The following is a 136,982-nucleotide window of genomic DNA, read 5'->3' as shown; positions in this document are numbered from 1 at the left end:
ATTTGTTTTTAGACATTTGGTACGATGTTTGGCTCCCTCAAACTCTTTGACTCACTATGCCACTGATAGTATGAATATGATAATTGATTGCCTTTCAGTTTATCTTTCTTCGATTGATTCCTTAATGTTCATTGAACAAGATATAGCCTGTATAAAGTTGTAACATGCATGAGATAGTAATATGAAACGCATTTATATTTGCAATTTCTCTCTCACTCTCTCTCTCACACACACACCCCATCTCTCTCTCATTACTCGTATCAAGTTCAAAATCAGGAATAGAAAATGAAACTTATTTTCAGTCTGAAGTTGAAATTCGATTATGGTATACTACCAGCATATCTGTGAAGCCCTTTCAAGGTTTCATTTCCAATGTTTGTGCTTTCTATTTTGATTCAATGTCATATTTTCTTAGTTATTTAAGTGTTAAGACCTTGTGTGTACATCGCTGTTTTTCATGCGTGTTATACATCCAAATTTTTTTTCTTTTCATTTTAAACTTTGCTAAACATGAGAGGTAGGTACTGCAGGGGGTCGTGAGTAACCCCCCCCCCCCTCGTCCATCCCAATGACTTTCCAATTAAAAGTGAAAAAAAAGACAAAGAGAAGAAATTGAAGAAGAAAGAGCGGAGTAGGAAGAGAATCAAACGGACGGTTTGGGTAGTGTAACTCTAGCTGTTACACCGGTTGTCTTGCCCTGCCCCCAACCCCCTCAGTTTCCATATCCACATACAGAAACTTGCACATGTGCGAACCTCAATACAACTGAAGATTGAAGAGTTTATGGAAACACTGTCCTCCAGTAAGAGGTGTCGATACTGCAGGGGGGCGGCAGAGGGGGCGATCATAAAATGAATATTTTCATATATTGTGTTGAATTCGTACTTAAATTAACATGATTGTTATTATGGGTTATCATACATATCAAATACAGATTGAGGGCAATTCAAAGGTCTCATATTCAAAAGTTCTGTGGAGCTCTGCTCCTCAAGCCTGACAGGGGTCGTAATCTCTCTCTCTGTTTTGATCCTCCGCTCTTCGGAGATTAGCGATAAATCGCGGTCAGTAGCATAGATGAGATGATCATGCACTGGGATGAAATCTAGCTCATTGGTTAGCATGTGAAGAGTACAGGCGATGGGCATGGATTTTATATATATAATGAAGAGTCATCTTCTGGATGGAATCGTTAACAGAATGAGGAAGGGAAGGGTCATACGGCAAGAGAATGGCGCAAGTCATTTCGAAGGGATCCTGGGTGTTGAGAAGAGTAATTCTTGGAGAGGGTTGAAGAGCATCTCGTAAAAGTTTACTCACTTTGGCCAGAAGATCAGTGCGGAGATGGTAGCATAATCGGTAGCTGGACCAAACACAGTTATATATGTTGGATAAAGTCACGGTATAGATTTCTTATCATAAATGTGACACTTAAACTAATTGAGAATCATTCCGCAAAAATCGTCAGCAAAATATTTCCTTTATTGTTTACCCCCCCCCCTCCCCAGTGTGCCCCTCTCTCTCTCTCTCTCTCACTCCCCCTCACACACTCACACCCTCTCTCTCTATCCCCTCACTTTCTGGAGAGCTCTCACACTCTCCTTCTCTCTCGCACACGCACGCATTTCTCTCTTTCTCGTTAATCTATTCTGAGTATCAATTTTGTTCCGGAGAGAGAGAGTGAGAAGGGGGGGGGTGGGCAACTCAACACATTAACACAAACAAAACGAACTAAAATTAACAGTGCATGTGCAGTTTTATTCATATAAAACATAATATCATACAATATATAGTTAACACATGGCCATGATAAATTAACATTTTGAACGAAACCTTGTAAAAGCAAGCTCTCAAAATAATTGTACTATGAATGGCGACAGGGGCGGATCCAGGATTTTCCCCCAAAAAATGGGGGGCACATTTTCCCGATGAAAACTTTAACAAAGAAAAAACAGTTTCAATCAAGACTTAAGTAAATTCCGTCCGCAAAAAAAAATGTGACAAGCAAAAAAAAAGTCCTCAGTTTCAAAGGGCAACGGCATTTTTACATTACAAATTTTAATAGTGCCTCTCAAAGGGGGGGGGGGCACGAGCCGGATGTGCCCCCCCCCCCCCCCGGTGGATCCGCCAGTGAACGTCGATGTCTGGTAACTTAAACAGATAACTAAAACATCTATAGCTTTAAAATCTTGTCATTTAAACGTAGCCTACAGATAAAACTAAAAAGTCATAACGAGAAAATGTAAGAAAATAGTTTACAAGCTACCATGCAGGACTCAGGAAACAGGGAGTATCTTGCTACTTTACCCATACATTGTGCATCGTACTTACTATTTCTACTTCTATCTTTGCTTTTGAAGGGGGGGGTCTAGGAATTGGTTAATTTCTCATGAAATTCTTGGGATTATTTCATGCAACAAAATAATGATTTTCAATGACTATTGTTATAAGCTACTGCAAAACCTTGCATTTTGTTGGTTCAGAACAAAAATGTGAAAATCACTAATTTTCATACCCCAATCCTAATCCAGTTCTTTATCCAAAACAATTTCTATTGATATCTGCTCGATTTAGATAATACCTTAATACGGACCCTCATCGGGTTTTGTCATGATAATTGAAACTGTATCAGTATGAAGAAAAAAAGTCATTTTTACTCTCTTCTTCTTAGTTTGCAACCAAATAAAGCAAAAGAAAATCGTTAAAATGAAACGATATTTAGGTTACATCCCCAGCATTTTGTTATTACTCATATTGTCTTCTAATCAAATTGCTTAATGAAGACAATACAACCTGGTGGGTTCATATGAGGCTATGATCCACATCGACAAGATACATGGGCTAACATTGGTTTCCATGCATTCCTGCATTCTTCCCAGTCATTACCGTCTGAACTGAATAACCCAAAATGTATATACGTATATTACCGGAGGAGACATACTGTGCTGCATCTAAAGATCTGACATGGAGTCTCAAAGTCCGTCTTATAGATCACGCCTCTCTACTTTCATGTCTTCTAGATAACCTGAAACGAAGCGCAGAAATTTAGTCTGAACATGATTTAATGTATGTTTATTACCTATAATTTTCTCTGAAGCATCTTGAACATATGATTAAGATAGGGAAGTGCTGTATACAAATTGCATGAATGTATTATTATTATCATTAAGATCCAATCTTACAAGAAAATATATAAAGAAACGCATGTGATATTCGTAATGGCAAATGCGCGTGGCCATTAAGTTAAAGAAAATAAGGAAAATAAGCTGGTCATGTTGGTAGGAGCTACAAGATACACCTCTGTAGTTGTACGATCGTATGATCATTAAATTACCGCCCTCCCACTAGTCCCATGCACTTTTCCATCCCTTTTTTAATGGCAAAACTTTTTCATCGTCCACTAATACGTTACAGCTGTATTGGTAAAGCAAATAATGCAATTCCTTCTCACCAAAGATTAGACTCTTCATTTCGCTGCTCTGGTCTAAAGCTAGCTCAATACATGTTCGCCCATTAGGTTTAGGATGAAAGGGATCAGCGCCATGGGCTAGAAGAAGGCGCACAAGCTCAACGTGGTTATTTTCTACTGCATCGTTGATTGGTCTAGAAAAGAAAATGGATAGAACATTGGTATATGATTATAAAGATTGAAGCGAATATTGTTTCGGATCCAGATCCCTCACCCTTTTTTATTGAAAAGATAGGAATGGTTTTGCCCAAAATAAGGAAAGAAATAGCATTTCTTATATGAGAGCACGTTAGCGCAAACAGGAACCACCAGCTAAAATCGTTAATTACTCAAATCTGGCAAAGGATTTTAACCCAAGCAATGTAGTCTTGTAATATAGGCACGTTTGGGGCACGTTTGCATGATAACACATTACTTCACTACTCAATACACACTGTGGCACACACAGTACGTGGGGCACATTTTCTGACACATTGTGGTACACACTCTGTTACACATCTTGGGACACACTGTTATACACTGTGGTTCACTGTGGTACACCATGTGGGACACACTGGGCAACATGCTGTGGTGTACACTTTGGTACACTCAGTGTTCTTTCCAACATGAAGAAGAAAGGGACAGAGAGAACGGAAAAGCCAAATATTGTTAAACTGTTAAACAGTTAAATGCTCAAATCATCTGACCTGGTGCCGTCGTAAGCTTCCGCGTTCACATCAGCGCCATGATTAATTAGAAACCTGGCTACGTTTAGATGTCCTGGTACGCAACTATCATGTAAAGATGTATAGCCAGCGTGATCATGAACATTCACATCTTCTAGGCCATTATCGATGCAATAACGGAGTATCTCCTGTAATCAAATGCAAGGAAATTGTATGTGTAAAATTCACACTTTGTGTATAAAGAAACTAATTCCAAACGAAGATAAAACAAATATATATTATCTCCAGGCAAAAGCTACCACCATTTGCAGTAAAGGATTCAAGGAGTAAATCCTACAAGGTACGAATTTTCTTCACCTGGGTTGAGTGCAGCACATTGTAGATAGAAATCCTTGCTCAAGGGAATAGACGCATATTTTAATATACTTTATCGTTGGTCTTTAAACTGCAATTCTAAGAATCACCCTGAAGAAGAACTGGTAGTGTAGCTGGCCCAGATCTTACGAAAAGAAATGTGTATTTTTTTTTTTACATATGTATATTTCTAATTTCCGAATGATTCAGATTCACTTCGGTTTATTGCAAAAACAAATCCTCATAAAACAGCCGGAAGACTGATACAAAGTTTACAAAGTAATATAGATGCATAGTGAGATAAGTGACCTTGGGCATCGCTGATCTGCTGCTACAGCACGGATGGACTATTCGGGTATCAATTGTTCTTTCAATATTCAGAGCTCTTTGTCATGGACAGTTTAAAAAGCTAAAGAGGTCGAAACATTTAAATATTTCAATATAAAGGGAAATCATTTTGTATTTGAACACATTACAATAACATGTATTAAGGAGTGTAGAGAAGTGAACTTAACATCTATAGAATTATTCAATTGATGTCATAGTCATACTCGTACCATATTTCCAAGTTTTGCTGCTCGATGTAGTAATGTTTCTCCCCGTTTCTTATTTATGATGAGTTTCTTTATTCCTGTAATAAAAATGTTAAAGCAACTATAAGACTTCATTACAACATGATAATATATATTACACATAGGGATCAACATCTACAAACGACAGACTCGCTACGTCATGTATTTTAATTCCTTACATTTTTATTTTTTAATGGAAGGAGGTGCTACGTTTTAGCGTTACACATCCAAGCCTGTATGTCATGCAAAATCTAGCTCGCCAAGAAGATATAGTGTCAAAGTCATTTAAGCTTTTTTTTTATATTGGTCATTCTGGCTGTTCGTGTTCATTTATAGTATTTCATTTTAGTATTGCAAATGGCTATGTTTACCTAACCTTATCTAGATTATATCATATCGTAGACAATTGAGACCAAATCCATTTCTTCTTCTAAACTTAATAACCCATCTCATTGGACTTTCAACAATGACAAAAGGGCGGCGTCATTTTCAATTCAGCAATGGGGCGAGAGGGGGTGGCAAAACGACCTTAAAGTGATGTCATAATGTCTTTTTATCGCCAGGGGTATTCTAGAGTCAAACGACGCACTCTTTTTAATACCCTTCTTACTTCTCATTTTCTTCCCCTTTGCCCCTCATTTCATTTCTTTTCTCCTCCTCCCACTACTTGAAAAATCCTATCGGGGCGTTCGCCCCTCGGCTACCCCAAACCTGTGGCGCCAACCCTAAATGACCATATTTGGCAAAAGAGAGGCTTGGGAAAAATTACACTTAAGCCCAGTACTGTAGGTCACGCGATTTACTTAATGATAACACGAGTAAATTATTTTAGCCATGTTTGTTTTATCCTTACCAAGTGGTGGGTCCTCTGGAACACTGTCCATCTCTGAAGACGTGCTATCAAAAGATGTATCAGTCTGAATAAGTAATAAAATGAAAAATTATGGAGGTAATAATGGTATAATTTGGGATTATTTATAGCCATTTGGGAGAAAAAGAAAAAAATACCATTAAAGGTCAAGTCCACCCTATAAAAATGTTGATTTGAATCAATAGAGAAAATCAAACAAGCATAGCGCTGAAAATTTCATCAAAATCGGATGTAAAATAAGAAAGTTATGACAATTTAAAGTTTCGCTTATTTTTCACAAAACAGTTATATGCACAACTCAATGACATGCAAATGAGAGAGATGATGATGTCCCTCACTCACTATTTCTTTTGTTTTTTATTGTTTGAAATATAGAATTTTTCAATTTTTACAGATTTGACAATAAGGACCAACTTGACTGAACCATAAAATGTTAAGGCGATGGTAATTCCACGTGTTCAGGGAGGAATGAAACTTTGTTTCAAGGACAATGAGGAAAAAATGGCAATAAATCATATTTCATATAATGAAATACAAAAGAAATAGTGAGTGATGTCATCACTCCCCTCATTTGCATACCGAACAGGATGTACATATAACTGTTTTGTGAATTTAAGCGAAACTTTAAAATGTCATAACTTTCTTATTTTACATCCGATTTTGATGAAATGTTTAGTGTTATGCTTGTTGGATTTTTCTCTTTTTATTCAATCCAGCTTTTTGTTGGGGTGGACTTGTCCTTTAAGGGAAACTGGATACGATAGCCACTTTTCGGGAAATTGCTATACCTGCAGCGGGCCCTGCACATATAAATGCATAATATGTTATCATTACCCTAATTTATCTAATTATCTAAAAGCTGAACGCCTAGCAAGAAGGCAGAATGTCCCATTTTTATAAGTATTTCGTATATGTCTCAGCAGGGGATCAAACTCAAGACCCCCGTAAATGAGGCGGGCGCTCTACCACTGAGCCACCATGCCCGGTTTCAACTTACTGGCGCATTTAAAACACATTGGTATATAACTAAGATTTAATAAAAATCTTCTTCACTATTTCATTGTCCTATTCTATTAATGTTGTTTGTTGATTTGTTGTTTGCTGCTACTGTCACTATCATTTGTAGTTAGGCCTGATTCTGATTACCGTTATTTCTAATGGGATTTTTCTTTTCGTAGTCATTATCTGTTTATCATTTACATTTTCTTTTCAAACATTAATGGAAAAATCATAAAATATTCGAAAGTTCAATATTGTGCTAAATGATATAATTAAGTTTAGTAACATATTTGTCAATAGTTTTTTTTCTAAAACGTGTATCAATTGCCTGGAGGATCTTTATACCTCGGTCACATCTGCTCTACGGCGAGTCGAAAACAGCCGTTTTAACCATTTATGTACGAGCTTCATATTATAGGTGGTTTGTATGAACATGAATAAAACGGCTGTTTTCGGCTCGCCTACGGCCGCGGTAGAGCAAATGTGACCGAGGTATGTTAAGTAAAGATGGTAAAGGCCTAGAATCTTGATTTTCAATCTCACCTCAAGATTGTTACTGGATCTCTTCTTTGCTTTCGGGCCAACATCAAACATGAATGTTTTATTCCCTTCTTTGGCAGCTTTTGACGAATCGTCGATTTTTTCGTTACCCTTATGTTTATGTTTAGCCTTTCGAGATGTCTGATGTTGTGATTGATTGCCGGAGGAGGAGCCAGGATAGATGCTTCTCAGGTTGACAAACTTCAGTTTGATGTGATTCTCAGAATTCGTTCCTATCTCAACCCTTACTGATGAACCATGTTCGGACTTAGAACCGGATCCGAATGAAACCGAGGCACTCTCTGTTTCTGTCAATGTATCCACTTCCACGCCACAACGGTCAGATGATGATAATGGTGATGAAAATGGTGGTGATGATGATGATGATGATGATGGGAGTGATGCTGCCGTTGTGGTTGAGAACGATAAAGGAGAAGATGATATCTTTCTTCTGACCCGATGACGCCTGGCATGTTTATTTCGTGGAGTGTAATCCTCATCGAAGTCCTTGTTGATGTCGTCCTCAACCTTCATTCCATCGTTGATGACGTCATCCAGATCGTTTTGTAACAACTCCATAGCTAATACACGACTTGAATGGCCAAGTCCTGCATTTAAAACAAACAAATAAAATAGTTATAAATTATACGTCATTTAACTCTACAGTCGCAGAGGTTTTATCAATTCATTAACTCGATTAAGAGATTGTAATTCAATTTGAATTATTTACATATTAATTTATTGCACTATACTTGCTGATACAGGTATACAATCGTCTTTTAGTGTTTTATAATGTAACCACGTTTGTGTCAATTCACTCGCTGTTGTGATTTCTGTATGTAATGATATACTCTGGTTGAAATTAATAACGACTTTATTTACAAGTAGATATAATGAATGTCATAACGATAATCAGAAGGTTTCATTGTGCATTGTGATATACCTGGGGTCGTTTCATAAAGCTCTTCGCAAGACTTTATTCACTGTCTACTTGATCATTGTTCTAAATGATATATCCTTGTAAAGCTGACTTCACAATAAAAAGTTCTAGTCGTAGGTAAAATCGTATGAACAGCTTTATGTAACACCTACTTGATGTAGCAGTTCTTGTTCTGGTAGGGAGGATGGTAGGCACAAAGTCTTGGAAATTATGTCTGGATCGTGATGAACAGTCTAAACATTGGTGACATGAAATTAAAAAAATTATTAACCAGTGATTTCATTTGTTCTTGATCTTGAAATATTCATCCATCAACACAAACATATTTATTATTCCCTCAAGAAACAAAACTTGAACTCCATATTTCATATAACAAGTCAGAAAACGCAAAGATGTATTAATAACATTTTATCAAAACACAACGATAAATTACAAATGGCGGTCATGACCGTATGGCGGACCTGTGGAAATATATCATTGACAAAAGAGAACATCAACCATTAGGAAGGACATGCAGAGAAGATGAAACCTTAAATCGAACTATGCAGTGTTTCTTGTTAATTTACCTGCCGTTGAAGTAGGGTTTCCTCGTTGCTTAGTCCCTTCATTCCTGGTCTGCCTTCCATAGTTGCTGCTTCGATGATTTAGCTTTTGTCTCTTTCCCTGTTCAAGGTGAGATGCATTCTTGTCATCTAGGATGTCTTCTGTCTTCTTTTGCAATCGGGTTAACCTCTTCCTGAAGTCTTCTATACGGACGACCGCATTCTATTAGTATGAAATGAGGAAGTATAAAGTATTCTGTAACAGGAAGTTCCCCTATCATGCCTATTATCCACTCCACCCAAAACACTACATTTGGCAGAGCGAATAATTCGGTTTTTTTAGAGAATGAACATGGAAACTGAAGATGTTTAAGAGTGAACAAGTTTAGAAAAAGTGATCCTATGACCTATCATATGCCTATTTGGAATATTATCAAGAAAAATTAGTCCAAAAAGGATACCCACCTTAACGTGATGGCTATAAAGATACTTGACCCTGATGTGAATATTACTGTAAATTAGACTCATGGCAAGCAAAACGCGTTTGGCTACAGTAAAGATATAAATTTGAGCAGTCACGCCGATGCAAACATATTCAAAAGCATATGCGTCATCTATCATTGGCTTACAGAAATCTCTTTGACAAATAATTGTTGTTTTTATGCATTCAATCAGAAGGCTAAACATTGTGTTTTATGCTATGGGGGGGGGTTAAAACTAACCTTCAGAGTATGTCTTTCGCTGCCTTGATAAACAATCCCCTGTTTTTCATCAAGAGAATCCATTCCGGTTGTTATGGTTACTAAGATGTCTTTCCTTCTGTCCTTCCAGCTTGATGTGTCAGTAAGTTGAAATAATGTATCTGGCTCATCCGTAGATAGTCCACTTTTCATCCCCGTCTCAGGGCGAGTCTCAACGTCACACTCCATCTTTACGCACTGACTTCTAGAAGTATTGTCTGTACATTTCCCGGACTCGCAATCCTTTTGGAGGTCGTGCGTGTGTGAAGACAAAGCTGTACCATTCGTAGGCTTGCGTATTCCGTGTCCACTGATACTCTGAGGCAAAACAACAGCAGAAGGAACACTTGGGATTGAAAGTTCTGACTTATCTGACGTTAAGGAACAGTCCTGGCTACTCGGATATATATTGTTGATGGTGGCATCTTGAGGAACTGCTAGGGGTTCTATCGATCCCGGATTCACCTCATGGGGATTCCTGGATGACATCAAAGATATTGGTGTCGAGCTATCTATTAACCGCCCACTCCGAGTGTGCAATCTTTCTCTTGATATTTTACCGAGACCCTGCAAGTTTTTGAAAAATTCTTGGCTGGATAATAAAAGACGTCTTGCCACAGCGGGCAAAGGATCAACAGAGGTTCTGTCATTGATATCCTTTGTTCTCAAAGTCATAGCTTCTTCGTAAGAAGGTAATCGGCTGTTAGGTCGTCTTGATGATAATTCGGCAGGAGGATTCTTGTTGTCTTCGTGCCTGATGGAGGGCAAATCGTCTGTCAGATCAATGACCGAATGGTCATCAGCGACATCCAATGAACCTGCAGTTCCTAATGCGACATGAGGATTGTCACTGAGCATCAACATGTTCTGATTACATTTGGCCATTCTGGATAGTCTGGGAGGGCGATTGAATTTCGTCAATTTTGATAAATTTTGGACTTCTTGAGACGCATTATTCATTCTTTTGAGTGAAAGCCTATACTTTGGGTCGAACCTCTGAAGCTGTTTATTTCTGCGTTTCAGCAAAGTTGCATACTTGCAACGCAGAAGGGCCGTCTTTCCATTTCTGTCCAGCGAATTGAAATATGTCAAATGTTGTCTTTTCAAATCATCGGAAATTCTGTCCTTGCCTTGCTTATAGCGAGGGATTTGCCTCGGAGCCTTCTGTAGAAGAGGTTTGACACAAGGGCTATTCTTATTTTTTTCATCAATACAGTGTTGTGGAAACGTAGAAGGATCAATCTTAGTGTGGGCTGGTTTTACAGTAAGATCCTTTACCTGCGGGTTGATGCTGATACGGTGATTACGAGGAATGGTATCCCACTGGGGTCCCGTATTCCTTACAGGATGGAAACATTCATTAGAATTTGAAGACATTTGTTCGTTCTGGTTGATATACCAACTACACCCATGATTATCGTGAACTGATCCCAGCGAAATCTGAGCATTCGTTAACTTGTCGCATGGGTTCCGAACATATTGCATTTTGTTTCCATTACCCTCCTCCATAGCATTGCTTCCTTTACCATTCATCATAGTTTTCCTAGTTTCAGTATCCGTTTTACCAGTCTGGTGGTGCTCCCCGTGCGCCAATCTTGCTTTACACCCAGGCTCACCCACCATATACATTGAAGTATCATGATGCATTAGACTAGATGCCAACATTTCTCGATTGTAAGACAAAGACTTCACCCGACCCTCCGCCATATCAGTGGTAAAGTCACTGAATTCAGGAATTCGTTGATCGAACGAAGGTGGCAGTTGCAGAGCCCCGTTGTACGATACCCTTGATCTGTCAATATTCGTCTGTATATTGGCTATTTGATTATAGTTCGTCAGAGTATGGTCAATCTGGCTACTGATAATGAAGTTAACGTACTCCTGGTTCGTATTGGAAATACCAATGCCATTCGAGTTTCGTACACCATCTAAGCCCTGATCAAGAACAACTGCCTTGGTTCCTGTAGATATCGGGTAACCAGATTGTTTGCTGGCATCTTGAACGTTGATTTTCTGACAGGATGGAACCATTCCATCCGTGTGGAAAGGAACTAGGTGAGTAGCCTGTTTACTTCCTATCATTGGCATTGCAAGTCCCGTCAATATCAGTAATGGTTGGCTATCTGCAGAGTTAGCTCCCTGTCCTCTGCTCGCTCTCGAGTCAGATATTTTAAGCATTTCTTGCTGCGATATATCCCACTTCGAAACGATTGGTCTGTGTACGGAAGGGCTCCTCCTTGCTCTTGGTTTAACAGATTTAACGTTTCCTATTTCGCGAGTGTAGGAAAGCCCTTGATCGTTGACATTATGTCCCTTCTGGGGCTGCACTCTGGCTACTCTCCTGCCTTCAACTCGTACCCCTACTTCACCTGAAGATTCTTTCGGCATGCCCTTCAACATCATCTTCGGTTGATGATCTGGCTATTTGGGGATAAAACGGAACGCCTCACCTCGTTTGGTTAGTTTGAATATGTTTTTCTTCTATGTCTCTAAATGAATCGAGTGGTGTATTAGATCGAGTGGATTGGTCTGATTTCTGTTAACCACGTTCATCTCGCACTTTATCGATTGATTGTACGCTCTGTTAAAGCTCGCGGGCCTTTTGAACACGTGATATGGAAATCGCTTGACCAGATGGGCACATCACACGTTACAAGGCTCTGCAAAGAAATGAATAAAAATAAATAATGAGGATTTTATTTTAATAATAAGGTCATAGTCCACTCAATGTATGCAGTTTCCGCGGGTGGGGTGGGAGGGGGGGATTTAACATCGGCCAACTGTAAGATGTACATGTGTATTCAAGATGTCTGTGTGTTGTGAGGGTGGGCGGTGTAGGTATATAGAAAAGAGAAGAGGCCCAATTGCCTTCATAATTTGGAAGTGAGGTGATGGCCTATTTTTCGTCGTCTTTTATTTTTTTTTGCTTTGTCATTTTCCCCCTGAAGACCAATGTCCTTCATTGAGTCATGAGTCATAGCCTTTTGTAATGTTGTTTTTTTTTTTTTTTTGGGGGGGGGGGGGCTTGTCATCATTTGTTACAAAATGCACCCTCTTTATAAAAATCGTGAATCCGCGCCTGGAATATGTAAGTAAAGAGCTAAAAAATTACCTTTATCGTATGAAAATACTATTTCTTGGACAGCGTTTTACATCTGAATCCAAAACACAATTTCATTCTTACCATTTAATTGCCCTTTCATTTCGCTTCTTTCTCCTCTCGGTTTTTTTTTTTGTCGTGGGCATTTGAGAAGGTGAAGGCAACTGCTCAGAGCCCACCCCCCTCCCATCTGTACTTCAGTGTTGGGAGTGACATTTGCACATTTCCCACGATATAAGATCACGTGAGTGGCTATTATAAAGATAAAGTCATGCATGCAAACAAACATGATAGGGCAAAACGTTTATGTGAATCAACATACGCTCATTGGACTTACTGATAAACCGACGATAAGTGCCGCAGCCAGCTTGCCCGTTTTTCCTTACATTCATCATATTTAAATCACATTATATTCCAGTCATGTTACAGCTCCTTACTAAAAAGTATCCGTGCCAAAATATACAACCTCCCCCGACTGAAATTTCTGATTATAGACCACCATCATTTGTTAGTCCTACTATGACAAACCATATGCAAGGGTCATCAGTAATACAGAAGGTTCTATCCTCTTAATCGAAATGACCGGTGTAAAATGGTTCAACTAATGGGTCTCAAGGAAACGTTCTTCACTTACTAAGTTCTGACTAAAAAATAACATTGACTGATATTGTTCATGAATGAGCGAGCACGCATTACATAAAAGCCAACAATTTTCACCTAAAATGTACGAGTGATTTGTAAATTAACTTGAAATCTTAAACAGCGCCTCAACATATAGTACATGGTAGTGAAGATAAGAAATTGCAGAGGAGGGTGTCCTTTTCAAAGATCATAAACCAGTGATTGAAAGGTTGAATAAATGAAAGATAACTATGATAATCATTAACTGATCAATAATCAATCAACAATGATATATAACGCTCTTTTGTATCCAACGGTATATAGAGGGAGATCACATGCGAACAAGTAGTTTCAAGAGAATCCTTGATGCGAACAAGGATCTGAGCCCTGAGGAAGTGGTGATCTGTTCTTTGTTTCTAACCTACAGAAAAGGACATTAGTTCGTATCTTGATCCTGCCTTGGTATTTAAAGGTTGGTTAATAAGGCATATTATAGCAAGCACCGAACACACCAGACATCTGATCTCCGCCCACGCACACACCAATGTACACATATGAATGTACTCCTTTGAAAGGATTATAAACAAAAACAAAAATGCCTACCCGCGTCACATCCCATTCACATGGTGAGGTCCCCGGGAGAGAGGTGTCCAAACTACGATTCAGGCTACCAGCTTTCTGGTGTTAGAAGAGTTGCGTGTATCACTGCCGTGGATAGTGATTGGTGCGTGGTGAAATGCGTCTGAAGAGCGAACAAGAGATGATGACGATTATTCAAACTACGCTGTGAGAAAGAGGGGAGAGGGGGGGGGTAGAGAGAAAGAGAGAGGGCGTGTCATCACTGGCTTGAGAGGGAATGAGAGAGGGGTGGGCGTTCAACGGATGATGAGAAGTAGATAAATGCCAAACACAATACCAACTATCCAAGTTCAATAGCTTCACTTTGCTTTGCTCAGACACACCGTGATCCCGTAACACAAAGGTTAGCGATTAATCATACACTTGATTTTCACGATTGATTATACATGCGTAGTCAATGGAATCAATCGTAGAAAAATGTTCTATGATCATTGCTAAGCTTTGTGTTATGGGCTCTGGATCAACTGTTAAGCGGGCGTTAAATAGAGCGAAGACAAGATTATTAAGGATTTGGAGGCATTTTTGTAATTTCTATACGCAGGGCACTGGGAACGATTTTTTTTACTGGGGGTGCTGATGTAAATTTGACAAGCAAAAATAAAAGGGGGGGTTCACGACAAAATGAAGGTTATTCTGGTCCTGAGAATAAAAGAAAGAATAAATCTGATTGATTCCTAGTCAGTCTACTGAGCAAAATGTGCATGCAACGATGATCTTGATAGGCCATTTCATTTAGTAATTAATCGCTAACTTTTGTGTACGGTGCCCTGGTGTGTCCTCGAAATCAGTCAATAAATTTGTGGAACTTTATGACTATGGTTGGAAAATGCAGATAATACTAGAATCAGTAGATCACACTATGAACGGTCAAATCACAGGAAAATCACGTTGAATCCAGTGATATCAGTAAAATATGATCACAATAATAATGATAATATGCAACATTTATATAGCACTCAATACAATATTTCTAAGCGCTTGATATTATTACCCCCGCTTTAGCACGGCTACTTTTATCAGACCCTCGAGCATTCAAGGAATTGCTTCCTACCGGGTACCATTTACTACACCTGGTTGGAGAGTGGCAAATGAAGATAAACGCCTTCCCAAGGCACGTGAGTGATGTGGTGGGATTCGAACCCCGGACCTTGTGGTTCAAAGTCTGGAGACTTATCCACTGAGCCATAACACTTCTAGAAACATAGAAACAATCCAATGGAGACAAGAAAAACTGTATAATATGAACACGTGACATTTATGTCGAGGTTCCTGTAATAAGTGTTTCAATAAACGTGCGGTTTTTATAAACAGGTGTTTCTTCTACAAACAGGCTACCGCTAGAGCAGGTTTGACTCTTACCAATTAAAAAAAAATGAAATGTCTACATTTCCTTTGATGAAATCCAAAATAAAAGTGGCTCTGTATATTATCATTGATGTAAATATATATATAGGTAAGCGAAATTTTGTAATGGAACATTCATTGCATCCGATTTTGACAAATGGTTTAATGTCTGTGCTTATTTTGTTATCTCCGAGTCTGTTTTATCATGACTATTGGATGGAATCTAAAAAAAAAAAAGACTTGTGTTACTTACGTGCGCTAAACATTGTCTCCATTGAGGCTCGCACGATTCGCTTTCTCGCAGAATAACAACTTGGGTGTGTTGTAAGCTTAAATGAATCTGCCGAAAATCAGAGGGAGTTGTGGATCTTGTTGCCTAAGATGAAACTGAGATGAGTGACGCAAAACGAAATGTGTCTTCCTAAACAGTGATCCTCTTCAAAGTGCTGCTTTATCACTTACACAATAAAAAGATGAAACGCATTAGAATTAAACAAATTGTGTTATGGCATATAGGTCGATCGCTTGAGGTATTGGTAACTGTGCGAAAATATTTATTCCAAAGTTTGCGTAAAACTATTCGAAAAATGTATTATTGTAAATGATCAATCACTCGTGAATGATAATCATGGCAACCGTCATGACCATTGTCAGTGAGAAATATAAAGGCGTTGCTTTCCTGTGGAGCGTTTCATGAAAGGACTAGTCGGACGTTTAATATGACAAGTCCCGTTTAGTATTCGACAGTTAACATAGTAACAGTGCCTCTCAGCCAATCAAAATCTAGGATATATGCCAGATCTGACAACTTGTCGGACAAAAATGTTGACGAAACGCTCCCCTGGACTTTCATATAGACCTGCTTACTTAGATATTAAAAGTGTATACATACTTTTGAAATATCTCATCAAATTATCCTCATTAAATTTTTAACCAATATGTACCAATAAGCCAGTTCGTGGTTCCACTCTGCGTATGATCAGAGGTAGGTCATTGGTACTAAAGTGACATGGTGGTTTAAATTGTAATGTGATAAGCACCAAAATTGATGTCTTGATTATTCATATATTCTTTCGAATTGTGTTTTCATTTACATCCACAAAAAACAACAATGCGTCCACGAACGACTGGTATTTCACACTTTGCCAAATTCATTGTACAATATGGCCTATTATGCATTCAAATTAGAAATGCAAAATACCTTCATAGAGTGTGCTATTCTAGTCACCTAATCTATTCAATTTCTTCATCCTGCTACGTAAGGCATGCTTACGTAATATCTTCCTTTGAAATCTGCCTATCATAATGAAAGAAATTGAACGTCATTTGACAAAAATTGTCTATTAAGTAAGTACGAACTGGTCTATAACCTTCTTCTGATCGTACGCAGACTGGAACTACGAACTGGCTTATTCGGGAAATTTCGACAAGAGTCAAGGAATCTTCAGAATAGCCGAATATTTGTAAAAGATTCGAGAAAAATTGTTCATATTTTAGCCAGCCCCTCCAATTTTTAAACATTTAGTAACTACATTCAGCGTGAAGATAACATTGTCCAAGTAGGTCAGTTAAGTAATTTTTCAAAGTTCACAAAAGAGATTTTATAGAATGAGAAGAATTAATTTATATCTACACAGCACAAACTGTGATGTTCACTGTGATACTCAAAATAATGTACTCCGTGTTGTTGTCATTTTGTATCGATTGATTTATTGTTTTGATTTTTAAAGATATCTCTCGGCGAGCAATCCTTTCGTATCGTGTGGACAAAGCTTGGAATCTCCGTAGCAGTTACTGCCTGACACAGGTTTTATTTTTAGACTAAAACACAAAACTTGTTCAAGTACTATTGGAAATCATCTACAAAATACAAAATGACATTTCATCTCAATTATTTAGTTTCTTACGGCGATTCACTTCAGCTTCAAATGATACATTCAAGGATTTTAATGATGAGTCCCAGCGTAAAAGCAATGACGTAGTGATTTCCATGGTAACTATATAGATTTTAAATCCATTGATGCCAGTCCTCTTAGCGGGAATGCATCAATTAAAATCAGTACCAATCAATAATGGAAATAAGATTCGATTCATTTTAACGGAAAATGGGCCTATGTGTTTGGTTCTAACGGTGTCTTGATTTCTCTCAGCAACTTTTGCAGGACAATGGGGGTCTGGAAAGTGTAATTGATTTCACTCTTTTATATTTATATTCAGGCGATCCGGCGGCAGAACGATTGTCTGATAAACAATGAAGAGAAACTCAATTTAAACATGTTAAAAATGAGACAAATAAGGGGTATCACACATCAATCCTGTCTTACTCGCTAGGAAAGACTTAAACCATCATTCCCGTCTGGAAGAAGGAGAAGAAGAAGAAGGAGGAAGATTAGGAGAAGAACATTGCTAACAACAACAACAAGCAGCAACAGTAACAGAAGAATAAGAAGCAAGCAAGCAGCAGCAGAAGAAGAATAAGAAGCAAGAAGAAGTAGAAGAAGAAAGAGGAGGAGAAGAAGAAGAAGAAGAAGAAGAGGCAAGAAGAAGAATGAGAAGAAGAAGACGAAGAAGAAGGAGAATGAGAAGATGAAGAAGAAGAAAAAGAAGAAGCAAGATGAAGAAGCAAGAGGAAAAAGAAGAAAAAGAAGAAGAAGGAGAAGAAGAAGAAGGAGGAGAAGAAGTAAAAGAAGACGCAAGAAGAAGAAGAAGAAAACGAAGGAGAATGAGAATATGAATAAAATGAAGAAGAAGAAGAGAAGGAGAATGAGAAGATGAAGAAGAAGAAAAAGAACAAGAAGACCAAAAAAAAGAAGACGCAAGAAGAAGGAGAAGATGAAGAAGAAGAAGAAGAAGGAGAATGAGAAGATGAAGAAGAAGAAGAAGAAGCAAGATGAAGAAGGAGAATGAGAAGATGAAGAAGAAGAAGCAAGATGAAGAAGCAAGAGGAAAAAGAGGCAAGAACAAGAAGGAGGAGGAGAAGAAGAGGAAGATGAAGAAGAAGAAGCAAGAAGAAGGAGAAACAAAAAAGTGGAGGAGGTACTTCTAGAGGGAGGACAATCGAGAAAGTAGATAACTAAAATCAACAAAATAAGCATATAAGGCTTCGGAGTATGGTATCACGAAAGAAAAAATCTACACCATAACAAACAAAATGGTGATAACGTTTCCAGAAAAATATATTTTTATAAAATGAAATCATAGCTTATAATATATTGTTCAAAATATTCCAATTAGTTATGGCAAATATTTCATCTACAAAAAAAATGGATCAAAATTTTGAAAAAGATAGGAACCTCATTTAACATTCTCTTAATGTACTAACTCTTTTTATTCCTTGTTAGATTATTTAAATCTTGTTAAGACATTATTCATGGTAAAAGATAGATATATGAAATAATAATTCATACGGGTATTGTCTTTACAATGAGTAAAATGTAAGCCTATGTTCGGAAACGATAGGCATTAATAAATTCTGAATATAACGGAAATTTGTGTTCTTTATGTCTACTCTTTGTGAAAAAAAAATATGCGAAAAATCTGTTTGTCGCTTATCGGAAGCGTTTCACCCACTTAATACCTTTTTTAATTGTCAAATAAATATTTATACATACTTCATCTTGATTTGAATTTATTTTATCATTATTACCAGATTACATCCTCACATATCATCTCATCAATAATACCAAGTCTTAACTGAATAAAAGCACCAAAATGAAATAACCGAAAGTGAACAAAATTATCATTCTTTTGAATCGAAATTTTCTCTTTAAAGAATTCCTTTTTTATGTTTTCTAAATGAACATCAAATTTTGAGCCAAAACATGGTAAATGGGATGTAAACTCTAAAATGCGAGGGAGCAAAGCGAGGGAGTCAATACATTGACCTATTTATACAGTCATGAGAAAGTTATTTTGTAAGTTTGTCATTTATCAGGGCAGTCAGTTCATTTTATTGATAAAAAACTTTAAAATTTAATATCCACTACCAAAAAGTCCAAGACTTACCAAATTAGTCTTTGTAATCAGATGAAATTAGGCTGTCTGAAATCACGAATTTGTACAATTTAGTGACTGCCAAGTGGCAGCAATGTGCGTCAATTCACGACGCCCATGCCTGAATAGTTTTTATTATGACTCAAAATTATAGCATGCCACACCCAGAAAAAACGTAGTTTAATTTGTCACGCTTTCATAAATCGTATGACGCAGTCGGACTTTGAACTAGAAAAAGCACACCACAGACAAGAACAAAAAAGTCCTTGAAATCATGAATTATCTCACTTGGTTATGTTTATTTTGTCTATTCACTGAAATAATTGGTTTTCTACTTATTGTGTTCTATTTCAATATAAATTGTTTTTTATAGGCCAGGGATGCAGTGGAGTAATGAATCAAAGCACAAAGGGCCAGAAAATGGAGTATGGGGAAATAATTGTAAAAAAAGTAGTAGTAGTAGTAGTAGTAGTAGTAGTAGTAGTAGTAGTAGTAGTAGTAGCAGTAGTAGTATATAAATATATACACTGTATACATATTTTTTACTGGGGGCGGGGGCAACTGCCTCCAATCTTCACCGTCACCGAATCCGTACAAATTGTTAAAAAATATTTTTACTTTGATCAATTTCTAGCATGTTGTATCATGTGTATGATGTCGTTTGTGTTATTTTACAATTAATAAGTAAATAAGTGGAGGGAAAAAAGCCAGTGGTACTATCATCAGCAAAGTGCTAAAAGTTATTGAAAAATTATCTTCAAAATAAATAAACCAATAAAAAAATGAAAAAAATCAAATAGAGGAAAAATAAAATAGTAATAAGTATTCACGAGTAGATAAAAGCCCATTTCTAGTTTTGTTAAAACTCCTGACCAGACCCCCCCCCCCGAGAAAAAAGGTGAATGTCACTATTCTGTTTGCATGAAAAACGGATAGGGTATCCGAATCAAGGATTGAAAAACATTTAAATAATATTGTTCGAAGATACGTTACTCCGTTTACTCATAATCCCATGTTCCCTTTAGTTCTATGCATATTCTTTATTCTAGTAAAATTTCATTGACACGAGATTTCTATTATAATTACCATGGTCATTAGTCGCCTTCCTTCACTTTTATCATATGAAGGTGACCTTGTCTGTGGACGGCTATTGCACTTTTCCCCCACTTCCAATCACTACATTGAGTTTTTTTCTCCATTGATTGCTATAATTAAAATGATTCATTTTCATTACGATATGTAACAGAAAATGATAGATAACTACACCTATCTTGTACAGTAACCTACAACAACTGTTATTTTTCTCCAAATTGTTGATATCATTAAAACAAATAATTACACTGTCTATGGTAATATTTTCATTTCAAGTGTCCTTCCTAATATTCAATCATCAAAGTCTGAATCGACAATAAGAACGCGAGGCTTTCGGGGCCCCGTATTAGCTTTGCCTGTTAAAATTTATCTTGATGCTTAAAGGGATGGTCCAGGCTGATAATATTTATATTCAATGAATAGAATAAACTTCACAAAACAAAATGTTGAAAATTTGATCAAAATCGGATAACTAATAATGAAGTTATTGAATTTTAAAGATTTGCATTATTCCAGTGAAGTAGTTCTAGGCATTTCTCTATGAATATTCATTAGGTGGGCTGATGGTGTCATATCCCCCACTTGTTCTTTTGTATTTTATTATATGAAATTAGAACTTTTAAAATATGAAATTAGAACTACCAAGAACTAATTAAGTGCATTAGTTATATATTGCCGCAACTTATTTAATCATAATGGAGACACATCTTTTACACATGTATGAAATAATGAAACTTTTATGAGTTCATGTAACAACATAAGAAAAAGGAAAGTGGGATGTGACATCATCAGCCCACCTAATGAAAATTCATGACGATGTACATATAATTGTTTTCACAAAATATTGATAAACTGTAAAATTCAAGAACTTCGTTATTTGTTATCCGATTTCGATGAACTTTTCAGCATTTAGATATAAATATTTTCAGCCCGGACCATCCCTTTAAGTAAGAATCATAACACAATCAATGCAACCAATCGTAGAGATCAGCCAAACAATCAAACGTGTTACATGGCCTAAGGGTCACGTCTGATACCGGTATACATATGCTTGGACCTCCAAAATTTTTCACAACTAAAAACAAATTAAAACAAAATAAATAACAGGTATGGAAATAGTGTGAATTTTGATACTTTTTTCTGAAACTTATGTCAAAACGCATCCGAAAAATAGATTATTGTATGAAAAGTGTCATTTTTTTACTTGCTCGCTTCGTTGGCTTGCATCTTTTCATTAATTTTGTCCCACACGTCTAGGCCCCCTCATAATTTTTAGCTCATCGTTTCGCTACTGCCGTCTAAAAAGAATTGCATTAGATTTTAAAATAAAAACTCAAGTTGCGATTGGTCTAAAAGTCCTATTTCTTAGCAACAAAAATTTAGATCAATCACAGATTGAGTTTGATTTGAAATTTTCGTGGCTTTTCGTAATACTGATCCCTTGTGCGCTTTTTCACGATTATTTCGCGCCCACTCGAATCATCAACATCTGTACATAATGGGCTAGATTTTACCTCTTCTTGATGACAGTAGGCAAGCTAAATGTCAACTGTAATCGATTTTTTTTTTTCATATAAGATAACTCAAAATGTCATGACGAAAAAATACAACTGTGGAGAGAATATTTGCAATCCTGTGAATAGAACGTCTGCATACACAGACTGGGAATGAATGCAAACCCACGCAGTCAATTTCTTTTTTGAAACTGAGCTGAGTAGATTACATTCAATGGCATATTAATCAATTTTACTATCTGAAATGGAATGACGTAAATGTAGACGATCACCACTTTCTCTCCTTTCTTCTTCCTATATCCGTAGTTCTTTTCTCAGGAGTGGTGTGAGCTTGGATCATAAAAACCTGAAAATGATTTTATAATGGATTTGTGTTTCTTCTCTAGTCATTCAGGTCTTTTATATTGCTCGCCTCTCACTGGGTGTGTTTGTATGCTCGTTAGTATTTATCAATTTTCCTTCAATACTTCCTCATAAAAGAGGTTCTGATAAACTGCAATGATGATGATGAAGATGGTGATGATAATGATGATGAAGATGATGGAGGTGGTGGTACGTGGTAGTGGGGGTAGTGGTGAAGATGATGGTGATGATGATTATGATAATGGTGATGATGAAGATTATGATGATGATGTGTGATGATATTGATGATGGAGATGATGGTCATGATGATGGTGGTGATGACTGTGACGATGATGATGGTGGTGGTGATGATGATGATGGTGATGAAGATGATGATGGAGGTTGTGGTACGTGGTAGTGGTGAAGATGATGGTGATGATGGTGGTGGTGATGAAGATGATGATGGAGGTTGTGGTACGTGGTGGTGGTGATGATGATGGTGACGATGATGACGGTGATGATGATGGTGGTGGTGATGATGGTGGTGATAATGATGATGGTGGTGATAATGGTGGTGATGATGGTGGTGATAATGGTGGTAATGATGGTGATGATGATGAGGATGGTGATGACGATGGTGGTAATGATGGTGATGATGATGGTGGTGATGATGATGGTGGAGATGATGATGGTGGTGGTGATGATGATAGTGATGATGGTGGTGATGATGATGATGGTGATGATGGTGGTGGTGATGATGATGGTGGTGATGATGATGGTGATGATGATGATGATGGTGATAATGATGATGGTGGTGATGATGATGGTGATGATGGTGGTGATGATGGTGGTGATAATGGTGGTAATGGTGGTGATGATGATGGTGGTGATGATGGTGGTGATGATGATGATGGTGGTGACGATGATGATGGTGGTGATGATGGTGATGATGATGGTGGTGATGATGATGGAGGTGGTGATGATGAAATTGTTAATGATGATGATCATGCTTGGTGGTGATGATTCCTTTTCTTGTATATTTTTTTATTCTCTCTTCCCTTTCTTCCTCGTTTTCTTGTCCCCCCCCCCCCCCATTCCACTACTTGAAATATCACAGAGGACCGTCCCCACGTATCACAGCCCCTGGACATACACATATATGTGAATAATGTGTAGAATAACATCTTAGTGATTTCAGTTACAAAGAGGGATTGAGTACAGTTAGCAACATACTTATTCATATTCCTTGGAAAATTACATCTGCATTTTTCTTGAAAATGAAAGGTGAATTGAAGTTAGGCGCACATTGATTGAATGCAATGACTTAAAGGGATTGTCCAGACTGGAAATATTTATATTTGAATAAATAGAGTAAAATTCACAAGGCAAAATGCTGAAAATCTCATCAAAATCGGATAACAAATAACGAAGTTATCGAATTTTATTAGTTTAATAATATTTTGTGAAAACAGTTTTATGCACATCGTCATGAATATTCATTAGGTAGGCTGATGATGTCATATCCCAACTTTCCCTTTTCTGATGTTATTACATGAAATATAAATTTTGCCTGGGAAGAGTGCTTCTCAACCAATCAAAGAAATTTGTTCATACATGTGTAAGTCTCCATTATGATGAAATAAGTTGCGGCAATAAATAAATAATGCACTTAATCAGTTGTCAATCCAATTGTTTTAGTTCTTGGTAGAAAATTTTTGAATAAACATAATTTCATATAATAAAATACAAAAGAACAAGTGGGGATCTGACATCATCAGCCCACCTAATGAATATTCATGAAGGCATGCCTAGAACTGTTTCGCCGGAATATAGCAAATCTTTAAAATTCAATAACTTCGTTATTTGTTATCCGATTTTGATTAAATTTTCAGCATTTTGCTTTGTGAATTTTACTCTATTTATTGGGATATAAATATCTCTAGCCTGGACCATCCCTTTAACAATAGAGGATGTCTTATCCAATTTGGGCAATAATCAAAATTATTCTGAATGGTTTCCTTAATTTGTTGATCAGTATAAAGCTTGGTCTTAGGATTTATACTTTTCATACATCATTTGCACTAAAGGTCAGGATATGATAAATTTTGCACATCTACAAAATTGTTATGCAAATGAGGCAAAACTAGAAATAGCACCGATTTGATAGAGAAATATATTCAGCTGATGTATAGTATTTTGCATAAAAATGAAAAAAAAAAACTCCTGCAATTTACCAAGGGGTGTGAATAAAAACTTGTATTAAAAGGAAATGTGATGAGGCGAGATATTTGAACAGAAAACAAAGCCAAAGTTAAACTGAATTTGATATAATTGTTGTATAAGGGACATTTATATATATATATGCATGCACATTTGTGCTGCACTCAACCCAAGTGAGGTGAATGGGTACCCGGTAGGAAGAAATTCCTTGAATGCTTGAGCGCCTAGGCAGCTCAGCTAAAGCCGGGGTAATAATAGCAGGGCCCGCTGGTAGAACAGTTTTCGAAACTAAAGTGGCTACTCTGGGTAAATATACCTATATTATTTTTATTTTTTATAAGAATTATAAAAAAATAGATTGAAATAGAAAAAGTGCCAACTGACAATTTTAGCACACATGAAATAAAATTATTAAACATTAGTCCAGCATGATATCAATTAGAATAAAATCTCTTTATTGCATTTATATTTACATAAAGACGCAACATGTCAAATAAAATTAAGAGAGCATTGACAATAGGTGCCAAGAATACAAATATACGGTTATTATATTATCATTCAATACCTATCGTCATGCAGTAATTGCACTTTAAAGTGATTAATAGTCACACACACAAGGTTCCAAGGAAGAACAGCCATTAATTAAAAAAGAAAGTAATTAAACAGTATTAAATCCACTTTTGATGATAATCTTACATGTAGTTATTGATGTCAAACTCTCTTCAAGTTCATCGGGAGTTCAGTGTTGACTTATTGGTGTTTGTGTTGGTGTACATGTAGGTACTGGACTCACTAACACCAAACTTTCAAAGCTTTATCCTGATATGGACCTCCCTAAGTATCAATTCCAACTCCCTGAGGTGTTGGGAGCCATAGGGAAAGAATAGCGCACTGGGTTTCCAAAACCAACATCAGTACGGAAACCAATCATAAAATTATCCATTATGTAGGGACCTGATTCACACAAATATATGATTATACCTCGATTTTGAGAGCAAAAATAAGAAGAGGAGCGCCTCTGGCAGTCTCACCTGCATTACGCGATTCAATGTACATCCTACAGGATGTTCAGTGATACTTTATTACTCTTATGTCCAAGTTTTATGAATCAGATCCATAAACTTTCAAAGTTATGATGGTAATCCAACAAATACGCCCAAAATGGCCAAAGTTCATTGACCTTAAATGACTTTTGACCTTGATCATGTGACTTAAAACTCAGGCAAGATGTTCAGTAATATTTGATTACCCTTATGGCCAAGTTTCATGAACTAGGTCCATATACTGTTTTAAGTTATGATGACATTTCAAAAACTTAACCTTAGGTTAAGATTTCGATATTGACTCCCCCAATATGGTCTAAGTTCATTGACCCTAAATGACCTTTGACCTTGGTCATGTGACCTGAAACTCAGGCAGGATGTTTAACAAAACTTGATTAACCTTATGTCCAAATTTCATGAACCAGGTCATATACTTTCTAAGTTATGCTGTCATTTCAAAAACTTAACCTTCGGTTAAGAATTGATGTTGACGACGCCGCCGCCGTCGGAAAAGTGGGGCCTATAGTCTCACTCTGCTATGCAGGTGAGACCAAAAAAAATCCTCTTTCTAATACCCCTCTTCCATGCATGCCTATATAAATAAAAAAATAGTTAAGAGTCATCAAAAGAACTTCTCCCTAAGGTATTCAGTATGGCTGTAAAACCTTTTGGCACTAAGGTCTTCATATATCCACTTTACAACGTAATAGGTATCAATTTTTTTATTTGATTGGTGGTACTATCAAATGCATCTATATATAACACACCAATCACCAACAACTTCCAGTCAATGTTAAAACTAGCAGTTTTTAGTTAGGGTTAGAAAATTAGAAAGGAATACTGCTCTGTAGTATCTTGGGAGGTTACTATTCTGAAGGCCATTAACACTGGCTTTATTAAAAAGGCCAAGTTTAGGCAAAATCTAAGAGTAAAACACATTTCTGTGGTAATTGTTAGTCAATGGCCTTGTTTTTTCACACTCTGATGAAGAAATACAACAGTGGGGTAAATGTACTAAGAGCAAAAAATGCCAAACCATGAGCTACAAATTTTAAGGTGTCTATTGAGATGAAAGAAAAGTTTGCTACATTCCTATCACAGCACAACATCTACATATATTTGTTTTCTTCTTTAAGAAAAAAAAATCAAAATCATTCCACAATTTCACTTCCTCTATTTACGCATCTGGTTCCAAGCTTCAATGAAGCACAAATTGCCTAACATAACTAGGTATATATGGACTTTAAAAAAACAACTGTTCATAACGGTAATGTAAAAAAAAACTTAATTCCCAATTTTCCTCAAGTGCAAACACAGGAAGGATGAGAATAATCAATAGGCTAAATGGCCTGCTATATAATTCATTTACATAATAATACATGTACATATTATTCTTGATATGAAAAAACAATACATCTAGGGCAATTCTTTAAACTGATATTAAACAAAGTTTCTGCTTATAAGGAACAGTCTACTTCATGTTGAAAAGAAACAACAACAAAGAAAGAAAAGGGAAAAAGAAATCTGAGAAGTAGGGTTCTGAGTTTGTAAGAAGCAATGTCCACACTCACAATATTTTTCACTTTAGAAAAAAAAAAATTTACCTTTTGTTGATTTTTCACTTGAACTAAAACTTTCCACTCATTTTTTTTGGAGAAATTTATTTTCTATTTGTGTTTTTTAACAGGATTTAAAGATAAATGTAAATTTGAAACCAGATATTTATACACAAACAAGTGGAATGCCTCTGGCCGTCTCACCTGCATCACGCGATTCAATATAGCAGCAGTGCTGATTTTGAAAACTACTATAACTCGCACAAGATGTTCAGTGATACTTGGTTACTCGTATTTCCACGTTTTATGAATTAGACCAATACACTTATAGAGATATGATGGCAATTCAACAAATACCCCCAACGTGGCCAAAGTTCTTTGACCTTACATGACCTTTGACCTTGATCATGTGACCTGAAACTCGCACAGGATGTTCAGTGATACTTGATTACTCTTATGTCCAAGTTTTATGAACTAGACCAACACACTTTCAAATTTATGGCTGTAATTCAACAAATACCCCAATTTGGCCAAAGTTCATTGACCCTAAATGACCTTTGACCTTGATCATGTGACCTGAAACTTGCACAGGATATTCAGTAATACTTGATTACTATTATGTCCAAGTTTCATGAATCAGATCCATAAACTTTTAAAGTTATGATGGTAATTCAACAGATACCCCCAATTCGGCCAAAGTTCATTGACCCTAAATGACCTTTGACCTTGGTCATGTGTCGCGAAACTCATGCAGGATTTTCAGTGATACTTGATTAACCTTATGTATAAGTTTCATGAACTAGGTCCATATATTTTCTAATTTATGATGACATTTCAAAAACTTAACCTTAGGTTAAGATTTTGATGTTGATTCCCCCAACATGGTCTAAGTTCATTGACCCTAAATGACCTTTGACCTTGGTCATGTGACATGAAACTCAGGCAGGATGTTCAGTAATACTTGATTAACCTTATGGCCAAGTTTCATGAACTAGGTCCATATACTTTCTAAGTTATGCTGTCATTTCAAAAACTTAACCTCAGGTTAAGATTTGGTGTTGACGCCGCCGTCGCCGCCGTCGCCGTCGGAAAAGCGGCGCCTATAGTCTCACTCTGCTATGCAGGTGAGACAAAAATGAAAACATGCATTATTCAAACAAAATGTTCATGGAAGACATTAACAAATTATTTGGAATTTTCATCGCTTTGATTGAATTAGTATACTTTTACCCATTTTATAAAATGACAGTTGCCATTTCATTTACAAAGTGCATATTGCTTTGATCTTGCCGTAATACTGAACAGGTAAGTTGCTTCTAAAATAATTTTCAAATCAAATGAGAATAAAACATGGATATCAAATTTCTTCAAGTGAATTCTTTGGAAAATTTTGCTGTTTGAGCCCTCACGTTACATATTCATTAGTTGGATATTAGAAAGCTCCAGACAAAGATTATATCCTGAAATATTCAGCCCATTCCATACTTGAGAAAGTGTTTTATATAAACAAGACAAAAATGTGCAGGTATTCTATTTTTACGCCACTACACTTTTGTGAGATTAGACTGTTAGATGACAATTGGAGTAATAATAATAATTGGATTTATATAGCACTTTTTCCAGAGGATACAAAGCGCTGAGTATATAACTCACATTATTGGCACTTCACCAAATCTTCAAAAAGGCTTTACATATATTATCAAATCAAACATCCATTGCATATCTGTAATATAGTACGTCAAACAAATACCGGTATAATAACCTGAATTCTTTGAAACTATCATACAATACATTTCATAAAATGAAATATCCTGTGACCTTATGAATGAGTGACTTTCAATGGCTAAAGAGCTACTGGAATGAAATCATGAAAACACACACAAAAACTCTCCCATAAATGGGATATAAATAGACAAGTTTGCATAGGTAACTGTGTATTCAGTTTGCACAAAGTAATCTCTTTGCATATCTTTCAACCTTATGCAGCTAAGCTGGCATATCAAAAAATTTTATCAAAAAATATACTCAATGTAAGTTACATGTATCTAAAAATATGCCAGTCATCTTTTGTTTTTTAATTCACTTAGCATTCAAAATAATAATAATATTAATAATGAAAAATAAATTCCCAAAAGTAACCAAAAAATTGCATTAATCAAAATATTGTTAAAAAATCCATGAAATGTACAATATTTACATGTAACCCTAATATGGCCCCATCATGAATGTTTTGACCGCGCCTCTCACTGACTTTTTACTTTAAAGTCTCACACAACTTTTGAGCCCGTATTTTGAAAATTCAATAATCTACTTCAGGGATAAAGGGAGCAAATGTTTCATTACAAAACAGTGACAATTATTAAAGCCAACAAAACTAAGCTTCCAAGAACTTATAAGGGAGGAAATCCCCTTTAACCCTAACTAGGCCGGGCTTTTTTGGCTGTTCTGTGGCCGAGGGGGGGGGGTTGATTCAACCCCCCCTGAGATCTCGGCCGCCAATCGCGCAAGCGCCGCAAAAATTTGCACGCTGGTAGTGTGCGATGTAATCTACAAGGCTGTATGGTAAAATTTTCCAAAATAATGAGATTTTATTTTATATGAATTAATTATGCTAATTTATGCATAAATCATACTTTTTGCTCTAATTCACTAAATAAAGCTCCTAGAATGCAAACTTTTGGTATAAATATTCTTTGTAGCATTCTTAACAATGGCAATTGAAAAAAACTTCGGTTTGGAAATCAATTTCTTATGTATTTTATTGTTTTATGAATTTCTTATGAATTTCTTTGTTTTCCAACCTTTTGTTTTTCTTTTTTTTTTCACCAGATTTATTGCACAACCTTTTTGAAGCATAATTATGCTAAAATCAATTGCTTTCAGCTGTTTAAAGTAAAAATAATCATATCTTTATGAATAAGATGAGAAAACTCAATTTGCATTGACTTTGTACACAAAATCACGTTTTGGAACAATTTTTGGTCTGACATGCACTTACAAAATGTTGCGTAATTTTGGAACCGCGTACACGGGCGTCATAAATTTGGTCTCAAAAGATACGCAAGACTTAAAAATATAAACTCTGTGAGTGGCGCGGTCAAAAAATTTCGCGCGGTGGAATGATCGCAGAAAATGTTGAGGGGGGGTTGATTCAACCCCCCCCCCCCAGCCATTTTAGGGTTAAATGTAAGGATATGCCTTTTCCCAGTCACATGAACAAAGAATATAGAAGATTTGGGGTTGGGTTGTAATGGGAAAGACTTGTGTACAAACACATACAAATAAGATCATTTCAACTGCACACTGTAGATATATATGGCAAGAGGGTAAAATAACAGCAATGAAAAAACAAAGAACACAAAAAAATAAGAATCAGCAGAAGCTTTGCCACTTAGTTGTGTGAAACAGGAATAAAACACTTTCATGGAGAGCATTTCATCAACAATTTTATCCGAGAAGTTGTTATCTGACTACTTTCTTTGATTGGTTGAGAAGCACTCTTCCCAGGCAAACTTTTATATAGAATATCTGACAAGTCCTATCATGAAACACTCCCCTAGGCCAGGGTGCATTTTCATGAAACTGTTAGCCAGTGCTTTTCATAGAATTTTGTTATAATCTCCTGAAATCCTTGATTCTGATTGGCTGAGAGTTGGTCAGTAAATATCACCCACAAAATTCTTCATGAAAATTCACTTCATGCTTCATTGCAATAGAGATTAAGAATCATAATGGATCTTGGAAGAGCTTGTAAAGTCAAAGCTATCTTGGTTTATCAATCCGGACAGCATCATTCTCGTTTTTTGTAAGAATTATATATATGATATTCAGTTGTAATACATATTTGATAATAAAACGCCTCTTAGTGATGCAAGGAGACTGTGGGTAGTATTAACATGGTTTTAGTTCGGTAAGTGTGAAAAAGCTCACAAGAAGGAAATAATTCCTGCCTGATACCCATTTACCTCACCCAGACTGAGTGCAGCATATTGTAGACCAATTTCTTGCTGAAGGAATAAATAATCCCATGACAGGGATTTGAGACTTGGCGTAAATCTGTGACATCATACTATTTAAGTGGGGGATGAAACAATAGATCATTCCCCTTGAACCATAGGCCTACACTGTTTGGATTCACACCAGTGATTTGAACCCACAAACCTCTGTTTCAAAGTCTGGAGACTAATCCACTGGATCACTCTGCTCCAAATATACACATAATTTCAGTAAAAGGACTGCTTTATCTTGTCCTATTGAAAACCATCACCACAACAGCAGAGACAACAGAGGGGGTACTTCCTCTAAGTCAATAAAAGGGAAATTTAGTTTATACTCCCTTTTCATTTTCATATTTGTCTGAATAGAACATTTTGAAGTGTGAATTATGGGTACTACTCAACACTCATTAATTCTGTCTGTTAATAGCTCTGCAACAGAACACAGGAAAAATGAAATTTAGCTCAGATATTTACATTTGTTTTTTCCAGCAAAAAAGAGGATAAAATGATGAAATTGAAATACTGTCGTGGATAGTGTTTCCCCCTAATACATGTACGTTAAAAATCTTGTCTTGTTTTCATACATAAGTTTAAGTATGAAAGCGGTATTATGATTTTGAACTGGACTACTGGATGAAGTTTCATCTTAAGCTATTAAGAGATAATCTACACACAAAAAATCTTTACTTCTTACAACAATAAACTTGACAATTCAGGCTAAAACAATTGATAATCATCATGAACTTTTTTTAACATAGGTAAACTAAACACAATACACACGTAAGTAAAAATATGACATTTCACTTTAAAAGAAAATTGATTGTCGTAAAGCAAAACAGGACAAAAGCTAAAAGCAGAGAACTTCCTTTTTCTAGCTTCATCTATCTGGCTCAGCAAAGCTTACAGTACGAATATGGTCTATGTTGTTATTCACATCTTCAGATCCTTTCTCTTGAGTTACATCATCAGATTCCTTGATATGTAACTCCTCAGCTGCTATTACATCTGTCCCGTCTCCAGTCTGTTCATTGACACCTTCTATATTATCTTCAGCATTAATGTCCTCAGCAGCATCAACTGATTCATCAACAAGGTTCACCTGCTCTATTTGTTCATTTAGATCCATCACTTCTTCATCAGTTATAGGTTTCTTTGGATCACTCCCTTCCTCATTGATCACATCACTGCTTGGGATATCAGAAGTAACCTGAACTGATTCATTCTCATTCGCAATCTCCTCAATCTGGCCATCACATTTCTCTTTATCAAACAACTTACTGAGTTCAGGTTGAGCAGAGTTTGTTGCATGAGAATCATCCACTCCCTCTACTGGCATTGACTCTGTCAAGTCATTGATACGAGGTGTAGGCTGGTCACTTTCTCCACCATCCCTAGTGCTGCCTACAGTCACATCCTGACTGCGAGGTGTTGCTTCAGGGTCGATGGCACCGGCTCTTGGTGACCCCTCCTCTACAGCATCATCCTCCCCTGTGCTTATATGCACAGAAATCTTACTGGCAGTACTCGCAACATCAGAGTCTTTTTGTTTGGCAAGGTCGTCTTCGGACAGGTCATCCATTTTATTGCTGTTGTTACGATTCCTGATGGGGTTCCGTCTGCTGGAATGGACAGCTGTCTTTGGCCGGAGTCCACCTCCTGTTGCTTGTCTTGGTGTGTAGTGCATCTTGCTATCAGGAGATTGACTTCTGTCATCCTTCACGTTCATATGAGACTGAGTACCTGGTAACATATGATAAAATAATGATATTATCGACTGATCTTTTCCTGTAGAATATATTGAAACAATGATCTTCATAAAACATGTGTAAAAAGAAGAAATTGTTGATTTCTTAATTATTGAACACCAATCTAGAAAATTCAACTTCCATTCATCCATTTTGAATGTTTCATTTTAAGGCAGAATTCCCTGCATTTCAATCAACTGTATTGGACAGACGATTATACACATACCTATTGACAAGTTATTTCAATTTGACATATATTTTAATAATCCAATAAGCTTTGAGGAGCATTACTGACTTTATTGCATATTCTGCTGTCTGATCCCCTTGGTGGATGAAGCTTTGTCCAGTTGCATTAAAACATACCATAACTTTAGCTGCAACTATTTTTGAGACCATAGAAAAAGAGGTCAGCAGCACATCAAAATATCCATGGTAGTTACCATCAAATAAAAAAGTACCAAAAAATAAATTGAATGATTTTGCTTGTGCAAAATCTCTCTAAGAATGTCACAGTTTATCTCCATCATGAATTGACAGGGTTAGAGTAACATACAGGTATTTCTTTATTTCACAAATCCCTAAAACATCACAATCCTTGAGTATGAGATCTGGGAAGCATTTCATGAAAGGACTTGTCGACCGTTTATCCAACAAGTCCTGTTTTATCCGACAGTGACCATAGGAACTGTGCTAATCAGCCAATCAAAATAAGGAAAGTTTCCGAGATTGGATAAGGTGTCGAACAAAACACTCAAAACAGCTATATCAAATCACCTACCTAAGATTCTCAGATGATACTGCTGGACCAGCATCAGGTCTGCACTCTGGCGCTTCCTAGGAACTGAAGGATTGTTCTCATTACCCATGTTGCGTCCCCTCTGCGCATGATGGGTCCATTTCCTCCTGTTAGGTGCCGACATAACATTCCTTCCATGAAAGTGAACAGGGATGCCATTTTTAACAGCAGAGCCTTCTTGACAAAGGATACAAGAGTCGCAGCTACTGACTGAAGAGCGAGCTACACTGCTGCTACTATGCTGTCCAGGGGCACTCTTCAGTTGGACATGCTTAGACTGCATGACCTTATTCTGATTCCTCTCCGTTGCTTTGGGCTTCCCATCTGCCTCACCACCTCGCAAACGATTACTGGAAGCAAACTCGGGCTCCTCCTTTGTGGATATTGCAAAGGACTCACGGCTATCATTAGGTGTCGGACTAGGGGCACTTGCAATGGAGCTGGTACCCCATGCCTGACGAGCTTCTGAGGGCGGTTGAAGGTGCTTGCTGTGAAGGCTTGATGTAGATTGGCAAAGACTGTTCAGCTCAGAGGCAGTCACTTCAGAGAAGGCACCCAATGCAGTGTGGTTTGCTATAGGTATACAGAGAAAAAAATTAATTCAATTCAATTTAATTTATTATGTCCATGAGGAAATTCATACATTAATTGATACATTAGTGGTGAGTATTAATACAATTATTTCTCCTATTAACTCTCTACTTTTCCTCTGTATTAAAACCAGATGCATATTTTCATAATTGCACATGAACAGTATTGCAAAGAATGGTATTTGGCGAAATCAAGACTAGAAACATCCTGCCCATGGAACTCTGATAATCCTTAAATTAAGTGTCTTTTGGGCAAATATTTTTACATTTATAAGTAAATAGTAAGATATTAAATGCATCAACGACGGTGACTATGCCTGTAATAATAAACTAGACTAGAGGCATGTATTAAGTCACTCTTTTACTTAGCTTAACATAAAAATATGATTTCATATGGAAATGAAAAAGTAGATGAATGCATATGGACTCTAATCACAAATGTTCCATTTATATTATTTTTGTTGAAGTTACACTAAAAAACGGATTCGAGCTCCTCCTGATTTGGGAGAAATATGTAGAAAATATTGTTCTTCATATAGCCAGCAGGTTTATCAACATAAATTCAATATATGAAAATGAGACCCACCTTTCTCTGATTTGTTGGCTAACAATGATTCTTGTGTGGTACCATTCTTGAGAAAGCAATGTTGAGGATTTTCCCTGGAGACGTACAGTCCAACCTTGTTGAAACACTTAGCATCACGATAGTATGCTCTGGAAGATACAAAGAAAACACAACAATGTTAAAGACTATGTGGACAATTGAACAGAGGATTGCATCTAAACACAACAAAAAAAAAGGTCCAAAGTCAAAGTCAAGCATGCATTGTTCCAAATGGTTTGAAAATCAAGCTACCTTTGATTCTCTACATTACGTTTAATTGCAAATCTTTGTGAAACTGGCCCCTGCTCTTAGAGTGCAGAAATATTGATCGGTCATATCATCTTTCATGTAGGAATCCCGTCAGGAACTTAGCTAACCCTCATACTAAGACATTATGGGAATGAATGAGCTATACTCAGGGGTGTGAGTGGTCACAAATAAAAAGATCTGAAAAAAGCTGAAGAGTGTTGAAAAAGTCTGAAATAGAAAGAGCTCCCATACTTTTTGTACAGAGGAAGGCCAAAAATAAGCTGAAATTAAGCTGAAAATCAAAACAAAAAAATCTGAAATCAGATAAAAATCTGAACTCTCACACCCCTGTATACTGTGAAAGATGAATAGCGCCATCTAAAGGGGGATTCCTGCTTAGATGTGGCAAAGAGCATTGTTAAGAACCCTGAGATATAACAGATGAAGGATCCTTACCTGTTGTATCTTGCTCCAACAAGAAACTGATGAACTGTCTCTTCACCCTCTGTTAAAGGCTGCAATCTAAAAAAAGATGAAAGAAAATTATCTATTAATACTTAACAATGAATTAAGTTGCATACAATTATGTAATTTTAAAACTACAGATTGCTAAAAAAAAGATGGATGTTCAATGCCTTTCTGAAATTTATAATCATTAAGTCTGTCGAATTACTAAAGGAAAAAATATTTAGGTATTTTGAAATAGACACACTAAATGTTTTATCCCTGAATAATGGGTGAATTACTATAGATGAAACAGAAAGCAGAGCTACCAATTTTGATATTCTCCTTTCAGGGAGAATTTACAAACAAAGGAGGAAGATCTTTCTCAATCATACACAATCCAATGGGATAAAATCACTGTATGACTCAGGGAGATGTTGAAAATCAGCAATTTTCAATAAAAATCAGTAAATTTTCAGCTAGTCTCACTGACATTCAGGGAGACATGGCAACCCTGCATAAAGGGTCACTGACTGACCCAGGTGCTATGGAAGATGTATATTTCAGACAATCACCAAATGGCATCTGGATTCTCCACCCCCTTAAACCACTATATACCATGTTTTGAACACTCTAGTTACACGTATGTTTCAAGTAAGTGAACAGAAAATCCAGAATGGCTGCCGGCCACCATTTTGGATTTCGCTTTTAACTCAAATTGCTCAATGCTATTCACAGCTCCTGTTGTGCGTGTATTGTTAAAATAGACTGTCTCATTAGTCAAAATCAGTTTACAAAATAAGAACTATGACATTCCCATGCCATCACTGGCAAAATCTGGGTTTAGCTGTTGGGCTAGGAGCATATGGACACAAAATATATTACTAATAAAATCTACATGTAACTTACTCTTCAGGAACATCAACAGACTTGTATTTGTCTTCTCTCTCTGTTAAAATCAAATAAAATAATTAAAACTAGAGTCATTCATTTCTCTTTCTACTTTAACAAACTATTATACCATATGTACAAGCAATGATGGCATGTGGTAAGTGATAGGGGCAGGTTGTACACATTTGGTCTAAAACTATTTGATATATTTATCGAGATGAGTGGTCTTCGTTCAGATTAAACCCCCTTTATGTTCCTTATTTTTTTACTCACACTTGGTCAAATTGTCAGAAGCTCTAATGACCACTTAGGCTAATCATCACTTGGTCAAATTACTTTCTGGTCTAAACTACACCAAAGCCATCAAGGGACCTAACTTATTTTTTACAATGGCTTACTGTTTAGTCATAAATAACTTTTTTTTTATTCGCATCATGTAAGGCTAAAATTAAAATTGCATACAATAAACTTAATTTATACAACTGTAAAATAAATCATATCAAATAAATCATAAGTATTCGTCACCTCTCAATGCATTAATAGTATACTTACTCAAAGTTTGTTCTTGAAGGTAATGAATATCGTCTCTTAAATCAAGCTTAGTTTTCTCTAAGACAGGAATATTTTTTGTCCGCTGTCTAGCCCTCAGCAGGCTGTTAATGAAAAAGGAAATACACATATGTTATAAAATTTTTATTATAATTTGCAGTATGGAACAATAACAAAAATCTCATATCATTGACAAGGAATTTGAAAAATGAATTGGACCCCCCCCCCCCATCCTCATCTATGCTATTTTAAGACATTTGGAAAGGGTTTAACTTTTCTATCACCAGTCATATTTGTTCATGAAAAAAAATTATAATTGGCTGATTTAAATGTGTGTCATAAGTGGGATTACAAGCATTTTGAGTTATTGCAATAATATGCAGGAGCACATTGCACAACCTCATCATACTTGTCACACATTGTAAATATCCTAAGCATTGTTTAATATCACTAGTGAATATTAAAGCAGATAATTATTCCACTACAATTCTAGTGGGTCTACCTGGTTCTTGTTGGTCTGCCATGTCTAACATCCACTAGCTTCTCAGATTGACCCGGCATCTCAGTAGCAGTCAGGTATTGATGAAGGCTAAGACCTTGTTGATATTCTCTCTCATCGTCCCGGTCAACACGGAACCTTGACTGTGGTCTGGAAGAGGCAGGTAGTACACCATCTTGTTGCTCTTGCTGAAAGGAGATAGAGAAACAAGAAATACAGGTAACTCTGCCTTGGACATATCTACAAGACCAAAGAAATCTGCTTGAATCGAGAGAAATTTCACTTTGAATTTTGACCAGAACACCATTTTCATAGATCAATTATTTGTGATAGTTACATTAAGCACCAACTCTATTGTGAGTAACCCATTTTCTACTTGAGAAGTGGTTTCATATACTGTACCAAATATACATCTATCAGCATGAAAATTGGGAACCTTGACCAGTATTATATTCAATACTTAAAGCCTGAATTTATATATTTTTACTAGGTATTTTGCTTTAGTAAAATTTCATCTTTGTTATTGAAATTTGTGTTTTATGGGCTAAGTAATCTTAATCCAAGTCAGCCATTTGCGCTTGCCTGGCTGAAGACTCTTGTATGCAAATTAGATTACATGCCATGCTCTGCACAGGTGGAAGATACCCATTGCAAATTTGGCTTTAAACTTCATGACAACAAAATAGTTCAAGTGAAATACCAAAATTTGATCTGAATATGAATAATGAGTAAAAGTAAAATAAGATACTTAGTGATTTACTATGTTAATCAGTGCTCTGAATAATATACTATTAAAATAATATAAAAATTTGAAATCTCCCACTATTTCACAAGTATTATGAGGAGATCTTTTATTTTATCTGACAGGAATCCTCTTGAGATGTCACCATATCTCTAGACAGGCTTTGCTTCTCTCAAAGCCTTACCTTATTATTGCTGAGAAATCTTTGAACCATTAACGGCTGCTCTCCTGTATGATTCAGCTCTTTGTTGTATTTACCGATCCAGCTTGGAGATCCACTCCGCTCCTCCTCATTCTGCCGAAAGACCATGTTCTTAACATCATTCAAGAAATCTGTTGGCCTCTCAGATATAAAGGCTGCCTTCGAAGGTGGATAATGGTTTGATATTCCTGAAAAGATTTTGAATTTTTGTTTTCTCTTAGATAATGAATTTCTTCACTGCAGTCATTATTACTTAGTTTCTCAAGCAGATACTTTTATTTGGTTGATTTTAGTTTTAAACCTAAAGGAGCATAAACAGTGGAAATTTCATTTGTAAAAACAGTGAATTACACTACAGCATTTTGAAGTTAAAATTGTTTCTAAAATTCAAAATAGTGATTGATGCGATGTCCAAATGAATGGAGTGATGATGTCTAAATCTTATAACCTAATTGTCTCCTTTTTAAAGAGGGGGGGGGGGGGGATAAGAAATTACAATCCATTCATTCCACTGTACTTCCATTACCTGCTCAGTTTTCAGTTTTTTTTTAAAAGAATATACAGCCTAAAGTTTCTAGATCTACAACTCATTTTATAAAAGGGAAAGCGTAACTGTGTAGAGGAAATCAAATTACATCGCAAACTACAACAAGTTCACCATTTTTTCAACCCCATCTCTCTGGAATATTATCTCAATTTTAACTAGATCTAAGTTCCAATCAATCAATCATCAGAATCTAGTAAGTATGCAACTTTAGGTTGATCTATATTTAAAGTACTTTTCATTTTTAGGCAGACATAGATCGAGTCTAATAATAATATTCACTGATTAGTATTCTTTTTCTAGATCTAGATATCTAAAGTTAGATCTAAGTTAGATCTAGTACAGGTCTAACTTTAGATCTTACATTATAGTCTAACGTTACCATAAAAGTTTTTTTTTTAACTCAACATCCCAGAAGGAAAATCCAGTAAGACCAGTAAGAATTTTTACTGGTTTCCAGTAGAATTTTACTGGTTTCCAGTATATTTTTACTGGGCCAGTTGATTTTTAACTGGACCAGTAAAAATCAACTGGAGACCAGTTCCAACAATTGCATTCCAGTTGAAGCAATTAGTAATACCAGTTAAATTGTTTTTCATCAAACTGGTGTTTCTGGTCCAATAAATGGTTTCCAGTAGATTTTTACTGGTTTCCAGTATATGTTTACTGGACCAGTTGATTTTTACTGGAGACCAGTTCAAACAATTGCATTCCAGTTGAAGCAAAGTAGTAATACCAGTTTAATTGTTTTTCATCAAACTGGTGTTACTGGTCCAATAAATAATGACTTTATTTCAAGTCAGATCATTTGACGAATTATGGAATATGAATCTTGCAATTCAGAGAAAGTTATTATCGTTATCATTAATTGTTATCATCATTCTTCTTATAATTATCATAATTATTATCATTATGATTATTATGATCATTGTTGTTATCATTCTTATTACTGTTATCGTTGTTACTGATATTGTAATTATTATTATTAATATTATCATAATTATCAAGTATTAACATTATCATTAAAATAATTATTTCCTTTAATTATGATTAAGAGCAAAGCAAGATATATTCCTCTGATATAGTCAACTGGTCTAAAGTAATTCATTGTTTGAAATTGAACTGGTCAAGACCAGTAATACCAGTAATTCTGATGATGCTGATCACGTGGTTTACCTCATTTGCATATTTCCTATTTTAAAAAGAAAAATCAGGATTTAGAATGGAATATCCATGCAATGGCATGCACTCATTGTTGTTTAAAAACTTTCCAAATAAGTGTGTGAACTAATTTACAATGAAAACGTGTAATTTCATATATCACATTTAAAATAACAGCAGAAACATTAATTTACTAACCATCTTTTCCATCACATTTCACTGACCATAGTATATAACAAACCAAATGCACGTAATAAATTGATCCAGTAAGACCAGTACGAGGACCAGTTCGACCAGTTCGAGGACCAGTAGAAAATACCAGTAAAGACCAGCTTGAATTTGGATACCAGTATGAAGACCAGTGAGACCAGTAACCACCAGAAAGAAGACCAGTATAAAATTCCAGTAATTCAAGACCAGTTTAATTTTTAACTGGACCAGTAAAATTTTAACTGGACCAGTATGACCAGTTAGACCAGCCTAAACCGATGTTCCAATTTCCAGAGTTACCAATTAAAATTCTACTGGCGTAACTGGTCCAGTGGAACTGGTTTTTCCTTCTGGGATTTAAATTAAAAACAAAATCATCAAATTCTTTTTCAATGAAACTTTGTCTTTGATATGGTAGGCCTACCTTTATTAATCATGTTAATATAATCACCGTGGCCTGTGACTTTAATCATTGTAACGTTTCAACCCCGGGCCAGATATTTGGTGACGTATTACTATTATTAAATGTGATTGAGAAAAGGTGCCTAGCCCTAGCCCTAGGCCCTAACTTTAAATTTTTTTTAAGGCTGCGGCTGCGCACCCCCCCCCCCCCTCGATCGAGAATAATTAAAACTTCAGTTCAGGCCCTGTATTGTCCCGCTGCACAATGTTGCGACTTTAGGACAATACGCAGGAGGGCACACATGGGACTGAGCTTCCAATTAATTTGCGATTTATGCTCACCTTTTCGACCTCCATAGGGACGGGTTCCATAGACATCATTCGATTGGTTTAATAGAGCAAGATTCATGTATACTTTTCCATTACGACTTGGTACTCTATCCTTAGATTTCTTCATTCTCTCTATCTGTCGTCATGATGTTTAATTTTAAAGTAAAAATCGACGAAAGTCGGAGTGCTTCTCGCGGCTATATCGCACAGCTAGCTCAGCTGATTGACTTATTGTATCCATCCGCACGGTGTATTTGTCAGTCTGAGATTTTGACAGTGTATTTGTTTAAAATTGTTGCATTACTTTCTTATCTTTAGAATTGAAATGATGTTCGCACATTGAGATTATCTCATTTTTCATATATGAAATGATTTTTTAAAGAATAATCGACATTAATAACAAAATCTCCGTGCTATTTTTGTTGTCGCGTATGAATCTGCTCCAGTAAACCGTTTACATAGCAACAACCGGAAACTTTCAATCAATGAGCATAGCGCGTTCAAATCGCACCGCCTCGCCAATATATGTCGGTCAAGGGGTCATCAATTATTTGACCTGACCTACTTCTTTTCCACGCTTTTGTTTTTGTTTGGGGGGGGGGGTGGTAGTTGGGATGAGGACCTAGTCCAATTTAATAGAAAATAGCTATTTTTATTGAAGGGGTGGGGGTAAATAAATTATCAAATGTCTTTTCTGAATCTCAGGTCGACTCGAAAAGTGTTCAGACAAGATAATGGAACCCTGAAGATTTACTCATTATAACCCTTTTTTCACTGGCCTTATAAAAAATCTGATCCGGGGAAGGGGAGGGGGGGTAATTTAATAAAACGGGAAGGCAAATGGAAGCAGGAACCATGAAAATATGCTTCGAAATGAAAATGTTATGAAAATTTGGTATTGAGTGATCTTTTGCTTCTCTCTCTCGTTTTCATTAAACATTGACCCCTCCCCCCCCCCCACTCCTACAGGCCAAGTCAAACTAGGCTATATATTCCATATCAGGGACCATTCCAATGGGGAAAGAGGTAGCAGACAATGAACACGACACACCGACACGACACCCCCCTTAAAGTTCGACAGTACGACAATATACCAGACGGTGGCCTGTACTTATAGAGAAGAAGTTTAACCTTTTTTTTTTTTTTTTTTTGGGGGGGGGGGACATTTTTTAAAGGGGTAACTCCTTTCCTTCTTCTCTTGATCTGTTCAATACAGAAATATATATCTTCAATATGTAGAAAATTTAGAACATTCAAAACAATATATGAAATATGAATACAGTATCTTGTAGTGATAATGTCCAATGAAAATTACTTGAGGGTGTTATTTCACAATAGTATATTTAGCAGTAAAAATACATAGAACCTATAGCTTTTATTTTGACTTGCACTATACTACAAAATGCCAAGGAATTGGAGACCAATATATATATTAGAGATTAGCTGCATTAGCATCACTAGCGTTAGAAGCCTAAATTTTTGAGGGGGCTAGAATTGGGATATGGGGTGAAATTTATATCTTAAAAAAGCTATGAGCGAGGACAGATTTTGACATTTTAAAACAAAAATCTAATTTTATGTTGGATTTTGACATGGTAATAAAAAATAATATAGTTCACACCTTTTCCTTTTCTGTTAATTCTTTCTCCTTTTTTTCTCGCTGGTGATTTTTTTTTGGGGGGGTGGGAGGGGGGGGGTCCATGGCCCCAGCCCCCCCCCCCCCCATCTGCATGCTAGGGGTTGACATATCAAGTGACTAGCTTCCTATCTACATGAAATACAGTGTAAGTAAGGGGGGGGCACATTTTTCCAATGAAAAATTTGACCAAAAAAAAAAAAAAAAAAAAATTGAAAAAAGGTCTTCATGTTCAAAAGGGGGGGGGGGCACAATTATGTTTTAACGGCATTTTTACATTACAAATTTTAATTGTGCCTCTCAAAAGAGTGACACTGGCCGGCTGTTACCCCCCCCCCCCCCTGGATCCGCCAGTGCATCATATCTAGAAAATATTTTTTTTAATGCATTTTAGATTTTGGTGATGCTGGCTTTTCATACTTGGTTGATTGGATCCATCGCAAACCTATGTTTGTCATTGATTGCATAAACTGATCTGTGAACCATTGTAGGAGGATTTTGTGTTTAACCGCAACTCAAAGACATCAAGCGCAATTCCCCAATATGAGCCTTTCATTGGTTAAATGACAAGTTATGCTTGATTTTTAGATTTGCATGTAATCGCAACTCTTTCTGCGACAAGTCCCTGGATGAGATCTGTATCTTTAAAGGGGAACCCAGCCTTGGCAATAAAATGTTGTGTTGGGAAGGAGAAAAATAAATTAAACAGATTGGTGAAAGTTTGAAAGAAATCGGACAAGCAATAAGAAAGTTATAGCTGCTTAAAAATTGAGATCACTTATACTATGTAGATTTCAAATTGGCAACTGGGTAAGTAAATTATGACAAGGGGCAAGGACAACTTTCCCATAGGCCATGTACTTTATTATCAGGGATTTGTGGTTTTCTCCTAAGTACCCATTCCCCTGGGGCAGTAATCTAAATATAACCCAGGTAGTATATTGTTTTAAGTCCTCATGAAAGAAAAATATAATTTGAAATAAAACTTTTGGGAAAAATGAAATTTTAGCCATAATATGTATTGGAGTACATGGAAGAGTAGTCCTTGCCTTACATCACTATGACATCCCATATGCAGCCAATTTGAAGTCTCCATGGGTATAGTGATTACCAATATTTAACAACTTTTAAAAATTCATAACTTTCTTGTTGTTTGTCCAATATTGTTCAAACTTTCACCTATCAACTTGTCTGATTTTTCTTTTTCTTATGAAAATAAGTTATTATTTGGGTTGGATTCCCCTTTAAACAATTTAACTATAAAACAAAGTTTCTTCCTCTAAACAAGGTTGTATGGTGAAAAATAATTTAAGTTGCAGAAATGCTGCTTTGATTACACCAATATTAAAATTTCGTTTTTTTTATTTATTTTTTTTTGGTTTTAACAGGATGCCCCAAACCCTGATGTACTTATTTCTCGTTTGCCCATGAAACTTGGTCCAACTCATGATGTGATTTAACCTTATTTCACTTCATTTCAACATTTTGTGACATGTTATTATTTATTAATACAGTGGCGGGTCCAGATGGGGGTGCATATCATATTTATATTTTGAGAATTATCTATTGAATGAACATAGTACTATAGAAGAAAAATCTGAGAAAAACATAATCTGCACCCCTCTATTTAAAAATTCTGGATCCGCCACTAATCAATTAACAGTTGAGATATCAATGAACAAAGTAACAAAATAACTATCATCAGAAAACACATTGTATTAAAAAAAATGTAGACATTTATTGCCATAATGGAATCATTATGGTCATTATGTACAACTTAAAGGAGAATGAAACCTTTAGAACAAGATACCTTGTGTGAAAACAGGAAAATCAAAGAAACAGATCAACGAAAGTTTGAGAAAAATCGGACAAATAATGAGGTAATGGGCATTTGAATATTGTGATCACTAATGCTATGGATATCCTCAAATTGGCAATGCGACAAAGATGTGTGATGTCACTTATGAACAACTCTCCCCATTACTCTAGTATATATTTCACTTAAATTGCCTCTTTCATCACATCTATCAGTAGATCATGTGTTCTTTCTATAGGAGGGCATGTAATACAGATTTTTCAAGAATACATAATGGATAGTTTGTATCACCATCAGATATAGCAAAGAGACATTTTGGGGGTATTTTATAGTCCATCAAAGGGAAAGCTGTTCACATGTGACATCACACATCCTTGTTGCATTGCCAATGGGAGGATCTCCATAGCATTAGTGATTGCAATATTCAAATAATTCGTAACTTTCTCATTGTTTGTCCGATTTTTCTCAATCGTTCATTGATCTGTTTCTTTGATTTTTCTGTTTCGACACAAGCCTAATTATTCTAAAGGTTTCATTCCCCTTTAATGATTTGTTTTGCCATGTATTAATTTCAAAACTGTTGCTGAGCTCTGTAGCACAACATTGAATACCTCAAGGCCTTGTGAAATAAAATATTTTAATCTACTTTCAATTGTAATTTCGGTTCATGATTTGTCATATGCATGAACTCACATTACAACTACCTTAAAAAATGATTTTTATGTATGAGGGTCCTATTGTAACTAAGTAAAAGAAAGTCAAGTGAAATTAGCAAGATGTAATTGATTCTACAAAAGTATTGTTATACTGTATCATTGTACCTTCGCCTTTTTTTTAAAGAAATAATTCACAAACCTGTAATATAAAACATTAAAAAACACTTTATTTTATATGACTTGCTTGCTATAGATTTTCATAAAAGTAACTTCAACTACCATGACATTGGTAAAATCTAGTTTTCTAGTTAAATATCCCTACAGAAAGAGGACATTTTCAGCTTTAGAATGATATAACAATCAACTCATTACTATTGTATGATCCTAATACAAAGAGAACATTCAGTGCCGTAGATTGATACTTTTGAGAAGAGAGAGTCAAGTCTATTGAAGCATACTTACCCTCAACTTAATAGTGCAAAGGTGACAAAAACAGGATTAAAACTCATTTGAAATTTCCTAGAAGGGGTCATCAAATTAGTTCCTACATTTTCACTCTAATAAGGCACATCCTGTTTACGATTAAGAAGATTTTTCTATGAAAGAGCTTATCCAGTCATTAGAGTTCAAAATAAGGGGAATACTTTGGTTTCAAGCATAAAAATCAAATTGCAACATTGCAATAAAAAAAATGTGGGTCATATTATAACTGTCATAACAACATTTTGGACTTTACAGTTTACATGTTTTAAAAGTGCAAAATCAGTATAGTTTTTCAAGAAATACTAAATGCTGAAATTTAAGCACAGTGACCAAAATCACTCCAACTGAAAATCACACAGTGCAACTTTTTTTTCCAAGCAACGTATTGTGGGTTTTGCCAAGCATGGTAACAGACAGTACATACAAACTGTATACAAATAATGAATGTTTATGAGTGCAATGGACAGAATACTTCATGAGGTGAAAGATGAAATGATCCATTCAACGAGGTGTAGCCGAGTTGAATGGATCATTATTTCATCTTTTTCATAATGAAGTAGTCTATCCATTGCACGAATGAAAAAACATTCATTATTTGGTTTATATGACACCTAAAAATAGATTTTTTTTTTTCTTATGAAAATAATGAATTTCGATGCAAAACACGCTCATGCAGTGCAAATTCAGTCTGTTGATTGTTACGTCATTACAACATGCGCACTGCTGGTGCCTGCAGCTGTAGTCTCGGTGCGCGAGTGCAATGGACGAAATCGTATGGATCCAAAATTGCACGATGAATGGATGGTAAATTGCACGTTTGATGACGTCATTGCTAAATGGGCTGAATGAACGATATCAAACAACCAATCAAATCACAAGGATCTATCTAGGTGTCATATAATACATAATAACAAATATAACACAATCATCAGACCTATAACATGTATTGCACCTGTCAGATAACTAGAAACATGCCCCAAATCATTACAGGTCCATTATGCAGGTACATCTGAATGTCCTCAATTGTTGACAAAATTATTTAAAATCCTTTTTATAAATATAAACTCCAAATAGATATCAATACACATTTTTCACTTCCTTTCTCTTCTGGCCATTGACTAAGATATATATGTCACTTATGTTAGAACAGAATATATTCCTGGACAATACAATAGTGCCCTGCATTGACAGTAAGGAGTCACGACCTGGGCTTATCTTTATCTTAATTATTATGCACTTTGTATACTTGTTTTACTTTATTGTGATCCCAAATAAAGTGATATCAAATCAACTATTATCATGATGATCATCATAATATTAGAAGCCTTGGTGGAAAGGAGCTTAGAGCAATATTGATCTTTTTAAGGAGTATCCAACCAAAACAGGAAGTTGTTTTAAATGAAATAGAAAAATCAGAAAAGCAGATTGGTGAAGGTTTGCACAATATTGGAAAAGAAAATCCATTACAATTTAAGAAAATTATGAATTTCTAAGAGTGGTAGAGTTTGTAATTGCTCATTGGCATAAACAATCCCCCCTCTCCTTAATAATGCATAATGAATATAACAAAATTTCTTAAAAATCTGATATTGCCATTACCAGGCATGATATTCCCCTCTGAAAAAAAAAATCAGAAAAATCATTAGTTGCTAAGTCACCGCCGAAGTCCGAGGTGCCCCGGTGTGGGTTACAACCTCTTGCATAGTAAAGAAATCTAAAGTGATTTTTCAAGGTGAGGCTGCATGATAGTTTTATCAGTTGACTTAAAAAAGCTGTAAAAACAGCATGAGAATGTTCTTGGGCAAAGGATTTCACATTAAAAAAAAAAATTTAATCTGAAAAAATATCAAAAAAATTACCAAAAAATTGGAATTCCAAGTTTAGTCGGGAGAATATCATGCCTGCATTACTAAAAAAATATATTTGATAAGAATCCTATACAAAATGTCAAGACCAAAATTTAGCAATTTTGGAGCTATATCTAAATCATAATTTAATGCTTTAATTGTCATGATTAATTAAGCATAATTAATTAGGCCAAAAGGCATACTTTCTTAAACCACCAAGGATGTATTCTGATAATTAATCCAGGGTTCAGCAACAGTATAATTTAGTAAACACTTTTTTTAAAGGAAATACTGTTTCTAATCAGGTATTTTCTTCAATATTGATTACAAAGATAATGCACATAACAAAATTATTCATCAAAATTCATTGTATACTTTCATGTATATCATCTTTTTCTTCCCATGAGATGGAAAAAAAAGGGTCAATTTCTTTACTCCACAGGATTGAAATAAGTTCTGTTTGGTGGATGAGACGGCAACTTGCAATCCATTTAAATTATGTCTGGTCTATTAAAGTTAACCTTGGGCTAATTGAATTATTGCTGAGTATACCACATATAGTAATGTTTAATACTGGTGTACAAATAGGGGGCATGGTGGGCCATGGACCCCTAAAATTTTCACGACCAAGAAAAAGGGAGAAAAAGATCAGAATAGGAAAAGGGATGAAAAATGATATTATTTTCAGAATTTTTTGTCAAGATCTATTACAAAATTAGATTTTTGTAATAGAAAGGTAATTTTCGCTCACCTGAAGCTTTGTAGAAATATTGCCCCATGCATCATGTTTGGCCCCCTCTGAATTATTGGCTCATTACGCAACTGATGTTAAGGCATGAGACAGAATACCAAATTTACTAATCAAATAAATAATTGTGAATTATTAAACATAAACCAAAAATAGGTTACTACACGTATATAATAATAATAGTCAGTTCTTGTATAGCGCATAACACATTATAAATAACATCTCTATGCGCTTCCAAAGGACTTGGATATTATTACCCTGGCTTTAGCCCCGCGGCCTTTAACAGCGTGGTGGCATTTCAAGGAATAAATTCCTACCAGGTACCCATTCACCTCACCTGGGTTGAGTGCAGCACAATATGGATAAATTTCTTGCTGAAGGAAACTACGCCATGGCTGGGATTTGAACCCACAACCCTGTTTCAAAGTCTGGAGACTAATCCACTGGGCCACAGCGCTCCACTGGTATAAGGTTTCTAAGTCTAATACTGAATTTTTCAAATACATGAACTTTTCCCAGGCCTAATGATTTGAGTGACAGTGCTCTATCACACTTGTCACTGTATGTGGTAACAAATGTGGCAAGTGATAACTGTGTTTTAGGGCCCATGTCATCTGAATTTAAGTTGAACTGTTAATTGCTATATAAGGTTATTGGAAAAAAAAGCTTTTCAAGGTGCTCAGATCCACCCCTTAAAAACACAGTTAAAAAACACAATTATTATTAAGCATGGCAAAATTTCTTTGGATTAAAATACAGAATTAAGTGTTATTTTAAATAAAAAGAAATTGGGGTTTACTTTGAAAGAAATATTAAGTTTGAGTTATTATCTATACTTCCTTAAGGTCAACTTAGATGTAGGTGGTCTGACATAGTGAGCAGGTATTGGTGTTCAGAAGAGATAATAAATAAAGAGTTCAGGTAGCAGTGGTTTCAAAAGTCAATCCAAACCTTAGTTTGTCACCTTTTATCATAAGGCTTTGGTCTTCCTGAAGATTTACTCTTACCGGTGGATGTCACAGGGGATTTAACTATGGCCGAAGAAATCTTGGGCAGTGTTTTAGATGATGAGTTCAATTGTGACTCTGATTGTGAAGATGGCACTGATGAAGGCTTTACCAGTTCAGTTTTGGATGAGTTTGAATCTGACACTGACGCCGATGATGGCAAGCTTGTTGTGGTTGGTGAGTCGGTGGAGGTAGACGAAGGATCTTCAACAGGAAGTGACATCAGACTTGGTAAACATTTCTGGATAATTTCCTTTGGTTCTTCAGCTTTCTTTGTGGCATAGACTGGGACTGGCTTGAAGGTGGATTTGGAAGTTGATCTGTCCATCTCTCGCAATTTTCCTTCGATTGCTCTGATCTGTGATTCAACACTGTAACAAACAAAAATAATAATAAATCAGGGAGAGGAGAAAGTGCACACATTGTGCTGCGAACGTGTTGCCATGCAATCTTGTATCTCATAATGGTTGAAACAAATTGAATTGAAATCGAAAATGACATTGGAAAAAATACAGGTGATTATGCGTAAGTCAGATCTCATGGGACCATAGTCGACCACAGAAATCTGTTTGACTTTACGATTTGTCAAAATGAATGTAAGATTACTGTGTATTGACATGATTCTCCAAGCAGTTGTGTCCTTTACTACCTTCAATCATTTTCTTTTCAAGAATGAATGTTAATGCATTGCATTGACAGGCATTTTATCAGTATTTAGCTATTTTCCACCTTGGTACACCACTTTATAATTTCCTAACCAATGATACATTGCATTGACAAGATTTTTTTATATCTGCATTTGCTATAAATAAAAGGCCCTATTTTATTTTTTAAGAATAACAGTTAAAATACCTTTGATTGACCAGCTTTTTCTTGGCAGTTGGCTCCTCCGGTACCTTAGTAGACTGGCCTCCAAAGCTGCTTGGGATTTTGTCAGGATGTAGATTGATCTCTGGTTTAGAAAGGGGCACAGGTTCACTTGGAGCCTATAAAAAGCAGAAAAAATCATCATCATAATTGCACATTTATACTGCACGATTTCTATATGTATATATTCAACTATTCTTATTATTACCCTGGCTATAACCATGCTGCCTACAGCCAGGTGCTCAAGCATACAAGGAACTTCTTCCTACCGGGTACCCATTCACCTCAACCCGGGTTGAGTACAGCACAATATGGGTTAATTTATAGCTGAAAAGAAAAACACATGCCATGGCAGGGAATCAAACCCACTTCCTTCACACTGAAAAATGAGAGCCATAACCACTAGACCACAAGGTCCCCATTTATTCTTCTACAGCTAGTGCATTTCAGGACAGGTCAAAAAGCCCTCTCAAACCACTTTTACAGAAAACATTTCAACACTCAAGAAAAATTCAAGAGGCTTGGAGCATAGTGAAAATAGTCCGCAAGCACAGACCCTGATTGAACATGATCAACAAGTGGGTCAACATGCAAAGACTAGCACATACAAAAAAATACAAACACCAGAGGGCCTTCAGTACACAAGGCATTATAGGCTGCATGTTCAGACCCTTAACTCGAGTGAAGGATTTGCACAGCAGACTATAGAGACACTGGGAGTGCAGTTGGCTCACTACATGCAAGAACTTTGGAACTAGATTTTTTGTGTCTCCATGAATGAGAATGAAGTGTTTGGAAGATGACTGCAGATCTGAGATGGCAGTCTGGACATATACCAAGGAGTGCTTTGAAGATAATTAAAATGACAATGTTTATTGTCAGGATGTACATGTAATTGATCTCGAGTTTTGAAAGGGACACATGTTGATATGGAGCTTGAAAAGAGAAAAAAAAACAATTTTATTCAAGATAGAATTTGATCCCTAGTAAGTATCAGTCAGCTTTTTGGAGTTATTCTTTGTAGGGTCTTTTGGAGCCGTTCCACACAGATGAAAAATTAAAGTGATCTTGGAGACTGCTGTACGACCTTGCCAATTTTGGTCTTTCAAAGGTCTCTTTTCTGTGGAATGGGGGCCCAAGAGATGAGCTGATGAATCGAACCTCTACTGTTAAATATCTGTCACTATCAGCTATCCATAGTTAAACAGCTAGTAGCAACTTTAGACTAGTCACTAAGAATTTATATTAAAAAACCTGAGTTCAGAATACGGGCCACTGTGTCTAAGCCGGCTGAATCCATACTAATTTAATTCAATACAAACATATTGCATACGGTATGCATGCACAAGACAGTGATAAATAATCAGATGGCTTGGTATTAAGGAAAAAAATACAAGTTTGTATTATATTTTATCACTTTAAACAAGCCACAAGTAAATAAAACATAATAAAAAGTGAAAAAAAATATGTGCGAGTCGAGAGCAGGTAAATGCATCTTTCTCATCTGGCAAATGAAACAACTTTTCCTTTGGTTTTTTATTTGTTATGGCAATACTAAAACAAAGCATTGCTATCGTGGGTTCCATCAGTGAATTATTACCTTTATATGTGAATGAGCCCATTTTACTGCCAGTTTCTTCCCTAGAGCTAGTTTACCATCCAATGCATGGAGTGCATGTACTGCATCCTATGAGAAGAGGAGATAAATGAAATTAATTTTAGAGCATGCATGAACATACCAGTTTTGTTGTTATATAATCAGTTTTATGAGTGTCTAACTGTGTAGTGACTGTCGTAGATCTTGTTAATTAAGATACCTTTATATTCCATAAGTCACACATTTTCACTCTATCCACAATAAATTATATTGAATTGTTAATGTGAAGCACATATAGAGAACTGATCTAGTTATTCACTATTAATGTCATAATAAAATTTGAATAAATCAAACCACTGTATGAAGCTAAAACTTGCCTCTTAACCAGCACAATTGTATAATATTTGTTTATACCACTTAACATTAATGGGGGAGTTCACCCGGACAAAAAGTTTATTGTAAAAACAGCAGGGGCGGTATTCTGAAAGCTCAATTAGCGCTCAATTAGCATTTTGGTATTCTGAAAAGTCACTTAAGTGCCCCTTTCCTTATTTGGCAGGGTTGCGTTGCGCGCACTTGCAGTAGTTCGTGTTATGACCGTGCAAGACTTAATTGAGTAGTTACGAGACTTTTGATATTCTGAAAAGTCTCATAGCGCTCAATTAGCGGACTTTCCAGTGGGGAAAGATAATGGTGATAAGAGGTCCATTAAGTCTCATCATCTCTTGCTAAATGTGGCTTCCATTTCGTATAAATATCATCAAATCGGTTTAATACTGCGACCAAAATTAGAAAGAAGGAAGAGAATAAAGGAGAAAGGTATAAAAAGGGAATAGAATAAAGGGAAAGAAGGTGGTATATATAGAAACAAGTCAAATAAGGAATAGGGACAATATTTGGTAAAAAAGAAATTAGACAAAAGGAAACAGAAATTGTGTACTTATAGGGGAAATTTGACTATCATTTATATATATTTTCTTTTATTATTAGCATCATAAAGTATTTTGTTTTTGCACATTATTTTGACAATAATGAGATTGCCAAATCACGGTAGATGCAGCAATGCTCAGGGGTGAATCAAACCTTGTATCCGACAATGAAAAAATAAGCATAGACCCCTTTAGTATTTAAATGAATATTCTCTCGTAGAAAAAAATACAAAAGAAAAAAAAATAGTGAGTGATGCCATCGTTTTCCCCACCTATAAAAACTTAAATGTCATAACATTTTTAAAATAATGCTTGTTTGATTTTTAAAATCTTTTTATTCAAATCAGCATTTTGTTGGAGAAGATTTCTCATATAAATGAAAAGTATATTATTTTTTAAATAAGTAGGAATTAAGTTAAAGAAGAATCCCCCCATCATGGCCCCGAGACAGAGGCAAATAAAATATTGTAAAAAACAAACAAACAAACAAAGCTACAAATGGATTCAAATAGGTGGATGTGAAAATCATAAAGCGTTCAAAAAAAAAGAGAAAAGCACAAAGGTACAATAAATGAGAGAGAAAGGGAAAAGACAACAGTTAACTTCAACAACATAACGAACCTCTAATCTCTGATGCAAATGCTTTTAGCATTATTTTTCAGCAAAAATTCTTTGTATCAAGATCGTGGTGCAGTGCACCTGCAGCAGCCGGGCGCTGCGCTGCAAGCCAGCAAAGTGAAGAGACACTGCGCGCTAGTAGAAAATTTTACGTTGTAAGAGCGCATTTGATTGGCTAATTCAGCTCAGTAGGGGAGTGGCCTAAAGGGAGTTAATTGAGCGCTAATAGAGTTTTCAGAATACGAATTTGGAGGTACATTAGCGCTCCATTAAATGGGTAACTTATGAGGAAAGTAAAGTGGAAAGTTAAGTGAAAGTTTGAGGAAATCCATTAAATATGAAGAAATTCATCAGATTTCTTTTTCTCTTTAATTTGAGACATCATATTCAAGCAGCTGCCCCATATAATATGCAATAAGTATAAATTTCAATTTCTAATGGTTTATGATGACTAAAAATTTTCTTCTTTCAGGATCGGTTGAGAAATACATTTGTCTGTTACTAGGTAAAATAAAACCCATATTCATTTTTTTAGTGAAAATTACATTTTGTTGATTTCTCTAAAATTCACGATACATGCAACGCTGCTCGCATGGGACATTACAAATATATAAAAAATAACACAATTTTTTAAATCTTTGATGGATTTTTTCAAACCTTCAGGCTTCACCAATTTTCTGCTATTTTTACAATAAACATTTGTCAGGGTTACTCTTTAATAATCTAAAAATATATTGACATATACAAATTAACATTATTAACTTTTACTTAGTATTATGAACTGTGTAGATTGTGAATGATTTTTCTTCAATACAATACTTGCTGCCTTGATTGATCATGAATTACCGTTCTATTTTCAAAGCTTGCAAAACAGTAACCCCTTGGCTTCCCTTGGTTTGGTCCAGATTTGTGAAAAAGAAAATCAAACTGCTCAATCTTTCCATATTTTTGCAATATTTTTAGCAAGGTGAACCTGCAAAAAAAATAGAAACAAAACGGTATCAATCAATAGGTTAGTTCATTGGAGATGATAGACAGGAATAACCGTCGTTTCTGTGGATTTATTTAACAATTTCTGACATATGTATTGGTGAGTGGAGCCAAGGTAGTTCAGCGGAACAACCAATGCATGTACAGAGACTGAAGCTGTTGGTCTATGGAGATGAGTGACCAGAACTTGTTCACTGCAACCGCCCTGCCTGTGGGGAATCTACATGTAGATCTATGCCGTATAGATATACAAGTTACAACGCACAGTATTTTTAAAATTCCGAATTCGGCTTACCTTTCGAATCCAATGTCATGTGATATAATGTCTCCTGTGTGTGATGCTTCATTCTAACACTACAGTTAGTATCCAAGCTCTCATAATCGATTATGACATTGGATCGTAAATTTACTTTAAAAATTCATTTTGTAACCAAATATACTCGATTCCATACAGTTGCAATTTATTTTTCATTAGCAACTTAAGTAGGGATCATAATCTGTATTCACCAGAGCACTCAAAAACTTGAATTGTGGGCATATTTTGTGTAGGCCCTTTATTGATGTATTGTAGTAGGTTTCACGGTACACCATGTATCTTTCTTGGTTATTGTTGGTTCTGGAAAGCACCACCCCAACTTGACATTTCGACAAGTGTGTTTGTCAAAACGTCGAGTTTGGGTGGTCCTTTCCAGGGCCAACAATTGCCCAAAGATACATGATGTACCGTGAAGTACACTATTCTTCTTCACCATGGAAACCTTCAGTTACATCCCCTATTGGTGGAAAGTAAAATTGCAAGAAAGTTGTCATTTTTTCAATCTCTATTTTTTTTTTAATTTAGAAAAAATAATTAAAAGAATTCAAGAAGTAACTTTACAATCCAATGTCATAATCAATTATGAGAGCATAACTGTACTAAAATTAATTTTGTTAGTGTCACTAAATACTGTCTAGGCCTACATTACTGTATATCACTTGAAATTGGATTAATTGCCAATAGGCAATAACAGGGTGACCAGATTTCACAAAATGAAATACGGGACAATCAACAAAGTACGCTGCATGAGCAGATTGACCGAGCCAGGTCTTAATAAAAAAAGATCAACAAAGAAGGCTATACAGTGTTAGACTTGTGAAAGAAAAAAATATACAGAATTGGAAGGGAGGGTGAACGAAAGAATGAAGGAGAGAATAAAAAGACGAAAGAAAAGAGATGATTATTGAGAAGAAAGAAAGAAAAAATGAAGGAGAAAATGAAGGGGGAAAAATGAAAGAATGTTAGAATAAAATGAAAGAAAGAATAAAAGAGAGAAAAAAGGTTTCTGTCATGCTTTAAAATGAATAAAGAAGGAAAGAAAAATAAAAAAAGGGAAGTTGAATAAAAGAAAAAATAAGGGAGAGAAAGGAAAACAAAGAAAGTAAGAAAAAAAGAGGAGGAAAGAAAAAAGGAGGAGGAAAGAAAGAAGGAAGAAAAGAAAAATGTTTCCTTCATTTTGAAAAAAAGAAAGAAACATATAAAGGAAGAAGAAGAAACAGGAAGGGAGGAAGGAAGGAAGGAATGAAGGAAGGAAGGGGGGAAGAAAGAAAGAATAAGAGAAAAGAATTAGAAGGAAAAAATCAAATAAAGAATGAAAGAAAGAAAGGATGAAAGACAGGGAAGAAAGAATGGAGAGAAGGAAAAAAAAAAAGAAAATTATGGAAGGAGAGAAAGAACGATAAGAAAAAGGAGAGGAAGGGAGAAGGAAGCAAAGAAAAGTATAAGGAAAGAACAAGGCAAAAGCGATTTTGTGTCTCGCCCACTTATGAAAATAACCAGAAATATCGTAATTTGCGAGAGCACGCAACAGAATTGTATCAAAACTTCATTGTGAAATGACTGGGATGGAATAACACTTTGTTCAATTCAATTCAATTCATTAATTTTCCCTTTCAATCTTTTTACATTTACAATGATAGTTCAATATACATATTTACAAGATATAACATTTAAATCATTTTTTATAATACAATAATACCATGAAATCGAAAGGGTAGAGACCAACTAAAAAGCAGAGCTTGTAGGGTGAAGGCCCCCTTTTATAAGTAAATTTTATGAATAAAAAATAAGATAAAATAAAGAAATAAACAATATATATATATATATATATATATATATATATATAAAGAATTAAAAAATAAACAAATTAAAATAATTTTGGACCAGTAAAAACAAATGTCTTCTGTGCAAACGATGTTCTATTCAGAGGTAAATGAAAGGAACTCGCCTGGCGAGTGAAGTGCTTTTGAATTGTATAATTTTTTACAAACATATCATTAAAAGGTAACGGTAATTGTCACAAGAGCCTTGCACGTACACTTTAATGTTGACCTGAAAATGACCTTTGATCTTACCGTGAGACCTGCGACTGCAACATAACATGCAGGTCGCCTAAGACTAAGTACATCTACCATCAAAGTTTGGTTGATTGAAAAGTGACTTACGGTTGCGGAGTTAGGCGTCATAAGAGAGTCTTGCATGTAAACTTTAACGTTGACCTGAAACTGACCTTTGACCTTACCATGTGACCTCCGACTGCAGCATAACATGCAGGTCTCCCAAGTCCATCTACCATCTAAGTTTGGTTGAAAAGTGACTTACGGTTGCGGAGTTAGGCATGTTAGGTGTCATAAGACTTAAGAGTCTTGCATAATGCATGTAAACTTTAACGTTGACCTGAAACTGACCTTTGACCTTACCATGTGACCTCCGACTGCAGCATAACATGCAGGTCTCCCAAGTCCATCTACCATCTAAGTTTGGTTGAAAAGTGACTTACGGTTGCGGAGTTAGGCATGTTAGGTGTCATAAGACTTAAGAGTCTTGCATAATGCATGTAAACTTTAACGTTGACCTGAAAATTACCTTTGACCTTATCATGTGACCTCTGACTGCAGCATAACATGCAGGTCCCCCCAGTCTATCTACCATACAAGTTTGGTTGAAAAGTGACTTACGGTTGCGGAGTTAGGTTAGGCTTTGAATAGGGGTGTCGCCTAGAGTGCTCACAGTCACAGTCACAGGGACTAAAAAAAAACAGAGAACAATGTCTACTGACACGGTTTTCTATATGTGGGACATAAAGTAACAACAAAATCTTACTCGGTTATTCTGTCATCTAGGTTCCCAATCCACAATCTCCGCCCTCCAGTATCATTCATGCTGCAAATTTATGGAAGCTAATAATTCAATCAGAAATACAAATCTCCGAAAAAACTGCTCGATTGAGTAACTGCTACAAGATGATATTCTGTATGATTATAGGTCGTTATTGTGCGGCAGACGCCTGAACAATCAAATCACGAACACTATCTTGTAATCGATTCCGCAATCGATTTATAAGCTATTTAATTAACTTTATCACAGTTTTATCCCTTTTTCTTTATTTAAATCACTATTCTTGCCTTAAATGTAGTATATGATATATATTAATCAATAAAACATTTTTGCCTATTTTAATAATCTCGTTAAATCATGATCTACGAAAATATTAATAGAAAACGATGCATTACTCTTTATTAAAAGTTGTTCAACCACTTCTAATATTTGTATAGATTTGGATTAATAATTATTGAACGCCTCCTCTTTCACTCTGGTTTCTCTGCAATACGCATAAATCTTTCGCCTTTTACTAAAGATTTCCGTGCAGAGGAACACATTGATGAGTCTACAAAGATTTTTCTCTGGCTTGTCTTCATTGACAAGCCTTGCAATAACATGGAAAGAAAGATACAATTTAGGAAGCTACATTTTGTCCTTAGTAATACAAACCAATATAACCACACTCTAAATCATTGGGTATGCATGCTGAGCACTGTTCAAATTGCATACTTGGCAGGATAAACATTTTAAATTTGGCAGGAAAGTGATTTTAATCATATCAACTGATAAAGTATAGATGACGATAATGACAACAAAATGATAATACAAACAGATATATTAATCAGACTGAAACCCGGCGGCCACTTCCATTGACGAGTGGATACCATGCGCGACCTTGGGGTCTCGAAAAGCACCCTAAACACGTATTTTCCATATTCTGAAAATGCACCCCTTAACAAGTATTGGCGTGTGAAACAAAACGATACTCTTGGCAAGTATTCCCTGAAATGAACCCCTAAACAAGTAGGCCTACAGGAACATTTTATTGTTATGTCACGGGTCCTTCGGTCGTTGGTTTTACCTTTACACGTCATTTGGTGTAGTACGACCCCACCTTCCACACCTCGTGCAAATCGGACCATATAAACACGTAGTGTTGGGGCAAAAAGGACATCCTTTATAAAACATTTCAATTTTGTTTTATCATTCCCGCAAATTTGACCCTATAAACACGTAACTTTCTTAGCGAAATGGATACCCCTTTTTCATTATTATTGTGATTTTGACACCCTTATCACGTTACGTACGTAACGTGCCCTATCTTGAAAAAGACATCCTTTTTACTTGTATTTTTGGTCTCGTATGGTATCCACTCGTCAATGTACAGGGGCCGCGGAACGTTTTTCAAAGTGGGGGGGGGGCTGAGCCAAAAGTGGGGGGGGGGGCTGACCATGCAAAAAATCACTATCCTATGGTCATTTTTACGTTTTTGTACACGGTTTTGGAAAAAAGTGGGGGGCTGAAGCCCCCCCAGCCCCCCCCCCCCCCGCTTCCGCGGCCCCTGATGTAAGTGCATGGCCCCCGGGGACTGAAAACGAGGTAATTGGACTGTTATACTACTGCAATCGACGGGAAAGTATTTCTCGTTTCCTCCCTTTTCTCTTTACAGGACCATGCATTCTTATCCCGGTCAGTTTTACCTCTGGCATTTCCCCCTCTGTCATTATTACCTCTGGAATGATAATCATCCTTCGATATCAGATCATCCTAAATGTCAACAAGAATGACTGCCTAAAAACGTTTCATTTTATAACATGCTTGAGAGGTATACCATTTCCCCCTAAATTTTGCAGATTTTATAGTCCTTTTCATGCACAGAGCATGCAGAGTCGCGCTTGCATCGCCTGGCAGTGAAAAACAAGCTCCCTTTTGTGACAGTGCCCCCCTGGATTTTTTTTATTACAGTATTGTAACAAATGTGGATGGTATCTTAAACGGCACCATGACAAAATATGAAAGGAATCCGGAGAGCAGTAGCGTAATGATATGGCGTATATGGAGCAAAAATTATCTTTCACTTTTTTCTTGGTCGTGATTTTTTTAGTAGTAGTATAGTAGTAGTAGCAGCAGTAGTAGTAGCAGTAGAAGTAGTAGTAGTAGTAGTAGTAGTAGTAGTAGTAGTAGTAGTAGTAGTAGTAGTAGTAGTAGTAGTAGTAGTAGTAGCAAAGAAGAAGTAGGAGTAATAGTAGAAGTAATTCGGTTTATTTACTGATCATATAGCAGTTCGTAAATGGCATTCAGTTTACAAGGTAAAATAATAAAGAAAATACATTTTATATCTGTAAAGCGCTTAGACACGTCGTTCCAATTTATTAAGCGCTATATAAAAGCGGATTATTATAATTTATTATTATTATTAATTAAGTGATATTGTGTGGATATAACTCTAATTTTGCTATTGAGATATTGCGCTTGATTTCACTTTCATATTTTCTCTATTTATCACATCCACTTGCGTACAGATGGAGTATGGACTTACCCCATGGATGGAGGGTATGGGCTTGGGGGACACGATCCCCGCCCCCAGAAAAGTTTCGCGACTATAAAAAATAAATCATCCAGCCCAGAGTACCCCCTTAGAGTGGTACCCCGGGCTTCTTCTTCTGGAAACAGTACAGTCCACCGTCTGGTGTATTATTTGTCGTACTGGTGAAGTGCAGCGTGCAAGTGTATGTACATTATTCGATAAAAAATTGCTTACAGCGTGAAAACATATGTAATTAAACTACAACGCTGAGCAATAATACGCTGACAATTTTATCAACATTTTATAACAAATAACATAGTTATTAAATTATCTGTGAAGGTGCAAGGAAAATCCAGGATTCAAAAAGTTATTTGGGATCTTGATATTATTTTTGACGTCATATGCGTGCAAGTTGTCTGGAGAAAAAAATCGATGAAAAGTCATTTTTTTCAAAAAGCTGAATATGGTTTTTATTGTACCTTCGGTATATATCAACAGACAAATTATTTTACATCCGCCCCTAAAAGAAAAAAAAATGTAATCATCATAAACCATTAGAAAATCAGTTGAAATTGATGCATTTTAAATTCTAATTCTTTAAATTCTAATACTTTCTTAATCTTTGATGGATTTTTCCTCGATGGAATTTTATCAAAATTTTAATGATTTTTCTGGTTTTTTTTACAACCTTTTTTTTTCAGGGGGAACCTCACATTTAAGGTTGAGCAATATTTCTTGAAAGCATCCACCGTCACAAATATGAAATACAAGGGCTGATGATGTGATGTCTGTTTTATTTTTTCTTTCGCCATTATCATAATTATCATATTAATATTTTCATGCATGATATGTCTCCCCGATGTCACAAAATAAGTTACAGAAATTAATATGTTATCCATTAAATCAGTTGTCGATCCTTTTTTTTAATTGTTGGTAGAAGTCATGTAATACAATAAAACAAATAATAAAGTGGGGATATGACATCATCAGCGTGGTTATTACATATTCACGAGGACATACATAAAATAAAAATTCAAAGCTTTAAACGGATCATAACTTTGTTATTCCTTTTCCCATTTCGATGAAATTTCCCAATTATCATTTTTTTTGCTGTGTTCAAACCATATTATTTACATTCTGGAGTATCCCTTTAAGGTAGGCTTGTTGAGCTTAGGCCTTGAGCTTCATCTTAGCCGCCTAGCCCAATTAATCCTGTCGAAACAATGAATTTTAACTTTAAAACTAAACAACAAGCTAGGCCCTTTATAATTTTCAGAAATTTGTCTCTGGGGCGTATTTTCTCAATATTTATCAAAGCGTTGATTAAAAAACAATATTGCTAGCCAGCCTTTTTTAACAAAGGTTTTTTTCTGAAATGTCTTAATGAGTATTTAAAAAAAGATAAAGGCATATACCAATAATGGAATGTGATTGGGGAATTTCAGGCGCCCCCGTCCCCCACAAGTCCAAGGCGAGGCCAAAGCATATGGCCCGAAATTCACTTCCTCGTTTGATGACGTCACTTCGACAAACTAGGTGTCACCGTTTCTACGAATGTGTGGAGGGCTCTCATGTTTTGCCTGATATGCTGTTATTTTGAACAAAGGAGATCCTTTTAACGACCTCCAATTCATCGTAAGTATATTTCGTGTATCATAGACTGCCTTGAAGAATTATTTGTTGTAGTATTTTGAAACATTTATCTTGCTGGATTGTCTCATCTGCGTCTCCCCAACGCATATAAAATTTCGTAGTCCCATTCGTAATATCTTGCGTGGTCCACTAAAAATAAAGGTTTATTTCGCCTACCTACATGACCTAAGTAAGGCTAAGCCTAAGGCTAAATGCCAGTTTGATTTTACTTGTCTTTAAATGTCAATCTTTGCTGCTGGCACTGCATTTTCATCAACGTTGAATCCAGTTCTCTGACTCCGCCTTTTTGATTGAGATAGCCTAGAATCTAGATCTAAGTAAAAACTTTTTTGTTAGCCCCGTGTGAAACTGAAAGTGATCAGATTGATACAACTTTTTATAATTATATTAGAGAAAAACAAAAGTGCCCAAATATCGGACACTTAAGCATATTGGACCAAAACAAAAATACAATCATTGAATCAAATAAAAATAATATGTATTTCTGTAGTACAAAATGTTGAATATTAATGTCATAAAAAAAGCAGAAATGAAAAAAATATGGTAAACAGAAATTATTTGAATATTTACTTACCAGCAGAATCTTTTTTTTTGCCAAATAAACGGACACGGTTTCCAAATACCAGGCACGTAAAGTTGTGCGCCCCAATCAATTTCGGCGATTGAAATCATGCTCTAAATCCTAAATAATTGCTTGATCAGTAGAGGCGCACGGCCAATATTGGAGACTGTCTCCAATGTGGGAGATTATCTCCAATATCAGTTTTGTAAAGAATTTGGGTATCCAATTTCAGAGACAGTCTCCAGTTTTGGAGACCAATTTCCTTTGTTTACATTTGCTGCAAAAGGATTACCTTGGCGGCAAATAAAAATGTGATAAGGAGATTCCTCATGAAAAATTACCCCTTTTCACCGTCTACTTTAAAAATTCACCGTCTACTTTTGTTTTGATAAGGATTTTTGTTGTCAATCACACACAAAACAAATGGGCTTCTGACCTCAGTGAGACAAAATTTTGGGTGGAAAAAATCATGCTTTTGTTGGTGTTGTTTCTTTTGTCCTTTTGCAAAGCAAGTCTCCAGTGTGGGAGATTGTCTCCCCTATTGGAGAGAGTCTCCCATATTGGCCGTGCGCCTCTACTGTTGATTGTTTAGAAAATAACTCAAATCAGCTGCGCAAATGCCGAATTTGATTATTATTATCAATAATTTTGATATAGATCTAGAAATCGGTAAATAATAATTATTTACTTAACAAACTTTCAGCTCTAAACATCGGACATCTTTGCTCAGCTGCACGTGACTTTGTTCTGAAAACGAGCGCGGGCGTCAACAGCATGCATTTCCAATTCAATCGGCCAATATGTCCGATGCTTGGGAGAGTGCCATATTTGGAAGGGTGTCGAATTTTCCGTCGTGGGGAACGTTCGCGGCAGCCATTGCTGATTTTCTTGTGATAAATCGAACATGTGCGATCTTTGCAGCAATATTTCCGGCGGAAATCACTTCCGCCTTACAAGATTTTTTTTGGTCATCGATCTTTTGGAGTCCATAATTAGCAAGGGTCGTAAGAATCTTTGGAAATGGAAGTCAAAATCATGGATTTTACCCCTGGATTTAACCCCTGGAATATTTTTTTGAGCAGCAACCTATGTCTACTGTGTGTGCAGTTCAATAGCAGATATATGTATCTCATGCATGCAAGTCCCCTGCCAGTGCGGGTCCCTGTAGTTGTGGGGAGTTGAAATCATTTCCGTCCGATATTTGGAACCGTCCGATGTTTGGGGGTCTTACTCTAACACTATTGTTAAAAATAGGGAGCCAGAATTAATGGATAGTAATGCCATGAATGAATGGCATGACGGATCTTTGGCCTTGCCCTTAGGTTTAGGCATGTTTGGCTAGCTGTAGCCAGGAGCCTCTTAGAGAGTAAAAATCATTCACTAACGATGTGCTTGCTGTCCATGGAGCCAGTGATTGTGCCTACATCATATGCGCACAGGACAGGCAGAATTCAAATTTTTGCCATGCCAATATCTACTTTCCCTGCACTCGTTCTCGACGAGTTGCACAAAGGGTGATAGGAATACATGTAGCTACGGTATACATTATAAATACATTGTACACTGTATGCATGTATGATTAAATTACGCAAGCAGCCTCGCGTAACATGATATGAAAACCACATGTTTTGTTTCGACTTCAGACACTGCCTGCTGAAGTGCTGGTTTCATCCGAACATGCGCCCGAAATCTACACGCTTGCAATCTTTACTGACAGGAGTTTAGTGCTCCATGTCTCAGCTGATCGCGGGGTGTAAAGATTCTCGCACACAGTGCTGGGCAAAGAAGGGAAGAGGGTCGCGACACGTGATCAGCCGATCAGCGGGCAGGGATTCCGTCTACTGCGATGCTATGGGGATGCTTCTATGTGAATAGAACTGTCCCCAGTCCAGGCACTTTATAAAGAACGCCTACTTACAAAAGTCTGCACCATATTGGCAGATACACGTAGTTCTCACCCCTCAATGATTGTTGCAGGTTTAACTGTTCTGGAATACGGCTGCCGATTTTTACGTCGCCATCTTGTTCTCTTTGTTAGTAGCTAAGCTAAATTTGTTATTTCATAGTATCTTTGTGAAAGTTGCACAGGAGGGATGGATTGATTAAAAAATCATTCCTGTTTTAAATATAAATAAGAAAAGTAAAAAACTAAAGCTATTGATGTCAGAATCAAATGATTATCATTTGAAAAAAAGTTTCCACCACTGGAAGTTTTAACCTGATTTTTATTTACTAATATGGAAAGTGGAGAACTTCAATGCATCATATCGAAACAATGATTTTGTATATTGAATGAAGATAACAAGTTAATTTTGGTTACCACTGCGACATCTGATTGTAAGCATGACCTAATCACTGATTGCAAAATCATCTGGACTAAAGTAAAACTCCAAGGAGGTACAAATAGGGATTTATATTGTGGTTCATTCTGCATGACTCATCGTAATCTATGACACTTGAATCAGCTGCAAGCTTTCCTGGGTCGGGTTCTTAACTCAAGAACAGGGAAACATTTCATTCTTGCAGGGAACTTTAATTGTCCTGATATAGTCTAGGACATTCTTTGTGTCCGACCAGGAGCATCCAATTATAGAGAAGTGCAACAGGCGTTTATTGATATTTCTGTGGAATATGGCCTTACTCACGTCCACAACCAACCCACTAGACAAGACAATATATTGGATTTGATCTTTACAAATAACCCTTCTGTGGTCAAGTCTTCTTCGAGTATTCCTGGTATTAGTGATCATGCCATGGTTGTTACTGATTTTGACATCCTACCAAGTATCACCAAATTGAACAAGAGAAAGCTTTTCTTATTCAACAAGGCAGACTGGAACGGAATAAGAGATGAGGTGTCAAAATTTTTATCTGATGAAATTTTTGTCAAGTAGAATTAGACAGCAACGTCAAAGATATCTGGACACTCTTCAAAACATCCCTCATGAAAGGAGTCGAAAAAAACATACCACGAAGATGAGGAGTGGAAGGAAATCTCTCCCTTGGTTCTTCCACTCATTGAAACACATGGTAAAAAGGAAGGCTAGACTCTACAAGACGACTAGAAATCCCCGAAAGACTTCCAACAAAGCAGAAGATTGGGAGAAGTACATGCAATTTCCGCATTCTTGTAAGAAGGCCTTTAAGAAGGATGAAGGGGGAGCATGTAACATCATCAATTGTTGAGGCTTTGAAGAAAATAACCATTTTGGCGCTATATAGCATCAAAACACCAAGACAGAACAGGGCTACCACCACTCAAGAATGCTGACAACCAGTGGAAACCTCATCCATGAAAGTAAAGCTTAGGCTCAATTGTTGGTAAAGGAATCGACAACAGAGCATGTGTGTGCTATTAAGTTTTTGCAACCATTACTGTATGACTGTAAGTCTGCTTCAAGGGACCAAAAAGTGTTGTCTTCGGGAAATTTAATTGCAAGCAAATTGCAAAAGGATAATACATAACATGTATGTAGAAATTTGTCTGTCATGTTAATCTAGCATTCTACATGTAAATTTATGCTATAGAAAATTAGAAAGTGCAAACTTGACCAGACTCAGGAATCGGGATCGTCATTTACTTTGGGTTGCCAAAGTTCTCAACAATCCCAAGTCCAAGAATCATGTTCTATAACAGGTCCCATGATTGTTAACCTAAAAACCAAACATCCTGTATCATGTGTGTATATGTTGGAACTCAAAATTTTGTTCACGTCAGGTTGACCCTGCTAATTTGTGAGGCTATTATCCAATCCTTTTCACAGATAAATCTAGACATTGGTAACGTCCCTTTTGGCTTTGTCTGGGAGTTGTCTTGTGATTTTTTTCCCATAAATTTTTGCTGTTTGATTGACTTATCTCAGTGTGAAATTTGAAACATAAGCCATTTAATACAAATTTGATGAAATTCTGTGCCCAAATTTTCAATTTTCTCATAACAGCATTGGATTTGTATTATTTTGGTCTACTAAAAAAAGTAAAAGAAAAGAGTGACCCTGTTTTTTGCATTTTAAGGTCAGTCGGATGAGGCAACATACATGTAATTATTTTTAGGCCATAGAGCCTGAAAACAATACACTTTTATTGGACACCATTTTTCCATTGGATTATTCCCTGAAAGACTTCTATGAATTTTGCTAGGTTCTAATTATGTTTTTCTTTTGAAAGAAAGAAAATAGAGTATGTTGTGAGTTTTGACTCGGGGTGGATTTGCATTCTGAGTCATCCAGGGGCTGGTTTAATGTTCAACATCATTTTACACCTAGGCAACAAAATTTTGAGTTTGCAACAGACTAGGGTTAGCCGATGTACAATACTTTGGTCCGATAAAATTTTGCTTAGAATTTCGCGAGAATAAGTTTTGCCGATTTTGGTATTCAATTCATGAATTTTGCTTTGAGGTATTTTACCGTAAACCAAAATCGCCTCTCAGGGATCCTTCAGCCAAATAATTTGGAAATCTTGTTCGCAGGTAAAGGTACAGATTCATCCTGAATTGCGAGTTAAATTCTGGGTGCAACATGACTATTCCCCATTATTTGGCAACAAAATTTATGTCATAAATGTACCTCAGAAAGAGTTTTGGGTTCATTCTTATTTAGGGAGGTATTACGCTTAATAATAAATACTTGTTAGTAATAGTAAATACATTATCTAGCAGATTAAAGTACTTTTTAGCTGTTGTATTAATATTGCTTTATCCAAGTTTGGATTGAGTACTAGCTCAGGATATGTGAAAATCTAGTCAAAAATGTAAACCGACTATTTTCATTGTTTTTTCTGCCCATGTTACTTCACTAAAATAACCTACTACTACTACTACTACTACTACTACTACTACTACTACTGCCACTACTAATATACTATTACTAGTACTACCACTACCACCACCACCACCACCACCACTACTATTACTACACCTTCTAGAGGTGTGGCTGAATGGATAAGTCTTTGGACTTTTAACCACAAGGTCCGTGATTCAAGTCCCACCTCACCACTCGCGTCCTTTGGCAAGGCGTTTATCTACTTTTGCCACTCTCAACCCAGGTGTATTAAATGGGTACCCGGTAGGAAGGAATTCCTTGAATGCTCGAGCGTCCAATCAGGATAGCTGTGCTAAAGTCACGGTAGAAACGTTTGTAAAGCGATAGATTTATGTTTCATATTATTATTATTACTTCTGCTACTTCTTCTACTAGTAAGTACTACAACAACTACTACTACTACATGTACAACTACTACTACTACTACTGTACAACAACAACTACTACTACATGTACAACTACTACTACTACTTCTACTACGACTTCTACTACCACTACTACCACTCCTACCACTCCTACCACTACTACCACTGCTACCACTACTACTACTACTACTACTACTTCTACTGCACAGCTCCTCCACCACCACTACTACTACTACTACTACTACTACTACTACTACTACTACTACTACTACTACTACTACTACTACTACTACTACTACTACAACTACTACTAATATGCTATGACTGCCACTATTACAACAACAACTACTACTACTGTGGAGCGTTGTGGCCCAGTGGATAAGTCTTCTGACTTTGAAACAGAGGGTCGTGGGTTCGAATCCCAGCCATGGCGTAATTTCCTTCAGCAAGAAACATATCCACATTGTGCTGTGCACACTCAACCCAGGTGAGGTGAATGGGTACCCGGCAGGATTAATTCCTTGAATGCACGAGCGCTGAAAGGCAGCTCGAGCTAAAGCCGGGGTAATAATAATAACAACGCGCCTGGGAATAGAATATTTCTAGATAGATGGCGCTATACAAATGCCTATTATTATTATTATTATTACTGCCACTAGTGGCTACTACTACTACATGTACTACTACTTCTACTACTACTACTACTACAACTACTAGTACTACTACTACTACTACTGCTGCTGCTACTACTACTACTACTACTACTACTACTACTACTACTACTACTACTGCTGCTGCTGCTGCTACTACTACTACTACTACTACTACTACTACTACTACTACTACTACTACTACTACTAAAACTACTACTACTATTACTACTACTACTACTACTACTACTACTACTTCTACTACTACTACTACTACATGTACTACTACTACTACTACTACTACTACTACTACTACTACTACTACTACTACTACTACTACTACTACTACTCCTACTAAGTACTACTACTACTACAACTACTACTAATATGCTATGACTGCCACTATTACAACAACAACTATTACTACTGCCACTAGTGACTACTACTACATGTACTACTACTTCTACTACTTCTACTACTACTACTACTACTACTACTACTACTACTACTACTACTACTGCTACTGCTACTGCTACTGCTACTGCTACTGCTACTACTACTACTACTACTACTACTACTACTACTACTACTATTACTACTACTACTACTACTACTACTACTACTACTACTACTACTACTACTACTACTACTACTACTACTACATACATGTACTACTACTACTACTACTACTACTACTACTACTACTACTACTACTACTACTACTACTACAACTACTATGACTACTACTACTACTACTACTACTACTTCTACTACTACTACTACTTCTACTAGTACTACCATTACTACTACTTACTATACGATGACTACATGCACTACTTAGTTTTATACTAGTAGTGGTATTGATAAAAGATTTCTCCTTTTGCCAATTTAAATATGTGCAAAAGGAAATATTGTATGTAGGAAATCATTGTGAAACACTCACAAAATGTATATCAGGCCATCATGCAGTTCTGTAATCATGAGGCCATCCCCCTGCTAATACATCAACTATTTTTACTACACAGATTTAGGATGGCCTAGATCTAAGCCTTGATGTTCAACTCTGTGATGTGATTCATAAACCATATGTGAGGAGTCATTCACACAGAGCAATTAATCGGATTATAAACTGAAATGTAGCACCAGTCCCAAGCATTTCACACATTTTCTATTGAAATCAGCTGTCTTGATTACACACCTAATGTCAAATGATCCCATAAAAATGCAATCTAGACCAGCAATACATGTGCGGTCCATTGCATTCAGTCAATCGTTTAGTTAAATTGTGTGTGCGCTTGCTCATCATAGTAGGCTGGCCTCGGTGGCGGCCTCAGTCCACTTTGGACGTATGTGTACCTTGGGCCCAAGAAGCATTTCTATAAACCCATATGGTGCCAGGAAGTGATCTGAAGGGGTACAAGTTTCATGTCTTTCTAGACAAGTTGTGTGTGAACTTTGTCTCACCCTTGTATTTCCTTGATAAGTCTAAGGTAATTAACATTTGGTGTCTGTCTTGCAAAACTGTACATAACTTCCTCTCACTATTCTGTGCATGGATGAGACATTTAAAAATGTATGGAAGGCTATGCACAAACAAGGTTCTTTCATTTATAAACACTTTAGTTTTATTACCAAAATATTATACCTCTATGTGTTTGACCCCTACATTTATAAACATGTATTTTGTCATGCAATTAACAAAAAATTATGGGTTACATATTTTGTAGTCTCGCAGGCAGCTACATGTACTATATTCTCATGTATGTATGTAATGTATACAAGTACATGTGATTCTTTTAAGAATCAGCCATTACCAGGTCACAGATGATTGGCCAAGGCGCACCTATTTTGATTTAAATCATCAAATTTTTAATGATTTTGTTCTAGTTCTATTCTCAATGACTTGATGATATACATTCATAAATTACAATATGGATCAGACCATGTGGAGCTTACCCTCAAAACTTTTGGGAAAAAAGACATTTTAGCCATAATAAGTATTGGAGTACATAGAAGAGTAGTCCTTGCCTTACATCACTATGACATCCCATATGCGGCCAATTTGAGTCTCCATGGGTATAGTGATTACCAATATTTACAACTTTTAAAAATTCAGAACTTTCTTGTTGTTTGTCCAATATTGTTCAAGCTTTCACCTATCAACTTGTCTGAATTTTCTCTTTCTTATAAAAACAAGTTTTTATTTGGGTTGGATCCCCCTTTAAAGCTTATTGTATTGTTCATGAGTAACATGTAATTTATTTTTCATGATGATTATAGAGATAGATTGGCAGATTTACTGCTTAATTTAAATCCCAGCATTGAGTTTGACCTTTCAGGTAACATCATATTTTAACCTCACTAATGTGTGAGATGATCCAGAGGTATTATTGGTATTATTGGTCCATGATTTGATGATGGAAAGCATTGGTTATTTGTAATTTTTTCTATTTTGTTACCTGTTGAACAATTGTCAGCTTTCCTGGTTTTATTTTGTTGTTGTGAATATAAAAACATTGTAAGGGGGGGATGGAATTTTTAGGGGGTTTTGAGGTATCAAAAGAATTGAAGGGGGGGGGGTTGAACCCCTGTAACCACCCCCTGCATGCGATACTGGTGAATATTTTTGGTGTATTGGGAGCAGCCCCCAAAGATCATTTTCTTTCACCTTTCCTGGTTTGATTTTGTTGTGAATATTTTTTGTTTATTGGGAGCAGCCCCCAAAGATATATTTTTTTCAGAGCTAGAGTGATTCATACACTACAATACAGCCTCTATTAAAATTAAAAAAACCCCTCTATTTGCTTTCTTTCAGTTACCATCCAGCCTGTTAGCTGTGCCCTATTTGAGGGGCCTAATGCTGGCTTGGTTGGTACCGAATCATTAAACAACCCTCAGTCACAACCCTCACATCTTCATCACAGTGCTCAGGGACCAGATAAAGAGGTAAGCAGTGTATTAGTGACAATGCAACACGTAGGTTTTTACAATGTTGCAAAAAACTACTAGAGATGCCTGCATAGTTAAATACTGGCACCACAAACATAACCCTGTGCATGATCTTTCTTAATATACATGTACTGTATGCATACAAATTTAAGAAAAAAATAAATAAAAAATATGATTTTCAAGAACTGCACAATTATTTACAAGTTACCTAATGTACATTTATAATACATGTAGTATAGAGTGTAGCCAAAGGGGTCATAATGAGAAGATGTAACGTTAGGCCTTTGCTGTGGCATATAAAACCTGGCACATTCATGTTTGTTATTGAGGAGATCTAGGGAAAGCATTTACCTTCACGAATCCTCTGCCTCCTGTTGTGTTCTTTTTCTCAAATCATTAAAAAAATACATTTATTAATTACATTACTTCCTGAAATTTGATGTTGTTGAATTGAACATACATGTACCGTAATTTATGTCCAAAGGACAATATTGTGTCATGAAAGGACACATATTTTATCTGACAGTTACCATAGTAACAGTTGGGACACTTGTAATCAGTTATTAACAAACTTTATATGACACCTACAGGGCCTGACCTTTACTTTTTTCTTAGGGAGCCAGCCGGGCTCCTCAAGCACTTTTTTAGGGAGCCCGCATGGGTTTTAAGGAGCCCAAGTTTATCCCTTTTTTTTGCATAATACTGGTCATTACCTATTAAAATATTAAAGCACACCATCACGATACGTTTTTTGTTTAATAATCATCAGCACCAGTTGTATTTATTCAGGGTAAATCAGATTTTGACACCCCAACACACTTAGACACCGGTCACAAACACATAAGTCAATGACTTTTTTTTTTCATTTTTAATGCCCCCCCCCCTCAAAAAAAAAAATTAAATTAAAAAAAGGAAATAAATTAAATACACAAACAAAATTGATTTTTTTTCATGCTGAATCATGGATGTGGGTTGGTGTGTGTTTGTGTGGGTGTGACTGTGCGGTGGACTTGGATATACATGTATATGTTAAAGAAATTAATTCATCATCTAATTTCTACTCCAAATATTGTGTTTATATCAGTACAAAAACCACACAGGCTAAGTATGTCACATGTAGGCACATGTTACATGTACATGCATGTATACCCTAACTTTTCCTGCAGTTCTTTGAAAACGCAGATCTCCACGAAAATTGCATTTTTCTATGGGGGAGTCTAAATTCGGTGAAAAAGTATTCATCAATAACTTAAATATATATCACAATGAAGAAACCATCCAACTTTATTGGTAGTTTAAAAAAAAAACCCTGAAATGTAAACTCTATCTGAAACAGAAAATCACCATCATTGAGGCCTTTACTGACCGAATTGTCCCCCAGAGCTCAGGCAGAGAGAGAGAGCTCCGACTTGCACAAGTGTCAGTGCGTGCGTGAGTAAAATCCGGCATCCTCCTAAAATCAGATGTTGCCATGTTTGATGATTTACTGTCTGATATTTACCCCCTCCCTTGAAAAAATGAAACAAACGATTTTTCAGGAATAATTCACTACCGAGGTAAGTTGTTTTGGATGTTAATAGGCGCCCTTTTGACAAGCAGAGCCGAAGTCTACATGACACAGAATCGTGATATCTCTCTAGAAGGGAAATGTGTGCAATGAAAATTACACACGTAAATGATAATGGACCCCTGTACATGCAACTGTTTCTCGCACCGGTGTAGCCCGATTCTTTTTTCCATAGGTACCATGTGTGTGGAAAAACGTGGTACAGAAAAAAAGACGCAGCTAAGCAATTTGAAACTCGCTATTTTCGCTATTTTCAAGGTTTTTTATGATTTTGAAAACATAATTTAGACTTATAAAGCGTGGATTAGTGTGCTGGTAAGAAATTGCTTTTTTGGTGGCTGGTACTAGAAAATCTTAGGGAGCCCACCGGGCTTTTTCAATTACTTTCTAAGGAGCCCGCAGAGGTTTTAGGGAGCCTTTTGCCACCGGGCTCCCGCTAAAATCGAGCCCTGACCTAGATACATGTAGATCCTTGGCATTTGATTGATCGATCATTCGTACATTTTACAATGACGTCATCGATCGTGCAATTTAGGATCCATTCATCGTGCAATTTTGGATCCATACAATTTTTTCCATTGCACGCGCGTATTGTACGCGACACAAGTGACAATCAACCGACCGAGCTTGCACTGCATGAGCATATTTTGCATCGAAATTGATGATTTAATCTAGTTTTAAGTGTCATATAAACCAAATAATGAATGTTCCTTCATTTGTGCAATGGACAGAATACTTCATTTGGTGAAAGATGAAATGGATCTTTTCATCTTTCACCTCATGAAGTATTTTGTCCATTGCACTAATAAACATTCATTATTTGTATACTGTTTTATCAGCCAGTTGACATATTAATTGTGCTTCATATCCAATCAAAATCAAGGAAAGTTGTCAGATCTGACAATAACTCAGACAAAAATGTTGATAAAATACTCCCCAGATGATGTCTCTTGGCACTAATCCTCCCTTTTTTAACTGCAACCACATATCATGAATTTAATTTTCTTCTTTCAAGTTTCATGGGAGATTTTTTAATAGAATTTTCTTTGTTATTTTTCTTTCCAAGCTGCAGTAATCATGCCGCTGTTTGGACGGTCTACCAAGAGTCCTTCAGAATTGATTGGATCTCTCAAATCTAGTACTGCAACTTTAAAGAATCACACTTCCGGCAAAAAATGTGAAAAGGTTTGTATATTCAGGACTGATTTAATTGGAAATGCTTCAATGAGTGATATGGGTCCGCTTTTATTCTAATTCACATTCAAATTCAATTCAGTGTATGAAAATACTCAATAAAACGTATGAATATAGTGTAGTAGGTTTCACGGAACACCATGTATCGTTCTTAGGCAAATGTTGGTCCTGAAATGGACCACCAAAACTCAACATTTCAACAAGTGTGTTCTTGTCGTCTTCAGGAGAATGAGCAAATGAGTTTGGATGGTCCTTTTCAGGACCAACACTTGCCCAAGAAAGATACATGGTTTTATGTGAAACCTATTACACTATTCTTCACCATGGAAACCTTCAGAAGTTTAAAATTTATTATCAATAATTTTGTAAAAAATATTGCAAAGAGACACAATGAATATAATCCAATACAGGTGTACAAAGAAAGAAGAAAAACACACAACATATGAATCAAGTCTTTTTTGAGTTTATTATACTGTGGCCCAGCATGCATCCTCACTCGTAAGGGTCATGCAATGTTCACTCTTGAGGGCCATGTTGCTTACACGTGTCGGGCTGGTTACTTACCATTTTACAGACAGAAGTGATTTGTAGCACTATAGTGAGGATACTGTTCCTCGCATTAAAAGAAAATCTTAATTCTGCCAGAAGGCATATTTCAACCCTGACAGAATTCCTTAAAGTCTGTAGCGTTACACTTCTCATTATGTGTGTATGCTGTGAAACTATTTGTTGGATGGCTATCACATGTTCTTCAAAATTTGTTTTTACCTATAAAGTATTCATAATTATGTGTTTTCTTTGCAGGCTATTGAGGATATTGGAAAGACCTTGTCCCAAGTTAAGAACAGTCTGTTTGGTCAAGATGGTCAAGACCCCCAGCCGGAGGTCGTGAGTCAGATCGCTAATGGTCTATATGAAGTAGATCTACTTCATGACCTTGTCAAAGCCATGCCCAAACTAGAATTTGAGGTATGTAAGTTGATATACTTAATAATTGTTCAGGGCTCTGTTGTATGAAAGTTACTATTGTAACTTTTTCCTATTTAATGTTAATTATGATAGTAACGATGCTCGAGAGCCAATCAGAAGCAAGTATTTTATGGAAGCTACCATTGCTTAGCAAGATTGCCAAAATTGTAACTTTTGCAATGGGACCTTAGAAGGGTGTTTGGAAATTTGTTAAGGATTTAATACTTTCCTGCTTTCCTATTTGCTTAGCCATAAATAAGACTTTTATTTTACTATCTCACCCCCCCCCCACTTTCTCACCTATCCCTTTCACTTGTAACTCTTCCCATCTAGTTTCAGTATAGGCCTATACATGTAAAAGGCTGATGTACACTACAATTCATTGGGAATGTCTGTGATTGTGACTGACAGTAAACAGCATAAACTTCATTGATGTTAATAATCAGATAAATTAAATGAATTTATGCATACTGCATTTGAATGATATGAATAGATACCATTGTTATTTGTCACATTGGGTCACTCATGTGGAACTTCTTCCTCCTGAATGATAAACACATTGGCAAATCCTCTTTGCTAAATTCATTTAATAGAAAATAATCATACCACGTGATAAATAATTGTGCCTTATACATGTTTGTAATGTATTTTCATTCCTTTTCTTGTTTTTGAAATACTTTTTTATATTTTTTGTTTCTTGCAATCTCGAATATTAATTGGAAGACTTCTTTTCATCTTATGAATTCTTTAAATCAGGGAATAGCTGGTAAGAGGTCAATGACTTTTTTGTACTCCCTCACATCCACATCATTGCTTTATGTATTTTGTTATTTTATATAAATGTTATGTTTACTATGTTCTCCTGTAGGCATTACCTATTTGTTTATGAGATGTCTTAAAGTAAATGAATTGTCATAATCCATGTCCATTGATTACAGGCAAAGAAAGATTTGGTGCAGATCTTCAACAACATGCTCCGACGTCAGTTTGGTTCGAGGACTCCAACTGTTGATTTTATCACCACCCAAGATCCAGATATACTTCAGACGTTAATAAAAGGGTAAATTAACTTTATTTACATCAGGGGAAAAATACAAATACACAGGGGTTGGGGCAGTTTTGCCTGAAATGCTCAAAATTGCCCTGGAAATTCCCCATTCACTTCAAAGTTCCAGCTCATCCAATGTTGCAGATAATTATATGAAGTAGGTTGTGTGAAAGCACCCCCCCCCCCCCGAAAAAAAAAATTGCCTGATTTTATGCAGTTAACCATGTTGAATATATGAACTTTTAAATACGTTTTTTATTTTGATTGTAAGTTGGTTTCAAAGAAAGTGGGCAATATCGTAATTATTGAGGATAGTGTTCGAGAGCGAAGATGCTTAGTCAGTAAAGCGTCTGCCTATCGTACCAAAGGTTGTGGGTTCGAGTCCACCCGGGGCGGATGACTGAAGCCTGCGTTGTTTGTAAACGTCTCTCCCCTGTTCCGTAGATGCAGGCAATGTTAAGAGTAGAAAACAATTTGTCCCTCTGATAGGATGTTAAATGGAGGGCCTATGTAGAGGAGAGTCACCACCATTATACACTAAGAAGCCATTGCTCTATTTGTATAAGAGCAGGGATAAACCCTGGTGTAGTGGTCCACCCCACAATCAACCCCTTAAAACTGCATCTATCTTAAGGCCTATAGGAGTTTCCTACTTTCTATTCTTCTGCAGCTATGAGAATAAAGACTGTGCATTGAACTGTGGATTAATACTGAGGGAATGCATACGTTATGAGGCTCTGGCCAAGCTCATCCTCAACTCTCCTATCTTCTTCAATTTCTTTGAGTACGTCGAGATGTCAACGTTTGATGTCGCTTCAGATGCCTTCTCTTCCTTTAAGGTATAATTTTTATTACATTTATCATTGATATAATACATATAGGTATTTATTCAAATACTGTAGACCAAACATTACAGCCCAAATGCTGGATTTACATGAGTTTACTATTGCAATCATTCAACTATTAATGTTTGATTTGATTTTACATGTACACTGTAGATTTGCAGAATCATCATTTTCAATATAGATAGGATTCCAAAGTAGTATTTGCAAAGGCTGTGTACACCTAAATAAGAAATTAAAAAACTGAGAAATGATTGGCAGAAATAAATAGAGCATGAGATAAGGGGAAAAGGAGATTAAAAATAGAGGGGTATAGAGAGAGATTTTTTATCTTTTAATGAAGAAGTCATAAAGTAATGTTTACTAAACTCTCTTGATCAAATGAAAACTGTTTTTGTTCATTTTTACATAAGGAAACAGGTATACATGTATGTTGTGTTTTTCTAATCGATTGATGGCTTGTCTTATTCAATGTTGATCTTGCAGGAACTATTAACAAGACACAAATTAGTAGCTGCTGAATTTCTAGAGAAGAATTACGACACAGTCTTTGATAAATACAAAGTGCTACTCAACTCTGATAACTATGTGACAAAGAGACAGTCACTCAAAGTAAGTTACATTTTTCAGGAAGTGATTTAATGATGCACAGGTGTATTGACCCAAATAAGGGGGGGTTGACATTTTTCGGGATAAATCTGCCGCACAAAATTTTGTCACCACTCTGCTTGCTGACATTTTGCTTTCAAATCTGGCACAACTTTTGAGACAAAATTTTGACCCCTGGATACAAGGTTACAAAATTATGCAACATTTTATAAGTGCATACAGACCCTAAATTGCTCAAAAGTGTGAATTCATGTACAAATCTAATGCACATTGTAGGTAGCAAGTGTAAGTACCAGCGCAAAATGATGTGTACCATATGTTATCTTAGATAGCAGAGCTACAAATTAGTAGGATTTTATCCTATGTAATATAATTTTAAGGGAAAATTACATTAAGTAGGATGTTTCCCTTAGAAATAGGATTTTTTAAACTTGTAAAAATGACAATATTTATTATTGTTTGTTCAGAATTTTAAAGAAAGAGAGGCTTTAAGGCTTGAAAATAGGATAAAAAGAAATAAAGAATAAGATTTTTGTCTCTCATGCATTGCAGAGCGAGACTATAGGCACTGCTTTTCCGACGATGGCGGCGTTGTCGTCAACATCAAATCTTAACCAAAGGTTCAGTTTTTTGTCTCACCTGCATAGCAATGTGAGACTATAGGCGCTGCTTTTCCGACATAACAGTCAGACGGCAGGTCCAAAGAAAGTGGCTTCTTTCATCCAAGTGATATTCATGACTTGAGATGTTTTGCATATTTAATGAGCTTGATGCGGACCAAAACTCCTCTTTTTATTCGGTCATTGCTGCTCTAATTGTGCATCGAATTTCATGATTTTGGTATCATTGTAAAGAAGAAGAATCATTCTTTTAGGTCATGTGTTTGAATTCATTAAAAAAATTTGTAATATAGGTTAAAATTTTGATCTAAAATATGCTTCAAAATAATTATTTTCACCTGACAAAAGCTGCTATTTTCACACTTTATTTTTGTTTGAGCCAGAATGATTTTTAGATCATGATAAAGCTGAATATGTATGCTTTAAAATGGTATAGGTTTCAAAATAAGAATTGGTTTAATCGGGTCAAGATCACACTTTTCATTGGCCAAGTACATAAAGCAGCTTGAAAACAAGAATACTGCACTCTGATTGGTCAAAGAGAGAACACACTGGCAAATTCCAACGGTTCCAGTGCTTGGGTTCATGGGAAGGTCACACTTCCCATGTGGTAATCTCCTCAAATTACCCGCGTCTGTTGTTCTGTGAACCTTATCCAGCCAATCAGAACTCTGGATTTCATGCAAGTACAAAATTTCAGAAATCTCGTCTTGTACCTTGGTGGGAAAAGTGTGATCTTGACCCGATTAAAAGGTGCCGCATATCAAGAGTGGCATTGTGAGAAAGTACAGAACTTGAGCTTTATGGTGATATATATCTTATTGAGGCTCAAAATAAAAAGTTTTGCACAATTTGCAAAAGAAAACAGAGGAAGAAAATTCAGTTTTGAGGCACATTTTCAGGCCAAAAATTTACTTATTTAACAAAATATTGTATACAAAATAAATGACCAATATGAAAGAATAACATTTACTCTATCTGATGGTGCAATGATATTTCATTTAACTTGAGGTTAAAACAGGTAAATTCTTAGAGAAAGAAAATCTAACGAATCACGAGATTTTGCAAGGAGGAGGATTCAGCCACGAGATGATTTGGATGAATCAGGCCTTTTTTGCTCATTAGCATAGGGACCTGCAGTCTGACTGATAACTTAAAAAGTATATGGACCTAGTTCATGAAACTTGGACATAAGGTTAATCAAGTATTACTGAACATCCTGCTTGAGTTTCAGGTCACATTACCGAGGTCAAAGGTCATTTAGGGTCAATGAACTTAGACCATGTTGGGGGATCAACATCAAAATTTTAACCTAAGGTTAAGTTTTTGAAATGTCACCATAACTAGTCATTAGCAAATTTTCCTGTTTGCTAACATTAATGACTGGTCATGTGGTAGATTTCAGCCAATCATCAGATTAGAATCCATATCACCATTTTATAATATGTATTATGTAACCCATATTGACCATCATTGGTTGTGATCTTGTTTGTACTAGCTCCTGGGAGAACTGTTGCTTGACAGACATAATTTCACATCAATGACGAGATATATTAGCAACCCAGAGAACCTGAAACTCATGATGAACATGCTTAGAGATAAGAGCCGAAACATCCAGTTTGAAGCTTTTCATGTATTTAAGGTAAGGACTAATCCCTGGACCAGTACTTCAAGTCCCATTTATTCTTTCAATTCATTGACTGTTTTATTGCTAAAATTGGTGGGCGTTCCATAAAGCTATTAGTAAGTTACGAGCGACTTAATGAACGACTGGTGGTCCTTGCTTAGAAACCACTTCAACACCAATGAAGACTTGGTGGTATGTATCATTTACCACATGAAAAGATCACCAGTTGTTTTCTTAGTCACTCGTAACGTACGAATAGCTTTATGAAACACCATGGTCTCTTGAAATGTTTTCACTGTTGATTGTTGAATGGCCAATATGTATTAGTGACACTAATCATGAAGTGCTTGGTAACTGCAAGGAAAAGTCCCTAATACACATTGAATTGGATTGCAAACAAGACATTGATTTTTGGGCAATTTTTTCAAAAGTTTTTAACTTAAGGAGCTGCTTTAGTCATTCATGTCATTTCACTTGAGCTATAGACAATACTATATCAATTCTAGCTTTGTACAATTTTTTTCATAACAGGAACTTTGGTAGCATCTGCCCCTTCCCCTGATACATTATCTATCAGATTGCCCAATGATTTTTGTCTGACCCTTTTCTCATCCCAATATATTTCTTTTTTTCAAGTCCTATTAATTGAATTGATAGCAAGCTTATCAGGTCCTCTTGTAGTACAGTATACAGTGTAATTATAATTGGATTATTTTTGTGTGCTACATATATATATATATATATATGTGTCGCTGATGAGCCTTAGGGTGAAACAGTCTGTACGACTAGCTTAGTTAAGCAATCCAACCAATAAATTATTTATATATATATATATATATAATAATTATCAATAAAATTTTCATCTTTATCTTCATCACTTATTTTATTACTAATATTATCATCGCCATCATCACCTTGGTTGTTATAGAATTTGTTTCTTTTGATTTTGCAGGTATTTGTAGCTAACCCTAACAAGACTCAACCCATCCTTGACATCCTGTTAAAGAACAAAGAGAAGCTTGTTGAGTTCCTTACAAACTTCCACACCGACAGGACGGAGGATGAGCAATTCAATGACGAGAAGAATTATCTCATAAAGCAGATCAAAGAGCTACAACCTCCTGTGCCACAGACGTCATCGTAAGGATCAGCCCCGTCCCCCCACCATCCAATCTTTGACAAGTCTCGGCTGTGTGTATCATAATCTAAATTATCATACATGTAGAACTTAATACTGGGCAAGCTGTGCTGATGATTTTTCTGATAATTGTAATTTTTTTTGTGATCGGAAGGTCAAATGTCAAACTCCTTCCTGAAGGACAAAGGAGCTGCACTAACGCTCTTCAAGCTCATCACAATTTTACAAACTAATTTCTTTCTCTGAATTAGTCATGCTTGAAAGTGGTCTTGAGTTACATGTACATCCATCTCGGACTGAGCCAGACATGCTATGTGATAGCAGTTAAACAGAGGAGACAGCTAAGCGACAAAGCAAGTGCCCCTCAACATAATTTTACCACCATCAAAAAAAAAAAAATATTATTGCTGATTTTTGCTTGGTATTGTAGTTTGAAATTGTGAATAGGTGTCCAGCAATCTTCTTTGATATGTAGACACGTTGGCATTAAATACGAAATAAAGAAAATGATTAACTGGGAATTCACCTTGGGTGAAGCTGCATTGCATATTTCACTGACATAAAAAAATATAACAAATTGGTTTGTTGTTTTTTAAGCACGAGTAACTCAAACCAAAAGATTGATGTCCTTTACAGGCAGCACTCCATATAAGAAAGTGAGGACTGTGTATGATGATGAAATCATATATAATGTGTAATGAACAAATGTCCTCACTCTGACCATGGTCTAAGAATACACCCCAAGGAGTGGGATATGTGCATATTGTATATGAATTATTTTTTACTGGGCTCATGTAATTCACAATATTATTTCTTGTTTGATAGCTTAAAGGTCAATTATATATCAGCAAGTCTCCTTCAGACATACATGAGGCATAACAACATGATCATAACATTTCAACACCCCCCTACCCATCTGCTTGTGGGTAAAGTATGTCTTTTAATCATCAGCATAGCTGTAATGCCGAGAGGAATTAATTTTCTCAAGCAGTAACGGTGTGATTTTGTATGTATAAAATTGTATTTGATGCATACAAGAGCATATAATATCTTCTTTAGAGTATATATATATATATATATGGCATAGCCAGTAGTTTAGAGTAGATAGTTATTGTATATATATGAATTAATGATTTGTGAGTGATATAATGAAGGAGATGAGAACAGAGTTAAGAAAACTTAACACCCAGTCTGGAATCTATTTTGCCACCCGTCCATTTTCTTTTGCACTTGCCCCGCTTCATCTCAGAGAGGTTTATAAAACTGTTAGTATACAAATATTGCACAGGTGTGAGTGAATTAATAGTGGTGATGCAGCACACTGAAGGGTATTTTTAAGGTGCGCCAAGCACAAGGTGCTTCAACCAAGTGTTTAAGCATAACAGTAAATACCCTAGTTACTTGTAAAGTCACCACCATCATACATTGTAGATTTAAAACTGTGCATTATTTGTCTTATAAAGCAGGTCATCTGTATGGATTGTAGAGGCAAATTGTAAAATCCCCTCGGAATTTCCTTGGATTGCACAGACAAAGAGGCCCCTAAGCATCTTTTATGACACCACATGTACAGTTATTGAGTACGACAAGTGCCTGAGTAAGTGCACCAAAGTTTGCCATGCCCAAGTCATTGATGCTATTCCCATGGTGTCCAAAACATAAACATGTGACTTGCATACACATTTACAATTGGCTTTATGCTGTATAAACGTGTGACTTGCATACACATTTACAATTGACTATATGGATTTCTGAAATCTGATTTATAATCTGTGTGCATCAGATTACTTTTAATTCATTTTTTGCCAAACTATAGAGGGTTTTACTTCGACAAAACATGAGGAAATATTTGCATTAAACACACACACATTAACACCTCAGGCCATAGTAATGATACATTGCAGGCTTACGCTTGATGGAAAGAAGCTGGATTAAATTCAGGATGAACAATATTCTTCTGGCATATCTATTAATAGAAATGATTTCGATTGAAGATAGAGCTTGTATTATCACTTACATTGTATATAGATTATGATTTTGATCAAGATGCCGAAAAACATCTCTTTCCCAGAAATTAAGATTGAACATGTGGTTTTATTTACTGGGTGCAATCCATGAATGTCTTCACATTATGGAAATTATATTCTTAAGAATTGGATAACAGATAAGATATTCCAGAGAATGATTACTGTATGTAGTTTGCAGGATGGAGGCAAGGCTGAGAGTTTTGAGTCTCAAAGCCGCTGGAGAAACCTTTCTCCCATAGACTTTATACACATTACTCGGCCCAGTAACATATGACCTCTAGGCCAAATTCAATTCTATTCCTGGTTAGTGCATGTTCAATATAATGAGTTACTTCATTATACTGCCTATCCCTACCCAGGTGGTTGAAAGGAAATTTTGTCATCGACATGTAGTGGTTCCACTGTTGAGTACCCTCACGATATTGCATTGTGAACATGGGCAAACTGTTTAAAGAGATATGCCAGTTGTGGTAATGATCTCAATTCAATAATATGCCCCTTATATATATTGTCCCACAACTCTCTTGTCCCATTCTCATTCTTTTTTTTCTCTCTTTTTTTCTTTGTCGTTGTTGCTTTCTTCTTTTCTTGTTTCTGTCGTCTGCTGCTAATTGTTCTTCTCCTTCTCATTTCCTTCTACTCATTCTTCTACTTCTTCTTTTCTACCTATCTTCATTATATCATCCTTGTACTCAGCAGTCCATTTGCAAACTCGGTATCCAAGATTTTCTCAAACTGCTACTCTTAGTTTAAAAACTGTTCCTCCTTACTTACACACACACAAAATAGAAAATGTATGAATGAATTTGTGTATTATATCTGTATATGTATTTGCTATAAATCAGTAACAATGAATGGGAATTGATTTTTTGAATACCAAGTTATGAGTGTTCAGTGAATCAAAGATGTTGGTTCTAATTCTGATTAAAAAATATTGTATTATGATTATTATTATATTTTATTTACTCAGGTGTTGTATTATTTCTTTGACTATATTTTGTTGTTTAGATTTTATAAAAGATAAATGAAAACCAGATATATCATACATCTAACATTGCTGCAGGTGGTCATATTTGATAATTGACCATATTTAGACCTGTGAGAAGATTTCTAAAAAAATTGCAACACCAACTTTCAAAAGAGCCTAACGAGGAAGACTTAAAGTGTTATATTACCTTGTTGGTTGTTTGATAAAGTTGTTCATAAAGTTTCATCCCATATGAATGACTAGATTAGGGCAAGCTTAAATGGTGTCTGAATAACTTTGAATTGTACGAGCTGAAGTTGAATTATGCAGGCTTTCATCAATATTTTCAATATGTTGCTCAATTTTAGGACATGGTATGTTTCCAGCCTCATTTTGAATACTGTACAATTATTTGAAATACAGTCTTAATTTTTGAAATTTCATCAAAAAAGTCATGAAAAACTTTGGGCTTATCCTTTGGCACTTCATATTCCAGTCATATATAAATTCATAATTGATTCCTTGTATCGTCCATGGGGAACATTCAGGCATTTGATTATGTGGAGAAAGATAATTATTCTGTGCATTTGATAGAAATTCTGCACACAGTTAACAATTTTTAAAATTGCTGTGGACAGCTAAAGAAATTGATTGACTCTTATAATACAATTTTCAAGCTCAGAGATCCTGATATACACAGAAGAACTTGATTTTCAATTGGCAAGAACCCTACCATGTTAATGATTTCACTGTAGATGTCTGCTTTGGTTTATAGTAAACCTATTGACTGGATACAGCACAATTATTTCCCTAGCAGGAAACATTGCATTGTTGATCTACTTTTAGTTTGGGCAATACATGTAATATCACCCTGTAGGTCAGTCAATAATATGTGATATATTCATGGCATAGGGTGTACATGTATATTCTTGATGCCATAGGAATGGGATGTTATAACCAGCATTAAAATATATCTATAGGTAGGAAAGCTCAGAATATGTGTTTTATCATCCTTTGGCTGTTTCATTCAAGGAAGTTGAAGGACATAGAATGGCTCCCCCCACAATATTTCTTTGGTCATTTAGTTGTATCCCATACATCAAGCAAACATTACATCGATGACATACTGTATGTGTCACAATATATATATTTTATGTGTCATTTCTCAACTGAATATCTGATGAAGAAAGGTTATTTGATGCGTCATGGAGAATTAGGTTATTCACATATGAAAGAAAATATATCTTTAGAGCCTTTTCAAGGCATTTAGTGAAGCTGAAAAAGTTTTTTAAACAGAAAATGAATGAACTTCTATCATACAGATTAAATATTTTGTCACAGTTCAGTTGTCTTTTTAGGGGGTATTAATCCTTAGTTTGGTTATATCTATGGGGCAATATCTTCTACTTAAACATATCTTACATCTGTGATATTTGAAACTTTAGAACATTACTACCCAGTTGTATTTGGAAAGAGATATTTACTGTATATCCATTCTTAACTTTGGTTTTGTATATCTTTGTGCATGATGATTATATTATTGGTGTGTAGAACTATGGTTTTATTCATTTAAATTTTCAACTGTGTTGAAAATTATTTTGTTCATTGATCCCTTCTTTTGATTACTTTTAATTGTTTGGAATTATTGTGGAATTATATCAAATTATGACCAGTTGCAGTCAGTTCTGACTGTCAAGTGTCAAACTTAATTAGTGAGAAGTTAATAAGTGCTTGTTCTAATTGTTATGAGTCTTTGTTGTACTGATTCTGGTTATCCAGTAGGCTGCTTTATAAAGACATTTGGTAAATTATGCACGGCTTTACAAGTAATCTTAAGAAGTGGAATATCTAAAACCAAGTGTATATCTCTATGTCATTTAAAGCTGAAGTGATATGAATGAAATGATTTGAAATGCAGTCACAGATTGCTAATAAATCATTAAAACATTGACTTCAGATTTTAGCACTTCATACTCCAGTGCTTAAAGTCATGCATAACTTGTGAACAGCTTTATGAAGCAATTTCCATTTTTATAAGTTTGAATACAAGAGTTGTCTTGGAATTTCAAAGCATTTTCAAGGCACTTTGTGTGCATTAGATTCATTTTACCATGTTTATTTCATCTGCAGAAGAGGTGAAATATCCGGTGTTTAATAATTATGGAATGTTATTGTTTAGGGAAAAACTTGTCGATCATTAAATCCCACCTTTCATATTAAGCAAAATATATTTTGAAGTTATGTAGCTTGTTGTTTCAGAACTTTAAAGCATTTGATTCATTCCAAAATATTAATATCCTTTTTATATATTTAATTGAGAAAATTGGATAAAGAAGACAGAAATAAATTGCTATTCACCAAAATATATTTTGTGCAAGGAGGTGATAAATATTTTGAACAGTGATTCTCATTCACAAATACATACTTTGTTAAAAATTATTCTAAAATTCGCATTAATATAATGAGTGTAAACTTAAAGTGATTATGATCTATCCCCCGATAAAACTTATTCTTTACAATTATTTCAAACTTGTTTATAACACTTTTCTCCTGGCAGTTGTATGTTGACATTGTTATAACCTTGTTTCTTACATTAAATCAACATATATTTGTATATAATGGAAAAGGTATATTAGGACTCTAATGGTGATAGAATAATAATTACACTTTTTATATGCTAGCAAGTGTACAAACTTTATCAGAAGTAATATGGCTCTTCACATAATATTATGCAGAACAGTCACTACTCAATCACTTTTCAAATGTCAATATGTGCCATGATAAACAGTCTGATATGGAATTGAAAATTGAAATAAATAGATGGTTACTACTAGGTATATGCTGTCCATTGTAGTATTATCAAGAGGTTACACTGATGAAAGAAGACCTGTTGATCAAACAAGTTGATTCTATATAGCAGTTTCTTATATTATGATTTATGTTATTGATTTTGTGTTATATAGATTGTGGTTTGTCTTCCTTGAAAAGAACTTTTCTTGGCTGATCGTTGTGTTCCCATGGTAAAGCTGATATTTGTGGAATAAACCAATCCACTCTCAAATACTATTTGTTTATATTTAGAGGCTACTGATTGGCCACTTAATTTGCATATTCAAATTAAATGCCTGATTATAATTATGACACACCCTGCACACACCTGCATCAATGTAATAATGATAATAGCTCCATTTTAACGATAAAAGTTAGATTTATATATCGCTTTTTGCCAGAGGATACAGCGCACAACTAGTATTACCCCAGCTTTAGCTCCAGCTACCACTTTATCAGCAGTGTTCAGTGCATTTAAGGAATTATTCCTTCTGGGCACCCTTGTACCTCACCTTAGTTGAGTTACAGGACAATTTTGATCAATTTCTTGCTGAAGGAAAACATGCCATGGCCGGGGTTCGAACCCACGACCCTCTGTTCAAAGTCCAGAGACTAATCCAGTTGGCTGCCTCAATACTAAATACTTGGTATTATATTAGTACTAGGTTTAGCTGAGTTGCTATATAGGCGCTAAAGCACTCAAGCGATGATCCTACTGGGTATCCATTCACCTCACCTGGGTTGAGTGCAGCCAATAATGATGTAGATGTGTGTGGAGTGAGTTACATGTTTCTTGCAAGGGTAAAAAATGACAAAGAATGGCGTATTTGAAGACCAAAAGAGTTTGCATGAAAATATAAGATAGGAATCAAATCAAGAATGTCAAGGATTATCTGTATACTGTAGAGTTAGAAAGAACATTGTGTGCATATTATTTCTTTGATATTGTCTGTTGTTGACAATCAAATTGCTGTATAGTTTGTACATGGATTAAAAAAACAAGGATTTAACTTGTAACATGGGAACATATGAAAGAAATTAAAAGCAAATGCTAATTCTGATTGTAAAATTAATGCCCATTGTAAGTGTTGTCATTTTAGAGGTCCTCCCCTTCTCTCGATCTTCCTCAGGCCATGCTTGTTTGTTTTCAATTTTTCTAATTCTTGTTTTCATTCTGTCACCCCCTGATCAACCACCTGCTAGATACATGTTTATTTGGGGGTACGTAGTAGGCCTATTTCTGAATTTGAAGGCCGTCTTTAGAAATATAAATCGATACACAATGCAGGTATGTTGGTTGGTTCTATTGTAAATTTAACAAATTTGGAAAAAGCTCTTGTGATCAGATTAGTTGAAGTACACAAAATCAAACCCATGGACCAGCTAGTACGCAAATTAAAACAGGCAAAGAAGAAAGAAATAGGGTGATATTTTTACAGGGAGGAGTACCGTTGTTTAAGACTCCAAAAGGATTTAAATTTCAATTTTATTCACGTCACTTTAAAAACACATCAAAAAGATAAAGTTTATAAAGAAAAATGCAAATTACAAAATACATTGTACATTATTATACAACATTAAAGAATGAGTAAAGATGAAGTGTGGGGAATAACAAAAGGCCATTTGCCTGTCAAGGTTAATCTCCGGATTTACCCCACTAGCTTCAAAAACTAATATACAAAATGAAATATTAACAAAGCTATAACATCATAGAATAACCAACATAGGCTACACATAACAGATCTGAACCATAAAAGGCAATAATAATATAGGGTATTTATATTGCGCACACTCCACCTTGTTAGGTGCAAGGCGCTCCTATATTACCCGGCTAAGCTAGGCGTTCATAGCGCACACAGCTTTTTAAGGAATTACTTCCTACCAGTACCCATTTACCTCACCTGGGTTGAGTGCAGCACACTGTGGATCAGTTTCTTGCTGAAGGAAATTACGCCATGGCTGGGATTCGAACCCACGACCTTCTGTTTCAAAGTCCGAAGACTAATCCACTGGGCCACAACGCTCCACATTTAACACAATACATTTAAGAATTAAATTATTAAGACTTCAATAGATAAAAATTTTCTCCTGAAAGAACAAATAATTTAAGCTTTTTTTGAGGTCACCTGGCAAGAGATTCCAAGACTGCGTGCCTTTAAAACTGATAAAAAGCTATGCCTACATACATTGGCATTTCTTGTGTTATATTTATTTGTTTATATATATTCAAAGTATTCATCTCAATGAGATAGAGAGAAGGAAAATGAATAAAGAAGAGATAAAAGGAGGATGATGACGTGTGTGCCAGAAAAGGAAAGTTTTTTACTCTCCCATGCATCCTCTGAAATCAGCGATTTCCCCCCTTTCCGACTTCTACCAGAGATAGGTCAGTGCTAGTCGACGTCATGACAAGGTCGATTTTTCGCTGAACCACAACATTAACAAATATCCGTCACATGTACCATACGCTCGGCAGCGCAGCGCAGCCGGTCGCAGCGAATAGATCCGTTAAAGCGCAAGATTTGAAGAACATTTGGGGTCATAAGCAAGTCAACTTGTAGGTATTTCAATATATAGTGCTTATTTCTAAGATAAATAATTATTGATAAAGGTTAAGGATAGCTTGATTGCATGAATAAGAAACGATTATTCATTTTAGATCCAGTCGTTTTATTCAAATCGACACGTTTTAAATTTATAATTTCAGACCGCAGTCCCACATGCCTAGATTTATGTTAGCAGACTCTCTATAAACTGTTGTTAGCGAGGACCCGAGGTCGAGGTTACACGGACACAATTTACACTCTAGCCGGGGACATTGGAATCTCAATAAGGTAAAAAGAAAGCAGCGAAAGTAGTCAGATATTCAAGCGCCATTGTACAAAATCTACAGATGTTTATTCAATTAAAAAATTGTGGTGCTAATGAATGCAGCTGCACTTGCTCTGCAGAGACTAGTAGTATTTAGTAGGCACTTCACTTTCAGTCGGGCGGGCGATCGCGCGGACACAGCGCTAGACGTAGATTGTTGCATTGCAGTGAATGGCGAGCGCCTATCTAACACACACAGTTCGCTCCGCTCGGCACTTTGGCCGAGCGCTGGAGTTGCATTCGGCATTGCTCGAAAAGACAGAGTCAGTTTCTTCCTAATTCCTTGGCTTTATTCCGCTGATTTTGATTGGTCAAAAATTCCTGCGGTTGCTTCGTACATCTTCGGTAAACATCGGAAATATACAAGACGGAGTCTTACTTACCTTCATGCGAGGGAAGGACCTAATATTCAGGTATTTATTTTTCTTTGCTTGAAATCACCTTCTTGTAATCATCGGATCCCTTGTAAACTCGGTCAGTAATAAAATTGTATATTTGAGAACATTTTGTGAAATTCTAATCAAATTTGGTCCGTAGAGAGTTTGCGAATATGAGCTTCAGTTTTGAGTGTCGATCGAGCAGGGTTGTTTTGAGCGTATACGAACAGCTGTGAGCAGGTGAGTGACGTCATCCCCACTGCGTTGGGCCTGAGATTAGTCTTGGTATTCAGACACAGTATGTTTCAGCCGTTGTATATTTTTTAAATTACGATTTGAGCTCTGTTAATTATGAAAATCAAATTGTTATTTTGAAAATAATTTTGTAGAATTCGTGTGAAATAAGTATTAAGAGCAAAACTGCAAGTAAACTTCAAGAATTTTGTTTGATATGTGATTTTTTTTGTTGGAATGCGTCTGAATGTCTAGAATATGGTATTGTTAATGAAAGTCGTATTTTTGAATGGCACAGAAAGCTCCTTGCATGAATTTAATTTAGAAATAGGTTTACATACATGAGATGTGTTTCATGAATTCGATATCTGATTTATGGACCTTTGTTATGGTGTTAATTATTAATTTAAAGATATTATGAAAAAGTAAGAGAAGACAATAATGAGGCAATTAACAGTGATGATGAGACATTAATAATATGAGACAATAAACATTGAGACAATTATAATAATTATTATGATTATAATGATAACAATTATAATTATAATGATAATAATTATAATTGTAATAATTATTGAGACATCAATTCTAGTATTTATTGACAATAATAATTATTACAGTAATCATTATTATAATAAAATAATTGTAATGATAACAATTATAATGATGTACTTTGAATTGTAATAATTACTGAGTCAATAATATTAATGAGATATCAATAATAATCATTATAATAATAATACTTATAATTAAAATAAATATAATTGTAGAAACAATTATAATTATAGTAATTATAATTATAGGCCTTATAATTAATGAGACAATAATAACTATTATTACAATAATGATAACAATTATAATGAAAGTAATTATAATTGTAATAATTACTGAGACAGTAATATTGAAAGGTCATCAATAATTATTATTATAAAAATTATTATGATTATAAAAATAATCATGATTATAATTAAAGGCCTTATAATTATTGAGACAATAATAACTATTATTACAATAATAATAATTATAAAATAATTATAATGATAACAATTGTAATGAAAGTATTTGTACTTGTAATAATTACTGAGACAGTAATATTGATAAGTCATCAATAATTATTATTATTATAAAAATTATTATAATTATAATCATAAAAATAATCATAATTATAATTATAGGCCTTATAATTATTGAGACAATAATAATTATTATTTCAATAATAATTATTATTATGAAATAATTATAACAATAATTACTATGATAGTAATTATAATTGTAATAATTATTTAGAAAATAATATTAATGAAACAAAAATAATTATCATAATAATTATTATTATAATTATAATACTAATTGGGACAATAATGAAAGGATGATGAGACAATAATAATATCAACAATTTTATTGAGACCATAATAACAAGACAATAATGAGATAATAGACAATTGAAATCAATCTGTTTTTATTTTTTTCTAGAAATCCTAAGGCTAAGATTATTATTTTAATTCTCTTTCTTTGATTACAAATTATATTCATTGAAAACTTAATTTCTAATGTTCAAGCAAAGAAAATCAATATCAAGTCATGTTTACCCTGTGCACAAACCTACCACAGGGCAATTACCCCCGAAATAGGGTTAGGTTAGGTGTAGATTTTTGGATAGGGGTACAGTGTAGTTGTCCGGGGGGGGGGGGGTAATTGTCCAGGGTGGGTGGGGGGTGGGGGGAGGGGAATTGTCCGAGGGTGGGGGGTTATCGTCCAGGGGTAGTTGCCCTTGAACCAAAGAAATCATATGCCAATATGTCAAATCAATCTGAGTACTTTAAGATTTAAATAAAAAGCTTGTACAATTCCCCATAAGCTATGTATTATAAATGTGCCATGCCCAAAACAAAGAGAATAATAAGATTTTGCAATCTTTTGTCCACAAAAAGGCCTGTTTTTTTCATCACAAAGATGACAATAACTCGACTTCTAGATATCGGAATTTGAAAATTCAAGCAGTTTTGTGAATCGTAGATATTGAGCCTCATTGTGAGCCCATCAAATATGCTGGAACAGCCTTTCCTAATTTTCACCTGAAGTGCCTATATTTAGTACTAGTAGAGACGATGCAGTTGCACGGCCGACTTCCTTGAGCAAATAAATTTCCCCACATGAATTTCTGAACACCATGGTTGGGCTCAATTACTTTCTTCAATTACAATTAGATCTACAATTGCAATTACGTAATTGAAGAAATGTTCAATCACAATTACTTTTCAATCATGTCAAAATCATTTTGTCAATTACAATTTGTCAATTACTACTTCTAACATTACAATAAATGTTAGAAGTAGTTACTTCAGCATACGTATTATCACTTCATGGAATGCCTTGCCGGAATCACTTATATCTGCATGTAATATTGACTTGTCGCTTTTAAAAATGGCTTGGATAAACTCTGGCAAAGCAAACAGTTCTATGTACCATGACGACATCCACGCACACATGCATCATGTATCGGTTTGCATTTTGTTATCCATTATGACTTCGATGACGACCGGGAGATCTACAGGATTACCTCACTCCCGTATACCAGATGATGATGATAATTGATCTACCAATTAACGTTATTGTCAATTGCAATTATGGCAAGTCCCCCAAAGGCCCAAGTCTGCGCAGTCCCCCTTGGCCTTGTCTGCGCACACGCGTTTCTGCACGATTCTAGTAAAAGAAGATACGCAACGGACTAAAACTTTACACATGCAACACATAGACAGATATTCATTAAAAAACTGACTCAAAATGGTGGAAAATAATTAATTTTGGGCACTTTTAGTGACAGTCTCAAAATGCAGCCTTTCTCATCAAAATATCTGAATCGTGTGCAAAGTAAATGGGAGCACAGACATGGGGTACCATTTTTTTTTCAGTCTGAAAATGACTGCCCGAGGTTTTTTCCAAGAAAATCATATTTTCTTTCAAATGTTAATAAGATATTTGGTACACTTATAATAATATAAGGAATATTATTAACTGAAAGATTTTGTGAAATAAAAAGAAATTCATGTTAAATCTTAACTCAAATCGTTAGGTGTGCAGACTTGGGGACCACCATCATACAATTTAATTACTCCCAGGGATAACTATATTCTAAAAAAAAGTTTGGAAATCTGACTTTGATCGATAATCCTTCCTCGGTTTTAGTAAATATCAATGTGTAATTAATATCAATGAATAGATCATTTAATTCCCTTTAAAATGATACCCTACATGATATGATTATATAGTTCACATGGAGGTGCAGTGCCTTGAAATGTGGGGCAAGGTCAAAATTTAACAGTTGCAAAATGACACAATATTGAAAGTCACTGTTCTTTTTTCCGTAGTGATGAGTGAGTTTCTCAGCGGTTTCTTTTGTTTTCATGCACCTTAACATCAACATTAACTTGGAATCAAACACACCTCTGCACAAGCAAACATAACAACCAAACAAATATGCATGGGTATTTCTCACAGAACCATCACTACATAAACCACAACAAAACATAAAAAATGAAGAAGCAGGGGCCTGATTTGAATGGATTTTCATCTCTTTGACACAGACAAAAGAATCATGTTCTGTATTGACCCTTCATGACTATTTTTTTTTTCTCTGCTTGTTTTGCAGCTTTTCAATTCAGACCTCATCCAACATTTTTTAATCTTGCTCTTTTCGTGATGGCATGATCATAACAAGCATGGTATCATTTTAAAGAGAATTAAATGATCTTTTGAATGATATCAAATTAATGGCCAAACTCAGATTTCTGTTTTTTGCTCGTTTTGCAGCTTTTTAATTCAGGCCTCATCCAACACTTTTGAATCCTACTCTTTTCGTGATGGCATGATCATAACAAGCATGGTATCTTTTTAAAGAGAATTAAATGATCTTTTGAATGATTTCAAATATGCATTGTGTAAAATTGGGAGTTGGGAGAAATTAATGGCCAAACTCAGATTTCCAAACTTTGAGGGGTTTAGATCTAGCCAACTTTACCTCTGTTACTGTTAGCCTCTTCAAGGAAGAGGTACAGAGCATCCTGCTTCGCTAATAGAGGAGCATGTGTTTTTGCTGCACTTAGCTTAGTTACTTTGTAGAATCTTTTAAAATGGCACTGTACATAATATACTCCAAACCAGACCACTAATCCTACGAAGAGGTTATAACCTCTTTCTCGGCAGCATACTGTCCAATTGTGAAAATATACATTGCTCATTTTTTCCCCCATCCCTCGCCCAAAGCATCGCGAATTAATGCAAACTTGAACTAATGTGTTAATTAAAATTGTTTTTTTGATGGAAAGGCCATCTAAGTCATCGATATCATATAAAAAAAATGAATAAAAACATTCTGGTAAGGAAGTCTTGATAGCCTCAAGACAAATTCACAATTTTGTTTTGTATCGATAATGTAGGGGGAAAAAAGAAAGTCAGTTTATTTCGAAAAAAAAATCAATTTCTGTTATGGGACTCTTGATAAAGAAGCCCCTTATTCTTTTATAGAAATACTTTTTAACAAAGTCTAAGGCATTCATTTCCGAATTATGAATGTGACAAAAGTTCGGAATAACAAACTTTACTGTTGGTCTAATCAGGGGTGAATCCAGGATTTTCCAAAGGGGGAGGGGGGGCGGACATGACAAGTCTCGAGGTCAATAAACATGCCCCTCGCTTTTCCGAATACTGCAATCAGGTAAGGTTTTATCAGTTTATTTTGGCTTCTATCTCGACCTATCGTTTAAATTCTCAGTCAGGCATCGGATCCCTTGGCTTCTGGACTGAAGTTAGTGACCAAAAAATTAGCCTGCGGCAGCTCACCCATTTGTTCACCGCGTCTTCCATATCAAAATTATGGTAAAGCCAAGCTCAAGCGAAGTACACGTATGTAATGTCTGTAAGAGAATTCTAACGATGACGTCGAGATCGGAGCCGAAATACAGCCTTTCCCAATCGCGATATTTGGAAAAGCGGTGGGCATATTGACCCTGAAATGTTATCGAGGGACTGTGACATTCACGAACAATTACTCGTTGGGAAATTTGCTTGAAGTCAGCCAGTGCGAAAGTGCATTAGTGCCAAAATTTTTGCCTTAAATAAAAATTGTGATTTTTACTGTGCAATAAGCAACATTTGGCTAATAACAATTTCACTCAAAAAAGTTCATAATTAACAAGAGGAAAAAAATAATTTCACTAGACAGCTCACCCCGCGACAAGCATTGTCGCCATCATGTAGGAGTAACAATTTAGCCTATTATCACTCGTCTTCTGAAAGAGTCCACAATACATTGAGGAGAATGGGACGTCAGTGTTGTATGCCTGAAAGACATATTTTTAGTTTAAAATTTTTAGTTAAAATATAATCCTAGGGCCTACTTAAAAAGGGTTTGTCCAGATCGAGATCTTGAATTTCTAACTTGCTTTCAGTTTCATGGAATTTGACTTCGGAATCACAATTACTAATAATGTTATACATTTGTAAAATGAGTACTTTAGATATTGCTCAGATATAATTCACATTTTAATAATAATAATAATAGTCTTTGGAAAACGCAATCTATCTCGAAATTATCTATTCCGAGGCGCATCGTTATTATTATTTCCCCTGCTTTAGCTTGAGCTGCCTTTCAGCACTCATGCATTCAAGGAATTAATTATTCATGGTATTGAAATTGTACCAATTTTTTATTTGAAAGGCTACTGTGACTTTTTTCCAGAAATTTTATAAAATTGTGTTTCCTCTGTTTTTTTAGGCAATCCTCATTTTACTTCTCTTTTATATTGGACCACTTAGTCTTCATGTTTCCCTCCTTTCTTATGCAGAGGATTTGGTTCTTGAGTTAACAGTGTTATACAGGGGACAAAAATGACATAAGTTATTCATTAATCTAATTTCATATGAATTAGCTTTTGGTTTAGAGTCACTGCTACTTGAATTGAGCAATGTCTGGAAGTGTCCGCCAAGGAAGTTTGACCACCAGAGGGAGTTTCCGACTGAGCCCAAATGAAGAAGCAGCGATATTGAAAGAGGAGAGAGACAGAAGAAGAAAACTTAGACTGAAGCAGGTATAGATTTAGCTGTTTTAGACCAACAATTTTGCCAGTCAATTGTAAACACCAAGTCCTTTATAGTATAGCCTAACTGCAAGTTAAAGAATTTAATAGTAAATCCATGGACTAAATGACAATTCCATTTATAGACAAACTGGTATAAGACCATGTGGGAATTCGGTGGATTCACAATATGGTGCGCCATCTATCGGTTGCACCGAATATGCCAAATTTCTAACTTTTGGGTTGATATCGCGCGCAGACGCAGGCAGTGCACAGTCTTGGTGCTTAAAAAATAAAAACCATATGGCTAGGATTCACCAAAAATTGTTTAAATTTCACAAAGATATATGCGGGAAAATTTCTCTCTTCCCTCCTGGACCCTAGTAAACAGCATATTTGGTCAAGCCACATCAGCCAGCGCTGAATAATCACATGCATGCATTCTCTCTTAGTACTAGCACATGCAACAGGTGTCGACTTTTTCCCATGATGCTTTGTGAATTTTTGCGTACTCGCTGCTACCGATAGATGGCGCACCGTATTGTGAATCCACCGAATTCTTGGTTGAGACAAAATGGAAAGTAGACAAAGCAGATGAAAAACATTCATCCATTGTACCATGAAAACCACTAACTTTTGACTGTTTTGTTGGTCAGGTACGTGAACAAGACAGGCTGTTTGCCAAGCAACTCCTCGTTAGGACCAAAGCAAAGAAGGAGGCAGAGGTGAAAGCTTTATCTCTCAAGTTAGAAGCAGAATGGAAGGCCGTGCAGACAGAGAAACAGGAGGCTTTGAAGGAGATCTATCAGCAGTGCCTGTCTAAGGTTGGAGATGGACATAGAGAGGCAAAAAAACAGGTAGGATCAAATCAATAGGAAACAGGTTTAGCACACAAACAGATTTTGAGACAACCTTGTGTAAACTTCAGCTTTTGATTTATAGCTATGAAAGAAACAATCGAATTCAATAATTTATACCATGCTATCATAATTTCTAAGGAATTACGAGAGATCTGTAAAAAAATACTCTTATAGTTTGCAAAATTATACACATCTGAGTCTAGTCCAAATACTCATGTAATTTTTCATAAATTGCGGCCTCTTGGAACACTTTGTGAAAGGATTCACAGAATTTCAGGATTGTCTTTTTGTGTTCATTACAGAAACCAATGGATGAGGAAAGAGCAGCTGCTGCCCTAAAGAATGCGAAGGCAGCAAAACAACGACATCAGGCAGCCATCTTGAAAGAAAGCGAAGAGAAGAATGAGAAGTGGCAAAAAGAAAACGCCCATATCATATCAAGAAAGAATGCATTAGAAGTTGAAAAGTAAGAACTTTGTTTATTGGTGCTTTCTTCTTCAATGAACTTATGGATTTATTAAACAATTGAAATTGAAATTTCCTACAGATGTAGAATAGAAAAGAATTGGTTTGTTGAAAACACATCTAAAATGCAGTTCACAAACTGAAAATGTTCAATTTGCAAACAAGAATCAGTAAAGAAAGTCATCAAATTATGCAATATTGAAATACTGTACATCATTATGTACCAACTATAGTAGAAACTATATTGTGACATTGGTAAAAAATAAGTGAGAAACAAAGTATACAGACAATTTTCTTCATTTTTCGGGGCGGGGGTACAGTATGCATATGGGGACAGTTATGATGATAATGCGGTTACAATTTGAAAGCTTTAATCCTAAATACATTTTGGCAATCGCAGGTATCAAGATACTATCTTGTTTGGCCAAAGATCACCAGCAAAAAAAATAAAACAAAATAACAAAACGTAATGCTCTTTCACAATAGCAGGTTTTAGTAAATTGATTTAAATTTGCTGGAAGTGAAGACGATTTACCTAGATGGATTTTAGAGTAACAGATAATAAAATGTACAATTAAATTGATTCTAGAATTTTTCTGTGTGCATATAAAGAGTTAATCAAATTGTCAAATACCATTTTCACGTAAGTATTTATCTTCTTTTGTGGAGCGTTGTGGCCCATTGGATTAGTCTTCTGACTTTGAAACAGAGGGTCGTGGGTTCGAACGCCAGCCATGGTGTAATTTCTTTTGGTAAGAAATTTATCCACATTCATTGTGCTGGACTCGACCCAGGTCAGGTAAATGGGTACCTAGCAAGAATTTATTCCTTGAAATGCCACCGCGCTGTAAAAGGCTGCAGGGCTAAAACCAGGGTAATAATATCCAGTTGAGCACATAGGGACGCATTTAGCAGTGATATGTGCTATATAAGCATGTTGTATTATTATTATTATTCCTTTTTAGAGTAAGAGCATCCCACATTGCCAACCTACCCCCACCTAAGAGAGATCCACTGGCCGATCTTGATCTTCAGAAACCTCCTGTAATGGTGACACGTGTGGAAGGGTTCTCTACAACTCATTATCATATCCCAGGAGAATACGTAGAAAGAGCTGAACCTCATGAACAGGTGAGCATTGGTCATATGTGGAAGGGTTCCCTGCCTCTCGTTAAAATATATCAGGAGAATCCATGCATATGTGAGCGTTGAGTCATATGTGGAAGGTTCTCTTCCACTTATTGTCGTATCCCAGGAGAATACATAGAAGGGGCCCCATGAACAGGTGAGCTTTTAATCATATGTGGAAGGGTTCTCTATTACTCCATTCATCAATCAGTTTTTTAGATTTATCTACACAAAGTCATGCCTGTAAGACTCAATAATTGCAATAGTACTATCCTGGTAAAATTAAGTCTACATATTTTAGGAAGGGATGCATTTGTCTTCCATGTGAATAATGTAAACTTCGGATGTTTGACTTCTTTATTCCACAAACAACATTCAAAGTTTTGGATTGATTTTCTATGTGAATGGGATATAGCAATTTTGTATTATTTAATGTAGTAAAATGTATCGATACAATTATCCTGCTGTTTTCATTATTAAAATCCACTAATCTTTATAACCAAAGTATTTTTTATTTATTAGGGCAATGCAAAATTAGCAGCTAAGGAAGAAGATGAGAGATTGAAAGAAGAGACAGAGAAACTCCAGGCGGAGCTACGAGAGAGGCAGGAGAAAGCTGTCTTGAGACACAAGCATGCAAAGGAGAAAGAGCTTTTAAAACAAGATTATGAGAGACTCCTGCTGGAGCTTAGTGATCTCCAGAATGCAGATAGACGAAGGAGACAAGCTGTGGTTGCTGATATTCCTGTAAGTCATCTCATATTTATTTTCAATACATTTAACTTTGATAGTAGTAGTGTGTGGTCTAGTGGTTAGTGCATTGGACTCATGGTCGTCAGGTTGTGAGTGTGAATCCCTGCACAACCTTTACCCCCACTTTAACTCATAACACCAGAGAGTCATTTCTGTTGTCTATAAGGTAAGCCATTATGACTGATGAACTTAGACGGAAATACTTTCTATGTAATTGGATATACCAGCTCGGTGTTATGCTGCCGAGTTCATATGGGAGTTACATGTATATCAACAGAAGAAGCTAAGTTAAAGGCCATCAAGACCAAGGTCTTGGATGCCTTGTTGACTTGTATTAGTGCTCCTCTTATTGGCCTTGGGAATTTTGAAGCCTTTTTCTATTTTCTCATTGTGCTGTTATAAAGAAATCTGCCCCAGAGAAAATTGGGTTTACCTTAAAAATATTGAAATGTAAGGCCTACTGTTGACAACTAAATTCAAATTCAATTCGGTTTTATTGAACAATACTCATCAAAAAGTCCGAAGACTAACAATGTGAGTTTGCAATAAAAAAAACACACAACAGAGAAAATAAATAAATACATAACATGCAGTGATCATTAAAGAAAAAAATATATATCATATTTAAAAATCATATTTAAAAAATAACAGTATAACAAGAAATTGAATGAGCAGATGCATGTAATTAGACAGATTTAATTTATATATTTAAAAAAAAAAGGCAAGCAGGTGAGGAGCAAGAAAGGGGAGAAAGCATGGCAAGAGTAAGCATGTGAAAAGGTGAGAATAGAGAGGGGGATATAGCAAAAATAAAGGAAAGAGGGAAAAAAGGAATGAAGGAGAAGAAGAAGAAGAAAAAAAAAAAAAGATCCACAAGTAAACAATAAATTACAGATATTACAAATATTACAAGAATTATGTGACATCAAACAAAAAACAAAAGAAAGTGACGTGATGGCGATCATAATAATAATAATAATATCAACATGCTTATATAGCGCATATCACTGCCAAATGCGTCCCTATGCGCTTAATTGGATATTATTACCCTGGCTTTTACCCTGGATCATAATAAACGAGAGAGTGGGAAAGAGCAAAAGAGAGAGAGAGAGAGAGAGGGAGGGAGAAAGACAGAAAGAGAGAAATAGAAAGGTCAGACAGAAGCTGAAAAAAGGACATATCTAATCATAGGTTACATTAGTACATAAGACATTACATAGAAAAAAAAGATAAGCAGCAATTATGAATACTGGTCAGACACCAAGTGAAAGGGAGAAATACAAAAATATACCATTAATGATTTGCATTACTGATTTACATGACAACGCTGATATTGGCCCTCAATGAATTTTATTTCATTTGATTAAATTTACTGGTATGTTTATCTCCCTGTTTATTGACTTCTTTCTTAAAGTCTTTATTTATTCAGTGATCTTTCCAGTTAGGCCTACTTCTTTATTCATTCATTTACTTATTGTCAAGACATGAATTCCTCCTTCACATTATTTTGCTTGACAGCGCCAGGTATTTCAACCCCCTCACCGGAGACTAGAAGATAAGGCTGAGAAACAGCATCAGTTAGAAGAAGCCTTTGAAGACATGTACATGAAACACACAGGTTAGTTGGTCTCGTAAGCCAGGTTGAAGATATAATCTTAGCATGTCCACACAAAAGTCATTGAACTAACATCTTTAATCCACTGACACAAACTCTTGGATGATTGCCTAACATAGCTTTAAAAAAAAAAAAAAAACGGTCATCCAAACATTGAGCCTCATTGATTATATAAAAAAGAAGGTAGATAGTATAGCTTGTCTGCAGATGCTCGTAGCTGAAAGGTGCATACATGAATTGGAACCCATGGTATCCAGTAGTGTGAATAGAAAGCTATTCATAGGGCACCTTTGTTATTAGAGGTCATTGATATCATGGGCTAACTACCAAGTAGACTATTGTGAATGGATAGAGCTTTATCATTCAGGACTATCAAATGATGAATATTCAAATCAATATTGTTTTGATTTGATACACATCATACACTACTATCAAGCTTCTTCAGTATGCAGGTAGAACACCTTATTTGCCAATCTTTCTTATTGTGCTGATTATCTGAAAAAAAAAGTGATGTGGGAAAGAGTACAAATCTAAGAAGACATTTTATTATAAAATAACTTTGGCTCAGTGCCTCTGCCCTCGTCTTTGTGGTACATGTACATGGACTCTTTCAGATATTGGTACAAAGATATACACTGTTGTACATGCACTGGAATATCTTTATGTTTTCTTTGTGAACTGTGAACCAAATGTTGACAATTATCCCTCTTTTTCTTGTGAGCTTGTCATATATTTCAAGGAGCAATATTTGTCCTATGTGGAGTGAGGACTCTATTTTTTTTTCCTTATCAGTAAATTCTGTGCCCTTGATCTTGTGCTATTCTGGATCAGCTCCGTTGTTTCAAGTTGTGTTTCAGTGCCTTTACCTGATCTCCCATTTCTTTCAATCCAATCTTAGACTATGCTGGTGATATCACACTAGCCCTGGAACCCAAAGTCCCAGGCCAAGACACGGACTTGGACCTGACAACTGAGACTACAGAGAACGTGGAGGATCAGGAGTCAGAGATCACCTTAGAGAGACCAAACCTTCCGCAAGAAGACCAGGTCTTTACACAGTACCCGACTGGAGGGGCCAAGGCCACACTGAGACAGAGGCCAGATGATACGTCTTTACGGCAAAAAGCTGTTTCTTCAAGAGCAGGTTGGTTGATTCAGTTGTTTATTTTTTGCTTATTGTAGATCAGGGAGATATTTCATTTGCCATATTGACAAGTTTTCAAATGTCATAAAGCTATCATATTGTGATATGCCTTCATAAAAGAAAAATATTTTGAGTGGAAAAAGTCGTATTTGAGTGATTGTAGGAATTTCCGAGACAGTACATCACAATAAGTGACATCAGCTGTCCAGCCAAGTTGACATTCTTGTCCCCATGTTTACAGTAAAATAGTAAATTCAATTTATTTTACTTTGAATTTTTTTTATAACTTCCTTATTGTTTTCCCATTTCTTCAGACTTTCACCTGTTAGACTTAATAGGATTTTCTTTTCTTGTTTTTTTCTTTTAAAACAACTTTTCGCATTTGTGGGATTCCTCTTGAAGTAGAATGCCTACATGTTTTAACCACTTCATCTAATACAACTGTAACACATTCAGATTGCCGCTTACAGTATTCTAGTCTTAAGAATGAATATGATTCTCTTTACTGATAGCTTTGTTGAACAGCCCGTGGTATTTGTAAAGTGAGATTTATTTTCATATTTTTTCAAATCACAGAGATGCTGAAAAAGCTGATGGGTAGGGTCAGAGGTCAACAGGATGACTGGAAGAAACAGCAAACTAAACTTCAAACTCCAGTGGCCTCATGTCATTCTAGGGTCATACCAGAATTACAAGAGGAGGATGAAGGTAACTCACATAAAATTTAATCTTAACAAGATTCAAATTGCAACAAAACAAACATCCATTTTTTTAGAATTAGATTTTAGGAATAAGCAGTGTAAAGGCTGATGTAATATTCTTATTTGGTTTTCTCGCCATTTGATATTTTTTTATAAGATGGTACAAATGAGCACATGGAAGATTCAGACTATAATGGCATCATTTTATTACCATCCTCTTTTCTGCTCCTCCCAAATATAACTATCAGCTTTCCTTTTGATGTCTTCTATGATTTCAAATTTAAAGTAACTATTAAAAGAATAATTCTATCACTGCTCTCTAAAACACTACTCTTCTACTGATCCTCATAGGTCTGCATTATAATAAGTACCGGTAAGGGATTTTTATACTCACTGTTGAATTTCTTCATAGACCATTTCTATTGATGAGGCGGAGAGAGATGCCAACCTTCCTGTCTCCATTCCATTTTTATTTTGTTTATTTCAAATGTTTCATTGAGAAAATACTTTCTTCACAATCCCTTTGTTGGGATGGTTATATGTTTGAAAATTATGAGTGTTATTTGATATCCTCAATCCAGAAATCACTACCTCTCCGGAGTCTGGAGAAACTGAGAGTCAGATGACCACTGAGACCACACCCACCCAGGCCTTGACCACACCTACTCAGCCCTTGACCACACCCACTGAGCTATCTGAACATCTCATTGAGAGTGGGGAGACCGGTAGCACTATCTCTAGCATTCCTAGATCCCTTGAGACAGGGACACTGTCTGAAGTATCCTCTGAAACAGGATCTACCCTCCTTCATCCAATGGAACGTGCCGCTAGGCTTAGGAGTGAACGGGTAAGTTAGTAGGAAGGTGGGTCCTACCATCATGTCTTGACGGATGTACATCAATGTCATGTTAGAGAAAATTGATCAGGTGGGTGTTTCATAAAGCTGCTCGTAAAGTCACGCACAACTTTACGAACGACTGGAACATGTTCTTATGTCCTAAATGAATGCCATAGGGATGTATCATCTAGCACAAGAAGGGGTCACCAGTCGTGCGTTAAGTCATTTGTATCTTACAAACGGCTTTATGAAACACCCACCAGGTTGTGTTGACTTTTAGAGCAGGAAATTGTGATCAGAAAAAGTAAATGGTAGACAAAGAGGAAGACTAATGAAGAGATGGCTAGTAGGAGTTAGCTAATTCATTCTCAAACTCTTTGAGGGAATGTGTTCATGCTGACATGGGATGTAGTAGCATGATAATTTTGTTTTAAAGGTTCTCAGAAATGCACATGAGTCAATGATACTTCTCAATTCTGAAGAACGATGCATGCTCTTCCTAATATATAGAAACCACAATATATGAAATAACAATATCAACAGCACTTGCATGTGCAATATATTAAAAAAGAAAGAGTTATTATTTAATACTGTTAATCCAATGTTGGCTAATTGCTTGCTTATAAGATCATGTTTATTAATATGGGAGACTGAAGTTAGGAAGGCAAGCTAATCAACACAAGCTTCTAACAAGCATGACAACCACATTAAAGACATGCTTCTTCTGTGCAGCTAATATGTTAACTTGCAGAATACATCAAATGTTTCACCTTTTTATTTGCCAATCTTGTACATTTAAATGTATATTTTATCTCACTCTTTTACAGATTGCTCATCAAGCAAGGACTCAGGAAGATATCAGAGCCATTGGCGAGGAGCAACAGAAGAGACTTGATGATCTGAAGCACACTGTACAGATACCTTGGGACAACTCTGGACCATTTAACTTTCCTTCGATGCCACTTGAACAAAATCAACAACTAGCAGTCCCACATGAGCAATGGCACAATCAGATGGCGAACACAGATCAAGGGCCACAGTTAGGAGAGGGTTTCGTCGTTGACAGAATGCAACATGTTACGGAGGCAAATTTTGTTCCTGGTGTACTTGTGCATCCCACTCCTGACACTATACCAACCAAACTTGCACATAGTGGTGCACCTGCAGGTAATCTGCCACAGACTTCTGCAAGGCACTTGTTGACAGAGAGGAAAATGGACTCTGTTCAAACTCATGAAGCAATAGAGTTACAATACGAAACACAGGGGGACAAACCTGCAGAACATCAACTGTTTAGTGATCAAATTGGGAGGGGCCAGCTTCCTGTTGATGATACTGATGGCATGCTTCTCATGCAACATAGACCAAAGGTTGCAGAAGAGAGAATGGCAGTCCAGAATTCATCTTCTGAGAGTTATGTCAGTTCTGATCAGTCCATTGATCGCCAACTACTAGATGAAGTAGTTCATGTCTCAGGTACTATCCCTGAAGAAGAATCTGCAATAGACTGGCTCCAGAGAGCAAGAGAATACCAACAGAGACTACTAGAAAGGCAGAAAGAAAGCCAAGACTCGCTGCTTCATGCCCAGATGAAGCTGCATGAGCGTAGGGAGAGACTAATACAGAATTACCCAGATGTTAAACTTCCAGACTACGTGCCTTACACCTTTCAAAATGAAATTAGCGAAACAGACTGGCTACCTACTGGCCATTTCACAGAAACTTTGACACCTTCAGTTGGAGAACACCAAGACACAAGGACACTTAATAGAGACGGTGCAGAAAACAGGTATGATACAGGAGTCATTATTCAACCTAGTAATAGGAGAGGCCAACAGACACTATCTGCTCATGAGTCTCCATTCATGAGCTCTGAAGAAGGTGCAAGTCATAGAGCTAATGATCATCAAGTGGGTTATGGAAAAACTATTCAACATATGGAAAGCAGAATGGAGTCTCCTTCAAAAAGGAGATTAGACTTTAATCAGGAACCTGACCAATATACCGAAGGCTCTCAGTTTGCTCCAATGACCGGGGAAGCTGTTTCTCAGACTTCTGCTGAAGAAAGTGAGAACCTTGGTATTGTGAGGAAAAGTGGCTTGGAGGATATCAATATGTCTTATGTGCACGATACCTCTGAACAGAGAAAAGACACCAGAAGAGAGACTGAAGCTGACAGGGCCCTTAGAATTCGTCATCAGCAATTGTTGGAGGAGAAGAGAATCATTGAAGAGAGACAGTATGCTCAGCAATTGAGGCTACTACAGAAGCAGAAAGAACTTGCAGATCAGATTGAACAACAGCAGAGGAGATACCAGGAAAGAATGAAAGCAGCCAAGGTTAGTCCTCCTTCAAAAGGACCACCTCTGAAGCATTCGCCATCCATTCCACAGGGTATTCTTAGAAAGAGTGGTGTTGGATCTCATGCTCCTGAGTCCAGCTCAGGACAGTTCCAATCACCATCTGGAGTTGAATTTGAAGGGCCTGGGAGTCAACAGATTGATATGAGAAGAATGCTACAGGGTCAGGTTTTCAAACCTCAAGATCTCCTGCATCACCTTCAAGCATCACAGAGCTTTGGAGATTCAGAACCAGAGGACGAGTCTGATGTTAGCCATCAATCTTCTTCAAGAACATCTGGAGGTACCATGGAACGTGATAACATGATGATGGGTGTGCTAAAACCACATGAATTGCTCCCCCACCTCCAGACCCACTTCACAGATTCTGATGGTTCACTACAAGATAATGGCTCATCATCCTCTTCCGGTCTTCAAGAACAATCTTTAAGAGGAACAGATTCCGTTGGACAAGATATTCAATCATTCAATCAAGGCCATTCGCACGCTGAATATATGCAATCTTCTGTTTTGAGTGAGGGTACTCTTGATAAGGACTCAACAGCATCACCCAGCCTGCAGCATACTGGGTCTGTGGGTGGTAACCTCTTTGGACAAGTGTTTAGGCCTGCAGATCTTATGGCAGAACTAAGTGCCATAAACCAACAAGTTGGAGGACAGGACTCATTTGAAGGCTCTACTGACTTCACACAGTCAAAGTCCAGGGAATGGAGACCAACAATTCAAAGTGGTACATTGAGTGCATCAGAAGAGTTTGATACAAGGTCTGGACCGTATCAGCTTTCAGGATCCTTCCATGGTCAAACTACTGTAGTTTTGCAATCTACAGGAGTCTTCGATGACAGTTCACAAGAAACCAGTGAGTTTATTGGTGCTAGAAAAGGTCCAAAGGGAGTCTACAGGGAACTTCTGCAAGGTCATGTATTTAGACCAGATGATCTACTCCCTCATCTACAGAACCCTTCTTTACAAAGTCTAGATGGATCATCACTGCCAGAACCTCATTTATCATCCACTTTTCAACATGCTGACACTCATGAATATGTGCAGCGGCCTGAAGGAGATGGAAGTGGCAGTGAACAACTGCCACAAACCTTTGGACAGTTGAGCCTGACCTATGATGATGACACAATTCATGCTGCCTCTCCAGATCTTGATGATAGAGTTCCTATCCAGTATGACCAGCCTCCAGTTCCTATGTTCTTACCTATGGCTGTGGGAACGCATCCTGCTCAAGGTTTGCAAGTAACGAGATCAAGACGCCCTCCTCCTGCCAATCTTCACCAGGTAGCCATGCTCCCTGAAAACATGGGACCTCATGAACTGAGCACTATTATAGAAATGGAGACATCCGCAGATGAGAGAATGCATATGCTTGGAGTAAGTGTAACTCCTCGGAATGTGGTATCTAGATCAGATGAAAAAGCACCCCATCCCAATTATCTGTCTGGAACGGAAGGTAACCTTGGAGAGAGGTTGCCCACATTTGGTGGTCCTGCAACAGTTGGAGAAAGCTCGCAGGCAAGTCAGGAGATTGTCATGGACAGAAGTGACATTGAGAGGTCACAAAATATACAACCAGTGATGCAGACTCCAAATCGAAGCAGGCGTGATGCTGCTGGCTCTGTCATTCAGATTTCACAACCATTTGTGGCAGGCATGGAAAATGAACTTTTTATTACTCCTGAAACAAGGATACCTCACTTGACATCAGATTTGCAAGCAATAGATGTGAGTGTAACTGCTACTACTCTCTCAGAACACACCCTAGAGGATGAAAGTATTGCAGATGCCAGTGCTGTTGATCAACATAGTGACAGACAACGAAGAACCTTGACAGGGGAACTGCATGGATCATATGGTACAGATTTAAATGTAAGATTCCTGGGTGTGCATAGAGGTGAACCGGCGGGACAAAGCATGCGATGGAAGGACTTGTTGAAATCATCTGATGAATCAGCAGCATCAAGTAGTAGTGATGGATTAGGTAGAGGTGGAATGGATACTCTCCAACAGTCAGTTCCTGTAGGTGAAGACACTAATGAATTTTTACCCATGCTGGAATTAGAGAATACCACAATGGCAACTCAAGATTCCATTCATGATCACTCCAGTGAAGCCAAAGATGGCATTGGTTTTCAATCTCATGCTGAAAGTGAACTGGGAAACATTCAGATGCAGAAGCATCTAGCTGCTGGCCTGAATCTAGCTTCCAGTTCCAGTTCCAATGGTCAGAACAATGGGTCCACTCCAAGGCTGCCATCACAGGAGGAGTTCACTCCATCCAGTAGTTCCAAACTTAGCACCGTCATAGGCGCATCAATGGGAGAGGATTCATCCGGTCAACCAAGTGATGACAATGACTCACCTTTGTTTATTCCAAAATCATCTCAGCACCTCGAGCAGTTTCATTTTCATGGTCTAGGTACCCAAAGGAGTGCTCATACAGAAAGAAAGGAACAAGTAATCATTGATACCCATAATGATAGAGTTTTACACTCACAGGAATCAGTGGAATCTAGTAGATCAACCTCACCAGGCCAGATGCAATCTGAACCCTCCTCTGAACTCCTGAGACCATATGAGACCAAAGATCATTCAGCTGTAGGCTCGAGACAGGGATCCCTTAGAGATCAAGATGTAAGAACAGCTGCTTCACAGGAAGACTATATTAAAGATTTGCTAGCTTCTTTGCCGGTGAGTTATAATCTTCTTTTTTTTAGTTTGTTAGAACCTTGTAGAAACACTTTTATGCTTCTACTAGCATATGTATCAAACATGTCTCCTATTTCCCAGCAACATCATATTCATCATCATCACCATCATCATCACCATCATCATTATCATTATTATCATCATCACTATCATCAGCATGATTATCATTGTCATCAATTTTCCACCATCTTGATCATCATCATCTTTATCTTCACTGCCATCTTTGTAATTTTTACACCCTCTTTTAACTTCTGCTTTGTCCTGGTCAAAATATCCCTACCTGATGGTATTTTGTTTTAACTCATATTCTATAGATTACTTTCATGTATGCTAAATTAGATGACAAATTGAATACCATACCATTAACTTAAGGAAATCATTTTAATTAGATATATAAATTAATTGATTAAATTCAAAAGACAAAACATTCTTTTCTGAGAATCAATTTTTTTTTAATTCTCAGAACATACTGTTGACTGCTAAATACTCAAAAAATATCTGTCTTGTTTTTAACTCCTTGCAACCTAGCATGGGAGACAGAGAGGTATAACAATGCCCCTTTTCTCTGATGTCTCACTGAGTGGTTACAGCATGTCACAAGATGGCTCAGTCTCAGAGATGAGGTCACCAATCAAAGGCAGGGATATTACATCACTTCAGGTAATAATGATGTACAGGTAAACTTGCATAAGTTGTTATTCCATGTAAGTTAAAAGTTTGCCCAAGTCAAAGCAATTTTTTCTGAGCAGATTATGCAAAGCATGATTGTGTTATATACTTTACTTCATTTGATTCGAATGTCTCTTATTATCAACAGATTTCTCTGTTGAGGTACCTGCCTAAATGTTGTGCTGAAAGGATGGGTGAGAAAAGGGGGGGTCATGCTCTCAAACAATCAGATTCAAAGATTTCCATCAGCTTTTCACTTCTGTCTGTGAAAATCACTGACAAAAATCTGCATGAAACACTTCCGAGGTAAACTCTGTCTTTACCCATCATGTTTCATTTTTTTAAATTTCATTTAGCCAAATCTGGGGACCAGTGCTCAGGATCAGGCCTACCGGCAGCTAACCGTAGCTGGAGCATCTTTCCCTGAAGACCAGACCTTCCCTTCTCTAGATGACATTCAGATGGAGACGGGGATCCTGGAGGAACCGGAGCTTACCTTTGCTTCATCCCTGAACACCACTGCTGACTCAATTCTCCAGGCTTCTAGGACAGCAGCTCCAGCTGGTTTGGAGCCTCAAGAGGTGAGGAGTGGGATATGACAAATGGAAGCGTTGAAGGAGGAGAGGAAAATGATAATATGATGATGATGATGAATAGGAGAGGTTGAGTAAAAGGATGAGGTGGATGATTATTATGATTGCCTCCATTGGGTCTGGATTCTCAAGAGATGAGGAGTAAAATGATAATGATGATGATGATAATTAGGAGTAGAAATAAGAGGAGGGGTTGTTTATGAAAAAGAAAAAGATGTTGACTAAAAGTAGAATCTTTAGGAAGAGCAGCTTAAGTGGGTAGAAGTGAATCACTGATGAGGTGTAGATCTATTTGTGGTCCCCAAATCAATCATTTGTTATGCAATTACAAGTAAACTTGTATAGTGGAGCGTTGTGGCCCAGTGGATTAGTCTCTGGACTTTGAAACAGAGGGTCGTGGGTTCAAATCCCAGCCATGGCGTAGTTTCCTTCAGCAAGAAATTAATCCACATTGTGCTGCACTCAACCCAGGTGAGGTGAATGGGTACCTGGCAGGAATTTATTCCTTGAAATGCCGAGCGCGTGAAAGCTGCTTGAGCTACAGCTAGGGTAGTAATATCCAAGTCCTTTGGAAGCTCATAAAGACATTATTCATAATGTGTTAAGCGCTATACAAGAAATGACTATTATTAGTATTATTATGTGGACCTTCCAAAAGGCAAAAATTCACCCAAGATGAAGAAATTTTGTTAGACCAGATTTTGTGAAGCATGTGTAATAAACCTCATGTAGGTCAAACAGATTTCTGTCGTCACAATAGATTTGAAATTCAAATGTAATTGCAAATTTGCAATCAATTACCTATCTGCTTCTTACAACATGGAGTGTTTTATTTTTTTTACAACAAAAATTGATCTATCAATTGTAAAATTCCAACAGAAATTTGCAATTGATTGCAGGTATTTTTTGTAAAACCTTCTAAGAGTGATCTATCCTGTCTATTTGTCTTTTTACTGATCAGTGTCAGGAACCTTCGACACTGGACTTATCACAATCATCACAAGCAAGTGTCTCAAGGTCTCTACTGTCCTTCCAGCAGCATGAACATGAACTTCTTGAATCTAGTCCTCTAGCATCATCCAGGTTCACCAGGTCAGAAGGTCATCTCAAGGTCACACATAGTCTGACCAGCACCACTCATGTGAGGGTGACCCATTCTGAAGGTCAAGTGAAGGGCATCCACCAGTCAACCAGCCAGCAGGCAAGAGTGAAAGAATCGGCAGGTGAATTTGCTGTCACTCAGCAGTCGGACAGTGATGGGTCGATTTCATTAGGGGAGCGATCTGGAAGTCATGACAGGCACTCTGGTGAAGCAGCCTCTGGGTCTGGGCCAGGTACCTTATATATCACAATTGATTTACAAAAAAACTCACTGTAATTCCAATGATGCTTATGAAAATGATGGTAATGCTGCTACTTGATGTTGGTGGTACGACGTGTTATAATGGTGACAGCGATATGGATGAGGATATCGCTGCTGCTGCTACTAATGATAGTGATGATGATGATGATGATGACGACGACGATGGTGGTGATGATGATGATGAGAGAATGATGATGATGATGAAGATGATGGTGATGATGATGGTGATGATGATAATGATGATGCTGATGATGATGGTATTGATGGTGGTTGTGATGATGATCAAATCAGTAATGAAGGAGAGGGCATTACTGGTGATAGTGGACAGTCTCATAAAGTGGTTTATAACAAATTTAAATGACAATATCTCCTTTTCAGTCTCACTCCAAGAGGCTTTCCAGCAGCGTAAGAAAGCTTTCATCCAATCATCAGAATTCCGTAAGAAAGAAATCAAAGATCATGCTCTTAATAGGAGCCAAGAATCCACTGCCTTTGCCAAGACGATACAGGACTGGAAGAGGTCAAAGGTCAAAGAACAGAAGAAGCATGCTACAGTGAAGAAAGCAATAAAGAGCAAAACTGGTATGAACATTTTAGAAATTGAATCATTTAAGTATGAAAGCCGTTTGATTCGATTTCATAAATTGCCTTCTATACTTTGATGTACTGTGATATTCCTGATGTTATTGGGAGATACTGTTGATTGTTTGGAGCTTAGGATCAAGATATAAAATCAGACAATAAATGAATAAGTGTTTTTGAATTGCTTGATTTGATATAAAATGTCTGACTTTAACTATTTCTGTCAAAATGCCTTAGTGACTACCTATATATTTGATTTGATTTGACTTTATTTTACATATTTCACAATTACAAACAACAATATGAAAAACAATATCAGAAAACTCATGAGAATACAAATCAGACAAGGCATAACAATTAATTCAAATTAAAGAAAATAGCGATTTGGAATGAAAGACAATTTAAAAGAGTGAAATATGAGGGAACCTGCATAAAAAAGCAAAGCTTGTTAAGTCTGCAGGATCCAGAAAAAATATCAGTCTTAATGAGTACGAGAGGACAGGTAAGTAAATTGATTATAATAAAGTAATGCCAAAATGTGACAATTGTGGATATGTAAGGAATACCAAAAAAAAATAATGAAAAAGAGTCTGCCACTCTATAACTATTATTTATTACTCATTACTCAGCCAGAGCGTATTAACAAAGTACTTGTATATATAAGGACCATATGTCAATAAAGACAACCTGCTCATTAAGACCTGAAAACATTAATCTGATTGGTGTGTAGACATGAGAAAAACGTTTGTTACACAGTCATGGAAATTCACCTGGTTTTGGTAAGCTTTCGCTTGCTAGGCTGCAAGCTTCATCAGACTTTTGTCGTAGCTGTTGCTGATGCAGCACTACGGAGTTTTGGAATGTCATTCCTCTAAGAATAGAGAATTAGGACAATGAGCACCCTCCTTGACGTGCACTGCTGCATCATCAAAAGCATCAGCTACGACAAAGGTCAGACACCTTGCAAGTGAAAAGTTACCAAAATCAGGTTAATTTCTGTGATTGGGTAAGAAAGGATGTTTTTATCGTGCTCATAAGACCATCTTTATTGCTTCCTTTGAGTAGACTTTGTAGACAGGTCTAACCATACTTGGTAGATTGCATTACTAATATCTAATGTAATTATTTCATGTTTTTTCGTCTGACTCATTTAATACCCATCCAGACCAGTCATCCACTGCCAGTAGCTTGAGCTCAACATTGAAGACAAGAACAGACAGAAATACAGTACAGAAAGAAATGAAAGAAAGGAGTCTCAGGTAATTACCACTCATGTCTTTTAAGGTCACTGCACACCTTACAATCGGTCTGTGACCCACTTTTCAAAATTAAAGTTGTATCATCTGATACAAATATCGTCACATGAAACACCCTAGTGTACAAAGCTCTGAATCATTGTCTAAATATCTATATTAAAATCTGACTATCCTACACTCATTAGAATAAACATAAATTCAGTATCTAAATCAGTGGCGTACCTAGGATTTTCCACAGGGGGGGCAAAATCGGTCGCCAAAAAATTTGACAAGCAAAAAAAAAGAAAAAAAAAGGTCTTCAATTAAAAAAATATAGGTTTTCGTACCAGAAAATAAATTGACAAGCAAAAAAAAAAAAAAAAAAAAAGGTCTTCAAATACTGTTTATAGGCAGATTCATTAGATTGTGGATAAAATGTTTTCACCCAAGTAAAATTAATTCATGTTGTTCGACATTTTATGATATTGAGAGCGGCCCTGTAACCTGGATTTGACCAAAGCAACATGGATTGCTTAACTATACGATTTGATCTTTGATTGTAGGCTTTACAACCAACTTGAAGAGGTTAAGAAGCAGAAAGCTGAGAAGGAACGTCAAGATTCTTATGCTGCCAATAGAGAGAAGAAGAAAGAATATGAGCAGAAACTGCAAGCCAAACGACTGAAGCGGACTTCTTCTCTTGAGAAAACAAAGAAGGACAAATGAGATGCACAGCTATTTCTTGTCTTGTAAAAGTGTACAATGTTAAACTGTAGATGCATTGTTATGATTCATCAAGGATTATAATTCAGCACCATCATCAATATCATCATCATCATCATCATCCTTATCAACATCATTATCATAATCATCTTCATCCTCCTCCTTATTACCAGCGTCATCACTATCAACAACATCATCCTTGTCATCATCTTCATCATCACAAGCGTCATCCTCATCATTATCACCGTCATCATCACCAGCGTCATTATCATCCTCATCATCACCATCATCACCATTATCATCATCACCATCATAATCATCATTATCAATACTTACACTCCAATGCTCCATCATCAGTGTCACCAACGTTACAATTTCTACCACCACAAATCAAAACAGCACAAATTATATGGGCTATATTTAGATTTATTTTATTACAAACTTTGCAATGAGATATCAATAAATGTAATAATGTAGAAATATTAAAAAGTCAAGATCTCATCAATGAAGTTTTTTGCTCCCCACCTTGAAAAGTCTATTGCACTTTGACTTTATAGGTTTGACAACGAGTATCTACAGTGCGTATAAAAAAAACGGGACAGTTTTGAAAAGTCTATACAAAATTTGTTTCAAATTATAATATCTATATTTTGATGTTAATAGATGCTCTGAAATTTTATCTATAATAATAAATAAATAAATTTTGTTCAAGCTTGAGCGAACACGGGACGTTTTTGTCGGGGGTTCAAAAAGAGGCCTGCGCCAGAATGGCAGAATTTGATGATCAGACTTCTTGCTAATCAGCAGACTTCCTCTTAACCTTTTCGTTATCTGTGCCATAATTTTTGAATTATGCTGTCAAATTTTATTTACAAATTTATTTATTTATTTACTTGAATTATTTTGTGGTTTTTTCAATTAAATCTCTTTTACCTTTGAATTTTCCCTCATAAGGAAGAAAAGAAGACTTTTTGTCAACCCAAGCGAGAAGATTTGTATCATTAATTGGGAAAACTTGTAATTATTCAAATCCTTTTATTATGTAAAACAAATAATGTTATGGTACCTTTAAAAGACATGAATCCATTTTTCAAGGGGTTATTGATTCCTTGACCAAGTTCAATTATATGCTTGACAGGACAAACAAGAAAGGATTCATGTCTTTCAATGGCAATGGTGTATTGAGTCAATTTTGAAGGAGCTAGATATGGCAGATCTGGAAAAATGTAATATAAAGTTGTGAGCGAGCGGGGGGGGGGGGGGGGGGAACATCCCCAAACCCTGCCCATCTGTATGACAAAAGGCACCATAACCTTTGTAGCGCACAATGAAAGGATTTGAAAAAAAATACAAGCTCTCCCATACTTCGGTTGAAAAAAAAATGTTTTTGCTTGAAGAAGGAATATTCAAAGCTAAAAGAGAACATATTAAAAAGAAACAACAACAGAACAATTCAAGCAAACAAATAGATTTGAAAATGAATTTTGACGGCATAATTTGAAAATTATTGCAAAGATAATGAAAAGGTTAAGAGGAAGTCTGCTGATTAGCAAAAAGTCCGATCATCATATTTATCATTTTATGACATTCTGGCGCAAGCCTCCTTTTTAACCCTATACAAAAACATTCTGTGTTCGGTCAAGCATGAACAAAACTAATTTTTTTTAAATGACATTTGAAAGATAAGACTTCAGAACACCTATTAACACCAAAATATAGACATAATTTGAAACAAAAATTTTATAGACTTTTCAAATCTGTCCCGTTTTTTTTTATACGCACTGTAGAGGCTATGTTTCATAATGGACCAAGGTCCATGGTTTTATAGACAACATTGAAAGAGTTATTGGCCCGTATTCTGAAAACTGATTAATTTCAACTATGGTCTACCATCGTATTTTAACTATTAATAGTCCATTGTGATAGAATGCTCTCACAGTAATTAATTCATTATTATCGTGTGAAAAACATATAATAAATATGTGACATGCGAGAGTCAAAATTTAAATGAACTCAGAGTTTAATTATTCTTCTTCAGTAATCTTCAAAGGGCTTTGCAGCTTAGTCTCGTAGATGAGATAGATTGTTGATAAATAAGATAATCACACATATCTTGTAATATCAGGATGGACATTTCAATTACATAGTTCCACTGTAAATAAACCTCCACTGAAATTTTGATATTCCTAATATATGTGGCAATATTTTCAATAATTGATCATAAACTTTCTCTTTTTTTCTTTGTGTAAACAATATGTATAAAAGAATACTTCTGATAAGGTAATTTAACAATTTTTAAGAGACACATGTATATATTGAGCTTCCACTGTATACATTTCTATAAGTTTACAGAAAGTAATTACAAATCATCCATGTGCCTCTCTTCATAATAGCTTCCCATTTCACTGCCAAATCAGAGATCTCTCCTATAATTTACTTGACAAACCAATGTCAGCGATAGTGACAATTACATTTGCAGTTGAATGTTATCCAGCTTCATGTTTCTTTAAGTTGCAAATACATGTACATATCTGAATAAATAATATCTATATGGATTGTTGAGTTGTTTGTTGTAATATACATGTACATATCCTGCTTATGTACAGTTTATGTAAAATTCAACACCTTGAATTTGAATGCAATTGGTCCTAGTTGCACTACTGTTTTGAAATAAAGAATACAAACATTAATTTCATGTGGGAGTAATATCCTTCTTTTAGTCTTACATGGGTTTTTCGAAATGCAGGAAAAAGAAAATCAATACCATATTCAAGAATGAGGGGGAAAATGTGTGAACAAGAAAAGGCTGAATTGATACAAAGGCTGGGTACTAGTAAGTACTAGTAAACACCATAGTTTATGCAGATATCATGGTAGAAACAATTAAACACTAGATTTAGGCAATGGCTATTTAAAATCATTCAAAATTTATTTTAATTATTCAAACAACCCATGGTGTGTACCATTCCAACTAATAATCAAAACCAACCGTTTCATTTTTATCATCCATTTTATAATCAGGGTGAACAAAATATTTTCTCATCTGATTTAGAGAATAACGAAATGATATATTGTTCAGTTTTTACACACAAATCAAGTGTCCATACACCATGAAATCTGTATAAATTATATGCAAGTTTAAACATTCCCTACAGGACTTGCACAAAAGGACCTTAACAATGCGGCCGTCAGATGGTAAAACGGTCTATCTAAAAAATCGCTGTTCTGAGAAAAAGGATTTTAAAGTTCAGAGGTTTGAGCTTTTTTATGAGACAGAAATAATGCATTTTTACCAATGGGAAAAGAAGAAGCACAATAAACACTAGTAACTGATGAATTTTAGCTAATTTCGGGGTTTTAATTATGAAATAAATGAGATTTTTGTAGACTTTTGTAGATAGACCGTTTTAACCACAACACATGTATACACTCGTACTACACATCATAAGATGGTAAAATGGTCTATCTTCTAGGTAGACCATTTTACCATCTTACCCCAATGCACACATTCTTCAGCGATTTTCGAGATAGACCATTTTACCATCTGACGTGGCAGTAAACTGGTCTAACTTGAAGATAGACCATTTTACCATCTGACAGCGATGATTCAAGGTTTATGTTTTTTTACCTCCAAACGATATTACCGACAATGGGCTAACTCAAAGATGGACCATTTTACCATCAAATCTGAAGGAAAAATACAAAATAGTACCAAGATAGCGGAAAATTATCTCTAAATCAAGACATGATGGAATTTTCTCGATAGCACCATTGGAAAGAGCGCCCTCACATTACAAGGAAAGTGAATTTACATCAAAAAGTCAAATTTATCGAGTTAGACCGTTTTACCATCTGACGGCCACATGGGAATCTGCAATGAACCTACTTTAAACAGGAAAGATAACAGTAACTCCCAACATGGGTCTGGGGTACATAGGCTTATATCAGTGATAAAGGGATACCAACTCAATTTTAAAGACAATGTGATGATGGTGTCAACGATGATAATAAGGATAGCTGGATTTATAAAGCGCTTTTTGCCTGAGGATACAAAGCGCTGCTATTATCACCCTGGCTTTAGCTCGAGCTACCATCATAAATTTCTTGCTGAAGGAAAACACGCATGGCTAGGATTCGAACCCACGACCCTCTGTTTGAAAGGCAAGTCAGAACCACTCGACCACTGCGTGCCCACTTATGGATGATGAAAATAGGTGATGGTGGTGATGACAATGATGATGACAGTGAGAAATGGTGGTGGTGACGATGATAATCACAATATCACAAGGGCTTTTCAACATGGAATCATTCTGATCTTAAAAGATGCAGAACAGTACTGTGAAATTTTACATAAAATTCGATGAAAATCATTGCAATTGAAGTTTGTACCGATAAAAAAAATGGTAAAGTATGTATGATTGAACTGATATTGTCTCTTATACGAGAATTTGTGATATAACAAATATTTCAAATTACGCAGAAAGAATTTGAAACGTACATTCATTGAATAAAATATGTAAAATCACCTGAACTTATTTTCATGCATGGTGGATATTCATTAAGCATATCTTCATGAAATAATTATTTCATATGATAAAACACAAAAGATAAGATGAACAGTTGACATCACCGATTTGGAAAATAATCCAAACGAGAAAAGATGCATGATTTCACATTTTCATCAGATTTGGTTGAACATTAATCAGTCTGCTTGTTAACATTTGTTCCAATCACCTTGATATTACAATATGTGGAATAGCCCTTTAGCTGTTAGATTGAATAAACACGTTCTTTAATTATGTAATTCCCATAAGCACAAACTTACATTGTGTCTTTGGCTTTCACAGAAATGATACAATCACTTTATACTATTGATGGCTATTCACACATCACAAACAGAAGAATGTATCATAGTTTAAATAGTACACAAAACAATGGAACATACAGTGTATAACTTTATCAACTGATCCTCTGTTTCTTTTTTTTTTCCATACATTTCATAAGTTCCAAAAATAATAAAAATATTCTAATATCAATTCTCTATACAAATTTTCATATAAAATCCTAGCTACTCTGAGTAATCTACTTATTGATATTTCTGATTATTCTTCTACAATGCTGTGTCTTGACCTCTGCTAGGGCGCCCTCTAGTGCTTGAGTCAAGTGAACTAGATTGACTGGGTCTGTTTGTAGTACCTGGATATCTTTCTTTCCACAGTCTTCAGTATGTAGCTTCATCATGATAGTAGGAATGGTTTGATGTCGAAGGGATCGACTGGCAAGCTGCAAACAAGGAGGAATAAAAATGATAAAAAGAATGGAAATTATCAAAAAGTCTAATTATTCCTCTTTACAATGATGTGCCATCTACTGTGATTATGTAATCATGGAATATGCAGTTACCCTGGATATAGGGAAAAGTCAGAAGTGGAATGTTGCAAAATGCATTGTTTCCTAACAAGAGTCTCCACTTCTATAGAATTGTTACCATGCAGGCGGGTGACAATGAATGTTTCGAAGTGTCAACAGTGAAAGGGTGCTTTTTGAATGAATGAAATGTGCTTGAAACTAACATCTCGTCGTTTTTTTTTTTAACTCAACATCCTAAAACTTTTGAAATAACAAGGTTCAACATTATTCCAAACACATTCAATTCATTGTCCAAATGAGAATACACAATGTGTGGATTTTCAGCCATCAATGCATCAACATCATTCAAACTTGGTCCATCCTTGAAACAATTTTTGACATTGCTGCATATTTATCATGTCTGCGCCTTCCATGATAATATTAGCATTACAAATGACATTTGATTGTAAAGAGGAATATTCTTGCTTTCCAGTGATACCACTTTTCATATGATGATGGCACACTAAGATATTTATTACCACTCAAACTTGAGTTGCTGGATTTTTTTTAGGGGTTTATTATCATAGCAAAGCAATATTACTATTTTGCCACACACTAAATAAATGAGATGAAATATATTTTTGATATTTGAATATCTTTTTTTTAATTCATCATTCAAAAATATATATAACTAAGTTTGATCATCACTATGAATACAGAAAAGTCTGCCTAGGTGGCATCTCTTGGGGAAACAGAAATCTGTTCGATGTGGGTAAAATTCAACTTAGAAGATGTAAATAAGTAATGTTTTGCATATTCTGGGGGGTGTTTCATAAAGTTAGTGGGTTACAAGGGAATTAATGAATGAATGGTAATCCTTTCGTGTAGTAAGTGATGCACGCCAAATTTCCATTGGTGCTGACTTAGTTCTGAAGAAATGGATCACCAGTCATTCGTAAAGTCGCGAGCGACTTATGAACAGCTTATGAAACACCCATCTGGTATGAAATAATGCTTCAAGTTAGGTGATTATTCTATTCACAGAAGGTAGATTTACGCTGAGTGTACTCTAATGTACATGTACTTACAATACAATGCAATACAATATAAGTAGTTATATAGCACTCTTCACAGTGACTGTATCACAGCACTTCATAAATGAGAAAAAAAGAAAAATATATACATAAATAACAAGTACTTACCTCTACATCTAGTCTCCATTCCAGGTTATGATAGTGTGGGAGGTCCATTGCCATCTCTCCTAGAATACCCCTAATCTCAGCTCGGTTCTCAATATATAAACCTAGCAGATCTTTGCGTAAATCTTCAGAGAAACCTAATATTGCAATAGAATCCTGGAAATCCAGTTCAGACACCTGCACAAAAAGAAAGGTACACATTTTGTAGTTTTTCATATACAAACATTCTTTTAATCACCTTAAAAGTGGGCATCTTTTAATCACCTTGAAGTCCACTAGAGGGGTACCTCTAATGTAGATTAGTCATGAGATATAGAACTGTGATATATTTGATGAATGAGAATTTTTGGAATGATTTGAGGTAAACTGTGGTTCCTTTGCTACATACAAATTTGTAACATAAATTTTTTTCTGAATAAAGTGATTTATTTGTCATTTGAATAAATAAACTACAAGACTACATAATAAAAATAAGGTATCAAAAAAATCCAGCAACTTGTCAAAAGATGAATTATAATATGAAAAAATATTCTTATACCCTTTGTTAAACTCTATGTAATCTACCATAGCTCAATATATTCTGAATTATCTCTCTTGAATGCTCCCCCTAAAAAATAGAATAACCCAGTATAACTTCAAAAGATTCTGCATTTGTATGACTCCAGGAAACTAATGGATACAGTGGTGCTAAAAAGTTAGTGAACACCACCTAAAAGAAAACATATTTCAAGTGTTCAACATCTGCTATGTTTTAGATATTTAATTAAGAAGTAAGACCTTTAATTAAATATTACATTAAATAAAGTTTGTTTCTCTGGGAATGCCGAACATTGTTGACACTCGGCATGATAGAGAGCATTTTTTGGTGGGGCTCACTAATTATTTAGCACCACTGTATGTTCCATAACTGAAATGTTGTGTTTACCATGAGATTACATATTCTTACCATGAGTCTAGCGCTTTCAGTTAAGAGGTACATAAGGCCTTCCACTCCATGTTTGACCGTCTCAGCATCTACGTTTAGTTTCTCTGCAAGGAGTGAAAAAAAAAAAACATTAGGCATTCTACTAGGATATCAAAAATCAAGATCCACAATAATGGACCATGATGACTTATGGATTGAAAAGGACCAAATTGACTTTACATAGTACACTATGCCCTTATTTATCTGTACAGTTTAGCCAGGTGGGTGTTTCACACAGTATAGCTGTTTGTAAGTTAAAGGACAAGTCCACCCCAACAAAAAGTTGATTTGAACAAATAGAGAAAAATCCAAGAAGCATAACACTAAAAATTTCATCAAAATCGGATGTAAAATAGGAAAGTTATGACATTTTTAAGTTTTGCTAAATTTCACAAAACAGTTATATGCACATCCTAGTCGGTATGCAAATGAAGGGACTGATGACGTCACTCACTATTTCTTTTGTATTCTATTATATGAAATCTGAAATATGTTAATTTTCTCCACATCGGAAGGTGAAATAAGTTTTCTTCCTTCATGAACATGGGGAATTACAATTGTTATAACATTTTATGGTTCAGTAAAACTGGTACTTATTGTCAAATCTGTAAAAATGGAAATAATGTATAATTCGAACAAAAAACAAAAGAAATAGTGAGTGAGGGACATCATCAACTCCCTCATTTGCGTGTTGCCGAGTTGTGCATATAACTGTTTTGTGAAAATTAAGCAAAACTTTAAAATGTCATAACTTTCTTATTTTACATCCGATTTTGATGAAATTTTCAACGTTATTCTTGTTTGATTTTTCTCTATTGATTCAAATCAACATTTTTCTGGGGTGGACTTGACCTTTAAGAGCGACTTTAAGAATGAAGTGAACCTTTCTTACGAGCTAAATAATCAGCAATGAACATTTAATGATGAATATCATTTACCACAAGGATCACCAGTCATTCTTAAAGTCACTCTTAACTTACAAAGAGCTTTCTGAAACAGAACCCAAGGCCAACATACCTCAATATGTATACAGAAAAGAGCTAGAGATGTTGTTAATTTTGCATCATATTTTATTATAATAATCCTGTGCTAATAAAGAAAATCAATTTAGAATCATCCACAACCCAAAAGAAATACATGTAGATATCAAAAACAAAGCTTTCTCCCCAACAAATTTCCATTTAAATTGTGACCTATTACATTATGTCATTACAATATGTACAAAATGTATTACTGTACACAGGTGTGGCCAAATTATTTCCAAAAACCCCCTTAACAAGTTTTCTCTGTGTGCAAAATAACCCCCTAAATAAGTTTTTCGTGATCTTCATTAACACATTTTGGAACCTAAACAAGTTGTCGCCAGAATATGACCCCTAAAAAAGTTTTGTCTTCTTGCTAACAATATATTAAATATAGACAAAACTATATTCATGGGTATTGCATACCCCCAGTGCAGTTTGGGTTAAAATACCATAATCAGGAAGAACCTGAACACTTTTCAGAAACGAGGAGGAAAAAGCCCGAGGAAAAAACATACCCTAAACAAGTTTGGCTAGTCTTAGAAACAAAAAAGGCTTTGGAAAAAAACAAATACCCTAAATACATTTGACCCCATGATTGACCATTGACCAGTCTTGCAAACCACCCTTATTTTTGAAAATCTGTGTTTTTGATACCCTTATCGAGTGAACGCGCAGCCCGCGTCCAAAACTGAAAAAACATCCCTTTAAACACGTTTTCGGTCATGCGTGTATACAGTAATATATTTGACTGGCCCCCCGGGGTCTGGAGGGGGGGGCAGACAAACAAAGTCGAGATGTATTTGATAGATGACAAGTTATAACTTACGTGCTGCACCCTGATAGACTTTCTGTGTGATGCCTTTCCTCATAAACTCAATCGCAATCCTGCAAAATTCCTGGAGAACTGTTTTAAAGACAAAAAAGAAGAAAATTCAATGTACATTAAAGAATACAAGCAAAGAGAGGAGAGAGAGAGGGGAAAAAGACAGGATAGTTGAAGGGGTACTCTGGGCTTTATTGTATCTAAATAAATGGATCAAAATTCACCGAGGAAATCACAGAGAATGTCATCAAAATCTGATAATGAATTTATTGAATGAATATATGCAATAGTATGCTTATAAAGTTATTTCCCCACTTTCCTTTTTTTATCTTAAAGTTGAATTAAGAAGACGATTCCAAATATTGAGATATTTACATTAATAGCAACCTTACAACCCCCCAAACACTAATAGGTGATTCGACCCCCCATTTTCTTTTTTCAAAATAGTGAATTTGAACGATTTATCCCTACCCATTTTCCCTGAGTTCGCTCCTGCAATGCCTACCGAGACGGGTGTTCTTTGAGTGTGACGTCACCGGGGGGTATTCGGTCCCGGTTTAGTAAACAAGGCAGTGCCGTTTTGTGTACTACTATGGAATAACTGCAGTTGAAGTTGTATCTGCGAGCCATAGAACTTGCAAAGAGGAAATGATTAAAATATTTGTGGCCGTACTATTATTCCAAATATGTGAATTCCCTCAGAATGATACCATAGACCCTAAAGGAATAATTTCAAGGTGAATAATATGAAATTTGATCGAGATCTTCTCACCAGTCGATAACGTAGCAGACGTGTTATTATGACATATTTATCCGCGTGTGACGCGGCTCTTGCAAAAAAACACAGTTGGTTGCGGAATTGCTTTGTGCCGACCGGCCGCCCGCTCCGGCGCAGCTAGCTGTCGAGCTACCGTACCGTTCTTGTTGTCTTCAACCATAGAGATGTATACTAATTAATATCTTTCTGTCTTCAACTCACTTCCGAATTGCGTTTGTATGTGTGACGGTGACCCCTAGCGTAATTAAATATAGAAAACAACTCAGAAGGCCGAGAAAGAATACTATACGTTTGGTTCAAGATTGTTCTGTGGAATGAGCTATGAGTGGAAATGATCCAGAGGATATAAAAGTGGAGTCAAAGACAAAAGAAAAGAAGAAAAAACGCCAGGGGATCGCTGCACGGCCATGAACTAAGTCGACATACCAGACCATAACAGTACACTCAATGCCTGGGTGTTGTGTGTACTAGTATTATGCGTTCAACGCGCGCTGAGCTAGCCGCCGGAATTACTTTCCAGCTACTCACTTGATTGAACATCGTGATAAAATAAATGAGAAATAGTGAAAATATCATTCAATAACTCACTGTTTGCTATCTTACATCATGATTGAAGAGTTCATGGTGGTTATTCATAATGTTTTTTATACAGGGAAAGTAAAGATTTGTACATATCAGTCCTATTTATTTGATTTGAGTTGCTTTGAAAAAAAAAAGTAAAATATCTTTCTCTCTCTGCATAGCATTTCTGTATGACATTCAGGCACCTCTTATACTAAATTCCCCCCGGTGACGTCACACTCCGAGTGACTTTTCTGTACACTCGTCTCTCGGGCTCTGACAGGTGGCTAATTTCATAGACTTTCAAAGCAAAATATCGAGAAGGCAGAGGATTATTGTGACATGCTATGTGTTTGAACAACTTATATATACTATATATTGTATGTAGAACCTATATTTATGGAAACTCACCCCCTTCTTAATTCAACTTTAATCATATTTGATACTTTCAAAAGTATGTGTATGATATGTCCCCCTTGAAACAAAATATGTTTGTAAGCTGAAGCAATGATTATTTTACACATTAAATCAGTTGCAAATCCAATATTGTTCATTCTAATAGGACAAAACTTGAAAAAAATATGAATTCATATAATAAAATACAACAGAATGGGTGGGGATATGAAATCATCAGCTTGTTCATTGGATATAATAATAATAATAATAAGATAGCGCTTATCACAAAGAATGTCTGTGAGCGCTTAAGGAAAATAAATAGAAAGACAAGAAATTCCAGCTAAAATTAATTATACATGTTGACAGTTGAAAGTAGACAGTTGAAGCTACATATGCTAAGGACGATCTATTTAACGAAAAGGTGAGTTTTTAACATAGATTTGAATTTGTCAGTTGAGTCTGCTTGTTTTATGCTCTGAGGTAGGTTGTTCCAAAGTTGAGGGGATGCTGAATAAAAAGATCGGGCACCATAAGACTGGGTGTTGATGGCAGGAACTTCTAAGAGTGATTTTTTGCATGAGCGCAAGTTGCGGGAGGGTGAGTATTCTGATATTAACTGTTGAAGATAGACTGGAGCTGATTTTATCAAACATTGGAAAGTAAGCAAGAGGATCTTAAAATCAATTCGTTCACGAACCCTTAGCATATGAAGCTCCCTTAGCAGTGGAGTGACAGACTCACGTGAGCGACGTTTAGCAATAATAAGCCTAGCTGCTGAATTTTGTATTCTCTGCAGTTTGTTAATTTGTGTATCAGGTAGACCATACAGAAGACTGTTGCAAAAGTCAATGCGAGACATGACCAGTGCCTGAACAAGCCTCTGGGTGGTGTTTTTTGTAAGAAATTGACGGATGCTACCGATTTTATGCAATGCAAACGAGGCAGATCTGCATACGTTGTTCACATGGGTCTTTAGAGACATATTATTATCAAACATGACCCCTAGGTTTCTAGCAGCCGTAGAGCATTCTATATCAGTACCATCAAAAGAAATATCGCCAATCGGACTACAAGTCCTATGCCTGCTAACAAAGTGTAAACATTCTGTTTTACTTTCATTTAACTTTAATCCACTCTGTATGGACCAATTCTTAATGTCTGTAAAACATGCACTGAGTCTTTGTAGCGCCACAGCGTGGTCCTCCTTCTTCAACACAAGGTAAATTTGAGTGTCATCTGCATAAGTCATACATGATATTCCATGGTGTTTGATGACATCCTCTAATGAAGATGAGAAGAGTGTAAATGCTATCGGACCGATGACGGACCCTTGAGGTACTCCGAAGTTAGAAGAGCTGACAATCAATTCAGAGCCATTAACAAAAACAGACTGGGTTCTATTAGCGAGGTAAGAACGAAACCATTCCAGGGCTGAGTTGTCAAGTCCAAATCTTTCATGTAAACGACTTAGAAGGGCATCATGAAGACATTGATAGAGCTGTTTTACCAAAATAATGCAAAACTTTAAAATGTTATAACTTTGTTATTTGTTGTCTAATTTTGATGAAATTTTCATTTTTGTTTGTTTGTCTGATTTTACTTTATCTGTTCAAATCATTTTATTTTCAGCCTGGAGTACTCCTTTAACAAAAAGAGATAGAGAGGACAGTGAGATGTAAAGGAAAGTTCTGGAATTACCAAGATACAAAATTATATATTTCAACTTGGTTTTGGAATTTTATTCCTCAATGCGGAGTTGCTCTCTATGCTGACAAGGTTATATTCATTCATCTAAAGTACATGGTTATGATTAAAGGTAAATGCCAGTTTTGGTAACGATCTCAAAATGACTTTTTACAGAATCCAATATAATGACCACCCAAGTGTCTGTTTGTATGAATAAAAAATATGTGCCAAAGGATTCTGGAAGAAATTGTGTAATTGCTGAGAAATAAGCAAAATAAGCGCGGATTTGGGCACTTCCGTTGGGTCTTTATTCCAGCAATTATAATATACTGTCCCACGTGTGTCTATCTGTGTTGGCGATCTTCAGTGTGATCGTTTTTCAGCTTAGATTTTATGATTTCACAGAGTTCAGTTTATGTAACTGTACCAGATCTAGATCCACGATGATATAGTAATATTTAACCTTGGTTTTACAGACTTTCTCACGAAATCAGTGTTTACTGCAACTACTATCATTTAGCTTTCACATTGTCCTCAGTATGTATATGTACATACATGTAGCCCCTGTGTGCTGAATTTTTGGACATCTTTAAAAAATTTCTCTTGACCTATTGGATAATGTTCATGCACAGTACTGTAGATACAAACGTTGCATGAAGTGAACACTGAAGAAGACCCAGAGGCTCAGGTTTAAAATTTTGATAACTAAAAATATGGCAATGGGTATAGAAAGACAGAATCCTTCAATGTTAGCTTTGGGAACGGGAGCTTCAATAAGTCCAATCTGGATTTACAGAAAGTCTGAACAGACCTTGGTTCAAATCGTTCCTGCCTGAAATCTGTGGGAATTCAGGCCTATAACTATAAGCTCAGGATTCTTTTTTTTTATTTCTACAGGTTTTTGTTCAGAAACGTCATTGCTAAGTAATGCTATGGAAAGATATGAACAAATTGTTGGTGTTGGAGAGCAACATACATGTACAAGAGATAAATTTACGGTGTAGAGTTATCATGACTTTTTTGGCAATTAAATAACAGATTATTTCAATTCACATGTTCTAATAAATGAGTGATACATAAGAAGAGATGTTAACATACTACTGGTTCTTTCAAGCTACTTACTGAAGGAGTACATGTAGGCAAGACTAACATTCAGCTTGCACAGAGTATTGGGGATACTTCATTATTAAATCGGCTCAAGGATTAAACATGTAATGTTGGAGCAACAAGTATTCCCACATTCAATATATTGACATTTTTTTTATCTAGACCCATAGTGTATACCCTTGCAAATCAGACTCAAGGCTAATGTTAATCATGTATTGCTACACGAAAAGATACAATGTACCCTTCTTCTGCATTTTAATGTTTTGACACCCTTATTACTTTACGTATGTTACGTGACTAATTGGACATACATCCACTTGCACCCACTCTAGGGGGCACCGGGACCCCAATAAGGTTGAAAAAAATCTGCCAGAGTAGTCAGACTTTCAAACACCACAAACATTTAATCAAGATTTGTACCTTAGATATATAATTAGTGAAATATAAACTGCAATAACAAATAACGAATTTCACTCAATAAAGTTCATAACTGAAAGATAAAAAAATCACAAGACAATTCACCCCGCTGACACTAAGACAGTCATCATTGTGTGCATTTGTGTGTTATCGCGTATCGCAGGTGCCAACTTTCTACAAATGCACCACCCTCTACAGTGCGTATTAAAAAAACGGGACAGATTTGAAGTCTATAAAATATTTGTTTCAAATTATAATGTCTATATTTTGGTGTTAATAGGTGCTCTGAAGTCTTATCTTTCAGATGCAATTTAAAAATAGTTTCGTTCATGCTTGAGCGAACAGGGAATGTTTTTGTCTAGGGTTAAAAATGAGGCTTGCGCCAAAATGGCATAAATTGATAAATATGATGATCAGACTTTTTGCTAATCAGCAGACTTCCTCTTAAACTTTTCATTTTCTTTGCCATAATTTTTGAATTATGCAGTCAAAATTTATTTTCAAATCTGTTTATTTGCTTGAATTGTTCTGTTGATTGTTTCTTTTTAATATGTTCTCTTTTAGCTATGAATATTCCTTCTTTATTAAAAAGCAAAAACAATTTTTTTCAACCGTGGTATGGGAGAGTGTATTTTTTTTCTTCAAATCCTTTCATTGTGTGCTACAAAGGCTATGGTGCCTTTAAACAGTGGAATACAGATGGGCGGGGCTCGGGGATGCTCCCCCCAAATAAAAAAAAACATGACCAAGAAAAAAGTGGAAAGGAAATAAAAGGAAAGATAGAAAGTGAAATATTATTTATTTTCTGAATATTATGTCAAAAATCTATCACAAAATTTGATGTTTTAATAAAAAAGTGGAAATTTTTGTTTGCTCGCTTTGCTCACTCACAACTTTTTAATACATTTTACCCAATCTGCCATATCTAGCTCCTTCAAAATATTGACTCAATACCCCCATTGCCATTGAAATACATGAATCCTTTCCTATTTATCCTGTCAAGCACATAACTTGGTCAAGGAATCAATAAACCCTTAAAAATAGGATGCATGTCTTTTATAAAAGGTACCATAACATAATTTTGTTTCACATAATAAAAGGTTTGAACAATTACAAGTTCTCTCAATTAATAATGCAAATGTTCTTGCTCGGGTTGACAAAAAGTCTTCTTTTCTTACTTATGATGGAAATTCAAAGGTAAAAGAAGTTTAAATGAAAAAAAATGATTTAAGTAAATAAATGAATTTGTAAATGAAATTTGACAGCATATTTCGAAAATCATTGCAAAGATAATGAAAAGGTTAAGAGGAAGTCTGCTGATTAGCAAGAAGTCTGATCATCAAATTTCTAATTTCTTACATTTTGGCGCAAGCCTTTTTTTGAACCCCCGACAAAAACGTTCAGTGTTCACTCAAGCATGAACAAAATTAATTTTTTTAAATGGCATTTCAAAGATAAGATTTTAGAGCATAGAACATCAAAATATAGATATCATAATTTGAAACAAATTTTTTATAGGCTTCAAAACTGTCCCGCTTTTTTTTATACGCACTGTATAGGCCTACTGTATGCACTATTGTCACCCATGTCTACGGGGTCAATACTTAAATATGTTTTGACCTCATAGTTTCTGAGACTGAGTAGTATCAATTATTTAGTTATTTATTTATTCATTTTATTTATCTAAATATTTATTTATTTACTTATTTATTTATTCATTTCATTGCAACCATCACAGTTGGATTATTGACAATAATAAAAATGGCACCATTAAATAAACAATTACAAAAATAATTGAATAATTAAAGACGGTTGAAAATACATACTGTACGTTAATTATTCAGATCACAAGGGCAATGATCAGCATGGATAAATTCAGAAAGAACAAGGAACAAAAACAAAGAAGAAATATAACAGAAAAAAGAAATGGGAATAAAAAAAGAAAGTAAGAAGAATCAGGGAAAGGAAAATTATACAAACAGGTGAATATGAAATATCTAAAAAGTTGACATTATACTCAAATGAAACAAGGAGGTGGGAAACAACCTGAACAATATTTCTTCAAAATGGTCATTTAGAAAATAAACCACATCGTTTGGAAGAGATTATAGGTGATAAAGGGAGGGATACAAGTTGTAATAAGAAAAACAAGTCAGAACAAAAAAAGTACAATGTGATGGATAAGAAAGAAGAAACAAAAAGGAGGAGGAAAAGGAGAAGAGGAAGAAGAAGAAGAAGGAAAAGGAGGGAGAAGAAGAAGAGGAGGAGGAGGAGGAAGAATTAAAGTAGGAGGAAAAAACAAGAGAGGATTAAAAGAGGAAAATGGAGACGAGAACATAACTAATTGACCTGGAAAATATAATTGTTATTGTACATTATCCCTCTTTCAAACATAAACAGATTTAATTTGAAAGTAGATCTTGGGAATACGAAATAAAGTCTGAAAGATTCTACAATAGTCGAAAGATTGGTCGATGTTCAAAATCAAATAAATCACTCCAATGTGACGTCTAACCCGTGACTGTGTGAGAGACTACACTTGCTATTGTTGGTTTTAAAAATTGGCAAGGGAAACTGTTTTCTGTTTTAAAATTAATATGTTAGTGCTAGATCCCGATCAAGATATAGTCACTCATTCAATGAACAAGGCACTCACACGTATTGCGAGGTTAGTATTAGTACTAACCTCGCACCACGAACCGCGTTTGGCAGTGGATTTCTAACTAGTGGGTCGCGCGTGCTGGGATCTCACTTCTTGGGTCCACAACACACGACTTCTATGGCTTGATTTTTCTGTGCGCAGTGGCATGTAATGAACCCTTGATCATAACCTTGTGAACAAGGTTATGATCTAGTCAGTGCTTGCACTGTTGCAGTTCTTCTTCTTCCTGTTACTGCAGGCAAACTCCTCAATTGGGATATAATTGCTGCAGGCGTGTGTGGCTAGTGATGAATTTGAATTAATGGTGTGCCCCCCGGATGAAAGTAGACATTTGAATTTTGTTTAGCCTTGTCTTAAAACCATCGACCGATTTAGCTTCACGTATGTCTACTGGTAGCAGATTCCATTCTGCCATAGTCCTCGGAAGGAAGGAGTACTTGAAGCAATCTTTTTTTTATGTTGTTGGTCGGGAGAAAGAGATTGACGATGATTTCCGTGTCCTGACAGAATTTTGAGAGGGAGTTGTTAAGTATCGACCTACGTTGATTGAAGCACTGTGATTTACAGATTTATATAAAAGTGTAAGTCTTGAGATGGCTCTTCTATCTTCGAGAGATTTCCATTCAAGTGACTTCAGCATCTGGGAAACACTACTGGTTCTCCTGTGATCTTTACAGACGAATCTAGCTGCTCTTCGTTGAACTGCTTCTAGTCTACTGATCTGGTCTTTCGTGTACTATTAACCCAGAGAGCTCCAGCCCGCGTAGCGGGCTGGAGCCCAGACGCTCAGTGTGCAAACGGGCATTAAGGTGAGAGTACCGTGAAGTTTGGTCAAAATAATTTTGATAATACATAATTAAAACAGAAATTAAGCACTTACCACGATTGTATGGATGATAGTCTAACGAGTGGCAGTTTCCTGACATCGAGGCACAGACTGGAACCTCAAAAAACGATCAGTTCTGTCGCGGTGGCTCTCCTTCTTTCAAAATTCATAGCAAAATGGCCGTTCGAGAGGGTGTAGGGCGCATGCGCGAATTTGACAAAGTCTATATGCGCTAGTGCTATACTAGCCTCGGTCTCGATCGGCCATTTTGTGTTGAATTCTGAAAGAGGAGAGCTACCGCGACAGAACTGATCGTTTTTTGAGGTTCCAGTCTGTGCCTCGATGTCAGGAAACTGCCACTCGTTAGACTATCATCCATACAATCGTGGTAAGTGCTTAATTTCTGTTTTAATTATGTATTATCAAAATTATTTTGACCAAACTTCACGGTACTCTCACCTTAATGCCCGTTTGCACACTGAGCGTCTGGGCTCCAGCCCGCTACGCGGGCTGGAGCTCTCTGGGTTAGTGTACTATGGGTCCCACACAGAAGCACAGTACTCCAACTTTGGACGTACTAACACTTTATAGGCTGTTTCTTTTACATTACGGGGGCAACTATACAAGTTTCTTCGAAGGAGGCCTAAAACCCTATTCGCTTTGAATATGGTAGTATTAACATGATCCGACCAGGTTAATTTGCTATTTATCTCGACACCTAAGTAATTGTGACTTGTGACAACATTTAGTCGTTTCCCATTCATATCATAGGTGGTTAGAAGGGGTTTCCTTTTTATGAGTGACGTGCATGACATGACACTTATCGGTGTTAAATCTCATTTGCCATGTAGCTTCCCAGTTACACAGGGTATTTATGTCCTGTTGTAGATGTGCACCGATGTGCAGCGCAGGGACGTACCGGATACTGAACTAACAACAAAAATAGTGTGTGGGACTGAAATTAATTCTCTTCCTCAAGACTACCGGCGCAAAGATGTCTTAATGATTTAGATTAGGGGTAGTTTCTCTAACCAATTAAGTTTTTATTAATATATTTACCACTGCTGTCCACATTGGCAAGGAAGCTAAGATGCTCCTTGTGTTCATCGTCAAGAAACAGCAACATTTTGGTCAATTTGTCTCGGCCAAGGAAAGTCGAGATAGATAGGTAAATACGATCCGCCGCGCCTCCCCGTAGTATAGTCTTCAATTCAGTCTAACGTTAGTCTTCAATATGTGGAAAGCCACATCAGTGGTGGAATTAAGACTAGTGACGACAGCATGAAGAGGGGGGGGGGGGGGGAGTGATGTAATCATGGCCCTAGGAAACGGGGTACTGAAGCACCTCCAAAGATTTGTTTTGGGGGGCGGGGGTGCTGCTCCCGGCCCAATTAATATTTTCAGATTCGGTCAAAAACTGAATCCAACACCCCCCTCCCCAGGCCCTGAGGCACGCCAACCACATAGCCTAATTGGGTAGGTCATGCGAGGGGAATTCGTTATTGGGGGATGAGGGCCCTTGGAGAAGAGGGAGCCAAGGGGCATGCTTGATTTTTTTTTGCCTCCGATCGGATCGATATAGGTGAATCTGTCATCACCCATCACAAGGTAAATGATTTTCCTATATAGTTATAGATCGGAATGATCGCTATGAGATCCTAAAACGTTAAAGATTAATGTCCATTTCTCATTGTTTTGGGGGGGTTACACTTCGTAATTCCGAAACACGTAAATTGCCTATACCTCGATGTTCGTTAATCCGAACATTTGTGGCGTTATTCCGACGGTTCGTTATTCCGAAGGTTCGATAATCCGAAAACGAAATAAGGTTCGTTGTTCCGAAGCTTCGATAATCCGAAAACGAAATAAGGTTCGTTGTTCCGAAGGTTCGTTAATCCGAAAACGAAATAAGGTTCGTTGTTCCGAAGGTTCGTTAATCCGAAAACGAAATAAGGTTCGTTTTTCCGAAGGTTCGTGAATCCGAAAACGAAATAACGTTCGTTTTTCCGAAGGTTCGTTAATCCGAAAACGAAATAAAGTTCGTTTTTCCGAAGGCTCGTTAATCCGAAAACGAAATAAGGTTCGTTGTTCCGAAGGTTCGTTAATCCGAAAACGAAATAAGGTTCGTTAATCCGAAAACAAAATAAGGTTCGTTAATCCGAAAAATGAAAACCGGGAAAGCAGAGGTAGAGGCAAGGGGGGGCGGGGGACACTGTTGCCGTTCAATTGTTATGAGGATGGGAAGGCAAGGGCGGCCGAACGAATTTTCGTTTGGGGGGTAAAGCCAAAAAATGAAACTCATACGTCAAAATGGGCACTTTGGTGATATTTTCACCTTAAGATTATCATCTGCTTGAAGTCATTGTGTGTTTGATAGTGATTAAGTAGAGAAAAACTTTTTTGAAGTGACTTCTTATTATGGCAAAATGTATATTTAGGGTTTATTTTTCGGGAGAAAGTATAATGAGCGAGCGGCTTGGTATAAAAAAAATTTAAAGGTGAAGTTGTAAAACTCGTTTAGGGGTCAATTATTCTTAAAATGGCATTATTGCGAGGTGTTGCGAGCGTAAATCACAAGCTAAAACTTAAGGGAATTTCAATAAAAAATGAAAATAAGTTTTTAAAAATCCGAGCAGGATTAACTAAAGAATTAACACGAGCGCAAAACGCGAGCTCGGCGCGAGCTTAAACATACTTACCAGAAAAGGAACCTGTTAAAGAAAGCATTTAGTGACATCTTTATGATACATAATTTCTCCAATCGAATAATTGAGAGTGCGAAGCGCAAGCTGAAAATTTGCAATATTCCAGCCTGAAAACTTAACTTGTATACTTTTAAAAGAGTATTTTATTTCGAAAAACAGCATATTTATTTTTGAAAAAGGAACTTTCCCATTTTGGAAAAATATGCATTTCCCTGTTTTTTATTTCATTTTTGGGGTGCAAGTGCCTCCTGCCTCCCTCCCAGCGGATCCAACTTTTGTCAAATAGGGGGGGGGGGCAAATTTTTTTTCAGCCATATTTTCCTCGATCGGCAGCTTGATTTTTGTTTGTTTCTTTGAAAGGGTAGTCCTAACAGTCAATAATTAGCTTTATATTTATAAAATAAAGTAAATATGTAATAACATGATAAACCCTTTTTAAATAATGCGAGCGCGAGCTATATTTTTTTAAATATGATGGGCAATATGTTTGTGATCTTCAAAACGAGATGCCTATGTAACTAGATGATAACTGCTAGCAAGAAGCGCGAACAGAAATTTTAAATATAAGCTCTGACCTGATCTAAAGGGGACACTTTAAGAACTTTTAGCAGTTAGCCATGAAGACGATGCGTGTTTTTAAACCAGTGGCGGCGGAACGTGTTTTCCTTTTTTTTTGGGGGGGGGGGCATAGCCAAAAAAGGGGCCAATAGGGGGCATTTTGGTGCAAACGGATATTTTCGCCATAAGATTATCATCTGTGTAAAGAGGTTGTTTGTTTTGTAGTAATTAAGTTGAGCAAAATTGTTTAAGTGATCTCTGATTGATAAGTTATATATTTACGTTTCATTTCTGCGAGCGTAGCGAGCAAGCGGTTTGGGAGGAAAAAATCAAATCTGAAGATGTAAAATTCACATTTTTGGTCAATTACTGTTAAAAGGGCATCATTGTGAGATGTTGCGAGCGGATCACGTGCTCAAACTTTTGGAAACTTCATGTAGGCCTAAAATGATAATAATGATATCCAGGGAAGCCACTTCAGTTCTGAAAACTGTTCTCCCAGCTATTATTATCACGGATAGCTGGGCTGCCTAGGCGCCCAAAGGAAGGCATTAACGAATTTCTACCGGGTACCCATTCACCTCACCTGGGTTGAGTGCAGCACAGTGTGAATAAATTTCTTGCTGAAGGAAATAATGCCATGACTTGGATTCGAACCTACGACCCTCTGCCTTAAAGTCAGAAGACTTATCCACTGGGCCAAAACGCCCCACATAAAAAGTAAACGTTCCGATACAAAAAAAAATGTATAAAATGTCCAGTTTTCAGGTTGGAATATCACAAATTTTAAGCTTGCGGTTCGCGCTCTCATTATTTAGTTCGTGAGATATACTATTCATGAGTCACTAAATGCAGTCCTTAAAATGTTACTTTCTAAAGCCTGCTGCATAAAACTTTTTACCTGAGAAAACTCTGGTAAAAACTGAAAACTAAGGTTAGTCTGATTTCCGCCATTGACTTTAGCACAGGGCAAAAACTCCGGTAAAAACAATCTGAGTTTTCTCAGGTAAAAAGTTTTATGCAACGGGCCCCAGGTCAGTATATAAACAAATTACAGCTCGCGCTTCGCGCTCGCGTTAATTCTTTAGTAAGATACACATCTTTCTCACGATTACAAAAAATGCTCAGAATGTTTAAGTTCAAGTTTTGTTACATGAAATGTTTACTAGTTTGAGCTTGCGATTCGCGCTTTCAAATCTCACAAGGATCATTATTAGTATTATTTTTATTTTTATTACCAGCAGAAGCTGTTATTAAAAATGACACCCCCTCCAATACAAATCCTATTTTCTGGAGGTTACTCGCACGCGACCAACAAACTTAATCCCCTGCATCCTTAAACCATTTGCTAAAGGCAGCAATTGCTCAGATAAAATCGAAATTAGCCTATGCTTGATCCGGGCGCCTATTCTTAATGAAATACATGCTTTTGGCCACAACACACGCATGTATCATCGATCGTTATTACTATCATTGCATAATATCGTTTTATCTTGTAATGACAACACCGTGTTTGTTACCAAAATGAATAATTTTCATTTTCGGAAATACGAACCTTATTTAATTTTCGGATTAACGAACCTTATTTCGTTTTCGGATTAACGAACATTCGGAATTACGAACCTTATTTCGTTTTCGGATTAACGAACCTTCGGAATTACGAACCTTATTTCGTTTTCGGATTTACGAACCTTCGGAATTACGAACCTTATTTCGTTTTCGGATTGACGAACCTTCGGAATTACGAACCTTATTTCGTTTTCGGATTAACGAACCTTCGGAATTACGAACCTTCGGAATTACGAACCTTCGGAAATACGAACCTTCGGAATAACCGAACCTTCGGAATTACGAAGCGTTTTTTTTTTACTATCCGACAAACAATTTATTACTCAGAGCATATATACACTGTAAATTATTAATGAATACACTTACAAGATAATGCATTGGTTAAAAAAAAACTTGGAATTGAAATTAAATATAGTCAAATCATTCACAAAATGCAACCTTTTTTTATTTACAGGGAGCAAGTATATGCCTGTCTGCATAATAATTGATGGGCGTATGTTGCCATATGTCTTGAAACAATATGTTTTATTTTATTCGAAATAAATACAATTGTTGTTTGGTCCAGATTACATCACAATACAAATCATCATTTCCTTTCTCAGTGAAACCTTGAATGAGAGTGAAATTCTGAAATGTGTTGCTTATTCCA

The 136,982-nt window shown here is 36.1% G+C and overlaps 6 protein-coding genes and 1 non-coding gene across 13 annotated transcripts; 3 read left to right on the top strand and 4 right to left on the bottom strand.

The window, feature by feature from the left end:
* Window positions 1-1,730: 1,730 nt before the first annotated feature.
* Window positions 1,731-19,436, bottom strand: LOC129278600 (uncharacterized). Of its 3 annotated transcripts, XM_064111385.1 has the most exons (12): window positions 19,399-19,436; window positions 15,647-15,850; window positions 14,014-14,152; window positions 9,672-12,349; window positions 8,974-9,172; window positions 8,560-8,640; window positions 7,471-8,075; window positions 5,911-5,974; window positions 5,043-5,116; window positions 4,153-4,319; window positions 3,449-3,600; window positions 1,731-3,022 (listed from the first exon to the last, which is right to left on the bottom strand). In XM_064111385.1, the coding sequence occupies exons 4-12, from the start codon at window positions 12,090-12,092 to the stop codon at window positions 2,982-2,984; spliced, it is 3,804 nt and encodes a 1,267-aa protein (XP_063967455.1). In that variant the 5' UTR covers window positions 12,093-12,349; window positions 14,014-14,152; window positions 15,647-15,850; window positions 19,399-19,436; the 3' UTR covers window positions 1,731-2,981. The 3 variants fall into 3 exon arrangements, with proteins under 3 accessions (XP_063967455.1, XP_063967454.1, XP_054770715.2); XM_064111384.1 differs by lacking the exon at window positions 19,399-19,436 and having other exon boundaries at window positions 15,647-15,954; XM_054914740.2 differs by lacking the exon at window positions 19,399-19,436 and having other exon boundaries at window positions 14,014-14,194; window positions 15,647-15,937.
* A 9,634-nt stretch (window positions 19,437-29,070) lies between these two features.
* Window positions 29,071-41,332, bottom strand: LOC129279189 (uncharacterized). Its single transcript, XM_064111061.1, has 9 exons — window positions 41,122-41,332; window positions 38,445-38,650; window positions 37,522-37,706; window positions 37,023-37,123; window positions 36,489-36,528; window positions 35,592-35,657; window positions 34,869-34,996; window positions 33,675-34,265; window positions 29,071-32,891 (listed from the first exon to the last, which is right to left on the bottom strand). The coding sequence occupies exons 1-9, from the start codon at window positions 41,234-41,236 to the stop codon at window positions 32,029-32,031; spliced, it is 2,295 nt and encodes a 764-aa protein (XP_063967131.1). The 5' UTR covers window positions 41,237-41,332; the 3' UTR covers window positions 29,071-32,028.
* Window positions 41,333-45,424: 4,092 nt separating this feature from the next.
* Window positions 45,425-57,650, bottom strand: LOC129279543 (probable RNA-binding protein 18). The gene is made up of 5 exons (XM_064111288.1): window positions 57,443-57,650; window positions 54,160-54,286; window positions 51,770-51,856; window positions 50,155-50,288; window positions 45,425-49,673 (listed from the first exon to the last, which is right to left on the bottom strand). The coding sequence occupies exons 1-5, from the start codon at window positions 57,499-57,501 to the stop codon at window positions 49,256-49,258; spliced, it is 825 nt and encodes a 274-aa protein (XP_063967358.1). The 5' UTR covers window positions 57,502-57,650; the 3' UTR covers window positions 45,425-49,255.
* A 277-nt stretch (window positions 57,651-57,927) lies between these two features.
* On the top strand, window positions 57,928-58,046 carry LOC129279730 (U5 spliceosomal RNA). The gene has a single exon (XR_008586372.2). It is a non-coding gene; the product is annotated as a U5 spliceosomal RNA (small nuclear RNA).
* A 3,379-nt stretch (window positions 58,047-61,425) lies between these two features.
* LOC129279245 (calcium-binding protein 39-like) lies at window positions 61,426-87,481 on the top strand. 2 transcript variants are annotated; one of them, XM_054915342.2, is made up of 9 exons: window positions 61,426-61,604; window positions 70,838-70,968; window positions 73,605-73,723; window positions 74,537-74,701; window positions 75,640-75,761; window positions 76,420-76,588; window positions 77,078-77,203; window positions 79,319-79,462; window positions 80,400-87,481. In XM_054915342.2, the coding sequence occupies exons 3-9, from the start codon at window positions 73,616-73,618 to the stop codon at window positions 80,589-80,591; spliced, it is 1,026 nt and encodes a 341-aa protein (XP_054771317.1). In that variant the 5' UTR covers window positions 61,426-61,604; window positions 70,838-70,968; window positions 73,605-73,615; the 3' UTR covers window positions 80,592-87,481. The 2 variants fall into 2 exon arrangements, with proteins under 2 accessions (XP_054771317.1, XP_063967744.1); XM_064111674.1 differs by having other exon boundaries at window positions 61,482-61,604; window positions 73,611-73,723; window positions 80,400-83,574.
* A 1,401-nt stretch (window positions 87,482-88,882) lies between these two features.
* On the top strand, window positions 88,883-116,398 carry LOC129279679 (uncharacterized). 2 transcript variants are annotated; one of them, XM_054915784.2, is made up of 17 exons: window positions 88,883-88,965; window positions 95,818-95,976; window positions 96,621-96,821; window positions 97,127-97,290; window positions 98,255-98,420; window positions 98,940-99,164; window positions 100,689-100,788; window positions 101,684-101,929; window positions 102,506-102,637; window positions 103,212-103,477; window positions 104,296-108,525; window positions 109,072-109,203; window positions 109,569-109,793; window positions 110,767-111,139; window positions 111,547-111,750; window positions 112,916-113,009; window positions 113,549-116,398. In XM_054915784.2, exons 2-17 carry the CDS (start codon window positions 95,854-95,856, stop codon window positions 113,709-113,711), a joined length of 7,044 nt encoding a protein of 2,347 aa, XP_054771759.2. In that variant the 5' UTR covers window positions 88,883-88,965; window positions 95,818-95,853; the 3' UTR covers window positions 113,712-116,398. The 2 variants fall into 2 exon arrangements, with proteins under 2 accessions (XP_054771759.2, XP_054771760.2); XM_054915785.2 differs by having other exon boundaries at window positions 88,891-88,969.
* A 218-nt stretch (window positions 116,399-116,616) lies between these two features.
* Window positions 116,617-132,713, bottom strand: LOC129279049 (COMM domain-containing protein 2-like). Of its 3 annotated transcripts, none has more exons than XR_010295990.1 (6): window positions 132,561-132,710; window positions 123,072-123,149; window positions 121,203-121,285; window positions 120,260-120,433; window positions 117,648-118,991; window positions 116,617-116,913 (listed from the first exon to the last, which is right to left on the bottom strand). XR_010295990.1 is itself a non-coding variant. In XM_064110890.1 (5 exons), exons 1-5 carry the CDS (start codon window positions 132,625-132,627, stop codon window positions 118,791-118,793), a joined length of 603 nt encoding a protein of 200 aa, XP_063966960.1. In that variant the 5' UTR covers window positions 132,628-132,713; the 3' UTR covers window positions 116,617-118,790. The 3 variants fall into 3 exon arrangements, 1 of the variants encoding a protein (XP_063966960.1); XR_010295991.1 differs by having other exon boundaries at window positions 116,617-117,170; window positions 117,940-118,991; XM_064110890.1 differs by having other exon boundaries at window positions 116,617-118,991; window positions 132,561-132,713.
* Window positions 132,714-136,982: the final 4,269 nt, after the last annotated feature.

Source organism: Lytechinus pictus, chromosome 16, assembly GCF_037042905.1.
Source record: "Lytechinus pictus isolate F3 Inbred chromosome 16, Lp3.0, whole genome shotgun sequence".
NCBI classification, from domain to species: domain Eukaryota; kingdom Metazoa; phylum Echinodermata; class Echinoidea; order Temnopleuroida; family Toxopneustidae; genus Lytechinus; species Lytechinus pictus.
The sequence above is the reverse complement of the archived record's forward strand: the minus strand, read 5'-3'. Positions and strand labels throughout refer to the sequence as shown.

Coding starts and splice junctions, on each gene's coding strand:
- LOC129278600 (XM_064111385.1), bottom strand. CDS start 12,092: ATGATGTTGAAGGGCATGCCGAAAGAATCTTCAGGTGAAGTAGGGGTA. Junction 9,173..9,671: donor GCGAAAGACATACTCTGAAG/GTTAGTTTTAAC, acceptor TCATACTAATAG/AATGCGGTCGTCCGTATAGA. Junction 5,975..7,470: donor GATCCAGTAACAATCTTGAG/GTGAGATTGAAA, acceptor TTACTTATTCAG/ACTGATACATCTTTTGATAG.
- LOC129279189 (XM_064111061.1), bottom strand. CDS start 41,236: ATGAAGAAATCTAAGGATAGAGTACCAAGTCGTAATGGAAAAGTATAC. Junction 36,529..37,022: donor CCTTCAAGAACAAACTTTGA/GTAAGTATACTA, acceptor TGATTTTAACAG/AGAGAGAAGACAAATACAAG. Junction 34,266..34,868: donor AGCCAACAAATCAGAGAAAG/GTGGGTCTCATT, acceptor GTATACCTATAG/CAAACCACACTGCATTGGGT.
- LOC129279049 (XM_064110890.1), bottom strand. CDS start 132,627: ATGTTGCTGTTTCTTGACGATGAACACAAGGAGCATCTTAGCTTCCTT. Junction 123,150..132,560: donor TGCCAATGTGGACAGCAGTG/GTAAATATATTA, acceptor TCTTTAAAACAG/TTCTCCAGGAATTTTGCAGG. Junction 121,286..123,071: donor AGTCTATCAGGGTGCAGCAC/GTAAGTTATAAC, acceptor CACTCCTTGCAG/AGAAACTAAACGTAGATGCT.
- LOC129279543 (XM_064111288.1), bottom strand. CDS start 57,501: ATGAATGATACTGGAGGGCGGAGATTGTGGATTGGGAACCTAGATGAC. Junction 51,857..54,159: donor CAAGCTTTGAAAATAGAACG/GTAATTCATGAT, acceptor CTCTTCTCATAG/GATGCAGTACATGCACTCCA. Junction 50,289..51,769: donor GGGCTCATTCACATATAAAG/GTAATAATTCAC, acceptor TGCTTTTTATAG/GCTCCAAGTGAACCTGTGCC.
- LOC129279245 (XM_054915342.2), top strand. CDS start 73,616: ATGCCGCTGTTTGGACGGTCTACCAAGAGTCCTTCAGAATTGATTGGA. Junction 73,724..74,536: donor CCGGCAAAAAATGTGAAAAG/GTTTGTATATTC, acceptor TTTTCTTTGCAG/GCTATTGAGGATATTGGAAA. Junction 79,463..80,399: donor AAGCTTTTCATGTATTTAAG/GTAAGGACTAAT, acceptor TTGATTTTGCAG/GTATTTGTAGCTAACCCTAA.
- LOC129279679 (XM_054915784.2), top strand. CDS start 95,854: ATGTCTGGAAGTGTCCGCCAAGGAAGTTTGACCACCAGAGGGAGTTTC. Junction 97,291..98,254: donor AATGCATTAGAAGTTGAAAA/GTAAGAACTTTG, acceptor ATTCCTTTTTAG/AGTAAGAGCATCCCACATTG. Junction 101,930..102,505: donor AGCTGTTTCTTCAAGAGCAG/GTTGGTTGATTC, acceptor TTCAAATCACAG/AGATGCTGAAAAAGCTGATG.